Source organism: Chanodichthys erythropterus, chromosome 8 (assembly GCF_024489055.1).
Source record: "Chanodichthys erythropterus isolate Z2021 chromosome 8, ASM2448905v1, whole genome shotgun sequence".
In the NCBI taxonomy this organism is placed as follows: Eukaryota; Metazoa; Chordata; class Actinopteri; order Cypriniformes; family Xenocyprididae; genus Chanodichthys; species Chanodichthys erythropterus.
This window is the reverse complement of record NC_090228.1, coordinates 26,838,469-26,960,880: the sequence shown is the minus strand read 5'-3', so window position 1 is coordinate 26,960,880 and position 122,412 is coordinate 26,838,469. Positions and strand designations below refer to the sequence as shown.

General features: G+C 40.8%; 1 protein-coding gene across 3 annotated transcripts; it reads left to right on the top strand.

Annotated features, from left to right (window-relative positions):
• Positions 1 to 39,687: 39,687 nt before the first annotated feature.
• LOC137023993 (guanylate-binding protein 4-like) lies at positions 39,688 to 108,641 on the top strand. Of its 3 annotated transcripts, XR_010895608.1 has the most exons (15): positions 39,688 to 39,775; positions 48,190 to 48,375; positions 48,484 to 48,611; positions 56,342 to 56,451; positions 63,834 to 64,021; positions 64,305 to 64,547; positions 68,018 to 68,298; positions 73,470 to 73,682; positions 73,786 to 73,888; positions 78,879 to 78,988; positions 99,282 to 99,331; positions 100,402 to 100,498; positions 100,620 to 100,721; positions 101,163 to 101,338; positions 107,104 to 108,641. XR_010895608.1 is itself a non-coding variant. In XM_067391140.1 (11 exons), exons 2-11 carry the CDS (start codon positions 48,201 to 48,203, stop codon positions 99,312 to 99,314), a joined length of 1,584 nt encoding a protein of 527 aa, XP_067247241.1. In that variant the 5' UTR covers positions 39,688 to 39,775; positions 48,190 to 48,200; the 3' UTR covers positions 99,315 to 99,432. The 3 variants fall into 3 exon arrangements, 2 of the variants coding, with proteins under 2 accessions (XP_067247241.1, XP_067247240.1); XM_067391140.1 differs by lacking the exons at positions 100,402 to 100,498; positions 100,620 to 100,721; positions 101,163 to 101,338; positions 107,104 to 108,641 and having other exon boundaries at positions 99,282 to 99,432; XM_067391139.1 differs by lacking the exons at positions 78,879 to 78,988; positions 100,402 to 100,498; positions 100,620 to 100,721; positions 101,163 to 101,338; positions 107,104 to 108,641 and having other exon boundaries at positions 99,282 to 99,941.
• Positions 108,642 to 122,412: the final 13,771 nt, after the last annotated feature.

Sequence of the window (122,412 nt, the reverse complement as noted above, 5' to 3'; positions counted from 1 at the left end):
CCTATGTGGGCAAAATAATTTTATGCCTATGTGGGCATAAAATTACATTTTAAAATGCATTTGGTCGATAGTCACTGTTATACAAAGAACAAATAACATTACAGATAGAATCTGATCTGTATAACAACTTAATTAAAAGCATTATTTTCTATTGTGACATTTAATTTTGTTTGCATTATAAATATCACAATGTTCACCTGCCTACAAATATATCAAAATGTATTTTATTTCCAATTTGCATAGGCAGGAAGGAGGGAAAATAAAAAATGTCAGAAATTAAAGGGTTAGTTCACCCAAAAATGAAATTTAGTTACATTTAGATAAAATGATTAAGCATTTTGCTTAATATATGCTCTAGAACATGCTATTAACTATAAAAACTCCATAGTACCCATCTGTGACAACTACCAACCGCCTAGCGACATCATAGCAACCACCCAGGTTACCATAGCAACCACCTAACAACCACCCAGAACGCCCTAGCAACTGCCTAGCAACACCTTAGCAACCACCCAGGTTACAATAGCAACTGCCTAGCAACCACCCCGAGTACCCTAGCAACCACATAGCAACACCTTAGCAACAATCCATGTACCCTAGCAACCGTATAGCAACACCCTAGCAATCACCCCGAGTACCCTAGCAACCATATAGCAACACCTTAGCAACCACCCCGAGTACCCTAGTAACCACATAGCAACAGCCTAGCAGCCATCCTAAGTACCTTAGCAACTGCATAGTAAAATCCTAGCAACAACCTTGAATACCCTGACTCGATCTATCTATCTATCTACTAAATTAAAATGTAAACTTTCAAACTGAAAACTTTCAAACTGAAAATTTTTAAAACTACTTCAAACTTTCTGGCTAGGCTTTTTCAAGCCAACTTAAAGTTTGTCTCGACGAACTTTTTAATGCTTCCGGATGCTTCAGCGAATCACAAATCACTGGGCCAGCTAACCAATCTGAGCACATTGCGTATTTTGTAGGGAGCAGCTTCATAGAATCAGGAAGTCAAACGAGCCGTTCGAATGACAGTGGAAACAGAGGTGGAGAATAAAGGTAAAGTATATGAAAAATACTGTGTTTTTTTTTTTTTTTTTTTTTTTAAAGAAGCATTAAGACATGTTAAACTGTGCCCCAAAAACACAATCAAGCCTATAAAAAAACACTGAACCACCCCTTTAACATAAATGACTCTAATGAAAATTATACATTTTGAATAATACAAATCTATTTTTTTTATTCGGTTTAATTCTCAACTAAATATTTTTTTGGTGTTGTGGTGTTTTTTAATATGTGGTACCTTTTCTTTTTTATCATTAACCACAAAATTCCTCAATTACACCATTAGCTTGCATATGAAATCTTTACATTTTTTATGAAAAAATCACTTTAATAATGATCTAAATTAAATTTAAGTTGTTTGTGGATATTGATGTAGGTGTTTGGGAGAGAAAACTGCCATCTGCTGGTTAGAGAAAGACCTGTAGGAATTAGTTTTAGAAAGAAAGTGTTTTGACCATAGATCCCCACCAGAGGCCCTATAGAGATCCATTCACTTTATTGTCTTTGAGGGCAATCCTTTATATAGACATACAGCAACACAACAAACAAAATAACTCACATTTTATAATGTCATTTAAAAACATGATCGCAGCATGTATAAAGGCACAAAGAGAGTTTAAATTTCTGGCCTGAGGGAAGCAGCTGAAATTTAGTGCATCATTACATCGTTGGGCGACATCGTAAACTGGCCCTTCCTAGTCATCCTTTGTTCGTAAATTTGTGTGATAGTCCTTAAAAGTGTTAGTTCACCCAAAAATGAAATTTCTGTCATTCAGTACTCACCCTCATGTTGTCCCAAATCCATAAGACTTGACTTCTTTTGTAAATAAGATATTTAAAATAAGATATTTTTGATGAAATCTGAGGGTATCTGATCCACACGTGACTGCATCTTTTGAGGTCCAGAAGGGTATTAAAGACATAAATAAAACCATTAACGTGACTGCAGTGGTTCAACCTTAATGTTATGAAGTGACGAGAATAACAAAAATAATGACTTTAATCAGCTAATTCATCTGAATTCAGTTTTAAGACAATGATCATGTGCGTTTAGCGCCATCACTTGACCATTATAATTCATTAAAGAATCCCTTTTTTCTTGTTTATTTAATTCTGACATAATATTCGACCACAGATGTTTTTCATGACTTTTCTCACTGTAAAATCTGCAATTAGCAACATTGATACTCATCAAGTCATCGCTAAATTGGACTAATTTAGACAGTCACACTAAATGTGTGTCGTTTTTAAAAAAGGATTTTAAGGCTTTGCGTCGGGGAAAAATAAATTAAGTGTGTAAGGACCGCCATCTTGCCTTTTTTATGACCCTTATTTATGAAGCAAATGGAGTCTACAGCAGGAGTCGGAGTCAACTCCAAAAAATCTGGACTTGGAATAATATGTTGCCAGTGGTTTAGATGTAACCACAATTAGATGTAGCTGAAAGCGAAATAGTAATGTTTGTTACTTTAAGACAGATTGTTATTTTGCAATAATGATGAAAATTGGTGAACACTATGTTGTAAATAACACTAAATCATCTAAATATATACCAGAGAGTGGTAGTATAATTAGTCAAGTTGTATTGTTGTTGTTTACAGAAATGTTCTGTTGTAGTTATTGTGACAATGCAGCAAAGATCAAAATTAGAGGTGGTAGGATACCTTCATGATGTGTCCAAAGTAATGGAGGGAGGAAATCGACACAAATATTTCACAGCAATGTTACAGGAGGCAGCGAGAAATAGTCATATGGTGGTATTCGATGTACAGCGTCATCACGTTTGAAAGTGCACAGAAAGACGGGTAATTGTGAAAAGTGCGATAGGCAAAAGCGGAATGTTTTTATGAATACGTATTAGTTGTATGTTTGTCTTTGTGGGAAAATATTAATGGAAGTCGTGCCTCGTTGTTTTTGTAGGAGTCCTGTAAGGCTCTGTGATGTGCGTTTGTCACCATCATGTCAAAAGAAAGGAGAGATGGACATCATTGTGAATGCTTCGTCATCTCTAACATGTGTGCATCATCTGGAGTTTGAATTCAATGAATCTTCACAAGAGGTTGTACAAGACTGGACGTTGCAGCAAACTTTGAATGATCCCAGGGAATATCAAAGGTAGTTGTGAGGTGTTGATGGCATAAACACATGAATGTTACAAATCAAAATTTCATGTGAAAAGCTGTGTGTTTTACTGTAGCTGCTGATAAATGTGTTTGTTTCGGAAGTTACATTAAAATTGCAGATGGCTCAAATATCTAAGGACAAGTGCTGTTTGAATTGGCATGATGTGGTGTACGTGTCCAATGCATGTTGTGAGATGCGTGTCCCACAAGCTGTTTACATGAGGACCTTTTGTTTGATTCAATCCCGAATAATTCCAATTGATGACTAGTGATTAATCAGTAGACTATCTAAGAACAGCATCAATGAAATATGCGTTATATTTTAAGCATTTGAATTGTCTCATAATACATGCAAAATTAGGAAATGCGAATGTGAATGTGAATGTTTCAGTGAAACGTGTGCTGAATTCTCTCGGCATTCTGAGCAGGTGTGCGAGTTTCATTGACAATAAACACAAGCTTTTATCAGCCCCATTCAGTGCATTTATATTAAACATGATTAATAGTGGGTCATTTCACTTACTTCCGTGTCAAAGCATCTTGCAAAGGCACGTCCAAACCTCTTGCGTTTCGTTTAGTCACACCACAAGGTGTCACTGTGGCCTCAAAGCTTCAACACTGCCGCTCTGAGCTCGATTGCTGATGTCTGAGGTAAAACGCACTGTAGAAGTCATAGGGTTACTAATGTTGTTCCTCGATGTCTTTACTATGGGTGCTTCTCAATATCCCTCCTCGTTTCCTCGCTCCTCCGCCCTCCATCCTATGGCCCGGAAACCAATCGAGCTCAGCCATCTTGAAGGATATCTCAATTCTCTAATTGCACCGTGAGGAGGTGAGGAACGAGGAGTGAGGAGGCTTCCTGAGGAGTCATGAGCGAGGATACACAGGTGCATCCTTTTTCGGAAGTCTTTCTTGGCGAGAAACCTGACGCACGCATAAATTCTCCTCCCCCTTCATATCTGTCACAATAATTTAAATGTATGCTTTATTTTTGCTGCGGAGCATCTTGCTTTATTAATATTTATTATATATTTTTTTTAATAAACCAAACTTTAACAACATATGGGTAGATCCCTGGAGTGCAGCTGATGACGCTTTGAAGTGACGCTAAAGGGAGCGAAGATATCATTTCACTTGATTCAATTCCTCTGTCTTTGCGTCTTTTCCTTGTGTCCTTCCCTCGCATCCTGGAGGGGTGGAGCTAAGACGCAAGAAAAGGAAACAAGGATGCACAAATAAGAATTGAGAAGCACTCTTTATGTTACTATACTTCTGTACTTTTGGGATTTTCCTGTAGGCAGCCATTTTAAACAGGAAGTGATGTGGCAAGGGAGTTTTTTTTTTATCTGCACTACACGACAGCTGTGTCCCAATTCAGGGTCCGCGCACTTCGAAGTGCATGAAAGGGGTGGGGTTTTGGAGTGGAGGGTTGCCAGGTCTGCGCAATAAAACCATCCCAAATGTAGTGTAATCACAGCACAAGTGTAAAAGTATCCCAATCCCACACTTGACAACAATGAGCCGAGCGTCGTTACATGGCTATCTGCTGTGTGACAGACAGCTGACAGTTGACGTTTATGTGTGCATTTTAAAGTTTTATGACTTTCATTGGGTTTTGACATGCTTCACTGCCCGCGACGACGGGACACTGGACCAAAATATGTATGGTTAAACTATGTAATGTTAGTTTTATATCATTCGCAACTAGTTAACCTTGTTTGCTTTTTATGTTAAATTATGTTAAATTTATGTTAACTGTGAAAAAATATACATTCATATTTCTACATTTACTCTGTATTTAAGTCTGAATTTAAAGTACAGTACTTTAGGATTTTATTCAACTGCACTCCATCTCAGTCGTTGTTTATGATGTTCAACCTAAGTTCTGTTGTAAACAGTTGTAAAGGTACTTTATGTAATGTATAGAACGATGTAGCCTATTTTAATGTAAAAATATTTAATTTACATGATGAAAAAATTATTGTATATGTAAAATGTTTCATGTAAAATTATAAGTTGCATAAAAGAAATAAACAATGAACAGAACAATTCTTTTATTTACAGACGTGAACATGCGTAAAAAAAAATGATCGAACAGAAATTATAGTAATTAGAAATTACTCTGGCTCATTTACAAATAAATTACTTTACAAACATAATGTATAACTTATGCATTTCATTTTTAACTTACATCACAAAAATAAGCTGTACAGAAATTAGGCTGTTTCATTGACAAAGTGACATTTAAATAATATTTATATCGACACATTTTATGCACTGTATTCTGTTCTTGAGAAAAGTGGGGGGAAAGCAGCCTTTGAAGTGCGATTCACCGCGGCGCGAGGAGGGATGACGTAATTCGAGAGCGACTTCAAGTGCACCCTCTCCGTTTCGCAGTGGAATGAAGCTCCGATTTCAAGACACTTCACGGTCTACACTATCCCACAGTTCATTGCGCGCCAGTGACGACAGGAGTTCTGTGTGAATTCACATAAATGTAAGCAATGCCCCGTGTTCACCAATATCTAAATCAAACTGTAATATCTGGTTTTCATAAATACAGTATTTGTCTCTGAGATGGAGTGCAGTTGAATAAAATCCTAAAGTACTGTACTTTAAATTCAGACTTAAATACAGAATAAATGTAGAAATATGAATGTATATTTTTTCACAGTTAACATAAATTTAACATAATTTAATATAGTTGCTAACGATATAAAACTAACATTACATAGTTTAACCATACATATTTTGATCCAGTGTCCCGTCGTCGCGGGCAGTGAAGCATGTCAAAACCCAATGAAAGTCATAAACTTTAAAATGCACACATAAACGTCAACTGTCAGCTGTCTGTCACACAGCCGATAGCCATGTAACGACGCTCGGCTCATTGTTGCCATGTCTGGGATTGGGATACTTATACACTTGTGCTGTGATTACACTACATTTGGGATGGTTTTATTGCGCAGACCTGGCAACCCTCCACTCCAAAACCCCACCCCTTTCATGCACTTCGAAGTGCGCGGACCCTGAATTGGGACACAGCTTATATTGCTTACTTTGCAGTCACAGTTTTGTTTTTATTTTGTTTTACATTTATTTATGTATTTTTGTTTTCTTATATTTCTTATGTATTTATTTATTGTTTTTGCAGGTTTGGTCCTCTATAATATATGTGTATCAGAGCCATAATAAAAACAATAATTGAAAAAGAACAAAGCAGCAGCAGTGAGAGACGGCATATCAAGCATAGCAGCGCCATCTTGAAAACTGGTTGCATTTGGACACTCTTTGCACATTTCTGTGATGAAATCATACACACACAAGTGAAGTTGCTCCAGTTTGAGATGGGCCATGATGTCAGTGGAGTGTTCAGGGATTTTAGCAGGAATTTTATGATCAGTGCACTCTGGGGAACAATTTCAAAGTTGCCTTTCTTCAGCATGATTTGGGGAAAGAAAAGTGGGGAAGTGTTGCCCAAATAATTCTGTTTGGCTGGAAGAAAGAGAAATATCTCCCAAACTTGGTCTGTCATCTTGGAGCAAGCAATACAAGGATCTGTAAAAAGTGATCTGATTGAGAACTTTCAAAAAATGTCTCAAAAAATGAGTGTGTCGTGTTAGAGAGCTGTAGAACAGACTTATGTAGTGCGGACCAGGAGGAATTGATTGAGATTAGGGGTGTCGCAATATACCGGTATTGACGATAACCGTGATATATTAGATGAATAGGATGCTTATGATATCATGACATGTAAATACTCCAGCGCCAGTATCTGGTTGAGCTCTCAGGTGGCAGTATTGCACCTTAACACTGACACCTGTCAAACAAGAAGAAGATGCAGCGCGCAGCTATTCCGAGCGGGAGAGTGAGAGGCTCTGTTCACACACCCGAAAAAAGTAAATAAGCTCGACAGTATGGGAGTTTTTCGGCTCCTTAGACAGCCCAATCCGCAGGATTTGCCTAGCTACAGTCAGTGCGAAGGGTGGCAACACCATCAACCTGTTACCCACCTCCGTGTCCATCACCCTGCAGATTACTCCATTTTACAGAGAGTAAGTTGCGATTATTTTACTAGTCATGGAATGGGAAATGTTATATTAACCTGTTAACAGCGATTTTTAAATATATTTAAATAAAGGGTGATTCTTTTAATAAGTAGCCTACCACGTTTTCTTTACTCGTCTTACTCAGTGTGATGTAGCTATGCAGTTATATGCCCTCAAAATTCAAGATACACGGGCATTTTTTGTCATTATATCATATTATAAGATGTAGTTACAATATCACACGAGCAAGAGTGCCGTTTTCCCAAAATCAGCACAAATGCAATGTTGTTGTTAAATGAACAATGTGAGTTACATTCTAGACACAGTATTGTTAATATTGTTTTTTTCCCTTTATTTCGCCAACTAAAATTGATCTGACTGAATCCGCGTTTAGAATGAATGAATCCGAGCTTCGTTCCTGAATGAATCAGTCATTTGAACAAATCGGTTGACTCACTCACTCATTAAGACAGTGACTTGCTGCCACCTACTGGCAGTTTAGTTTAGTTTCATATTTAAGGTGCATTTTAATTAAAAAATTAAAATTAGAAAAAAATCCATATTTAAATATTGAATTAAATTTATGTAGACAAATTGTAAATACTCATAAAAGCCTTAAATTTGACTTTAAAAAAAGTGCAGCAACCCTGAAAGAGAAAAACTAAATAAACAAAGTAAAAATTATTTAGACTGATACATTTTTCTCCCCCAAGGATTCTACAGATATCACGATAATCAATATTGTGATATTTTTTGGCCACAATAACCGTGGTGTGAAAAATCTAATATCGTGACAGCCTAATTCAGACACCTTGCTTTACGCACTGATTAAACTAATGTTTACAGAAACATTTCTATCTTATTTTGCGGATTAATTTTACTTAATAAACCTTTTTCCTTTCTGAGCTTAATATAGTCATGTGTGCCCTTTTTGTTGCTTCCCTTTGAGCCAGGGGTTGTAACAACATGCATAATTTGGGTTGATATTCTGGTTACATTTTTTTCCAATCCCATTTTACCAATGCCAAGCCACATCTATTAACTACTATTAATGTTGTATATAATCAATATATAAACAAGTGATATTTAATTGTTAACGAGAGATTGGCTGGACCCTGCTGACACAATCAGTATTTCTCGTCCAATAGCATACTTTATTTTCTAGTTTCTCTAGTATTGCATCCTTCTCATGGGTATTTCATGACTTTTCATTGTGAGTTTAACCTCCTTTTTTTGCCTCATAATATGTATTTAAATATATATATATATATATATATATATATATATATATATATATATATATATATATATATTTTTTTTTTTTTTTTTTTTTTGTCTATGGTATTGAAATTGTGGGTTACACCTTTGTTGCCCAAGGAGTTTACATTCCTGATAATACAAGAGCAAGGAACTTACAACTTACAAAACCAATTCATCTGCTATATTCTTCTGTCCTGTATTGTCAAGGGTAAGATATCTTTATAAATGATCTACTCACCCATGTTTTTATTTTTGTGGAACACAAAAGCAAAGAGTCACTTAGTCTCATTCACTAACTGTGATAGTGAATTGTGACTGAGGCTGTCAGTTTCATCATGTTCTGCCTTGCATCTCTCTTTGTGCAGTGAAGCCAGTTGTGTTTTGACGCAGCCAAGAATGCATCCAAAGTAGATCATTCAAAGCAAAAAAAGTTATTTGTTCTGGTTTCAGTGTTCAACAACATCAAACCCATCAAAAACATAAAATCGCAGTTGTTTTTTTCCAGAGACAGATGGAGCTGTGTACCAAAACATTTATTTATGTATTTAACCTTTTTTAAGTGGTCTGCATTAGCTTTCTGAGAATTTTGGAGTTTTGAATTTTGGAGCTTTTTGGACTAATTTATTTAAGCTAAAATTCTATATTAATAAATCAACTTTACAAGTGATTTTAATTTGTCATGTAGGCCTAGCCAGGGCTTTTCACAATGTGCTTAACCCCAGGTTAACATTGTTCCAAACACCACTTTAAAACCCCTGGTAAAGGAATGTTTCACACTTGTAATGTACAGTAGGTAGTCAACCAGAATAATACTTTCACCAAAATTGGGGATGTGTGTTTGCTGCCTTTTATCACTAAGTAGCGCTATATTCACAGACTTTTTAAAAAAATTGAAAGAAAATGTGTCCGTTAATTCTCTCAAGTATTGATCTGCTGTGGCTCGTTGAAAGCTCTGGTAGCAGGTGAATTCAATTGAAACGTAGTTAAACAAATTCATAATCACAGCACTGAAATGACATGGCATTTGTGTTTTTGCTACAGTACAGTATGTTGTTATGATTAGCATAATTTCCCTTAATTAATAATGAAAATATTTCAATATAAGAATATAAAGTATGCCAGTATAAAAATAATACATGAATTAGGCTTTGCACAGAATAGTAATCATACCTGGATAATATGGCCTTGTGGACCACACTGCAAGACTTCGGAAACTGCATCAGAGTTTGAGTCCTGCCATTGTTGGTTAATTCTTTGTCACAAATAAAACGTTTGAAATGTACATTTTATTGATTCAAAACACTTTTTGGAGCTTTATTATTCATTATGTCATTTTTATTAGTAGTAGGCATTTACTAAGATGATAACATTGTACATTATTTTAACCAATGTTGTCAAGTTGAATAGAGAAGTTGTGATGAAGTGTTGGTTTAGCTGCGACCACAAGCAGTTCTGTCTTTGCAAGGTTGAGTTGAGAAATGCCTGTCAGGCAGGCCATGATCCGAGCAGCTACACTGTCAGATCATCTGAGAGGCAAGACATTTATTTTAATCAGTTACATGCAAACACAAAATTACATTTTTACATGTAATGTCATATAGTGAACAGAAAATTGCAACAATATATAATTGATTCAAATTAGTTAATTAAATAGGCCAAAAAACATAAATTAAAACACAAACAATGTCCCAACAATGTCTATCAGGACTTCCCCTATTATTAGCACAACCACTTAGGGCTTTTTCCTCTTTTTACAAGCATGGTTGATTGGTAAGCATCAGTGACAAATATCATCTTACATTTCAGGTACAGGCTAGCACAAAGAGGAAAGTAAGATGATATAGAATGATTTTAAAACAACAACAACAACAAAAAAACATTATCTAGCAGCTCTAGAAGAAAATGGTGTCATTGTCCAGCTTAAGTAAGTTCAGTATTGATTCACTGATTCATTCTGTTGTATGAATCATTAGTTACTAATTTAGTTCATTTATCTGTACATTAGTTCTGGGGAAAACAGTGATGTCATCATCCAGCTCAGTTCTGTTCACATACAATGGTGTCAATGCAGGCAGATCAAAAATATAAAGTGTCCCCAACTAAGCAAGCCAGAGGTGACAACGACAGTGGCTAGGAACCCAGTCTCCATCAGATGAGAAAAAAATGGAGAAAAAAACCTTGGGAGAAACCAGGCTCAGTCGGAGGGACAGTTCTCCTCTGGCCAACAAACGAACAGTGCATGATTATGATTATGGCAGCATTACAGGTCGGAAGTCAGATTGGGAACAGTCAACGGTCAGATTCATCACACCGATATGGAATCGGTTAGTTAGGAATCTGTGCCACTGGTTGTCGTGTTGGTGAGGCATACACAGTGGATGATCTAGTTGACTCAAACTCAGCTGACACTTCAGGGCTGTGTTGTGGTCGTGTCTAGGCACAGGTCCTCAATCTGATCTGGATACGGCCTGGATCAGGTTGACTACAGTAAACATCGCGATAAACAGTGAGACTAATATTAGCGTAGATGCCATTCTTCTTCTAATTTAATACAGATTTAGTACATCTGGTGTTATAGGAAGTGTTCCTGGTTCCGGCTGACCTAATTTATGCAGCCTAACGATCCTTTAACGGATGTGATAATATATATAAATGAATAATGTGCTGTGTATTAGTGATGCGCGAGTCAGCTTTTTTTCGAACCTGCGGAAAAAAATTATATTTTCTATTATTATTTCCTGCTTGTCTGTCATCATCTGTCTTATGCATTTTGATTTACAAGCAATTCGATTTAGTATCAGTTAATTTGGATTTACTGTATATCAGGTCAGTACATGGGAAATTTTCTCAAGAAAAAAAACTCAACTAATGCTGTGAAATATACATGGATCAGTTGGTACTACATTAATATTACAAGTTAAACTTACCTAATTTGTATACAAACATAAATTACACTTAAGGATTTCTTATACTAAGTTATAATAGGCCTACTAACTTTAAAATTATTTCTACTCCAATTCGTTTTTGAAATATAAACATTTAAATGGTGGCTTGATAGATTTATTCAAACATGCTGTTACGAATACAGCTCCCCGGTGCATCCTCCGGACCACCGGAGGGAGCCGTCACCCGAATATTGACTCTTAGCTATCTGGACTCCATTACCCATAGGCCCGCATTCCTGGGACTGATCACTTCCGCACCTGCATCCGATCTCACTCACACTCACACTATTTAAGACACGCACACACACACACCATCGCGAAGTCTTGATTTGCTGTAAGTGATCATTTCTGAGCGTTTCTTTGTGGATTGATCTTCTGTTATTACCTGGACTGTTTATCTCTGCCGAACCACTGCCGCCTGCCTTGTTTACTGCCTGTTCTTCGATTATGTGATTGTTTGCCGCCTGTCTCGACCCCTAGCCTGTGACTCGACTCTGTCTCTTTGCTGCCAGCCTCGACCATTGCCTGTCCCTGTTTACGGTACTGTCTCGCCCCTGTCTGTTACCATTGCCTTTCTAATAAAGCTGCAAATGGATCCATTGTCTACTGACCCATCATTACAGAAGACTTCGTCCGCTCAGCGATCCAGCAGCTCTGGCCCAGCTCTCCACAGAGTTGTCAGCTCAAGCCAGCCAATTAGCCATGCACCACCACCAGCTCACACGCCTCACGGAGGCTCACGGAGGAGCTGGTGAAGACGCTGCAGGGCCTACGCCAATCCCACTGAGGTCTCCACGCCGTCACCAGCTGCACCCATCACCCCCACGCCTGCCAATCCACCACCTGTGAATCCACGTCTGGCTCTCCCAGAGAAGTTTGATGGAACACCAAGCAAATGTAAGGGCTTCCTGCTGCAATGTTCGCTATATGTGAATCAACAACCCTCTTTGTATGCCACAGACACCAGTCGTATCTCTTTCGTCTGCCCTCTACTGACTGGTAAAGCTCTGGATTGGGCCACAGCTGTCTGGCGGGACAATGGTTCGGCGTTCCTCTCATTTACCGACTTCCTACAGCGATTCAGAGAGGTATTCGAACACTCAGCGGGCAGCCTGAGCCCGGGCGATCAACTGCTCTCCTTGACCCAAGGTAAAACCACGGCGGCTGAATACGCTTTACAATTCCGCACTCTGGCAGCACAAACAAACTGGGTGGAGGACACACTGAAACTTCTATTCCGTCGTGGATTATCAATGGAGTTACAAGCGGAGCTGGCATGTCGCGACGAGGGCAGCTCATTGAATTCCTTCATCGAAATGGCCATCCATGTTGACAACTTACTTCGCACTCGACGTCCCACCCGGGCAGTCACCACCAACAGCTTGAATCCTGAGCCCATGCAACTCGGTTTTACACCTCTCAAACCAGAAGAGAGGGAAAGAAGACAACAACTACACCTCTGCCTCTACTGCGGGCAATCGGGCCACGTCAAAGTTAACTGCCCAACCCGGCCAGAGTCTACGAATCCCAAAGCGGTGAGTTCCATCCAAGCTCATAACTACTCATCAAACAGCTTCAAAATCCCTGTTCAACTCACACTTAATGATCGTATTATCTCCACACACGCGCTGCTGGACTCTGGGGCAGCAGGGAACTTTATGTCAGATACTTTCATCACAGAACACAACATTCCATTAATCGACTGCCATTCTGTATTGACAGTGGAAGCGTTAGATGGGAAGCCAATCGGAAGAGGAAAAGTAGCCCATCTCACCTCTGAGCTTCAACTTCAAGTCGGCATTCTTCATCAAGAACTGATCAGTTTCTATGCCATTCACTCACCACATAACCCCATCATCCTGGGTCTGCCTTGGTTACGCTTACATAATCCACACGTATCATGGAGAGAGGGGGAAATACTCCAGTGGGACAGCCGCTGCCTCAACCATTGTCTGCGACCAGTAAAACCACTACCACTACGAGCATTAAAGTTGCATGCCGAGACCCCTGAGAAAGTGAACATTCCCCCCATGTACGCCGATCTTGCAGTAGCCTTCAGCAAACAGAAAGCCACCGAACTTCCCCCGCACCGCTCCAGTGACTGTGCCATTGAACTACTACCCGGAACAGTCCCTCCCAAGGGTCGGATCTTCCCTCTCTCTCAACCCGAAACCATGGCCATGAACACTTACATTGAGGAAGAGCTAGCCAAGGGGTTCATCCGTCCATCCACCTCACCGGCATCTGCAGGATATTTCTTCGTCAAGAAGAAAGACGGAGGTCTAAGACCCTGTATTGATTATCGTGGTCTAAACGACATAACCGTGAAATTCCGTTATCCCCTGCCTCTAGTGCCAGCAGCCCTTGAACAGTTAAGACAGGCCAAGTACTTCACAAAATTAGATCTCCGGTGCGCCTACAATCTTATTCGTATTCGAGAAGGGGATGAATGGAAGACAGCCTTTTCCACAACTTCCGGTCACTATGAAACCCTTGTCATGCCGTTCGGGCTATCCAACAGTCCAGTGTTCCAATCCTACATGAATTACGTATTTAGAGACATGTTAAATCGCAGGGTCATAATTACAGTGACGACATTCTAATCTACTCAAACTCCCTTGACGAACACATTCAACATGTGAGAGCCGTTCTACAGAGACTCATCGAGCACCAAAGCTGAAAAATGTGAATTCCACCAAACCTCCACCGCCTTCCTCGGATATATCATCACTAGAGACGGGGTCGCCATGGACGGCGGCAAGGTAAAGGCGGTACTGGAATGGCCCAAGCCACACATGCTGAAGGAATTACAGCGATTACTGGGATTTGCCAACTTCTATAGACGGTTTATTCGAAACTTCAGTTGTGTAGCTGCTCCCCTGACCTCCATGACCAAACGCTCATCGCCTCGCCTCCAGTGGTCCAGGGAAGCGGACGTAGCATTTCAAGAACACAAGAACCGTTTCACAACAGCCCCCATTCTCCGCCATCCGGATCCTGAACGGCCGTTCATCGTAGAGGTAGATGCCTCCAACACTGGTTTAGGCGCCGTTCTTTCCCAACGCCAAGGCAACCCTGAAAAGATGTACCCTTGCGCCTTCTACTCCCGTAAGTTGACAGCAGCTGAAAGGAATTACGATGTAGGGGACCGGGAGTTACTGGCCATGAAGGCCGCCCTCGAGGAATGGCGCCATTGGTTGGAGGGGGCACAACACTCATTCACTGTTCTCACCGATCATAAGAATCTCGAATATCTCCGCACAGCCAAGAGACTGAATCCACGACAGGCCCGCTGGGCTATGTTCTTCACTCGGTTCCACTTTCTTGTAACATACAGGCCCGGTTCGAAGAACACCAAAGCCGACGCATTATCACGTCAATCTGAGCACACTGAGCAGCCCAAAACCACAGAACACATTATTCCTGAGTCACTCCTTCTCGCACCCGTTCAATGGGATATCATGACCGAATTGACACAGGCCAACGATCAGACCCCTCCACCTACCACCTGTCCACCCAACCGCACGTACGTTCCTGCACACATGAGAGAAAGGGTTCTCCATCATGTACATGACTCGCCCAGTTCTGGTCACCCTGGTATCTCCGCCACCCTCGATTTGCTACAGAATCGCTTCTGGTGGGAATCCTTACCACAAGACGTCACACAGTTCATCCACTGCTGTACAGCCTGTCAGACCTCCAAGCCATCTCACCAGTCACCAGCTGGTTTACTGCAGCCACTTCCCATTCCACAGCGCCCTTGGTCCCACATCTCTATAGACTTTGTCACAGATCTGCCACCCTCTCAGGGCAACACCACTATCCTCACTGTAGTAGATCGTTTCTCCAAAGCCTGTCGGCTAATCTCACTTCCCAAACTGCCCACCGCCCTCGAGACTGCAGAACTTCTATGCAACTACGTGTTCAGGTTTTATGGTTTACCCGATGACATTGTGTCAGACAGGGGTCCTCAGTTCACTTCCAGGGTCTGGGCCGCCTTCTTCAAGAACTTGAATGTGAACATCAGCCTTACGTCGGGCTATCATCCTGAGTCGAATGGACAAACGGAACGCCTAAACCAAGAACTCACTCGCTTTCTCCGAACCTATTGCCAGCATCAACAAGCAGAATGGAGCCGCTATCTCATGTGGGCGGAGTATGCTCAAAATTCGTTAAGGAAACCTTCAACCGGCATTACCCCGTTCCAGTGCGTCTTGGGTTATCAACCACCGCTGTTCCCCATGGTCCGGTGAACCCTCGGAATTACCGGCGGTCAATGCGTGGATGCAGAAGAGTGAGGAAACCTGGGACTTGGCTCATCATCATCTCCAGCGTGCAGTCAGGAGACAGGAAGCGCAGGCCAATCGGCGTCATCGACCCCATCCTCAGTACATCGTGGGCCAGTGGGTGTGGCTGTCCACACGAGACCTCCGCCTGAGACTACCCTGCAGAAAGCTTGGGCCTTTCCAAATTCTAAAACAAATCACTCCAGTATCTTTCCATTTAGATCTGCCTACTAATTATCGCATTTCTCCCACTTTTCATGTTTCGCTACTGAAACCCGCCGGGGGTCCGAGAGGGGAGCCGGAGGGAGCTGAGGGTCCAGGTCCCCCACCGCTGATAATCGAGGGCGAGGCCTTTCTAATAAAGCTGCAAATGGATCCATTGTCTACTGACCCATCATTACACATGCATTATATATTGAAGAATATTAAAAAATATAATGAATATGTATTATGGTATATTATTATTACTTAATACATATATTACGCTAAATGCTCCTTTTTAGAGTGAATTTTTCTAGCTGTCTAAAGAGTTTATGGTCATGATGAATATGTTCTGAGGTAAATGTTTGTTTACCAGCGTTTTTATTAAAGGTCCCGTTTTTCGTGGTTTTTTGAAGCTTTGATTGTGTTTATAGTGTGCAATATAACATGTGTTCATGTTTCGCGTGTAAAAAAACACAGTATTTTTCACATAATTTACTTATCTGTATACCGCTGTTTCCACTGTCATAAAAACGGGCTGATGACTTCCTTGTTCTATGAAGTCCCTCCTTCAGAAATACGTAACGAGTTCTGATTGTGCCAGCGGTTCCTGTGTTGTGATTCGACAGCTCTGAGCGCACCGTGCCCGGAAAAGTCACGCCTCTTACCATAACGTGGAGATGCACGTGCTCAGTGTTATTGTAAACATGTCTTTAATTTTACTCTATCAATTTGAGCCGGAATCAGACCCGGTGATTGGACTGCGGGATGAAAATAACAGCGTTTCGACGACATGGTGACAAACACACTCTACAAACGCAACTCTTGTGTATTCCTGTGGGCGGAGGTTAGTCAAAAACTGTTTTAGTGACGTCATTAAAGAAGGAAGTAGAGGGATGTAGTCCAAACTGGCCGTTCGATGTAGGCGAATTCTGTTAAATAAAATATCTCGCTTGGCATTGAACTTTGAACTTTAAAATTTTACAGATTTTGTTTATACTCTAACAACAACATTACACACTAACTAAAGTTTGAAACATGGGATCACGAAGAACGGGACCTTTAATGTCTTTCCACGTATGAAACACTGATTGAGCACGATTACATGAGACATGATATGGAGTTTGTATATTTTAACATACCTTCAGATGTTCATGCATGTTTATTTCGCACTGTAACTGGTATTAAAGCGGACGAGAGGATCAGTTCACGTGCGTTTCTCTTTAACTGAGGCCGGGTTCACATCACACGTGTCAGCAGAGTATAGCAGTGCATATTTTTTTCGCACCCATGGGATGAGTGCATTCACACCGCACGCAGAGGCTGCGTGGCAGCGAGTTGCAGGAGCAGAGCAGAAGCAGCAGTGATGCGAATGTTTCGGTGCCGAGTCTATTTTTGCTGTGCTGCTAATGCTCAATTAAAGTGAAAGTACACCTTTAATTGATAAAATATGATTTCACACAAAAAGTGCTCAAAATGCACAGAATAAGCATATCTAGTGTGTTTTAACAAGAATTGAAGTATGTCAGGGAAGGAAATTAATATTAAAATATTTATAGAAGATTTACTCATTTAAACTAGTTTTTAATTATTCAGTTTGGGTTAAAGTATGGTGTATTATAAAAAAACTAAAGTAAACTAGCCAGAAAATATGATAAAAACATTATTTTAGTTATTACACAGAGATATAGGCTCTAACATACCCAAATCAAACCTGAGTTTACTGTGTTGTAAACATGTTCACGCGTTAGATGATGTGCAGCAATGGATAACATGAGGCTTTTATTTATTTATTTATTTACATTTATACGCGAGTGTTGTACACCTTGCATGCTAACAAACTTTCAAGACTATCAAGTTTAAATGACCAACTTATAAAAACAAATTTATAGCTGTCTTTGTAAAGAAATGCTCACTTTATATGCAGCTTCGAGCCACTGCTGTGACGCTGTACAAATGCTTCCAGTGTGAATACTTGCGCGTCTCTGCAGCTGCAGTGCACCGCTGATGCTTGCGGTGTGAAGTATGGAATTATATTTCTGCCACAATTCTGCACGCGCAAGAACATATTTTGAGCGCGCAAAAGGGCTTTTCGCATGCGTGTGAACTGAGTTTTGCGGAGAAATGTTCGTCTCGCAAATAAAAAAGTGTTTAGAGGAAACGAAAATCAAGTTTGCATTTAAAAGAAGTTTATTTGGATGTGCGCGGACGTTCTTTCGCATGTGCAACGTTTCAGTTGCTTGCTCTCCTGATACCCATGCTGAGTGCTCTCTAAAGTGCTCGCGTGCGCAACACAACCCAGTGTTACAATATGCCATAATTCCAGCCAATCAGAAATGAGGCTGCGAAATTCTGATTGGCTGGCTTGACAACCAATCACAAGACTCCCTGCATTACTGACAGAGGAAGAGGAAAAATACATGCTGGAAGAGACGTTTGCTTTTTGACACTATTATTTTTAAGTTTAAATGTCTACCACTCGACGACCACATGTAAGTAGCTTATTTTTTAGTTCTAACTTCTTACTGGACAGGTTATATAATTAGTGGAATTTAAACGTGACTGAGCTGGGGTCTCTAATGTTACATGTTTTTCAGAAATGGAGATGGACAGAATTTTCCCCTTTTAATTAAGTGTGTAAGCAAGGTACTTGCCTCTGAATATTTAAAAATAAAACCTATCAAACGTAGAAATGCAGTGTAATAACAGTAAAGTAATAATCAAAATACTTAATATCTTTGAAATTATTTAAACAAAAACATTCACAACAGATATGTTCTGTAAAAATACTAATAATAAAAAAAATAAAGCTGTTAAAAAATAAAGACTGGATAGTGGATAACTAATCTTACACACTATTTAGGATAGTATGTACATTGGGATGCAGGCTTGTTCTCCCTCGCTGCAAAAAAAAAAAAAAAAAAAAAAAAATCTAATTATGTGGGTAATAAATATAACAGTAAGTGAAGATCTTGGGCCAAAGACCAAAGATGACTGTGGGTCACACACCCAAGATTTTCACCTACTGTTATATTTGCCTATTTGTCATTGTTACCCACATATATTTTTATTTTTTTGCAGTGACTGAAAACAAGCCTGCATCTCAGTGTGCATACTATCCATCCTAAATAGAGTGTAAGATTAGTAGTCTAGTCTATATTTTCCAGTAGAAGTCTTGTGGCAATGCATAATATATGCAAAACCGTCCACTTTATATTGAATGATTGTTTGTCATTCTGATTCATATGTATACATATGATATGAAGAGCATACACATGCATGCTTTTTAAGGCAAATGTTAATTTTACCTCTATTCCATAGGATATTCTGAGAGAGCAGTTTTTGGAGAGACTTTTGAACAAACTGCAATCTGCATTAATTCAGCAACCACTTAACCTGGATTATCTGGAATTTATGAGCCACCATGAGCTTGTTAGGGGCCAAGCCCCGAAGGGGCTGTAGCCCCTATTGTAATTGTACGTTTTCCCTTTTATTATTATTATTCTTCCTCCCGAATGGGAGTCTATGGCAGCCCTATCAACGGAACATGAGAAAATGATGAAATTTGGCACAGTTGTAGAGATGCTCATGAATAGTGATTGGACCAAATTTGGAGTCTCTAGAACCAACTCTATAGCGCCACCACCAGTTCAAAATTTCAACATTCTAACGGTTTTAACATTTGAACTGTTTGTCATAGAAAAATTAAATTTAGTTCATCTGATTCGTCTCTTCATGCTGATGCTATTCAACTTCTTACATTAAGTCTCCACCCATTACAGTAGCGGCCATTTTGAAAAGTACAGTATTTGTTTTTTTCGCTTCTCCTCCTTCAAAATTTGTCCAATTTTGTCCAATCTTTGGACTGAGCCGCACAGAAATGACTGAACAGATTTTTTTTATTCATCTTTGTTCAAAGGTTATGATGTCACGAAGTTAACGAGGTCGACCCGAAATTAGTATAGCGGCTGTATCTCGGCCAAACTTTGAGCAATCGAAACAAAAATTGGTACGCTTCATCAGAACCATGGTCTGAGGGTCTATGCCAAACTTGGGAACAGCGCCACCTACAGGTCATGAGATATGAAAAATGGCTATTTTGGCCAATAACTTTTGAACAGTTTGTCAGAAAATCAAGATCTTGGTGTCTATGGATTCCTTGGATCATGCCGAATCCGACGATACCGATTCTGTCAATATTGGATGTATCACGTGTCCGCCATTTTGAATTTTGTCATAAATTGCGATATCTTTTAAACAATTTGACATATCTTCACAAAAATTGGTATGTATGACCTTTAGAAGGTCGTGAAGGTACCTGAGAAGTTTCAGCACAGCGCCACCTACTGTTCCACAGATGTAATGATTATTTCAAAAACGCTTATAACTTTTGAAAACACTTTCCAAAATGTGTATACTTCATGTCATTTTATTCCCTGGCTTATGCCGATTCCGACAATGTATCATTTGCCATTTTCCTTAAATGTACCTGTCTGCCATATTGAAGTAAATGAAAAACAGTTTTTTCGCTACTCCTCCTACAAATTTTGGTCAATTTTGTCCAAAATCAGCTCAGATGATCTTTGGACCGAGCCGCACAGAAATGACTGAACAGATTTTTGATATTCACTACCATTTCCGAGATATTCATCTATGAATGTGACCTTGCTTGTGTTTGTTGTCTTATGCTAGTTAGCTTAGCACAGTAATTGCTTAGCATGCTAAACTATTGCTATTCTTTCTAATGTGGTCTTCAGTCAACAGGTTAACCAAAACTTAGTTGGCATTAAATAACTTTGCATACTAATATGGTTAACATGCTATGAAGCTTTTTTTTTGTGAACTCTTTCTCACACTGAAACCTCTGCTTAGCATACTGATGAACTTGCATGGCTGATTAGCTCAATGTGTTACGCCACGGATCCCGAATGCTCTGCATCGTGGGTTCGAAACTCAGTGTGACACATGCCCAGACCGCATGAGGTACTGTGGCAGGAAAAGATGCAGAACTTGTGTCTGTTCTAGGCATTCTGCCTAAAACTGGTCTAATCTGAAGCTATCACATGCAATTCCTTTATGTCCAAATTCGTAGTTATTCTTCTTCCCCCTGTATGGTAATCAATGAACCATAAGAAGGAAAATTATCAAGTTTGGCATGCTTGTAGTGATAGTAATTAAAAGTAATTTGACCAACTTTGGAGTATCTAGGACTAAGTCTATAGCGCCACCACCAGTTCAAATATTCACTTTTGTAAAGGTTATAACTTTTGAACCCTTTGTTCCAGAAAAATGAATGTCAATACAACTGATTCCTCTCTTCATACTGATCACATTCAATATCTTACATTAAGACTCCACCCAGTACAGTAGTGGCCATTTTGAAAAGTACAGTATTCCGTTTTTTCGCTACTCCTCCTTCAAAATTTGTCCAATTTTGTCCAAACTTTGATCAAGTGATCTTTGGTCTGAGCCACACAGAAATGACTGAACAGATTTTTTTTATTCATCTTTGTTCAAAAGTTATGATGTCACGAAGTTAACAAGGTTTACCCAAAATTGCTATAGAGGCTGTATCTCGGCCAAACTTTGAGCAATCAAAACTAAAATTGGTACACTTGATCAAGACCATGATCTGAGGTTCCATGCCAAATTTGGGAACAGCGCCACCTACAGGTCATGAGATCTGAAAAATGGCTATTTTGGCCAATAACTTTTGAACACTTTATTAGAAAATCAAGATCTTGGTGTCTATGGATTCCCTGTGCCATGCCGAATCCGAGGATATCGAATTCGTCAACATCGGATGAACCACGTGTCTGCCATTTTGAATTTTGTCATAAATTGCAATAACTTTTAAACAATTTGACATATCATCACAAAATTTGGTACATATGACCATCAGAGTGTCCTGAAGGTACATGAGAAGTTTCAGCACAGCGCCACCTAGTGTTCCACAGATATAATTATTTTTGCAAAATTGCTTATAACTTTTGAAAACATTATCCAAAATTTGTCTGCTTTATGTCATTTTATTCCCTGGCTTATGCCGATTCCGACAATGTGTCATTTGTCATTTTCCTTAAATGTACCTGTCTGCCATATTGAATTAAATCAAAAACAGTTTTTTCGCTACTCCTCCCACAAATTTTGGTCAATTTTGTCCAAAATCAGCTCAGATGATCTGTGGACCGAGCCGCACAGAAATGACTGAACGGATTTTTGATATTCGCTACCATTCCCAAGATATTCATCTCTGAATGTGACCTTGCTTGTGTTTGTTGTCTTATGCTAGTTAGCTTAGCACAGTAATTGCTTAGCATGCTAAACTATTGCTATTCTTTCTAATGTGGTCTTAAGTCAACAGGTTAACCAAAACTTAGTTGGCATTAAATAACTTTGCATACTAATATGGTTAACATGCTATGAAGCTTTTTTTTGTGAACTCTTTCTCACACTGAAACCTCTGCTTAGCATACTGATGAACTTGCATGGCTGATTAGCTCAATGTGTTACGCCACGGATCCCGAATGCTCTGCATCGTGGGTTCGAAACTCAGTGTGACACATGCCCAGACCGCCTGAGGTACTGTGGCAGGAAAAGATGCAGAACTTGTGTCTGTTCTAGGCATTCTGCCTAAAACTGGTCTAATCTGAAGCTATCACATGCAATTCCTTTATGTCCAAATTCGTAGTTCTTCTTCTTCCCCCTGTATGGTAATCAATGAACCATAAGAAGGAAAATTATCAAATTTGGCATGCTTGTAGTGATAGTAATTAAAAGTAATTTGACCAACTTTGGAGTATCTAGGACTAAGTCTATAGCGCCACCACCAGTTCAAATATTCACTTTTGTAAAGGTTATAACTTTTGAACCCTTTGTTCCAGAAAAATGAATGTCAATACAACTGATTCCTCTCTTCATACTGATCACATTCAATATCTTACATTAAGTCTCCACCCAGTACAGTAGTGGCCATTTTGAAAAGTACAGTATTCCGTTTTTTCGCTACTCCTCCTTCAAAATTTGTCCAATTTTGTCCAAACTTTGATCAAGTGATCTTTGGTCTGAGCCGCACAGAAATGACTGAACAGATTTTTTTTATTCATCTCTGTTCAAAAGTTATGATGTCACGAAGTTAACAAGGTTGACCCAAAATTGCTATAGAGGCTGTATCTCGGCCAAACTTTGAGCAATCAAAACTAAAATTGGTACACTTGATCAAGACCATGATCTGAGGTTCCATGCCAAATTTGGGAACAGCGCCACCTACAGGTCATGAGATCTGAAAAATGGCTATTTTGGCCAATAACTTTTGAACACTTTATTAGAAAATCAAGATCTTGGTGTCTATGGATTCCCTGTGCCATGCCGAATCCGAGGATATCGAATTCGTCAACATCGGATGAACCACGTGTCCGCCATTTTGAATTTTGTCATAAATTGCAATAACTTTTAAACTATTTGACATATCTTCACACAAATTGGTATGTATGACCTTTAGAAGGTCCTGAAGGTACCTGAGAAGTTTCAACACAGCGCCACCTACTGTTCCACAGATGTAATGATTATTGCAAAACCACTTATAACTTTTGAAAACACTTTCCAAAATGTGTATGCTTTATGTCATTTTATTCCCTGGCTTATGCCGATTCCGACGATGTGTCATTTGTCATTTTCCTTAAATGTACCTGTCCGCCATATTGAAATAAATGGAAAACAGTTTTTTCGCTGCTCCTCCTACAATTTTTGTCCAATTTTGTCCAAAATCAGCTCAGGTGATCTTTGGACCGAGCCGCACAGAAATGACTGAATGGATTTTTGATATTCGCTACCATTCCCAAGATATTCATCTCTGAATGTGACCTTGCTTGTGTTTGTTGTCTTATGCTAGTTAGCTTAGCATGCTAATTGCTTAGCATGCTAACCAGTTGTCATTCTCTTTAATGTGGCTCTTCAGTTATCAAGTTAACCATGAGCTTCATTAGCATTAAGTTAGCTTAGCATGCTAATATGGTTAGCATGCTAAGTAATGCTTTTTTTGTGAATTCTTTGTTACACTAAAAGGTTTCTTCCACAGTCTGTTGAATGTGCATCCTCAAGTAGCTCAATGTGTAAAGCCAGTTATCTGAAGAGCCCTGTATCCGAAGTTAGTGAGTTCGAATCCCAGGTGGAGCGGTTTTATAAAATAGTGTGTTTTGATTCCTTTACTGCCTCTTGGATTAGAAATAAATGCTTTTTGTTTCATGCTGTGTTCATTTTCATCTAAGCTTATGTACATTCTGAGTTCATTCTTGCCCGTAATTCTGAACCAGCTGTTTCATGTTTGTTCATTTTCTGCTGTTTTTCCTCTTCCTGCTCTGTATTGCACTACAGCATGATGAGCTGCAGAATGATCTAAAGTGCAGCTTTATAAGAATTCTTCATTTTGAGTTCATTTTCACATGAACTAATAAACTTCGGCAGGTGTGGAAACATTCACCTGCACAGTGGTGCAATGAGATGAGAAATGGACCTTGGACCCGGAGGTCGTGGATTCGAATCTTGTGTGGGGTTCCTTTATACAATTGTGTGTAATGAGTCATTTTGATACCTTTTTTATCCAAATAAGGATTGTGCTAATCTTTATTCCTCTTCAATGAGATACAAGTATTTTAGTTCATTCCGTGTTCGTTCTCTGAACTTCTATTGATTTTCATTTCATTTCCACCTGTCCTTCTGAACCAGATGTTTTGCATGTACATTCAATTTCTGCTGTTTTTGGTCTTCCTGCTCCGTATTGCGCTACTGCCCCTACTGGGGCTTGGCCCCGAATTGCTGCTTGCAGCTATATTTATACTTGAATCCTTTTCTGGACAGATAGATGTTCCTCCAGAGATTTTACATGGACTGCGAAACCTTTATATCCTGGTAATCCTGGACAGAGTCGTTGGTCCAGGGGCTTTCTGTCAGAGGAACATACAGCACCATCACAGACCCTGAGCTGGATAATGTAATTTCAGATATCAAGTCTCAGATGCCAAATGCTGGTTACCGCATGGTTCAGGGACATCTGGTTTCAATGGGAATCCGTGTTCAATGGTGGAGAATGATGGCATCCATGCATAGAGTCGATGCAGTGGGTATCTTTTCACGGCTCACACAACTAGGATGTGTAGTACGGAGAAGCAATTCTGTACGAGGACCCCTTTCCTTGGTCCATATTGATACTGATAAACTGATAAGGTAGAGTTTAATGTTTACATTGGAATTTATGTATAAATTAGATAGGCAAAGTAAATCTGATGCTGGCCTAATAAAAATCTTTGATGTATAATATGTATTGTACTAGTGGTGGGAAATTAGGTACTAGTCAAGAAAAGTCTAGTTAAAAAGCCAAAGACTTTTTTTTTTAATTGTCATTATTTTATTCGTTCTTTTCATCCCATGTAGGTACAATATTGTTGTATTTGGTGGAGTGGATGGCTACTCAAGGAAGGTAAATGATTTGATTTGATTGTTAAATTTTACAGTTCATTGCTGTTTTTAGAGATTATTTCATTTTAAGGGCCTTCAAAATCCAGGAAGGAAAAGGAAAGGAAGTTACATAAATTTCAAACAAAAGGCTGGATAACTTTGGCACTTGTGGTTTGTTGTTTAATTTCAGATTATGTACCTGGATGCTGCTGCCAATAATAAAGCTTCAACGGCACTTTCATTTTTCCTGAAATCTGTACACCTCCATGGCTTGCCATCAAGGTATTTTGCTCAATTTAAAAACAAAATTGAGGGATTCTGAAGTCACAGATTTACAGTCGTGCTCAAAATTATCCATACCCTTAGTAAACATGACCTAAGAAGGCTGTGAAAATAAATCTGCATTAATCCTTTTGATCTTTTATTTTAAAAATTTTCAAAAAAATGGAAAATCTCATTATGAAGAAATAGTTCTCTAATACACATTGCTCACAATTAATCATACCCTTTTATTCAATACTTTTTGCAACCTCCTTTTTCCAAGATAACAGCACTGAGTCTTCACCTATAATGGCTGATGAGTTTGGAGAACACCTGACAAGAGATCAGAGATCATTCCTTCATACAGAATCTCTCCAGATCCTTCAGTTTCCAGCTCCATGTTGGTGCTTCTTCTCTTCAGTTCACTCCACTCATTTTCTTTAGGGTTCAGGCCGTCATCCAACCACGGCCCATTATAGGAGTTCTAACAGGGACAGTCAGGTTTTCTGCACTACCCAGAACTGGATCATCTTCCTCATCAGATTACAATTTAAAGAATGTAGTTAGCAAATAATATACTTTAGGTAATTACAATCACTGTTAGCAGTTTAACTGAACGTAGAAGCAATGAGCTCCTGGAAAATTAATTACATTAACAATAAATTAAGATATAGAGATTGTGCAATGTGAATGTTGATCTAGATGATTGCGTCTCCTGAAGTCCTCGCAGGAGCTGGTGCCGTCTCTTCACAGGTGATGGTCATCTGAGGTCTTCTTAAGAGGCTGGATCCAAACTGAAGCTGATGTACTCTCTAGTCACCTCAGGGCGGGTGTCCCGAGGTAAAACAGAAAAGCAAAAGGAGAACAATTAGCGTAGCTGCTGTTCATAACTTTAAGCAAAGATAGTCATGTGCAGTTGATCTGGTATGAGATGCATTATGTGAATGCTTGGCTAAAGAGATGCGCCTTTAATCTAGATTTAAACTGGGTGAGTGAGTCTGAGCCCCGAACATTATCAGGAAGGCTATTCCAGATTTTAGGAGCCAAATGTGAAAACACTCTCCCTCCTTTAGTGGACTTAGCTATCCTAGGTACAACCAGAAGTCCAGAGTTTTGTGACCTTAAAGAGCATGAAGGATTGTAGGGCGATAGAAGATCGGTTAAGTACACAGGAGCTAAACCATTTAGAGCCTTATAGGTCATTAGCAATACTTTATAATCGATACGGAACTTAATAGGTAACCAGTGTAGAGATGATAAGATTGGTGTTATATGATCATGTTTTCTTGACCTGGTAAGAACTCTAGCAGCTGCATTTTGTACTAATTGTAGCTTGTTTATTGAGGAAGCAGGACAACCAGCTAATAATGCATTACAGTAATCTAGTCGAGACATCATGAAAGCATGAACTAACTTTTCTGCATCAGAAATAGATAACATATTCCGTATTTTAACAATGTTTCTGAGGTGAAAGAAGGCTGTTTTTGTAACATATGAAATATGATTTTCAAAGGACAAGTTGCTGTCTAATATAACACCTAGGTCTTTAACTGTCGAGGATGGAGTAACAGTACATCCTTCTAAATGCAGATTGTAGTCTGAGAGATTCTGTGTACAGGTTTTTGGCCCAATAAGTAATACTTCAGTCTTATCTGAATTTAATAGAAGAAAATTATATATCGTTATCTTAGATTTTTCCCCGTTTATATAAACAAAATTGTGACCGTCTGATAGGTACGACCTAAACCACCGTAATGCCTGTCCCTGAATACCAGTGTAATTTTGTAGTCGATCTAGGAGTATTTTATGATCTATAGTGTCGAACGCAGCACTGAGATCAAGTAACACTAGTATTGAGACACAGCCCTGGTCAGAAGCTAGCAGTAAGTCGTTTGTAATTTTAACGAGTGCAGTTTCTGTGCTATGATGAGACCTGAATCCTGACTGGAATTTTTCATAGATAGTTTTTTTGCAAGAAGGAGCACAATTGGACCGACACCACTTTTTCTAGTATTTTAGACATAAATGGAAGATTTGAAATGGGTCTGTAATTTGCTAATACGTTTGGATCTAATTGTGGTTTCTTAATGAGAGGCTTAATAACTGCTAGCTTGAACGGTCGTGGGACGTGACCTAGAGATAAAGACGAGCTGATAATATTGAGAAGAGGCTCTTCTGCTACAGGTAACAGTTCTTTCAGTAGTTTAGTGGGTATTGGATCTAATAAACATGTTGTTGGTTTAGACGCAGTAATAAGTTTATTTAGCTCTTCCTGTCCTATAGTTGTAAAGCACTGCAACTGTTCTTGAGGGGCGATAATTGAGGCTGAATCATAAAACTCTGTCAAAGGTTGTACATTTACAATTTTATTTGATACTTTCGATTTTTTCATTAAAGAAATTCATAAAGTCATCACTACTAAACTGTAATGAAACATTTTGTTCTGGTGATATCTGTTTATTTGTTAATCTAGCTACTGTACTAAATCAGAACCGTGGATTGTTTTGGTTATTCTCTATAAGTTTGCGAAGATGCTCGGCCCTGGCTGCTTTTAGAGTCTTTCTATAGCGGGACGAACTGTCTTTCCATGCGATTCTGAAGACCTCTAAACGAGTTTGTCTCCATTTGCATTCTAGATTACGAGTTTCTCTTTTCATAGCGCAAGTAATACTGTTGTACCATGGAACAGTATTTTTCTCTCTAACCTTTTTTAATCTCATCGGTGCAACAGTATCTAATGTACTAGTAAAAATGGTGCACATACTGCTAGTCATTTCCTCAAGATCATTTGCGTGTTCGGGTACGATGAGCAGCTGAGACAGATCAGGCAGATTATTTGTGAATTTATCTATAGTTGTCGGGAGAATTGTTCTGCCTAGTCGATATCGCGGCGCAATTTGACAAATATCATCAGTATGCAGTACGCATGTTACAAGGTAGTGATCAGAGACGTCATCACTTTGCGGTAGAATTTCTATATCAGTAGGATTTATTCCATGTGATATAATTAAATCTAGAGTATGATTAAGACGGTGAGTGGGTCCAGTGACGTTTTGTTCGACCCCAAATGAGTTTAGTAAATCAGTAAACGCAGCCCCTAACGCATCATTTATATTGTCTACATGAATGTTAAAATCTCCAACAATCAGTGCTTTATCGACGTTGACCAATAGGTCTGAGAGAAAGTCTGCAAACTCTTTTAGGAAATCAGTATAAGGCCCTGGAGGTCTATAAATGGTAGCCAAAGCAAGAGATAGTAGCGACTTTTTACTTATATCTGAGAGTGTAACATTTAGCATAAGAATTTCAAATGAATTAAACCTGTAGTTTGTTCTCTGAGTAACATTAAGTATCTCTCTATAGATTGTTGCTACACCACCGCCACGGCCAATCAGGCGGCATTTATTTTTATAATGGTAGCCAGGTGGACAAGACTCATTAAGACCAAAATAATCATTTGCTTTAAGCCATGTTTCAGTAAGGCAAATTACATCAAGACTATTATCCGTGATAATTTCATTTATGATAACTGCCTTAGGTGTCAGCGATCTAATGTTTAGTAGCCCTAGCTTTAGAGATTGTTTTTGTTCAGTAATTTTACAAAAATCTGGTTTGATCACGATTAGGTTTTTTCTAGATCCTTTATTTTTATTGTTAAACCTCACTATTCGGGGAATAGACACAGTTTCTATAGACAGTTTCTATTAATCTGACTAGTGTACCCACAACTAACAATTTCATCAGCCAACCTCATTAGAGATTCTGTATCTGCAGCATCTTCAACCTGCAAAATTCAACAGTGGAAGAGATGGTTCATAATCACCTTAAATATGATATAAACCTGACACATTGAGTTCAAATGATTGCTTACCCTACAGATGAGAAGAGAAGATTCCAGATCCATTACATCCTCCTTGCTCAGACAACCGAAGTTAAGTTCTCCTGCACAGAGAAAGTTGTAGCACCACTCCCTCAGGAATGCAGGAGGAGGACCCCCCCTTGTGCAAGACTGACTGCAAATATTTCTCCAACTATTCTGTTTGTAAAAGGACAACCAAAAAGGACCAACTGTAAAACTCCATAAGCTTGTCCATCTTTTTCAATGCATTAACATAAATTAACTTTAATAGAGGACTGCATTACCCACCTGAAATTCTCTTCATCAAGGTCAGTTAGAGAGTATTTAGGATTTTTTCCCTGGCACCCAGTTCCCTCAAAGAACCGTTTTTCAATCCCTGAAATCATGTCTTAAGCACAGAGCATTTCTTTTGTTAATGGCTTGTTATATCAGAATAAAAATCTAGAAAATAAGTAAAAATAACTCACCAGTCAAATTACTTTCTGAGAGCCCCAGTATCAATGCCCGACTCTCCTATAAAGACCACCTTGAGCAGACTGACAGGAGATGCTGATTTTTTTCTCTTCCATTGAATAATGCCTCTCTCTGGAAGGTCTTCTCTGTCGACACACAACTTAAACTCTGTTGTTGTGTCAACTTGCTCTTTAAGGAATGTCAAAACATCTTCAAGGCTGTGAAGGACATAACCCCGACAGCATCAATGATCGAAATAACATTGATTCAGTGTCGTTACCGTTGACACATTAACATTGATTCAATGTCATTTTTGCACCCTCAATTAATGTTAAATCAATGTTAAATTTCAACAATAAATCAATGGTAATGGCATTGAATCAGGGTTACAATGTGATGTTGGTTCAACATCATGCTTCCACTCTCAGAAGATGAAACACAACTGACTCAAAGCCACACAGCCTGAAATCAACTGAAGATAAAAGAAGGCATTAAATCTCTCAAGATCTCAGCAGAAGTTCTTTTTGAGAATTAACAGGTTTAGATGTTGATGTTTTATTGAAAATGTTTAGTCACCATTGTAGTGGTCAGTGGTTCCTTTAGTTGGGCAGTTTGACTCTGGGCTTTTTGTGTGAGTTTGTGGTCTTTGTAACAGTGTTTACTAAAACACACCATTTGTTGCAAAGAAACCAGAAACAAAATGAAAGCATGATATAGTTTTCATCATCATCATCATAAAGCAAAATCATTTACTAATTGTTTTCCAGAGCAAAAGCACATTTGTTTTTAATATGTCATATTCACCAACAATGTTTTCTTGCTACAGATCAGACATGAATCTCAACAATGGTGACATGCTTCATGCCGCAATGCATGCTGGGCATCATGAGTTGTATACTATGGTGGCTCCCATCATGCATTGCGGCATGAAGCATGTCACCATTGTTGAGATTCATACGCTGATACTTGATGTCTGTGTGTGTCAAATGTTTTAAAAATTTTAACCTTAAAAGTCAAGATTCAGAATGTCTGATCTGTAAGAAAAAGAAAGAATTGTTGGTGAATATGACATATTAAAAACAAATATGCTCTTTTGCTCTGGATAGCAATTAGTAAATGATTTTGCTTTATGATGATGAAAACTATATCACACTTTCATTTTGTTTCCGGTTTCTTTGCAACAAATGGTGTGTTTTAGTAAACACTGTTACAAAGAGCACAAACTCACACAAAAAGCCCAGAGTCAAACTGCCAAAATGACATTGAATCAATGTTAATGTGTCAACGGTAACAACATTGAATCAATGTTATTTCGATCATTGATGCTATCTGGGAATATTACATCAATTAAAAATTTATAGATGTTAATCAGATGTGTATCTGGATTTGTTAAATATAGTTGTTTATTTAATATTAGGGTATGATGCATTTTGATTAGCAGACAAATTTTTTTTCTTCAATGAAAAGAAGAGGGGGAAATTTACAAAACATCTTACCTTTTTGGCGTACATGCAGGTGTGTGCACTGGAAAACCTTCATCAGAGCAAGTTGCTGCAGAAGCCACTGTACAAAAACTACAATAAACCAAATGAAAGAATGCATTGGTAAATACAGTTAGACACAAAGACAGACAGGTTATATAAAACACTGCAATGCACATCACCTCTCTCCACAGAGACTTGCATGGATTGTATCATCTTTCAGGAATTCTCTGTAGCAAATTGGACAAGCCACCTGAGTGGTTTCCCAAAAAAAGGTAATGTATTACATGACTTGACAGACTTTGAAAAACTTAATTTCAATACTTTTGGGCCTAGTTTCACAGATTTCGGTTAAACCAGGATTAGGCCTCAGGTCAAACAAGACATTTAAGTAGCTTTTATAAACGTGCCCTAGAAAACATTACTGTGTAAATTTTTAGACAAAATAATGGCACAGACATATTAAGATATTTCAGTGCAAGCTGCTTTCAGTTAAAACAGCTCAAACACACATTTTAGTCTGGGACAAGGCTTAAGCCTTTTCTGTGAAACCAGGGGTAAATGTTCTAGGTTTACCTTACTCTCGTCCTCAACTACCCATACATCTTCAGAGGTCTGCAGGTTTAAAGGCAATACTTACACTACTAATCTAATGCCACTAGAACAACATAAAAAATGAGGTTACTTCAGTTGTTCTTACCTGATCTTCATGATCATCATCTGAGGACAACTTTCCAAGGCATGTTTTAACGTGCCAGCATTTGCAGAGGCATCACCTCTTTACCTTGGTAACATGTTGTCTTGGGCATCTTCGAGAAGTGAGGTGAGTCAGGAGCCAGAGGGGAGGTGTCTAATGACTCTTGGAGTGGCACAATATAGAATATGGCTTTCCCACCTGATGACACTGTAGGGACCCGTTCGACAGACGTTACCAAATGGCTTTATCAGCCAGAGGCATGATTGAACAAAGCTTCATTTGGTCCAAAAGATCCATTTCCTGACAGGAAAAACGTAGCTTTTACAGAAGTGATGACGTGACTTCTCTTAACAAAGGACTCTGTCTAAAGGACTTTGCTTATCAGCAATAAACTAATCAGAACCCATCACGTGGGTCTGATCACATTAAATCTATTGATTCTCTCACAAAACCCTCTTGTATTATCGGACGGAACAGGAAAACACCCATCAACGGATTTAAAGACAAATCTGTCCTATCAATACCTCCCTTGTGTTGACCGTCCATCGTGACCCGGTCACCCATGACTCCGGTCAGAGTTTAAACTATGCTGAAGAACTCAATCTTGAATCTCAAAAGGGACAATTGTCGATTACTTAAAGTATTAACTATATCCAGAATAACATTTGCTATGATGTGATTACTAACATGTTGGATTCAATGCATTATATGTTTGCATTCCTGTATGCATCTTCTTTCTCTTATAATCATTGTTTTTAATTAGGTCAGTCTAGTAATATGTGTGTAAGAAGTGTGTCGTGTTTGAGCTCTAAATGCAGAAGTTATAATTCTATGTAATTCTGTGTGAATGAAACATTGAAATTCAGTATCAGGAAAATATTAAGAAACTTTATAAAGTTGTTAATAAAACAGGAGAATGTTCTGCAGATGTCACGCGATGTGATCAATAGACAATAGACAATAGACGAGGCGTGTCTAATCTCCGTAGCAACGTCTCATTGGAGGATCGCATCTGAAGGATGGAGCCAGAATTGCTCCTTTAAAACTATGCTGTCCGAACAAGCTAAAGGCGGTGGAGAAATATGAAATAAGGTCAGAGTCAGAAGCTGGAAGTCAGAAGTCGGTCAGAAATACTTTGACCACGGCTGAAAAGTTGCTTGGGTCATGCTGAACAGAAGAAGTTGAGAAGATCCTTTATCGGGGCTGATTTTCCATCTAAACAGCCGCCGATTTCAACTACGAGCCACGCCGCTGATCAACAGCCGTCACATTCAGACTCCACAACCCTCGGTGAAATATCTGACCAAAGTCTCCCAAGAAGAGAGCCGCTCAAGCCAGACGCTCAGATCAGAACAGCTTCACCAGCCAGCAAGCATCCTTCAAAGCTTCCGCGCAACCCACAGGGCTTTCCCGAGAAGACGTCACCTGAAAGACAGCCAATCCAGAACGGGATTCCGCTGTACACGAGTCACGGAACAACCCGATTACCTCAGCTGTCAGAGCAAACGCAGGTACAAGCAAACTTCTCTCTCTCTTGCTGGAAACTGGCGAAACTCCTTTAAACCTAAAGAATCAAGCCAAAGCTCTGCTTTTGTGATTTTCTTCCGGTTATAAGTTAAGTTAGCACTGAACTTGGGACTTTTCATAACTCATCAACCCCGCAAATGTGTGTGCATGTATGTATGTGTGTGTGTGTGTGTTTGTGTGTGTGTTTAGCCTTAGTTTCCTGTAATCATTAGAAGTAGTCAATAAATCTTGTTTTGATTTTCACATATAGTGTTTCTTGTATTGTGTGTCAAATTACTGCCTTAAACTTAAGATCAAGTTACCTCTTGCTTATAATAATATAATAATTATAATAACAATAATCATAATAAAATATTGTTACTGTTGACCACAGAATAATATTTTATCCAGAATTGGTAAAATACTCCAACCTCAATTTTCGCTGGACGAATAATTGATGAAGTGTTAAATATTAATTCTGAATCATTTACAGTGAATCATTTACAGTTGATTCAATTCTTATTCCCTTTAACAATTAAATTGAGCTAATAAATGACGTAAGGCTAAGTTACCTTACAACACAGATCTTAACATTTTTGCAGAATATCCCTCTGCTTCTGGAGGAATTATGACAAGCTTGCGTCTACCACTACCACCTTTCGGGGAAATTAAGAAACAGAATTACATGTTGGCCTGGAGGATTACCATGTTAGAACAGCTAAAGTCCTGCACACCTGTTGCTTTATATAGAAGCCACCCCCCAGAAAGGCCCTCCATCTTCGGGAAGGTTTCGGTCAGGATTCTGGAGATCTTGAATAACGACACAAAGCAAAGCAAACAATCAGCATAAAAGAGGCAAAGGATATAGAACAGCATTAATAGTAGCTATAATTTATGGGGCATTATAGTAATTTCCCACAACACAATATTCCAAACCATTTCAGTAAATGATGTTTTATTAACAAAATTCGGGAGGAGCAAGTTCAGATAATTAACCTAATTAGCACAGGTGGAGAGCATTCAGTTAATCAACTCAACCAATGTCAAAAGGTATAAATTCAGCAGACTGACTTCTGTTCATCTTGAGAGTTTATCAGCATTCCTCCTCCACCCCATCTCCTCACTTATAGTTCTATCTACTTTTACCACACCAGGGGGAGTACTCTAGGTTTGGGCCAAAAATCCGAGCTCAGAGCCCTCTCCCCGGACAGCATGCCAAATACGCATAACTTTACTCTATTTAATTGTATGGATATGTGAACTCATGAAACTGTACCTCTGTGTCGTCACTGTCTTCAGGAACTGAAACAGTCTGCCATCCCATCCCTGCCTGGAGCAATTCAAGCTCCTCATTTGGCATGGGAGTTGTGGCCGTACTTTTAGGAAGTAAGTAAAAATTAAGTGAGACTGTTTTGTGTAATTTATTTTGTTTAGGGACATTTATTTGTCTCTTTTTGCCACGCCTAAAATATCCTGGAAAAGACCTGTGGATAAAGTGCAAATATGAATTGATTTGTCAGTGCTGCTAGAAGACAAGAACATAGTGTGCCTTTTCTTACTGTATAGTCGGATCAATTTAATATCTGGGGCATGGTTTCACAGAAATGGTTTAGATTAAGCCTGGATTATGCCTTATTTCAATTAAGGCATTATGTAGCTTTTATAAACAAGCCTTAGAAAAGGAAATTACTGGTGTATATCTTGAGACAGAAAACAATGGAACTGACATATTTTAAGATATTTCAGTGCAACTTATTCTCAGTTAAAACAGTTCAAACATGCATTTAGTCCAAGACTAGCTTAAGACTTTTCTGAGAAACCAGGGGAAATGTACTAATGTTTACCAAATGATGTTATGAAATATTTATTACAAGTAAAGCTTAAGCTTCAGTGAGACTTCTGAATTCTATTCTGAAACTAAACAGAATGTTGACTGAGTTCATAATGTTTCCTTCAGAACAAAGTATGAGCATGAACCTAGCCATCTCCTCCTGCACTGTCACACTTGGGCCTGGTGTTTCAGGTTCAGTGCTGCTCACTGAATTGAGCAGCAAAGACACCAGGTTCCTTGCTGCTGACTCGATTTCTCCATGACCCTAAATCATTTAAAATAAATTGAAGAAATTGCATTTCTTTAAACAATGTTTTTTTATTCAGATCAGAGCAACTAAAAACAGTTATTAATATTAGATAGACAGTTATATGAAAAGTGATGCAACAACATGTTTCATAACTGACTAGAAAATATTAAGAGATATAGGCCCGGTTTCACAGACAAGGGTTATATTAAACCATAATTAGGCCTTATTTCAATTATGATATTTAGCTTAGTAGCTTTTATAAACTGCCTTAATTAGAAAAAAAAAAAAACATACTGGTGTGAATCTTGAGACAAAACAAAGGCAGTAACATTTAAGATATGTCAGAGCTAGTTTATTTTAAGTTTAAACAGCTCAAACATTCATTTTAACTCAACATAAAAGTTTAACATAAGTTTAAACAAGTTTAAATCTGGTCTGTGAAACCGGCCAATTCATGAGAATCAATAAATTATAGTACTCGTCTGCTAATTAGACAGCTAGCCACCTACCTAAGTAATAAGCCGACATAAACAATAAACACTCTTCCAACAACAAAAACATAACTCACTTGGCGCTGCGCTGTATTCTCCTGATTAGCCATTTTATCACTGTCTCCATCCCTTTTCAGCATGTTCTCCTGCTGTCGTCGGTAATGCAGGGAGTCTTGTGATTGTTTGTCAAGCCAGCCAATCAGAATTTCGCAGCCTCATTTCTGATTGGCTGGAATTATGGCATATTGTAACACTGGGTTGTGTTGCGCACGCGAGCAGTCGGAGATTAGAGAGCACTCAGCATGGGTATCAGGAGAGCAAGCAACTGAAACGTTGCACATGCGAAAGAACGTCCGCGCACATCCAAATAAACTTCTTTTAAATGCAAACTTGATTTTCGTTTCCTCAAAACACTTTTTTATTTGCGAGACGAACATTTCTCCGCAAAACTCAGTTCACGCGCGTGCAAAAAGCCCTTTTGCGAATTGTGGCAGAAATATAATTCCATAGTGAAGCCTCGAGCCTCGTTACACTGCACGCGTGTGCGGCTCGTTATGGCCCCGGCAAGGTTTTGTTCCGTCCTCTGAGCGGTGTCAACTCACACCAGAAGCATTTCAGAAGCGAAGCGGCTGGATTCGCGAGACCAAGAGATTTGCCTGTCTGACGTTTTTTCCTTGATTTTTTTCGTGTTTTTAATGGCTAAATGGTTATATTTTGTCCGGTTTAATTGTGTTTATTGCTATGCCATACTTTATTTTGCTGTACCCTGCAGATTAAGTTAATACACTTAAAAGTGCAGTTATGGACAACAAAAACAAAGAAATTTCCAGTTTTTCAACTTCGAATCTCTTGTCGTCAGTTTCTGGCATCCTACTGATGTGAAGTATGAGCGGGAGTTTACTCAGGGTGATTATTTTGACTTTATTTTGTATTTGAGCTGCGCGTCTTGGCGGTGCCTATCTTTAGCGAAGCGGCGTGGCTTGCCGCTTCTGGGACTCTTCTCAAAAGCACCGCGGCGCGGCTGGTGTAAACACGTGCATTGACTAGAGTGGCCGCGTATCAGCTCCAGTAGCTGCATTGCAGCCGTAAAGGCTGATTTATACTTCTGCGTCGAGTGTACGCCGTAGCTACGGCGTAGGCTGTGCGTAACAACGCGTCAATTCTACGCAGACCGCAAGCGCTCTGATTGGTCTACTAGAACCCCTCCCTCGGGTCAAAAAACTGGCGCGGAGCACTTGGAGAAGAGCGAGCACTTTCAATTTCACTAGGAATGAAAAAACACTCCGTTTCAGAAGACACATACAGTCAAACTGCAACAAAAGTCGTTACCTATTTACCGCTTCTCTGCCGTTTCTGTTTGTAAGCTTCAAGCGGCAACCTCCCCCTTTCTCTCGTGAAGCCAATACGGAAGTAACTTAAACTGCGATTCATCGACTGGCCGCTAGGGACAGGCTCCAAAAGGGAGCAGAATCTCATAGAGTCCCATGTTAAATTGGCCAAGTTTATAGCAGAAAAAAACATGTTTACAAGTTGATTCAAATTGTGGTTTTGGTCTATACTGCTATTTTTGCCCTTCATGACAACTCTGAGGGGGGTGAATTTTTTTATAATTTATCCGTTTAAATTATATTAAGCCTTAAAGTTCTGCATAATTAAGGGCGTGGTCACTTGAGTGACATTGCGCTGCTGTCTGTGAGCCGTCATGTTACCTCAGCTGCCGCTGAATTTGGCATCTCAGCCGTTTTTGTGCTTTTTTTCTCGATTATTTTATACAATTATAAAATATGGCTTGCTGCATAATATTCAAGACTGATGTGTGTCTGTGTAGATGTGCATGCATGCGGAAGAGACAGAACACACGTTGTTGGATCGTGGCATTGGCTGAAAGTTTTGGTTGTGAGATTTACTACAATGGCAATACCAGGAGGATATACAACTCTGACAGCACTGCTTGGATATTATAACTAAAACTGCTGCACTATTTTGAAAAAAAATATACTTTGGTCACAGGCTCATTTGTTTGTTAGATACGATCGTATACAGTTTTACAACATAAACGCTGCTCAGATTGCATCCTTTCTTGAAGAACGATGACAGAGAGCAGATCATTCAGAAGAAATGTGACGTTTTTTTGTTTTGCAATGGACACTCATATTTTACCCAAGTGCCACAGATTGGATTCATTTCGCGATCTCTATTTCATTATAAAGGTATGAAGTCCAATTTGACTTTCCATGTTGTTATTTGCACACCCAACACGAATTACTGGTGTTGGAGCATTTATATCTTAAAGAAACACCGTAGATTGACAGTAAACCTTTAGAACGTTCTGATGATAAAACTTATCTTCATTAATATTTTAGATCGTATCTTAGATAGATAGATAGATAGATAGCTCCTGTGCTGCTAACATGGTCACGTCAAGCTAGACGGGCGTGGTTTCAGCAACCAATCACATCAGCTCAAACCACCTCCCCGCCTCTTTGCCCATTTTCAGTTATCCGGGAGTGACGTGCGGTGACGCGCAGCTAAGATGGCCGCGGCCTCATTTACGCGTCAAAACTGCTGTTCAGAACTCTATGGGTGACGTCACGGATGCTACGTCCATATTTTTTTACAGTCTATGGTAAGCTTCTCTGACAACATACATGACAAGCTGCTTCTTCTTCTGCGTTTGTTTTGATACTCAACATGACCGTGTACACTGCCTCCTAGTGGTCTGCATGCACGTCAACGCGGACAACGATGCAGATGTATAAATGAAAACAGACGCATAGCCTATGGCGCAGGGGCTCCGGCATAGGTCCGACGCTGAACTATAAATCAGCCTTAACGCGCCGCACACGTGTGCAGTGTAAACGAGGCTTTAAGCGCATGGTGGGTAAACATGCTACTGAACACAGCCACAGATGCCGTGTGTTGTTCACACTTCATGAATGAACTCCATGATATTATTCTGAAGTTTTCTCTTCTCCAAATCCCTCTGTCAACACAACTCACTGCACAGTCTCTTCTCTGTCATCCAGACGGCACGAAGAACACGATGGCAGCGTAAAACCTGACATTCATCACGGCGCCGAATAATATCCAGTACATGAATAAAAATGTATTTTGAATTTGATGTGAGCAGATTAAAACAATGCCGGGTACCATGCATACTGTATGCCTCTGAGTGTGGTATAACCATATTATAGAATAATCAGAATAATGAAAACTAAGAGTGAAGAGTTCTGCTCGTGTCATAAACATCTTAGCATCCACATGCAAACATAGTGACTGACAATGTGGTTGCGCGCTTTCGTAAAACTGCGTTTCTATTATATGCTGAGATGTTGCAGCTACTCATTTAAAAGTGAAACTAAGAGTTAAACTGCACATTGCTCTTTTGCAGTAAGCGGATGTTTGTCTGCCACAGGAAATAACCACAGAGATACTGAGAGACTCTATGCATATTTAGCCTTGGGGGCTGAACCTAAAGGTGTGTCTGAGATATACAGATATGATGATAGAAGCTACAACATGTACTCAGATCAAGCTACTGTAGTTAAGCAAAGCAAAAGGGTAAGTGACTTTACTTCATCCATTAAGTTTGGGTTAGTGGATAGAAAACAGAAAAAGCTGCTCATCTGGGAAATTATTTGTTTTACTTCTAGTACACTGCAGTACTAAAATGATTTTAAATGTGTGTATCTGTTCGACAGCTGTATTCTCCAGTTGACCACTGCTAGATCATGGAAAATCAGAATCGGGTGTAATGATAATAAAAGAGCAGAGTTTATTGAATAATCTTAGCTGTGAATGTTTCAAAGTTCTTCATCAAGACTTTGTCTGACCAGTACAATTCCAACAAGTGTTATTATACCAAGGGAAAAACAAAGGAAAATTACTGCTTCACAACATCGTCCTGTGACAATAAAAACCTTGAAATGGAGACATTTTTTCATCTCCTACCCATTGAAACAAACACCCCTTCAAACCCACAATCATAAGATTAATCAACAATAGAAAAGAAATAAGAAATATAAAAAATAAAATCAAAATGACTTAAATTAATAATAATAAAAAATATTAAATAATAAAATTAATAAATTATGTAAATCAAATAGGCAAGGCAAGGCAATTTTATTTGTATAGCACATTTCATACACAATGGTAATTCAAAGTGCTTTACATAAAAAAGAATAATAAAAATAGAACATAAGGAATAGAAATAACAGTAAAAACAGAGAATTTTGCTATCTGGATGGAAGAGCTAGGAAGTTTCAGGGAGTTTGTTGTTGTTGTCCGTCAGAGTGGATCTAAACGGATCTATCCATCAGAGCGGATCAGAATGGATCTTCCTCACACGACAGGACTGCTACCTGTTAAGGCACTTAAAACTGATAAACACAGTTTCAATCTCCCCTTTTGCCAAGACACCTCAAACTGCACCACACAGCCCTAACCCCCCTTCCGGAGATATCTTATCTATGCAACGCAGTTCAAATTTCCCCCTTTGGAAAGTGTCCTGACTGTAATCCACAGATATCTTAACCATGCACTACAGCTTAAATTTCCCCATGGTTTGTCCCCTTATCCAAATTTACCAAATTTTAACCTAATCACTTTCTTCCTAATTCTCCCAGCTCTTTCAACCAAACAGCAATATTTAAAATGCATTAAAAGTCAGAATAACAATGATACATAAAAGATATAAAATACATTAAAAATGAAATAAAAACAGGAAAAGGAATTAAAAGAATAAAAAGATAATACGTATAAAATAAAGTGCAAACAGTTCGGACATAGCACAGTGCTCAATCAGCAAATGCATAGATAAAAAGATGTGTTTTGAGTCTGGATTTGAATGTGGCCACTGTAGGAGCACACCTGATCTCTTCTGGAAGCTGGTTCCAGCTGCGGCTGGCATAACAGCTAAAAGCAGACTCTCCTTGCTTTGAGTGAACCCTTGGTATTTCTAAATGACTTGATCCTGATGATCTGAGTGATCTGTTAGGTTTATATTCTATGAGTATATCTGCAATGTATTGAGGTCCTAGACCGTTGAGTGATTTATAAACAAGTAACAGTACTTTAAAGTCAATTCTAAATGCAACTGGAAGCCAGTGCAAGGACCTGAGGACTGGTGTGATGTGTTCATGTTTTCTGGTTCTGCTCAGAATCCTGGCAGCAGCGTTCTGTACGAGCTGCAGCTGTCTTATGGTCTTTTTGGGAAGACCAGTGAGGAGCCCATTACAATAATCCACCCGGCTGGTGATGAAAGCATGAACAAGTTTCTCTAAGTCTTGACTGGAGACAAAGCATCTAATTCTTGCAATATTTTTGAGATGATAATATGCTGATTTAGTTATTGTCTTTACATGGCTAATGAAACTCAGGTCTGACTCCAAAAGGTAGGAAGGTACATGTTCACTTTGAGAACTTCATCTTTGTTTCCAAATGCAATGATTTCAGTTTTGTCTTTGTTTAACTGAAGGAAGTTTAGACACATCCAATTTTTAATTTCATCAGTGCATTGGCACAGGGAGTCAATGGGGCTGTAGTCATTAGGTGATAGGGCTAGGTAAATCTGGGTGTCATCTGCATAGCTGTGATATGCAATTTGGTTCTTTCTCATTATTTGGCTCAGTGGCAGCATATATAGGTTGAACAGGAGGGGTGCAAGAATTGAACCTTGAGGGACTCCGCATGTCATGGATGTCCACTCAGACTTATGGTCGCCGATACTCACATAATAACCTCTCCCTTCTAAGTATGACCTGAACCATTTAAGGACCATCCCAGAAAGCCCAACCCAGTTTTCCAGCCTGTCAAGGAGAATGTTGTGATCGACAGTGTCAAACGCAGCACTGAGGTCGAGTAGAACCAGCACTGATAATTTACCTGAATCTGTGTTTAGGCGAATATCATTTATTATCTTTATAAGTGCTGTCTCTGTGCTGTGATGCGGTCAGAAACCAGATTGAAAGTTGTCAAAGTATCCATTCAAGCTTAAGAACTTGTTCAGCTGATTGAAAACAACTTTTTCAATGATCTTGCCTATGAAAGGAAGATTTGAGATTGGCCTGTAGTTGCTCAATATGGTGTTATCCAGATTGCTCTTTTTCAGGAGGGGCTTGACAACTGCAGTTTTCAATGATTTTGGAAAAGTCCCAGAGAGAAGTGAGGCATTTACCACTTCTAGGAGATCTGCTTCTAAACAGTTAAACACACTTTTGAAAAAAGATGTGGGAAGTGTGTCAAGGGCGCAGGTTGATGTTTTAAGGTGCTGTACTGTTTCTTCCAAAATTTTACCATCAATTGCTTCGAAAACAGACATAATAGCTGCTTTCTGATGTTGTGATCTGATCTGTTTTACCCCAGTGCAGCTCAAGGATGTGCTGATCGCCTTTCTGATATTATTAATTTTCTCAGAGAAGAAGGAAGCAAACTCACAGCATTTGCTGTCTGAGAGCATTTCACTGGGAATCTGACGTGGGGGGTTTGTTAGTCTCTCTACAGTAGCAAAAATATGGAAGTAAATCAGTAGCAAAACACGAGAGGTTGCTGATTTGAATGTGAGAACTTGTCGTATTAATATTTGTATTTGTAAACTGAAATTTACACTCACAGTCCTGATGTGAAAAGCTGAATGTTTCGATTTGCACACGCAGACAACAATCAAAACACCCGTGTTACGAAGTTGTAGTTGCAGATTAATAGTTACAAATGTGTAAAATGGCATTCACATAAACAAAATGACAGACACAAATGCGTGAGACATATTTACTTTTACACTTTACTTCAGTTTCGCTGTACAGCTTCAAGTCGGCGCTTACAACCTCTCAGATCTGGCAGTACAAGTTCAATTCCCGGCGCTTTGACTTTTGCTACTCTTTTTGCGATATTCCTGTAGCAAAACTGACTTGAGCGCTTGAAAGCAGAAGTGAGAGAGCAGAACGGGGATGGGGGGGTGAAGGCGTTTTATTGGTCGATGCCTGACCAATGAACAACGCCATCCAGTGCGACTTGGCATGCGGAAAGAAATAATTGCATATGTATGAGACAATATTTACATTAAAATATCGTTAGTTTTAACAGGTTTTTAATATTACAGTGAAAGAGTAATAAAGTTTTGGACCACCAAAACAGCGCAATCTGCTCTATGTAGTGACGTCATTGCGTACAAAAACGTCCTATTTCATTGGCTGACTCCAACCAATAAACAACTTTACTACTCAAGATAATATGAGAGGGCGCTATTTTAATTTAATTAATTTTTTTTATTTTTTGCGTAAACTCATTACATATTAAGAGAGCAAGAGAGAGGTTTCAAAGCATCAAAAGGTTTCAAAGCATTAAAAGTGTCGAAAACAGTGCCATCTTGTGGCAGGTAAAATTTACAGCAGCCATAAACCTGAGATCGCAGCTCCGTTGTTTTATCCATTAAACACAAATGAAAGCCTGACGACACTAAATGTGTTTATTTCAATAATGTAATTCACATCTTAAAGCTTGGCAATAAATGAAATGGATCAACAAAAAGAATAATTATAATAATTACTAATAATACATAGCCTACTGAGTAGTTTGATGCAAGTAAATTGTGCTGTTGTGTGTTTATTGTAGCCTATATGACAGAACATATTATGATGTAATATAGGCTACAGGCTTTATTTAAAATGTTTAGTAAATGGACTTGAACTTTCATATAGTAGTGGTCTGGGTTCAAACATTCTAACAGGCAAAGTGAAGCATTTACACGACTGGAAACAATGTGAGGCTTTGTTTTTCATTAATCACATGTTTCTTGGGGGGGGGGGGGGGGATAAAATCCCTGTTTTCATTAAAATTAAAATATCATTAGTTTTAACTGAGTTTTATATTACAGTAAAAGAGTAGAAAAGTTGTTTATTGGTTGGAGTCAGCCAATGAAATAGGACGTTTTTGTACGCAATGACGTCACTACATAGAGCAGATTGCGCTGTTTTGGTGGTCCAAAACTTTATTACTCTTTCACTGTAATATTAAAAACCTGTTAAAACTAACGATATTTTAATGAAAATATTGTCTCATACATATGCAATTATTTCTTTCCGCATGCCAAGTCGCACTGGATGGCGTTGTTCATTGGTCAGGCATCGACCAATAAAACGCCTTCACCCCCCCATCCCCGTTCTGCTCTCTCACTTCTGCTTTCAAGTGCTCAAGTCAGTTTTGCTACAGGAATATCGCAAAAAGAGTAGCAAAAGTCAAAGCGCCAGGAATTGAACTTGTACTGCCAGATCTGAGAGGTTGTAAGCGCCGACTTGAAGCTGTACAGCGAAACTGAAGTAAAGTGTAAAAGTAAATATGTCTCACGCATTTGTGTCTGTCATTTTGTTTATGTGAATGCCATTTTACACATTTGTAACTATTAATCTGCAACTACAACTTCGTAACACGGGTGTTTTGATTGTTGTCTGCGTGTGCAAATCGAAACATTCAGCTTTTCACATCAGGACTGTGAGTGTAAATTTCAGTTTACAAATACAAATATTAATACGACAAGTTCTCACATTCAAATCAGCAACCTCTCGTGTTTTGCTACTGATTTACTTCCATACAAACAACGGGTGTTGTTTAAGTTTTTGTTTATAATATTTGAGAAGAAGGTCTGTCTAGCTTTGCCTAATTCCACATTGAAAGCATGAAGAATATCTTTATAGATGTTATAATGGATTTCAAGGTTTGTCTTTCGCCACATGCGCTCAGCTTTTCTGCATTGTCTTTTCATATTTTGCACTGCTGTTGAGTTTCTCCACGGTGCTTTTTGTCTGCCACTCTTCTTCCTGACTTTCACAGGAGCAATGTTATCAATAACATTCTGTACTTTTGAGTTAAAAGAATCAAGGAGAAAATCAACAGAGTCTGCAGATATGCTTGGTGTTAAAGATATAGCCTTCATAAACAGTGCACTAGTATTCTCATTTAAGCATCGCTTTTTGACCGAGATAGATCTAGCTTCAACAGTCGGAGAGATCAATAAATCAAAGAAAATACAGAAATGATCAGATAGTGTTACATCCTTAATGACAATGGATGAAATGTTTAGACCCTTACTAATAATTAAATCTAGAGTGTGTCCACGATTGTGTGTGGGTCCATGTACATGTTGAGTCAGATCAAAAGTATTCAAAACAGTTATGATTTCTTTTGCCATATTGGATTCTGCATTTTCTATGTGGATGTTAAAGTCCCCAGTAATAGCAAAACAGTCAAACTCTGAGGAAGTTGCTGATAACAGTTCTGTAAAGTCCTCCACAAAGGCTGGAGAGTATTTTGGAGGCCTGTAGATAACTATAAGTAGAATGCGAGGAGCACCTTTTAACACAATACCCAAGTATTCGAAAGACATGTAATCACCAAATGACACTTGCTTGCATTGATAGACATCTTTAAATAGAGCAGCAACACCTCCACCTCTCCTAACAGCTCTGCAGACACTCATAAAAGTAAAGTTAGGAGGGGCTGTTTCATTCAGGATTGTTGCATTGCAGCTGTCTTCAAGCCATGTTTCATTTAGAAGCATAAAATCTAGGTTGTTTGTGGTTATTAAGTCATTGACTAGAAGTGATTTATTTTTAAGTGAGCAGATGTTTAAAAGTGCTAACTTAACAGTCTTACTTTCTGTCTCTACAGTAATCTTAGTTTGACGTGCAATAGGTAGCAGATTAAATGGGTTTGCCAAACGGTTTGGGAAGGCCTTAGGCTTTCTATAACGTAATAAAACAGAAATAAAGAAAGCTACAGGTACACTGGGTTCCCACTTGTTCTGTAAACATTTGATAAAGTCACTGTTATCATAGCGGGGACCCAACACACATCACTGAGAGCTGTTATCAGTTGTTTTTGGTTCACCTAGAACAGATGGAGGACGTTGAGGGCCCTGGCGTTGTGGCAGGGGCCGAAGAGCTCTCGCAGGAGGAGGGGGAGAGCGAGCTGGGCCCACAGGCTTTGGTGGTTTCGGGGCTTGACGCTTTTTTGTTGATATCTGGGGGCTCGCAGCAAAAGAATGGGAGAGTTTGGTTCCAGCATACACCAGTTCCTCCATTTTCTCTGAGAAGCACAGAAGAGGGGATGCTGGAGAGAGGGATAACGTGTCCGGTGAGAGGGGCTGTTGCTCTGGTGTTACCGGAGGCTGTAATATGTTGTCCTGGCTTCCCTGGCTGTTTTCCCGAAAGTCGTCCTTGGGTGCTGAATCTTGGAGCAGTTCTAACACGTCACTGTCTCTCAGTGAGCTGTGTGAGCAGGGCTCAGTCAGGATTGTGTGCCTGAGCAGTGGTTGTTGTGGCTGCGTGGTGTTATCATTGACCTTGTGGGAAGTGTCAACCGCATGTCCATTCAGGTGCTGAAATGAAGTCCTGTGGTCAGTTGAACTCTGTCCAGGTGTGTTTGTGCCATTCAGGTTGAGTGGATTTGCACAAACTGCTGAAGGATGATGGAGGCAGAAGTAGATATTGTCTTTTAGCACTCTTGAGCCCAGTTTGTTTGGGTGCAGGCCATCATGAGTGAACAGTTGTCTCTGGCTCCAGAACAGATTGAAGTTGTCGATGAAATTCAGTCCTTTTAAGTTGCAGGTTTTTTGCAGCCATGTGTTAAGACCAAGCAACCGTGTAAATCTATTTGTTCCTCTTGCTGGAAGTGGTCCACTGATGAACGACTGAACTTTTAGTCTTTTAAGCATTTCAAAAAGTTCATTGAAATCCCTCTTAAGGAGTTCTGACTGCTCCTTCCGAATATCATTCTTCCCCACATGGATGATTAGTCGATTTGCAGTCTTATATTTCATCAGAATGCTCTTAAGTTCCCTGTTTACATCCGAAACTGTTGCTTGTGGAAGGCAGCATGTAGTTGTATCCCTGCTGCTAATGTTTCTGATAATAGAGTCACCCACTATCAGAGTCCTGGGCTCGGCTGCTCTCTGAGCTGAGTGCCGCTGACTTTTCAACCTTTCAGCACTCAGTACGGTCTGTTTAGGGGCATTAGATTCATGGGACTCACCGACTGTGTGCTGAGGGCGTCCATGATGATGCTCTGTTGTGTGTTCCTTCTGGTTTGGTAGTCCCGCAAGTAACTTAGCATCGGTGTTAGCTGCTGACTGATTTGATCTGTGTCCTATCATGTTTGGGGATTCCTCACCCACATTTATCATGTCTGGAGATTCCTCACCAACATTCATTAACACTTCAAATCTGTTCTCCAGATGTATTGGTGGTGGTAGGGAGCTAGTGTTTGGGGTAGAGGATGCTACTGCATTAATATGTGATACTCGTGACAATCTGATGTCTCGAGTGCCTTTGGGTCTCGCTCCCTGTGTGTGCCATCGATTAATATGTTGATCAATTTCGGGACTCACCGACTGTGTGCTGAGGGCGTCCATGATGAAGCTCTGTTGTGTGTTACTTCTGGTTTGGTAGTCCCGCAAGTAACTTTGTTTCAAGGACTGCAATCCTTTGTAGAAGTCTGTGGCAGTTTGTGCAGCAGGTAGATTCTTCAACCAGAGGAGGCATATTATTTCTAATCCTTTTGGATGTAGGCAGCTGTGTTTTCCCTTCTCCGGAATGTAAGCTGATGGCTGCCGTCAGTGGGAGGCTGGTTGGATAAAAATTCCCCTTTTCTGTAGCAATTCTTCCAGTTAAAAAGTTAAAAAGATTGTTGGTGCCAAGATTTGTTGTTTGAGCACTGTGCCTATTTGCTGTAGTTAAAATTAGGAGATAAAATATAAAAGCAATAGAGCAAAGCACTGAGCTGTAAGCAAGAGCGTCCGAACAGTAGCGAAGCAGGAAGTAAATAATAATATAAATATGAATAAATGGTAAATCAACTACATAAATGTCTTATGAATATAAATGATTATGAAATAAATGTAAAACCAGTAAAATAATAAAGAAAATAAAACACCAATGGATGGTTGCTTTCCTAAAGTAAAACAGGTTGTTATTGAAAACCCTTAGATCCTTTCACCATGGACAAACCAGTATGCTTGATTGACACGGGGTCAGATGGGAAGCTGTGTGTGCAGCAGTCAGCTCTACAGATCCTGCAGCAGATCCAGCAGCCAGTGGTGGTGGTGGCCGTGGTGGGTCTCTACCGCACCGGGAAGTCCTATCTGATGAATCGCCTCGCAGGACAACAAACAGGTTAGACCCTCATAGACAGCACTGATAGCATCCAAAAGTTTAAGAGAAACATCATGCAGTTACGTGAATATAAGTCATTGTGTTGTTTTTTGGGTGTGGCTTTATCAGGGTTTGCATTGGGCAGCACCATTGAGTCCAAGACGAAGGGCATCTGGATGTGGTGTGTGGATCACCCCACTAAAGCAGGAACCACTCTGGTGCTGCTGGACACTGAGGGACTCGGAGACGTGGACAAGGTGACTGTCCTGTCTATCTATTCACACAGAACTTTGATTCATAAATTGCTGGAGATTCTTTTGTAAGAATGCCAGTTGGACCTGGAATGCTACAAAATTCAATCTCAGGACCACAACCTATTAACATTACAGTCAATCCCAGAATGCATCTGTTTGAACATAAGCCATAGCCAATCCTGGGTATTGTGTTTTAGGTTAAATATTTAACAGGGGAAAGAAGAAAGCTGCTCCCAGGAGCTACTCACTATCTATGCAGATGGAGAAATTAACTGTTTTTATGACAGTTATGGGCAACTTCGATAGTGACGAGGGCCAACATTTTCTCACCTTAATAACAGGAGGCCAGATTACTAATCCACACTCACCCCTTTTACACCGTTTTACTCAATTTACTTTCTATTAAGGGATATTCATGTATAATTAGAGGATTAGTTCACTTTCTAATTAAAATTTCCTGATAATTTACTCACCCCCATATCATCCAAGATGTTCAAGTCTTTCTTTCTTTCTTTAGTCAAAAAGAAATTAAGGTTTTAATTTAATTTTTAATAAATTTTTTTTTTTTTCTCCATATAGTAGACTTGAATGGATCCCAAAGGTCAAAATGACAGTTTACAGTGATCCCAGGCGAGGAATAAGGGTCTTATCTAGAGAAACCATCGCTCATTTTCTAATCATTTTTAAACAATGTATACATTTTAATAGGGCTGGGTGGTTTTTCCGATTTTTTCGATTAATTCGAATTTATGTTTTGCCTCGATTTTATTATTTTCTGAATTGAGAAATCACGATTTTGAATAAAAATGTTAGCAAGCATTCAATTAGACATTAGGAGAAGAAAATGATCCGACCTCATGATGGCGCCGGCGCGCCTGATTAACTGCTCTCATGTGACGCTCTATGAACGTAGAACACATCACTGTATATTATAAAAATGAGACGCAGGCAGTGGAATGAGAAAAAAAGGCAAAGTTATTAAACCCGAGTTGAGCTTCTTTTTTTTTTAACTTGACCGCCGCGTTTTTACGATGCCGTTTTATGGGCGAGATGCTGCAAAAGACACGAGACAAGTCCGCCAAACATAAAAACAATAGGACAAATAGCGCAATAGGATGCAAAAACCTGTAAACTTGTTTGATATTTCATGTTTGCATGATGATGACAGGCTGAAAGCTGCTGTTGTTTTCTGTTTTTACAACGCATTTGCTGTTAATAATAGCCTATTACTGCTGTTATTGCTATTACTTTTATATAAATATTTAGCATTTTCTTATTTTATATTATTTTTGAGTATATAGGATTTGTTTAAGATAAGTTTGTACAACATTTGTCTTCATATTTCAGGCATATTTCTGCAAAGATATTTAACAAATTGTTTTACATTTACACCATGATCACTTCATGTGTGGTGCACTTGGAATGGATCTTTTTTTAACCAGATTGTTAATAAAGAGAATGTTACTTAAATCATATTGTAGTTAAGTTTTTAAGGTGACTATTTAAAGTAAAAAAAAAAAAAAAAAAAAAAAAATCGAAATCGTGAATCGGTCAAACGTTCTGAAAAATCAAGATTTTATTTTTTTTTGCCATATCGCCCAGCCCTACATTTTAACCATAAATGCTCATCTTGAACTAGCTCTCTTCTTCTTCTTCTCCATTTGAATTCCGGCAGTATAGACGCTGCTAAGTGTATTACTGCCCTCCACAGGTCAAAGTTTGAACTAATTGTTATATGCAATATGCTAGTGCAAGTATATAACAATTTAGTTCAAACTTTGACCTGTGGAGGGCAGTAATACACTTAGCAGCGTCTACACTACTGGAATTCTAATGGAGAAGAAAAAGACGAGCTAGTTCAAGATGAGCATTTATGGTTAAAACTTATATTAATTATTTATTTATTTATTAGAAAATGAGTGATGATTTCTCTAGATAAGACCCTTATTCCTCATCTTGTATCGCTTAAAGCTCTTTGAAGCTGCGCTGAAACTGTAATTTTGACTTTCAACCATTTGGAGGCCATTGAAGTGAGTAAATTATCAGGAAATTTTCATTTGCAAGTGAACTAATCCTTTAATGTAATTAGATTTTTAAAATTTTATGAACTGTAAAGCTTGTTCAATTTTGTTAATACAAATAAGAAACTTTGTTTTCAGTTGACAAGCAATATTACCCCAACAATCAAATGTAAATATCTCAGTTGCATTGTCTGTAAATTTGCAACAAATGTACAGATTTTTGATTACAAGCCTAGTGAATATTTTCACCTCAGCCTTGTTAAAAAGTGCTTATTTAAAAAATAGTTGTTCCATATTTATTACCATAATCCACATCCACATATTACCATGAAAAATACGAGTTTTGAAAAAATGTATAAGCACATAATTAAGTGCATATATGTGTGACCCGTCACGGAAACCAGGGACACAAGTCGGCAGCACAACTATTGAGCAAACTGAGAAAGAAGCGTTTTTTTTTTTTTCAAAATTGGTGATTTTCGGTTTTTTGCAGAATCTGTTAGTTAAGATCATGAAGAAGCATCTCCGTGTTTTACATAGCAGTATTGGTATATTTTAAAGCGTACATTTTGAGGTTGAAATCGGCTTGTTTTTCTGGGATTCTATCTGTGTGTATTCATACTGGATAGGCCGGCTTTTGTTTCTTTTGTTATTGCCACCGCCCTCCAAGGGAAGCGTGGCTACTTATTTATGCAGCGCTCTGGCCGGCTCTAGCCGATATCAAAATTTAATGAAGATGGACGCCACAAAGAATATCACAGACGAGCTGAACCATGGCCGTTACACCAAAAATGTTTTGAAGTACAACATACGGCTGGATTCTTTAGCTGCGGAAAAAAGAGTGGCAGGACATGCGAATTATTGGACATCTAGAGGCAAACAGACGCACAGTGCAAACTTCGGAGATGGTTACATCCACAAAGAAGACCCCGACAAGGAGAAAGTGTGCCCGAACAACTTATTTCATTGGAGGCAACAAGATCTTTTCTGTTTCTTATGGGGTGAGTTTCCATAAACATCAAAGTTTGTTGTTTTGTGTTCATTCTAAGAACACGTAGGCTACACGTTATCTCATGTGTCTATTGTTATTAGCTAGCTCAGGACTGTCGTTTTAATTGTAATCGTTAGCATCATATCATTTGCCAAAAAACCGCCATTACTATAATGGGCTTTTAGATGGTAATGTTAGCATCTGCTATTAATTTGAAATTCTACAGCAGAGCGATGATATATCAGATCATTATTTAGTCTCGTGTATAATACAATTAGCCAAGGCTACAAAACCACCACCCAGCCATAAATATTGTAGAACAATCACGTCTGCCACTAAAGATTGCTTTATAAATAATCTCCCCGAGCAGTTTCATCGCCTTAGTATACCTGACAACTTAGAAGAACTCGATGCTGCAACAGAAACTATTGGCTCTCTCTTTTCCAGCACATTAGATGCGGTCGCTCCTTTACGTCTAAAGAAGATTAAGGAAACTAATCCAACGCCGTGGTATGATGAGCACACTCGGGCTCTAAAACGAGCTGTTAGAAAAGCTGAACGTAGTTGGAAGAAAACAAAACTAGAAGTTTTTCGCCTTTCGTGGAAAGAAAAAATGATTGAGTACAGAACAGCCATAAGAAATGCTAGATCTACTTATTTTTCAAATCTCTTAATAGAAAACAAACATAATCCTAGGTATTTATTTGACACAGTGGCTAAATTAACTAGAAACAGAGATTCAACTGCTGACGTTTCCATAGAGCACAGCAGTAATGACTTTATGAACTTCTTTACTTGCAAGATTGATAATATTAGAGAGAAAATTATAAACATGCAACCGTCTACAGTTTCTCTTCAGACAGTGCACTGTAGTGTCCCTGAGGTAAAACTAGAATCATTCGCCGCTATAGGAGAGTAAGAATTAATCTAAACTTATCAAATCAAAATCAATCACATGTATGTTAGACCCAATGCCGACTAAACTACTGAAAGAAATGCTTCCAGAGGTCGTAGGTCCACTTCTTGATATAATTAATTCATCTTTAACACTAGGACACGTGCCAAAAACCTTTAAGCAGGCTATTATCAAACCTCTTATTAAAAAACCTCAACTAGATCCGAGAGATTTAGTAAATTACAGGCCAATCTCGAATCTACCTTTTCTGTCAAAGATACTAGAAAAGGCAGTTTCAACACAACTGTGTTCCTTTTTAGAAAGAAATGGAATCTGTGAGGATTTCCAGTCAGGATTTAGACCATACCATAGTACTGAGACTGCTCTCGTTAGAGTTACAAACGATCTACTCCTATCATCCGATCGTGGCTGTATTTCTCTATTAGTGTTATTAGATCTCAGTGCTGCTTTTGACACTATCGATCATAACATTCTTTTAAAAAGACTTGAAAACTATATTGGCATTAGTGGAATTGCTTTGGCATGGTTCAAATCATACTTATCTGACCGTTATCAGTCTGTGGTAGTTAATGAAGAGATGTCGTATCGATCACAGGTTAAATATGGGGTACCACAAGGCTCAGTATTAGGACCGTTGCTTTTCACTCTGTACATGCTGCCCTTAGGAGAGATAATTAGGAAGCATGGTGTTAGTTTTCACTGCTACGCTGACGATACTCAGCTCTATATTTCCTCGCGCCCTGACGAAACCTACAAATTCACAAAACTAACAGAATGCATAGCTGACATTAAAAACTGGATGACAAGAAATTTCTTATTATTAAATTCAGAAAAAACTGATATCCTAATCTTTGGACCAAAAACTTCCTCACGAAAAAACCTTGAATACTCTCTAACACTTGACGGGTGCTCCATTAAACCTTCGTCCTCAGTTAGGAACCTGGGTGTGCTCTTTGATACCAATCTTTCATTTGAAAGTCATGTTTCTAGTATCGCCTTCTTCCATCTAAAAAATATATCTAATTTACGACATATGCTCTCAATGACAAATGCGGAACAGTTGGTTCATGCATTCATGACCTCAAGACTAGATTATTGTAACGCTCTACTGGGTGGTTGTTCTGCTCGGCTTTTAAACAAACTACAGTTGGTCCAAAATGCGGCAGCTAGAGTTCTTACTAGAACCAGAAAGTATGACCATATTAGCCCAGTTCTGTCAACATTACATTGGCTCCCTATTAAACATCGTATAGATTTTAAAATCTTGCTACTTACTTATAAAGCTCTAAATGGTTTAGCTCCCCAGTACCTAAGTGAGCTCTTAATGCATTATAGTCCTTCACGTTTATTGCGATCTCAGAATTTAGGCCAGTTGATAATACCCAGAATATCAAAATCAACTGAAGGCGGCAGATCCTTTTCCTATTTAGCACCTAAACTCTGGAACAATCTTCCTAGCATTGTTCGGGAAGCAGACACACTCTGTCAGTTTAAATCTAGACTAAAAACACATCTCTTTGCTCTTGCATACACATAACACATTATCAATACATTAACATTTTTCAAATCCGTTAAAGGATTGTTACGCTGCAATAATTAGGTCGGCCGGAACCGAGAACATTTCCTATAACACTAGATATACCTGTACATCAGAATAAGAATGGCATCTACGCTAATATCTGTCTCTCTGCTTATCCTGAGGTTTGCCGGGTGCTGGATCCAGGCCGTATCCAGGTCAGATGGAGAACCTGCGTCTGGACCTGACTACAATGTAGCCCAGGATCCCCGTATCCGCTTACATATATTTATATATAATCGATTTTTAATCTCTATAATAAAAATGTACAATTCAGATTTTGATCTCCATATACATTTACATATATTATATATATCTTCCAAGGGGTTTTTTCCCTCCTAGGACTTTTTTCCCAGTGCTAGCACGCTGGGTTTTTCTCCTAGGGGGTTTTTTCCACCCCTGGAAGTCAGCCGACATTGGCTTAATGTAGCACCATCTTGTATATGTTACATATTACCACGCTTGTTTGTACAGTTTTAACCACTTCCCTTTTTTTCTGTGCTTCTAATATGTAAAGCTGCTTTGAAACAATTACCAATTGTAAAAGCGCTATATAAATAAATTTGACTTGACTTGACTTGAATAACGCTTCAACTGCTTGAATTGACTGGTGTGAATGACTTAGCTCATGTAAACCTCACTATTCTTGAATTGAATGTGACGCTAATAATTTTAGCCAGTTACTACTTCTTAACAAGAATTTACTAATGTAATAGTAAATGTATCAGATTAAATTCCTATGTAAGTAAAAGTATAAAGTATCCGTAGCCGTAAAATGTGCGTTATAAGTCAAAAGTAAAAGTATTTATTGAAGAGTTTAATGTACAGGATTTTTTTAATCCTTTGACTCAAACCAGGTCTAACCACTAACTGAGGTCTAAACCAGGACTATACTGTTATCACAGAATCCTGTTCAAAAAGTCCTAATGTCAAAAAAGATAAATTACTGACATTTACAATGCACATTATCCTTTATTATTAATAGTATGCGGTCCGATTTTTTTTTTCCCGTCTGCGTCTGTCGTTGCTATGCAACCATGCAGCTTTACAGGGGGTATGGCTTATCTAAATGAGATGTAAATGAGCCCTTTTGTCACTCCCAGCAGGTGAGAACAGGCGAGAACTGCAAAATCGTTAGAGGTCATTTTCTGGGCTTAAAGCTTTTTTGAGTGCCTACCTTCAAATGGCCACAACTTCTCCAAATATTATCAGATTTCCATGTGTTAATCTGCGAATAACTCAAAATGCCCCAGAACGTGCTGACTTGTGTCCCTACTTTCCGTGACTGGTCACATTTATGTCATTAATTTGGCAAAAATGTTATGATGACAATGCATTTTACCTTTGAAATCTAAGAAAACTGCAACGCTGGCCCACATTGGGGCTGATAACGGAGCTCTTCAGTGAAAGAGTTTACACATGATATACAATGTAATAGTGACAGCGTTATGTAGGATGATCAGTTATTTCTTTAAACTGTATGATTAATTTGTGTTCACATTGCTCAAAAATAATGTTTAGCGAGCTACGGAGAAACTGGCAGCCAGGCAACAGACAAGTGACTGATCCTAAGGGGCGACATCACTACTTGAATTCTAGCATACGTTTCGGCATGGATGGTAGGATAATTGTGCTGTGCCGTACCAGGCTCAAACTGAAACCGTTCATTACCATTCCTTGCGGTTCCATTCCTAGCGGATCATTACAGATTTCGTTTCCAAACAAATCAAACGTATGGATGACCCCTTGAACTTGGTAAAAAGATAATCCATTAACCTGACTGGATGGTGAAAACAGGATTTTTATTGTCAAATTTTCATTTATTTTTTCTAATTTTAGAAAACTTTAACATTAACGTTACGCTGTTATTAATAGGGGGATCAGCTGGAAATAGCGTCCTTTCCTGGGTTGATTTAGTATTAACATAATCTGAATGCAATCTTTACATTACTTGCTGTTCAAATGTTTTAAAATTGATCATCCGAGTGATCCAGCGGACTGTATTAAAATACTTTGCAGGCCGTATGCGGCCCACGGGCCGCCAGTTGTCCATTAGTGATCAAACCAACATGAAAATCAGTATCTTCAGGATCTTAAATATTATATTGTACACCAATCTCACAATCACAGGTCATTCATGAGAGCACATTCAATAAAATGTCAGGCATCATGTATCTTCTATTATGGGTTGTGGTCTCATGTCAAATCAACATATCCTATCTGTCTCAGGGGGACTCAAAGCATGACACCAAGATCTTCTCTTTGGCTGTCCTTCTGAGTAGCACTCTAGTGCTGAACAGCCGAGGAACTATTGACAACAGGGCCATAGAGGAACTGCAGTATCCTTCTGATCATAATTTGAATTTCATTGTCAATTTGGCCATCTATAGCAGGAACTTAGAAATGTTGTTGTGTATGACTGTCACTATAGAAATATTCATCACTTATAAAATATTGTGTTGGATTTACTTAACTTGATAATTATAGACATTAAACATTAGAGTACAACTAAAAGATATCAATTTCAACATTTATTAGAGTTTAAAAAATACATTTTAATTTAAATGAACTTAAAAAAATCTTCACATAAACCCATTATAATAAATGTCATATTTACCTGTGGCCTTTCTACCTCTCTAACAGGTAGGAAATATTTAAATTGAATAAAAGTTATAAAACACTTTACATTATTCACTGCATAAATTATTACACACATTAAAGCTGAAATTTTCTCCGTTATGTTTGTTCTTTGATGAACATTAATGACAGACGTCACATCACTTGGTTTATTAGGCTGCTGTCACTTTAAGAACTACCGCTGCCGAACATGGCGCGGATCTGACACGCAACTCTTTAAGTTTGTTTAGGATGTTATTAAACTCATAAAAAACTGCTCTCATATTATAAAACTGCTCTTATGAGGATACTCGACAAAATAGAAATTTTGGCATAATTATGTATGTTATTGTTTGTTCAAGCATGAAAGAGGACTTAATACACAGAAAGCACAGACTGCGCGCGTCTTTCTGTGCACACGACTTATGTGTGTGTCACATGACACAACATTCACAGTGTGTTCTGTTTTGTCTTGTGGTGCTAGAATGGGTTAAAAGCATTTGTGTGAAAATGCAAGGCAAGTTTTAAGTGCAAATAACAATAGATACTTTTTACACTAAGTGAAAATAGCATATTTTCTTAAAAAAATATGTAATATAATAGATGCTATTTATACTAAGTGCAAATAGCTGTGAGCAATAAAAGTGAAAATAGCAATATATTTGCAAGGTGAAAATAGTGAAAGATTCTAAAAGTAGTTAGTAGGCTATCAGTTCTTTTTAATAAGAGTAAATAGTAATTAGATGCTATCTTTAGCCTATTTTATATTGGCAGATACCATTTGCACATAATAATTTTTGTACATTAACAGGATGCAATAAAATCATAAAGTGTAAATGATTATATTTATTAAAATTATTAAATGGATGCTGCCTTATTGGGAGAATAAAAACCCTCCCCACACCTTCCCCTAACCCTACAAAATAAACACTTTTAATATCATTAAACACTCATTCACGCATTATTTTCATTTTTATTAAAAGTAAATGCCAGCTTGGCAAAAGGAGAAATTAATGTATAAGAATTAAAAATAACAATAAAAGTAGAGAATACCCCTATCTGGATGGAATAGGTCAGAATATTTTTCAGGTAGCTGTGTGTTTAAACAATAACCTTGCATTGGAATAGCCAGAAACAAATAGCCCTGGATCATTGGCATCACCACCTAAATAATGTGTTGGACATTTCCAACAGATTATCACAGTCACCAGCACTAGCACTCCATTTCCCAGCATCCTTCCTGTTCCTCAAATGCACATATTCATTTGTTACCATGGACACTAATTATCTTCACAGCTGCACATCATTAGTTAATCTTCCTTTGTGTATATAATGCTGCGTTCACGCCACCTCGTATTTACCAGAATTTTGAGATTACAACAAGTGACGTTGTATTCGGAGCTGTTCACATCCTTGGACTGGGAATTATGCATTTCCATGGCACCACTATCAACGCCTATGAATCTACAGCGGTCAGGTGGTATAGCAGCCACGTGGTACATCTGGGAGCTTTCAGAAAACTCCCAGCTTGCCCGATCAGTCATTTTATGTTGTGTTGTTACCTACCTGCCTGTCTGCTGGATTAAACTTGGATTTTAGCATTGAACTCTTCTTTTTCGTCTTCCTTTGAGTACACAACGTGACACAGATCTGATTTTTCCCCATCATAGAGCTGTCTCAACCACTTTGGTTTATCCGTTTTCCCCAAATATTTAGTATAAATTTTCCATGTAATTTTAAATTTGTGTCTTACCAGAGAATTTTTAAGCCACCGTGGCAAACAGCACTAATGTTTACTTCCCAATTCTCCCCCCTCTTCCAAACAGTCAGCAAGATTTAAAATGCATAAAAAGTTTTTACATATAAAATTAAAGGTGCCCTAGAATTAAAAATTGAATTTATATTGGCATAGTTAAATAACAAGAGTTCAGTACATGGAAAAGACATACACTGAGTTTCAAACTCCATTGTTTCCTCCTCCTTATATAAATCTCATTTGTTTAAAAGACCTCCGGAAAACGTCCACGCACCGTCCGCAACACGAACATTCATCATCAGGAGGGTTCGCGGACGTCCGCACTCCCTGTCCACGTGCAGCCCAATTTTTCTTGATGGCACAGACAGTGTGGTACTGTACAACAGCCCATGTGAGAGTGAACTGAGTGCTTGAAAACAAAAGTCCACTAGATTGAATGCATCTTTCTGCAGCCAAATACTTTCAAAGGCTCGCACGTGCATCTGTGCGCAAGACAGAACCCGTGTACATGTGTTCAGAAAAATTAAGTATAGTATTAATGTTGTCAATAACTTGCTATAGTCTATCTATTTTAAATTAGTAGAATTGTTCACCAGGGCAAAACAAGACTTCGTGATAAGGGGAAGTGATAGAGAGTCTTATATAGTCCGGGTGATGGGTATCAGCTGGTGCAGTAATCAGTCCAACTTATGGGTTGCTGGGAAATGTAGTGTGTCAGTTTTAAGGCGATGGCTCCCTCCGATGGCTAGAGGAGGGAACCACGGAGTTCGTCTCTGTGACAGAGCCCCCCTCCCTGCGAGCGCCTCCTGGCGCAAGGATGCTGGCGACGCCGTGGTCTTCCTCGTGGACGAGGGGCTGGCTTCTCCGGATGGTTAGCGTGGAATTCTGCCACCAGGTTGGGGTCCAGGATATCATCCGAATCGACCCAGGAGCATTCTTCCGGGCTAAACCCCTCCCTGTCGACCAGATACTGGAGTGTGCGACCGCAGAGTCTGGAATCCAGTAGTTCACGGACCGGGACGGCGTCGGCGATCTGCCTGCTCTCTTTGACGGCGAACAGCGTGTTGTAGGTGTGTGTGCGCTCTGTCCCAGGTGGCCTCGCTTCGACTCAACCAGTCATTGATGGCAGGTACATTCGTGGGTTCACCGGACCAAGGAAAAAGAGGTGGTTGAAAACCCAGGACACATTGGAATGGGGTTAGGCCGGTTGCAGGTTTGCGCAGGGAATTCTGAGTGTATTCAGCCCACGGGAGGTAACGGGACCAGTCGTCTTGATTGCTGTTACAGTATGATCAGAGGAAGCGAGTAAGCTCCTGGTTCAGACGTTCGGTCTGCCCATTGGATTGTGGATGGTAACCGGATGAGAGGCTGACATTAATATTTAAAGCTTGACAGACGGCAGTCCATAAACGTGAGGTAAACTGTGAACTGCGGTCAGACACAATGTCTTCTGGTAATCCGTAGATGCGAAACACCCACTGGCACAGGTGTTCAGTGGTCTGCATGGCGGTGGGTAGTTTGGGTAAGGGGATCAAGCGACACGCCTTGGAGAAGCGGTCCACCACGGTGAGTATGGTGGTGTTGCCGTCGTATACAGGGAGGTTGGTGATGAAGTCGACCGCGATGTGAGACCACAGACGCTGGGGCACTGGTAGAGGATGCAGCAGACCAGCAGGGAGTTGGTGAGAGGGTTTATTTACGTTACAGACTGGGCAGGCTTTGACAAACTGTGTTGTATCTTTAGAGAGAGAAGGCCACCAGAAGCGGTTCTGTACGACCTGGATGGTAGTTGTGATGCCTGGATGACCGGACGCGGGTGAATTGTGGACCATCTCCAGTACACGGATGTGCAGCGCCAGCGGTACGAAGGTCTTCTCCAGAGGACAGTCAGGTGGAACCTCGATTTCAGTGTTGGCCTGCTCCAGTTCTGTCATAATGTCCCACTGTACAGGTGCAACGACAAGAGAAGAAGGTAAGATGGTTTCTGGACCTTTGCTCTCCTGCTCACCTTCAAACTGGCGTGATAGGGCATCAGCCTTGGCGTTCTTTGAACCAGGTCGGTATGTTACAGTGAAATTAAAGTGTGAGAAGAACAGGGACCATCGAGCCTGGTGAGGATTCAGTCTCTTAGTGGTTTGGAGGTATTCGAGGTTCTTATGATCTGTGAGGACGATAAATGGGTGAGTGGCTCCCTCCAGCCAATGACGCCATTCCTCAAAAGCCGCTTTCATGGCCAGCAACTCCCGAACACATCATTAACAAACGACTGAAAAACGGACGGACTATTGACCAGCCCGAAGGGCATAACAAGGTACTCACAGTGCCCAGTAGCAATTGAGAAGGCAGTCTTCCACTCGTCCCCCTCCCTGATGCGGATCAGATTATAGGCACTACACAAAGCAAGCTTAGTGAAGAACTTGGCAGTACAGAGCTGTTCCAAAGCTGCGGGGACCAGCGGCAAAGGGTAGCGAAACTTGACAGTTATATCATTTAGACCACGATAATCAATACAGGGGCGAAGACCTCCGTCTTTCTTACTCAAGAAGAAGAAGCCCGCCGAAGCTGGTGACGTAGATGGACGTATGAAACCCTTAGCCAGTTTCTCCTCAATGTACTTTTTCATGGACTCAGACTCAGGTTGAGAAAGTGGGAAGATATGGCCTCTGGGTGGTGTCGTTCCTGGGATGAGATCGATAGCATAATCATATGAACGATGAGGTGGTAACTGGGAGGCACGTACCTTACTGAATGCTAGAGACAGATCCTGATATTCTTCAGGGAGTTGGAGGTCAGAGACGGGTGAGGAGTCACTGGTCTGGATGGATCTGAGAGGAAGCGAAGTGACGGTTGACAGACACTTGACAAAACAGTTCTTATTCCATTGTGTAATCTGTCCCTCTCTCCAACAGATGACTGGGTTGTGAGTGCGCAGCCATGGTAATCCTAGTATAATTGAGGAGGTTGAGGTGGGTAATACATGAAACTGTATGAGCTTTGTGTGAAATATGCCAGTTTGCATGGTTAGTTGCTGTGTGATGGTATTGACTCGTCCTGAACCCAGATGTCACCCATCTATGGCTTCCACTGCGAGGGAAGAAGAGCATTTGATTAAAGGGATGTTGTACTGTTGTGCAAAAGAGAGGGAGATAAAATTCCCTGCGGCCCCCGAATCCAATAGTGCTGTATTTTTTAACCGGGTGTCATGAATCAGCAGAGTTATTGGGTGACTCAGGTTGAGACAGATCAACCTGACATATCTGAGTTATAATACGGGTTAGACTCACTCACCGAGCGTTGATTTTCTGGACGAGTGTGCACTGGGCAGTTGTTGTGAACATGACCGGGACTGCCACAGTACAAACACAGGCGATGAGCCAGACAGCGGTTTCCCTCCTCTTCAGGGAGATGGTAGGCATTGATCTGCATGGGTTCTGGGTTTTCTGAGTCAATCGGTTGTATGGAGCGAACACTTCGTCTCTGGCCAGCCTTGCGTGCTCGAATGAGATTGTCCACATGAATGGCAAGTTCAGTGTACTGATCCAAACTTCTCCCTTCATCACGACAGGCCAGTTCCGACTGTAGTTCATGAGACAATCCCCGTCTAATACAGACTTTTAATGTGTCACTCACCCAATTAGTCTGTGCTGCAAGCGTGCGAAAAGCCAGAGCGTATTCAGCCGCTGTTCTCCTGCCCTGTGTTAACTCCATGAGACAGTCACCTGCACCCTTCCCTTCACTTGGGTGATCAAAAACATCTTTAAATTGTTGCATGAAGTAATCGAAAGTTGGGAATGCTGCCCCATCTTCTCCCCATACAGCCGTTATCCATTCCAGGGCTTTCCCGGTGAACAGAGAACAGACAAGAGCAATCTTACTGGCTTCCGTGGGATACATGGCAGGTTGCTGATTGATGAAGAGGGAGCACTGGAGGATGAAGCCCTTGCATTTTGCGATGGGATCGCCGTCAAACTTTTCTTCGAGAGAGAGGCGGAGATTAATCGGCGACTGCGTTCCTGCCGTCAAACTTTTCTGGGAGAGAGAGGCGGAGATTAATCGGCGACTGCGTTCCTGCCGCGTGGTTAATGGCCGTCAAACTTTTCTGGGAGAGAGAGGCGGAGATTAATCGGCGACTGCGTTCCTGCCGTCAAACTTTTCTGGGAGAGAGAGGCGGAGATTAATCGGCGACTGCGTTCCTGCCGCGTGGTTAATGGCGGCCGCGACAGGTGGTGGGGATGCCGCTGGAGCAGACACCTGCAGACCCTGCAATGCCTTTATCAGTTCCTCCGTGAGAGTAGTGAGGCGATTGAGCTGGTGCTGATGGGCGGCGAGCTGGCTGGCTTGGGCAGACATCGTTGCACACAGGTGGGAAAAAGCAGCTGGATCTTGTTGGCGCAAAGTCTTCTGTAATGAATCATCACTTTGACAGGGATCCATTTGCATGCTTTATTAACAAAGAGTGGTCGTACAGGCAAGGTCAAACTGGAACAAACAGGTATGACAGAGGCTGAATCGTGGTCAAAATAACAGGCAGACAGGTCAGGACAGGCAGATATCACTCACAGAACGTGATCACAGGCAAAGGTCAAAAGGTAGGCAGCAATGGGTCAGTAACGGGAATCAACAAGGTCGGCAACAGATAATCAAACAGGGAAATAACGCTCAGAATGGTTCACCAGGGCAAAACAAGACTTCGCGATAAGGGGAAGTGATAGAGAGTCTTATATAGTCTGGGTGATGGGTATCAGCTGGTGCAGTAATCAGTCCAAGGTATGGGTTGCTGGGAAATGTAGTGTGTGAATGTGTCAGTATTCAGGCGACGGCTCCACGGAGTTTATCTCTGTGACAATATAGTGTTGTCATTCCTAGAATTTTTATTTTTTTTTTACAAGTTTTGTCTGCATGTTAGTGATAAAATCTTATTCATATTAAAGTCCTGGGACTCATTTGCATAAGATGCACATCCCCTCCAACCCCCGCGAAACCGAGGGGGGCCTCTGAAAATTTTTTGCATACGGGCCCGGGGCTGACTTGCTACACCACTGCCCAAAGGTCATGGGTTCGGGTTTCAGGTCTGACAGGGATTGTCGGTGAGGGGAGTGAATGTCCAGCGATCTCCCCACCCTCAAAACCATGACTGAGTTAGCAAGGCACCATACCCACAACTGCTCCCCGTGCGCCGCAGCATTGGCTGCCCTCTGCTCCGGGTGTGTGTTTATGGTGTGTGTTCACTGCTGTGTGTGTGCACTTGGATGGGTTAAATGCAGAGCACAAATTCTGAGTATGGGTCACCATACTTGGCCACATGTCACTTCACTTATCTATAACTGTTCTTTAACTCACACTAAACAGATATGTCACTGAGTTAACAGAGTACATCAAGATCAAATCACCTGATGAAGTTGTAGATGATTCAGAGTTTGTGAAGTTCTTCCCCAATTTCATCTGGGCTGTGAGAGACTTCACTCTGCAGCTAAACATCAATGGCCAAGATGCAACAGAGGATGAATATCTAGAATTTGCTCTGAGGCTAAAACTAGGTAAAATTTAAAGCCTTAAAGTTTATTTAATTAACTGCTTTATCAGACTATGCAACTAGATTATGGATATCTGCTTAGTCTTTCCCTAACCAGGTCCAATAACTAATTTTTAGCTTCCTGTGTTTATCTACAGTGATATCCAAGGCCATTTATCATTAACATGTTTATTTTTATTTTATATTTTTATATTAGAGGCTTACAGTTTCTTTGATTTTAAAGTATTAATCTTTTACACTTTGTGCATCATTTGACTGAAGGAAATATTTGTGTTGTTCTATTTAAGGTAACTCAAGTCAAGTGAATAAATACAACCTTCCAAGAGAGTGCATTCGTAAATATTTCCCATCACGGAAATGTTTCACCTTCCCATTCCCAACCCATCCAGACAATGTCTCTTATCTGGAGACACTGGACCCAGCTGAGATTTCAAAAAAATTCTTGGAGGTCTCTGATCGTTTCTGCCAGTTTATCTTTGACCAGAGCCAAGTGAAAAATCTGAAAGATGGACACACAGTCACCGGCAGAGGTAAATCAGTAAGTCTCTTAATGTGTAGACTGTTAGTTTTGTTTTATGGTGGGCAGTGTTTCCTGTTTTTGTACATTTTATTCACCAGCATTTTCATGACTGTCACGTTCACTCATGTTTTGTCATTTACCTTTGTGCATTTAAGCTCCTGCCTGAGTTCAGTTCTTTGTACGATATCGTCTTTATGTACGTGTTGCTACCTGTTGTCTGGTTATATATAAAACTACGTGTTTTGAGAATCTTTGTCTTCCTTGCCTGCTTTCCTGCAGCAGTACCTGACAGAATAACGGGCCAAAAATGAATTACGCAATGAAGTTTGCGCTCGTGGCTCAGGGGAGCCACAATGTTTTGTTCTTGACCCAGGAGTTTATTTGTCTCGCACTCACCTGCCCCTATGACGATGAGACCCTGAAGTCGTTTTTCTGGATCAGGGCTAACTTCCGCCATCCTGTTGATCTGGAGAGCATCACGTCCCGGTCCAGATCACAGCCAGACCCAGAGCCCAAATCTCCTCCATGGACCATGGAGTACCCGTGCAAGCCTCCCGCAGACGGAGAGTTTCCACCGGCCACGACGCGTCAGCCAGAGCCGAAACTACGAGGACAGAGGTGACCATCACCCAGGAAGTGGAACCCCATCTGACGTCTGACCAGGGGTGTGAGCCCACAACATCTGCGGACAAGGGAGAGATGATCACAGAGAGTGAGACTGGCTGACCGATTTCAGTGAGGAAGTAACTCCCACCCTTTCCCACCCAGTACCTTCATCATCACTGGTTCTAAACATGATAAATGACTCTACGGATGGTGCCATGAACTCTGTCACCCCTACTGTCACTCTTCCATCATGGATTTCACCGCAAAGCTCAGCCAGTCCTCCAACCCCACTGCTGTCGGATCTCCACAGCCCTGCGTTGTCTCCAGGGAGTTCCTATGACGTCAAGCCACAGGTCGTGCATCCATTCGCAGCGCCCATGCAAGAGGATCCTGTGGTTTCGCCTCCAGCCTTCGACCTCTTTGCTCCATCTCGGCCTGTCAACCTGCCGGCTCTGCCCAGGCTCCTCCCATCTACGGCTCCATCGGAGACCCACGGACTGACGGCTACTCCGGTTTTCCTCGTCCTGTCAGTTCCTCCTTGGTTAGTCATCTCACCACTTTTGCAACAGACTTGCGGGCCGTCCGTTACACTCCGTCCATCCACCCCTATGGCTACAGCGGGTTCCTGCTTCCCCTCTGCATCAACTCTGTCCTCCATCACATCGGCTTCACTGCTGCCCTTGGGTAATCTGGCTCCACATATGATGGTTGTTGCTGAGGTCTCCCAAGCCAGCAGGAGTTCATCAGCTCTCCACCTGCGCCCCTGAATCCATCTGCAGCGTCTCCACTGGTCGTCCCCCACATGCCATCAGTCCACCCAACACCATCTAGGCTCCTCCTCTCCTCGACTCTTCCGTGGGCTGTCGGTTCTGGGGAGCTCTGGGTCTGCACCATCGGCCATCCACCATCAAAGCTGCCAGGGGATCGTTCGTCATCCTTCCTTCACCACTCCTCCATCACCATCACTCCGCCCACCTCCAGAACCCTATCCGGCCCCCCCGTATTTGTTCCATTACGGCAGAGGGGGATGTATTGTCACGGACACTGTCATGTGCTATGCGTTTATTGTCATGTGTTCCCTTTGTTCCCGCCACTCATCAGTCACCATGGACACTAATCATCTTCACAGTTGTTCATCATTTACCTTTGTGTATTTAACACTCTGAGGTCTGAGGGTATCGCCGGCGATACCACCGCGTTTTTTTTCTTACCAGTGTGAAAGAGACTCAAAATACTCCGTCAATGTTGCACATACAATTAAGAGTTATACACCATTTTAATCTGTTGAATATCTTCTTTCATTTGTGTACACTCAGAGTAAAAACAAAATGCTGTGCTTTTTGTAAAATAAAGAAAACTAACATGATGCGTGATCTCTCGTCTCCCTCTGAACAAAGTCCAATCTGATAGTTCTCAGAAAATGAACTGTAACTTAGTGAATACGAATGACAAAAAAATGACACTTACGTCTAAAGAACTTAAATCGTGTAAGTCAAATAAAAAACAAACATTCTGTGTTTATGTAATCTGTATGAAAAGAGAGCCATGTCAGAAGTCCGTGATTCAGCTCATTACCCGCTAATGCGGCCACGCCCACGGAGCGAGCGCTATTCAGACGCAAATTCAGAGGCAATACATGCATACATCGTCTCAATCGTGTATTTATTGTCTTGAAAAGTGTTTATTTGGATGGTAAAGCCATGGTTAGTGAACTCTAGAAGACATGCAGTTAGTTCCTGGTTCTTCTTCTTCTTTATATGGATTTGTGGCCTAAAAGTGTACAGAGTGCCCTCCGGCTGCAAGTATGAATTGTATCCAGCACTCATAGTGATGATATATAGAATAAATATTACTCCTCTGTATAGAAATTTGACATAAACATATAAGAATCCATCAATATTTCTCCAAATGTGCATGCTTTAAGCTAAAAGCCTATATGAAATGCCATAGAGGTAACATAATTGTTCAGACACTTTGCATCACAGAAATGCATTCTATTTTAAAGAATATAATAGAATACCATTATTTTAAATTGAGCTTAGACATGATTACAGAGGGGTTTTTTCACAGCCTACCTGACTGAATGGCCTCATTAATATGCAAGTCATTTCAGGTAATTATTATGTGATTCTTTTGTCTTCTCAGGTCTAAATGGCCCATTATTCATGATCATTCACACCTCCATGCATACTGTGTTTCTTGACAAAAAGTGACTTACAAAAAACTAAATCAATATATTGTTTTATATGAAGGAGTAGGCAGCATAATTTTTACATAATTCTGAAGCAAAAACTCTAGTCTACAACCTCCAATACCCAAAAGTCTTATGAACACAGATTTAATATACTTTTTTTGGCCTTATTTCAGTGACTTAAGTTTTTTGTTTTTTCAATAACCACGCATAAACATTATTCCTTCAAAAACAAAAACATGTACATACATGTTCCTCACATATTATTGTAGCCTAGTTTGTGCTGAATGCAGTGTAATGACACTTGTGTCATTAATGTGTTTATGAACAAATGAAAAAAGCACAAATGTCAGGGCATGTCAAAACTTCTCCAGGCCCCAAATCAGCCTCAGACTCCAGAGGGTTAAGTTCCTGCCTGAATTCAGTTCTTTGTCCAGTATTGTCTTCATGTACGTGTTGCTACCTGTTGTCTGTCTGGTTATATATTAAACTACGTGTTTTGAGAATCTTCATCTTCCTCGCCTGCTTACCTGCAGCAGTACCTGACAATGACATGATGCTTGAAAAATAACCCACTCTGTTAACCAGATCACCTGCCATTTGTTACTCTGTAAGCAGCCAGCATGCTTTTATTTTTTCCATTTTTTTAATTTCTTGTTTTTGATCCCTGTGCCTCCCTAAAGTTTTGAGTCATCTTGCAAAAACATACGCGGAGACTATCTCCAGTGGGGCTGTACCGTGTCTGGAGAATGCTGTGATCGCCATGTCAATGATTGAGAATGAAGCTGCATTGCAGGAGGGGCTACAGGTTTACCAGAGTGGAATGGAGAAGCTCAAGGACTTTTTTCCCCTTGAACTGAATAAAATTTCCTCTGAACACCAGAGTTTCAGCCTCATGGCAACACAAACCTTTATGAAATGCTCCTTCAGGGACCATGATGGGAAGTACCTGACATCTTTAGAGGTAGGTGGGGTTGCCTTATCAAATTATTTCATGGTCTGAATACTTGATTCCGATTGGCTGGAAGGTGTGCAATAAAACCGTTTAATGCAAAGGTGGTGTCAAGTCAGTTTAATCACCGGTTTTATATCCATGCACTGTTTTCATTGAAGCGCACATGCACACCTCACTCAGAGATTGTGCTGCGCACACACAGAAACACTGAAGAGCATAGAAGAGTATTTTTGGTACATTTTTGGAAAATTGGATGAAACTCAATACTACAACTTTAATAACAACATAGTTGACAGCATAGTAGAATAATAGATAGAACACTGCCCATTCAAAGACTGATCATTTAAGAACAATGAAACTTTATCAACAAATGCACAAAATGGCTTTAAATGTCAGGTGACAAAAGAGACTGTTAATAATGATGAATCCCTGATAGCCCTTATACAATTGTATATATAATTGTATATTATACTCTCCCGATCACCTCGTTTTTTAAGTCGAGTTCGTGGTACAACAAGTAAGCTCTGGTCACATGATCTTAAGGTTCTTGACGGGGAGTGGCGAGAAAGTAAACTGGTCAAGTACTCAGGGGCCAGATTATTAAGAGCTTTATAAACATAAAGTAAGATTTTAAAATCGACTCTAAATTTGATAGGGAGCCAGTGTAAGGCTGATAAGATGGGAGTAACAGACTCATGCTTGCGTGTCTTAGTGAGAAGTCTAGCTGCTGAGTTTTGAACCAACTGTAATCGAGAAAGAGATGATTGGGAGACCCCATAATAAAGAGAATTACAGTAGTCTAAACGTGATATAACAACAGCATGGATCAATGTTTGAAAATCACCTTTAGATAAAAATGATTTAACTTTTGAAAGCTGTCGGAGATGGAAAAAACTGGATTTTACCACAGCACTAATCTGTTTATCGAATTTTAGGTTGTGGTCGAAAAGAACACCCAAATTCCTGGCACAAAGGGTTTCATAAGGAGTGAGAGAGCCACAATCAACATTAACAACGCTGTTTTCTGTAGGTCCGAACAAGATTATTTCTGTTTTATTTTCATTTAAGCTTTGGCTTTCCAATAATTTTTTAAACTTAAGTTCCTTCAGGCAAGCCAGAAGTGGTTTTAGGCTGCTACGATCATTATAGAGCTGAGTGTCATCAGCATATAAATGAAAAGACACTCCATACTTATTGAAAATAGAGGCAAGTGGAAGCATATATAAAGTAAACAAAACTGGTCCAAGGATTGATCCTTGAGGAACTCCAGAGTTAAGTGGTATGGCAGAGGAGGAGTACTGACCAATGCGAACATTGAACCATCTATTTGTGAGATAAGAGCGGAACCATTGTAAAACAGTGCCACGAATGCCCACAGCTTTCTCAAGTCGCATAAAAAGTATCTCGTTATCCACTAAATCAAAAGCAGAACTAATATCTAATAAGACTAAAGCCACAGGTCTTCCAAAATCAGTTTCCATAAAAATGTCACTTGAAACTCTCAACAAAGCAGATTCAGTACTATGTATTGCTTTAAAACCAGACTGAAATGTTTCCTGTACAGAGTTCATAGTTAAATACATTTGAAGAGTTCATTTGCAAAAACCGATAAACGCCATTTTAAAAAAAAATGAACTAAGTGCTGTGCATTATTCTCCATATATAGCACGTTCTGTACCCTAAATCCATTTTGTCAGAAGAGCTGGTTTTGCCCACTTTCAGGCATCGCAAGTTCACGTTTTACAGCAGAAACCGACAAGCGCCCTTGTTTGTGTACAGACAGAAACCGATAAGTCCGTTTTAGCAAATCAGCGCGCAGTATTCAGGTCAGGTGACAGGGCTTCTAGTCACTTCAAAAAGACGCGCTAGCTGAGGAAAGTTTTATCAAAGCTCACTAAAAGTGATCGAGGATTTATGATTTCGACTCCTGTAAGTCCTTGTACACCATACACGACTTACATGCTGAAAAATTGGTTGTCCTTTTGCTTGTGTGTGTGTGTGTGTGTGCGCGCGCGCACGTGCGTGTGTGGATGAGTGCGTGTGTGTGTACTTGTGTGCCGATCTGTGTGTGTGTGTGTGTGTGTGTTTGAGAGAGAGAGAGAGCGTGTGTGTGTGTGTGTGTGTGTGTGTGTGTGCCGATCTGTTTGTTTGTGTGTGTGTGTGTGTGCGCGCGTGGGTGGGTGGGTGTGTGCGCGCGTGGGTGGGTGGGTGTGCGCGCGTGGGTGGGTGGGTGTGTGTGTGCGCTTGTGTGCACATGTGTGTTTGAGAGTGTTTTAAATGCAATTACTTGGGTTTTGTTTAACTATGAAACATGAAATGTGGAGTTATCTGCTTTTGCCCAAAAAACGACTGTTGGAGTTATCTGCTTTTGCTAAAAAACAAACTTTTAATATATATATAAAACATACTTTCAATGAATTTTATTTTTTTAATTTACCTGTATTTTTTAGAGTTATCATTTCTTAATCAAAACAGCCCAACTGCAGATTGATTGTTATTACTTGAAATGCACAATAAAAAAAACATGATTTGTGAAAATTCATAAAAATGGAGTTATCTGTTTTTGCAAATAAACTCTTCATTTGCAGTTGAGTTAATAATTTTTTTTCAATTATCTTAGAAATAAAAGGCAAATTTGAAATAGGACGAAAATTTGAAAAAACAGCAGAATCAAGATTGGGTTTCTTTAGATATGGTGTCACCACAGCATTTTTAAGATCTTTTGGGAAAGACCCAGTTGACAAGCATTTATTGATAAACATTAAGAGACCTGGACCAATAGTATCAATAATTTGTGTGAGAAAAAGGGGTGGGATCACATCCTGGGGACAGATAGTAGGTTTTAATTTTCTAACTATATCTATAAGTGAAGCCAAGTCCATAGGCTCAAACTCAGACCAGGTTGAAGAGCAAACTGGAACATCATGAAATGTTATCACTGAATTTGAGATCTGAGATCTCAAAACTGTAATCTTGTCAACAAAATATTTCCCAAAATTTTCACAGAGAGTTAAAGAAAGCTCTAAAATGGCATGTACAGGAGGGTTTATAACAGAATTAACAATAGAAAACAGACATTGCGGTTTATGACGATTCTTTGCTACAAGTTCTAAATAATATGTACATTTTCCAGCCTTTGCCGCTTTCTGAAAAGCGTGATAAGAGTCTCTTAAAATTTCAAATGATATCTGTAATTTGTCTTTTTTCCATTTACGCTCAGCACGTCTGCAAACCTGCCGAAGAGAGCGTGTAGCGTCATTATGCCAGGGCACTGGAGCAGGTTTATGATTTTTTTGTCTTAATGGAGCAATAGAGTTCAAAATTTCAGCACAAGTAGAGTTAAATAAAGTGAGGTGTGTATCAATGTCTAAAATGTCCAGGATGCTGTCAGTCTCCAGAGAGTTCCGTACATTCAAATAGGCTTCAGAAAAATCCTGACTGGATTGTTGAGTAAAACAGCGAGTTAAGCGTACTGATGTTGAGTTTCTGGAAGTATAACTTGTAAGAGGAAGGGTAAAAACTATGGGCTTGTGGTCAGAAAGAGCAGCATTACTAAAATCTATGCTTGTAATAGAAAAGCCATGAGTTAAAACCAAGTCAAGAGTATGGCCAAGATTATGTGTAGCGCCCGGAAACCCATTGAGTAAATTCCAGAGACTCGATCAACGTTAAAAATTCTGCCACGTATGGTTTAGAGGGGCAGCAAACATGAATGTTAAAGTCACCCAGCAAAAGTATTTTCTCATACCTGGAGGTCAAATCCCCCAACAATTCAGCAATTGTGTCTCAATTAGTGTCTCACTATTAACTAACTATTATTTTGTCTCAATAAACTAATTACTGGTTATTAATAGTTGGTAAGTTTAGGTATTGGGTAGGATTAAAGTCCCTGTAAAGTCAATTCTGAGAATTGTTTCTAAACACATTATAAATGTTACAAATATATTGCTGAAACGTGAACTATGTACTAAATTGTGATGTTAGAGCCAATTCTGAGTTCAGGATTTTTTGGGTAGAGCTAAAATTGGGGGCTCGATGTTACACTGGAGTCCCCGAGCATGGCTCCGCCCCTAACACTATATAACTGTCGATAACGTACTGAGCATAGTGCCGTCCCTAATGCTACAGTGGCTTGCTCGCTCAATCTCGAGTGTTATCCTCATTTTATTTACGATTTTATTTAATCATTCAAATTTGGCTTAATAACACATTTTTCTGTGGTGTGACAAACTCAGAACACACTTTATTGTGGCTTTACAGGGACTATAAGAGATGTAGAATATGGTCATGCAGAAAAAGTCATGCATAAATATATGCTATATAAATACTAATAAACAGCCAATATGCTAGTAATATGCATGCTAATAAACAACTAGTTTTTAGTGAGAATTGAATCCTAAGCTAAAGTGTTACCGAAAGTTTGTGTAGGTTAAACAATGGAGCATTGACGAGATCGAGTACGTCATCTTCTGCAATGGTCCTGATAAGCCTTTAATTGTGGTCATAAGTTTACATACACCTAGCAGAATCTTCCAAATGCTTGTAATTAAAAAAGAGGGGGAGTGTTAATACTGTCATTGCCTGATCTATGACTTTTTTTTTTGTGATAGTTGTTCATGAGTTCATTTTTTGTCCCGAGAGGTTAAACTGCCCACTGTTCTTCCAAAACATCCTCCAGGTCCTTTGCAGCATCTTCTGCAACTCTTTTCAATAGTGATTGTATGATCTTTAATCTCTGTCTGAGGGACTCAAAAACAACTATTACAAAAGCTGCAAACATTCGCTGATGCTCAAGAAGGCAACACCCATGGCCAGTTCATTACAGGGCTAAATAGAATTTAATTAATTTGTTATTATTATTATTTTTTTCATCTAAAATTTTTACCTGGAAAACAGTGGCTCGGGGGAGGTAGAGAAATTCACTAAGAATCAAAAGGTTCCTGGTTCAAACCCTTGGCATCCTGGCTATATGTTAAGTGTCCTTGAGCAAGACACTGAACCCTTACTTGTCTCCAGTGGTTAGGATAGGACACCTTGTATGTAGCCTCCACCACCTGTAGGTAGATATGACTTGTACGTTGATTTGGATAAAAGCATCTGTTAAATAATTAGATAATGTGCAAAAGAACTCAAACAATGAACATTCATTATCCGTCCTGTTTTTTTGTGTGCTGTTTTAGGAAGCCATCAATCGGCAGTTTGATGCGTATCTCTGGGACAATGAGAAGGCTTCTGAGGCAAAATGTGAAAGACTGTTGTCAGTTCTCTCTAACCCAATGACAGAAAGAATCAATCAAGGATTTTATGCCAGAGCTGGAGGTTACAATCTCTTCTGCCAGGACCTGAAGGACATTGAGAATCAGTACAATGCACTGGCCTGCAAAGAAGTCAAGGTCATAAATGTTACATTATTGAACAATGCGTTAATTATTACAATACTTATTATATTTTCAATTTTTAACATCATGCTTACTCTTTCCTTGTGTATCCTTATAGATTGCTGAGGTGTTTGAGAAGTTTCTACAGGAAAAGATTGCATTTTCTAGATCCATTCAGCAAGCTGATAATAAAATAACTGAAAATGAAAGAAGAATTTGTGGTAAAAGCTTTTTTCCACATAATAGATACTCGTGATAACATGAATAGGACCATCCTAGTTGTACAGCTGTTTTTAATAAAGTCTGCTCTTTTAAGGAAAAACAGCAAGCTATAAGCTATTCATGTATCTAGTAGAAGGGGATGCTGCCCAGTGGTGTAGCGGATGGGCATGCAGGGCACGCACTGTGCTGGGTTGCGGTGATGATCATGTATCATAATTGATAATATTATTAACAGTCTATAATATTTCCGAACACTGAAGTCATCAATGAAAATTAAGGAGCAGCATTATTTTAAGCACAGACTTTAACAAAACAATCTGTTTATCACAAAATACTTTTCTTCTCTTTTTTTCACTGTCGGCCACAAGAGAAATATTATGGGAATAAATTTAGACACTTATATATCGTTATCAGCATATGTTGAAGTAGATGCATCTCTCGTCATTTCTGAGAGAATAGTTAATGTGCGCAGTTAATGCAGCGTGACGAAAGCTCTGTCAGTTTTTACTTTCACTTTCTGTAGTGAATTGACTGAGGTTAAAGACTTCTGCACCGGCATAACTCTTACTCATAATTTGCACACTGCTTGTGTGCTATCCATAACATTAATGACAGACATCACATCTACTGGTTTATTAGGCTGCTGTCACTTTAATAGCTGCAGCTGCAAAACATGACATGGATCTGACACTCTTTAAGTTAATTTAAGACATTTAACTCGTTTAAGACTGCTCTTATTAAGATAATCGACAAAACAGGCATTTTGGCATAATTATGTGTGTTATTGTTTATTCAAGCACGAAAGAGAACAATAGGTTACTGTTGAAAACCTGATTCTCTGAAACATTGAGTGGAGAGATCCACCTATGAGAAGGCCATCCATACCTGACCTCTGACCTCTAAACAGACAGAAGCGCGTAGCCAATGCCAGGTAAGGCCCCACCCCCTTACCCGAGAGCATATAAGGCCCATACGCGCAGCTATTCTCCAGTAAGCATATTTGCTTTTTGTGCAGCAAGCGGGGCAAAGCTGGTTAATCTCTCCACTCGATGTTTCAGAGAACTGGAGAACCTATTGTTATCTTTCATCATCTCATGTTCGAGATCCACCTATGGGAGAGACATGGATAGCTCCCCGATTGCCCAATACACTCATAATGAAGTTCTGTAAGCCAGAGAAGGACAGTCAACCCAAGGGGGCCGTGCCTGACACTTCCCATAATCATGCACCTTGCAACCCTGTCACACACACGACTGCTGTGCACAGGCAGGACATGCAACATGTATGAAGCACACACATGTAAATAAACCCAGCAATACAAATATTGTTACAACCATGCCTTCCCGGACTCCAGTTCCCACGATCCTCTTTGTCTGCACACATGTACTCACTTCCCTCATCAGCCTTCCCGCTTCTCCTGGATTCCCTGCACCTGTTTATTGTCATTAGCACTCCCTTTAAGTTGGACTCATTTTCCGTTCTTATTGTTTGGTTAATGCGTATGGTTGTGTGTTCTCCTCCTTCATTGTGGAATAAATACCCTATTATTGTGGATTTCCGTATTCCGTACTCGTCTCTACTCACCTACACTGTAACAGAAGAACGGACCTAAACCGCTGGAAATCTACAAAAAAAGATGGATTTATTTAAGCTTTCCGAGTCTCCTGTGGCTCCCCAGCAAGCTTCAGCGGAGGATCGCCTGTGTGGGTTCCGGCAGGACGGTCGCCCGCTGGAGAGGTATGTGGAGGAATTTACCGAGCTTGCTCTTTTGGTGAACTGGCCAGATGCCCCATTAAACACTTGTTTTCTGGTGGGGCTGGACGAGGACACGATTCGTTCTAGTGAACCCACATGTTTTTTTTTTTTTTCCTAGTCGAAGCAATTAATCTGATTCTCCTCCTGAATGGTTTTGATTTTGTTATTGAAGAGGTCCAGTCCCCACAGAAATACAAGCGACCTGGCCAGTTCGCCAACCGCCACTTTCCTCCGCCTATCCCTCCATTGGGTGTTCGCCTGGTGTCAAAACCCCAAGCTGGCAAAGAAAAGGTCCACCGCGAGGCCCAGATGGCCGAAGAAGGCCGCAAAGCAACCCCAGTCTCCAGCGTTTTCTGCCTCTGAGCAGTCTCAGTCTCCAGTGAACTCTGCCTCTGAGACCGAACCGCCTGCACTCCTAGCGCGCTCATTCTCCCATGCCAGTAAGAATCCTTATTGTGTATGAGGGAATGACTTGGACCCCGTCTCCAGACCCTCTCCTACCCTCAATGAGCCCGCTCCAGCCTTCCACGAGCCCTCTCCAGGCTGCCAATGAGTCCGCCCCGGCTGCCAACGAGTCAACTCCAAGTGTTCCCGAGTACGCGAGAAGCGAATGACAACTGGAGAATAGCTGCACGTATAGGTAAGAGGGTGGGGCCTTACCTAGCATTGGCTGTGCACTTCTGTCTGTCTACCCAGACTTGGTGAAACTGGATGCTTCTGCAGAGGTCAGGTATATATCCACCTTCCCATAGGTGGATCTCGAACACAAGATTATGAAAGAGAACTCGCTACTTGCGCGCGTCTTTCTGTGCATTGTGTGTCACACACAGACAACATTCACAGACAGCGCGTTCTTGTTTGTCTTGTCGCACTTGAATGGTTTAAAGCATTTGCGTTGAATAAGAACATGACCATATAATGTAACGCCAAAGGATGACAGAAAAATGTTTGCTGCATTAATTGCGTTAAACTGGACAAAACTAATCGCATTTGTTAACACACTAATTTTGACAGCACTATTTAAAACCCCATCCCAGATTTATTTCCTTAACCCTTTGATGCACAACATGGGTCAAAAATGACCCGGCTGAGTTTTTATTTTCTATATCTTTGCAAGAAATTATTTTAATCATTCAGTATTCCAGGTATTCCTCAATTAACTTATTTTTGATCATCACAAATCCTCATTTTAATTTTTTCTTTCTTACTTTTTTAATAAAAATCATTTTTGTATCACTACCCTTCTAATGCGCAACATGGGTCAAAAATGACCCGTATTCATTTCCTATGTAATTTCAATCATGGTTGAGTGTTTCTTTGCTGAATCTTTAAAAGAAATGTATTTTATCATTCATTTATTCCAGGTATTCCTTAAATATCTTGTTTTTGATTGTAAAAAATCATTATGTTCATTTTTTCTTTCTTACTTTATAAACAAACACAGTTTTTGTCTGTCTACATCAATTTTACACACATGGGTCAAAAATGACCCGTATTCATTTCCTATGTAATTTCAGTCATGACTGAGTGTTTCTTCGCTGAATCTTTGAAAGATATTTATTTTATCATTTATTTATTTCAGGTATTACTTAAATATCTTGTTTTTGATTTTCTACAAATAATTATGTTTATTTTTCTTTCTTACTTTATAAACAAACACAGTTTCTACATCAATTTTACACACATGGGTCAAAAATGACCCATATAGAAATCTTTAAGATTTGCAAATTTTTGCAAGTAGGAACATATTTACTGCAGACAACTGTTCATCCGCCACACATTTCATGTCTCAACATGACTGCTTTTGTATATTTGATGGATGTAAGTCTTATTATATTTAATATATTAGGCTATATATTTCATAATTTTTAAATTTTTGTCATAAATCAATGCAATTGGTCATCCTTTATGTCTGTCAGCGTTCCTGAAATGTAACAGTTTTGGACAAATACAACATGAGTCAAAAGTGACCCGAATTAGTTATTTTCTATATCGCATATATTACAATAAATTAATTTTATCATTCATTATTCCATCTATTACTCAATAACCAAATCCTTATTTAAATTTTTCCTTTCTTTTTGAATGAATTTTTTTGAATGTGTGTGTCATTACCTTTCTAAAGGCCAACGTATACTTCACTTTTTATGTGTACGTGAGGGTCAGCATACAGATTTTTGTAACTTTTTATAATTTCCGCCGGATTTCTGTAACTGTGTATGTGCAACCCTGCACATACACATTTAAATTGCGTTTGACTGTTCGCAAAGTAAACTTTCAGCTTTTTTACAGTGATGTCATCATCCACCTCAGTTCTGTTGAGGACCAGCCACTAACACTCTAGATAAAGAAAATCAAAAGCACTGTTGATCAATTCACTTATTATATATTTTCACTGTTGGACAGAAACCTTGTTCAAAACTGTTACTTTTCAGGAACACTGATAGATGTAAAAGGTGACCAGTAGCATTGGTTTATGACAAAAAATACAAATTATGAAATATAATATACAGCCTATTATATGAAATATAATATGTCTTTCATCCATCAAATATACAAAAGCAGTCATGTTGAGACATGAAATGTGTGGCGGATGAACAGTTGTCTGCAGTAAATATGTTCCTTCTTGCGAAAATTTGCAAAGGTTTCTATATGGGTAATTTTTGACCCATGTGTGTAAAATTGATGTAGAAATACAAAACCTGTGTTTGTTTATGAAAAAAAGAAAGAAAAAATAAACACAATGATTTGTTAAAATCAAAAACAAGATATTTAAGGAATACCTGGAATAAATAAATGACAAAATACATTTCTTTCAAAGATTCAGCGAAGAAACACTTAGTCATGACTGAAATTACATAGGAAATGAATACGGGTCATTTTTGACCCATGTGTGTAAAATTGATGTAGACAGACAAAAACTGTGTTTGTTTATAAAGTAAGAAAGAAAAAATGAACATAATGATTTTTGTCAATCAAAAACAAGATATTTAAGGAATACCTGGAATAAATTAATGATAAAATAAATTTCTTTCAAAGATTCAGCAAAGAAACACTCAACCATGATTGAAATTACATAGGAAATGAATACGGGTCATTTTTGACTCATGTTGCGCATTAGAAGGGGTTTTCATAGCTTGTGCATCAAAGGGTTAATTGGACTCTTGACTCTTCTCCATTTTTATTCACCTGTTTCCTTGAACAACTTTTTTTCTTTTTTTTTTGGCTAACCAGAGGAGAGAGAGAGGGCAGTTCTTCTGGAACAGGAAATTAAAGTTCAGGAAGAGAGGCAATGTCAACTGGAGGAGAAGATAAAGACTGAACAACGGAATTATGAAAAAAGGGTGAGACAGGTCATAGAAATGATGGAAGAGGAGATGTCTCACCAACGACAGGTGACAAAGTATGCAATGGAGAATACACTGAGGGAGCAGGCTGCCCTGATGCAGAATGGTTTTCAGGAGAAAGCTGACAGGATGGCCTGGGAGATAAATGAATTGAAGAGAAAGAATTCAGAGGCAGAGGTTACAATGTCGAGAAAGTATGCACAGATGTTATCAGATCAGCAGCTAAGAAATGAACAGAACATGGAAGTTCTGAGGCAGCTGCACAGACAGCAGATGCAAGCAATTAATAGCAGACCCAGACCCGCACCTTGGTCCTTCTGTGCTATACAGTAAAATGTGTTGAAAGATGTAGTTCACAGCTTTTTGTTCATAATTACTATAATCTCACTGAATTTGATGTGACTTTTTGTTGTTTTGAAATCATAACTACAAACTTAGGTTATACCACAGCTGTTTCAAGTTCTGCATTTGGTAATATTTGGTAGCTGATCACCGATTCATCTAAATTACATAGACTGGTAGGCTTATTTTTGAATTTATAATCTGACAGAAACATATCTGATACCAATAAAATTGTAACCACTGTCTAAATCAGAGATGGCCAAATGCGGCCCAGGGATGAATTTCAAATGGCCTGCAGCTTGTCTATTAAAATATATATGGCCCGCTACTCATAATTTACAAATCGTGTAGTGTCACAATGCCAACACAAGGTGGCATTACTAGATTTTAGGCCAGGGAAACATTAAAGGCTGGAACACACCAAGCGACGAACACAGACTGCAGGGTTGGTTCACGTCGGCAGCGTCTGTGTCCAAAGTTGGCCTGACACACCAAACCAACGCTAGACAGCCGACGGCCAAAAAGCATGTCAGTTCTGCACCTGCGTGAGATGAAATGCCTTTCCGAACCAGCAGGTGGCTGTATCTGAACAGTCAATCAAAATGATCAGATGGCCCAAAAAAAAAGGCGACGTGGACCAACTTCAGCCGATGGTGCGGAACACACTGAGAAAACTTAGTCGGCCAACGAACAGAGACTGCCAGATGGCCAACTGTCGGCTTGGTGTTTTCCTGCCTTAACGCGCCAAATAAATAGGAATAAAACAGGGCTACTTGTGTGCACTGTGCAGACCACGACTCACAAGCTCACAAATATGTTTACTTGCTGAGTGTCTCGATCACACGACCACTAAACAGCCAGTGAGAAGTGTTCGAGTTTGGCATAGAGGTCTCTGGTACAAGCTGCAAATCTCTCTTATATTTGATTTAGTTTAAAGTCAGTTGAAACATCACTGACTTAACAACACTAATGTCTAAATCAGGAGAAACATTGAGCTGATACAGTTAGAATACTTTTCAACCAACAATTCAACAACATTTATCATGGATTTACTGTGGTAACACTAACTGTAACTGCGGTATTTTGTGAGAAATGTAGGTTAATCTCTCATTTAGTTTTTAATTTAAACATGTATTAAATGAGTAATAAAGGCCAAATTATATACTATTTTTTGTCATAAACTTGCAGTTTTGTGCATTCATATTTATATTAAATGAGTTTGGAGGCTTGACGTGTGAGCGGAGATAGAGTGACAAGCTATCACGAGCATGTGCAGCTTTTGCATAGAGATCGTCTGCAAGCTATCAATGGTCAGATAAAATTAAAGTCAAGTCAAGTCAAATTTATTTATATAGCGCTTTTACAATTGGTAATTGTTTCAAAGCAGCTTTACATATTAGAAGCACAGAAAAAAAGGGAAGTGGTTAAAACTGTACAAACAAGCGTGGTAATATGTAACATATACAAGATGGTGCTACATTAAGCCAATGTCGGCTGACTTCCAGGGGTGGAAAAAACCCCCTAGGAGAAAAACCCAGCGTGCTAGCACTGGGAAAAAAGTCCTAGGAGGGAAAAAACCCCTTGGAAGGAAAAAACCCCCTTGGAAGATATATATATGTAAATGTATATGGAGATCAAAATCTGAATTGTACATTTTTATTATAGAGATTAAAAATCGATTATATATAAATATATGTAAGCGGATACGGGGATCCTGGGCTACGTTGTAGTCAGGTCCAGACGCAGGTTCTCCATCTGACCTGGATACGGCCTGGATCCAGCACCCGGCAAACCTCAGGATAAGCAGAGAGACAGATATTAGCGTAGATGCCATTCTTGTTCTGATGTACAGGTATATCTAGTGTTATAGGAAATGTTCTCGGTTCCGGCCGACCTAATTATTGCAGCGTAACAATCCTTTAACGGATTTGAAAAATGTTAATGTATTGATAATGTGTTATGTGTATGCAAGAGCAAAGAGATGTGTTTTTAGTCTAGATTTAAACTGACAGAGTGTGTCTGCTTCCCGAACAATGCTAGGAAGATTGTTCCAGAGTTTAGGTGCTAAATAGGAAAATGATCTGCCGCCTTCAGTTGATTTTGATATTCTGGGTATTATCAACTGGCCTAAATTCTGAGATCGCAATAAACGTGAAGGACTATAATGCATTAAGAGCTCACTTAGGTACTGGGGAGCTAAACCATTTAGAGCTTTATAAGTAAGTAGCAAGATTTTAAAATCTATACGATGTTTAATAGGGAGCCAATGTAATGTTGACAGAACTGGGCTAATATGGTCATACTTTCTGTTTCTAGTAAGAACTCTAGCTGCCGCATTTTGAACCAACTGTAGTTTGTTTAAAAGCCGAGCAGAACAACCACCCAGTAGAGCGTTACAATAATCTAGTCTTGAGGTCATGAATGCATGAACCAACTGTTCCGCATTTGTCATTGAGAGCATATGTCGTAATTTAGATATATTTTTTAGATGGAAGAAGGCGGTTTTACAGATATTAGAAACATGACTTTCAAATGAAAGATTGGTATTAAAGAGCACACCCAGGTTCCTAACTGAGGACGAAGGTTTAATGGAGCACCCGTCAAGTGTTAGAGAGTATTCAAGGTTTTTTCGTGAGGAAGTTTTTGGTCCAAAGATTAGGAAATCAGTTTTTTCTGAATTTAATAATAAGAAATTTCTTGTCATCCAGTTTTTAATGTCAGCTATGCATTCTGTTAGTTTTGTGAATTTGTAGGTTTCGTCAGGGCGCGAGGAAATATAGAGCTGAGTATCGTCAGCGTAGCAGTGAAAACTAACACCATGCTTCCTAATTATCTCTCCTAAGGGCAGCATGTACAGAGTGAAAAGCAACGGTCCTAATACTGAGCCTTGTGGTACCCCATATTTAACCTGTGATCGATACGACATCTCTTCATTAACTACCACAGACTGATAACGGTCAGATAAGTATGATTTGAACCATGCCAAAGCAATTCCACTAATGCCAATATAGTTTTCAAGTCTTTTTAAAAGAATGTTATGATCGATAGTGTCAAAAGCAGCACTGAGATCTAATAACACTAATAGAGAAATACAGCCACGATCGGATGATAGGAGTAGATCGTTTGTAACTCTAACGAGAGCAGTCTCAGTACTATGGTATGGTCTAAATCCTGACTGGAAATCCTCACAGATTCCATTTCTTTCTAAAAAGGAACACAGTTGTGTTGAAACTGCCTTTTCTAGTATCTTTGACAGAAAAGGTAGATTCGAGATTGGCCTGTAATTTACTAAATCTCTCGGATCTAGTTGAGGTTTTTTAATAAGAGGTTTGATAATAGCCTGCTTAAAGGTTTTTGGCACGTGTCCTAGTGTTAAAGATGAATTAATTATATCAAGAAGTGGACCTACGACCTCTGGAAGCATTTCTTTCAGTAGTTTAGTCGGCATTGGGTCTAACATACATGTCGTTGATTTTGATGATTTGATAAGTTTAGATAATTCTTCCTCTCCTATAGCGGCGAATGATTCTAGTTTTACCTCAGGGACACTACAGTGCACTGTCTGAAGAGAAACTGTAGACGGTTGCATGTTTATAATTTTCTCTCTAATATTATCAATCTTGCAAGTAAAGAAGTTCATAAAGTCCTTACTGCTGTGCTCTATGGAAACGTCAGCAGTTGAATCTCTGTTTCTAGTTAATTTAGCCACTGTGTCAAATAAATACCTAGGATTATGTTTGTTTTCTATTAAGAGATTTGAAAAATAAGTAGATCTAGCATTTCTTATGGCTGTTCTGTACTCAATCATTTTTTCTTTCCACGAAAGGCGAAAAACTTCTAGTTTTGTTTTCTTCCAACTACGTTCAGCTTTTCTAACAGCTCGTTTTAGAGCCCGAATGTGCTCATCATACCACGGCGTTGGATTAGTTTCCTTAATCTTCTTTAGACGTAAAGGAGCGACCGCATCTAATGTGCTGGAAAAGAGAGAGCCAATAGTTTCTGTTGCAGCATCGAGTTCTTCTAAGTTGTCAGGTATACTAAGGCGATGAAACTGCTCGGGGAGATTATTTATAAAGCAATCTTTAGTGGCAGACGTGATTGTTCTACAATATTTATGGCTGGGTGGTGGTTTTGTAGCCTTGGCTAATTGTATTATACACGAGACTAAATAATGATCTGATATATCATCGCTCTGCTGTAGAATTTCAACAGCATCAATATCTATTCCATGCGACAGTATTAGATCTAGGGTATGATTACGACAATGAGTGGGTCCTGACACGTGTTGTCTAACTCCAATAGAGTTTAAAATATCTGCAAATGCCAATCCAAATGCGTCTTTATTATTATCTACATGGATATTAAAATCACCAACAACAAGGACTTTATCCGCAGCCAGTACTAACTCTGATAGAAAATCATCAAATTCTTTGATAAAGTCAGTATAGTGCCCTGGTGGCCTGTATACAGTAGCCAGCACAAATGTCAACTTACATAATGTTACATAAAGCACCATCACTTCAAAGGAATTATATTTGAAATTCTTTTGAATGATTCTGAATATATTACTATAAATTACAGCAACACCTCCCCCTTTGCCTTTCTGTCGAGGATTGTGTCGATAATCATAACCTTGAGGACTAGATTCATTTAAAGTAATGTAATCGTCTGGTTTTAGCCAGGTTTCTGTCAAACACAGCAAGTCTAGTTTATTGTCTGTGATAATTTCATTTACAATAAGTGCTTTTGAAGAAATAGATCTAATATTCAGTAACCCAAGCTTTATCATTTGTTTATCTGATTTATCTGTGATTTTCATTTTTTGAACATCAATTAAATTTTTACCCTTAAAAGGTTTTGGAAGTTTTTTGTATTTACTAGTTCGAGGTACAGACACAGTCTCTATGTGATAATATCTAGGTGAAAGTGTTTCTATGTGCTGTGAATTATCTGAGTTCTGTGACGTGAGGTGGCTAGAAGACGGTCGGTTTAGCCAGTTTGTCTGCGTCCTGATCTGGGCCCTGGTTTGTCATGTTTCAGCTCTAAGACTATTTGCCAAATTTCTAGAGAGAAGAGCAGCACCATCCCGGGAGGGATGAATACCATCTCTTTTCAACAGATCAGGTCTGCCCCAAAAGCTTTTCCAATTGTCTATGAAACCTATATTATTCTGCGCACACCACTTAGACAGCCAGCCATTGAGTGATGATAACCTGCTAACTATCTCATCATTCCGACGAACAGGAAGAGGGCCAGAACAAATTACTTTTGCTGACATTGAATTTGCGAGTTCACACACCTCTTTAATGTTAATTTTAGTGATCTCCGACTGGCGAAGTCGAACATCATTTGTGCCGACGTGGATAATGATTTTAGAATATTTACGTTTAGCATTAGCCAGCACTTTTAAATTTGCTTTGATGTCAGGTGCTCTGGCCCCCGGCAAACATGTGACTATGGTGGCTGGTGTCTCTATTTTCACGTTCCGTGTAATAGAATCGCCAATTACTAGGGCACTTTCAACAGGATTCTCAGTGGGTGCGTCACTGAGTGGGGAGAACCTGTTTGATGTTCTAATCGGAACGGAAGAGTGGTGTTTGTTCTTGCCATTATGCCGCCTCACAGTCACCCAGTTAGCCTGCTAAACACACACAATACACCATTGCATTATCCATGGAAAACGTATGTTTTATTACTTAATCAATAATGAATATAGCGTATCGTGAATGATTATTAATGAATTTATGAATTCACTATGTTCGTGTTGTTTACATTATATGCACTTGCGCCTATTGCCAACAAAACAGACATTTGAAGCAGTTTTACTCACCACCTGCGGTTCCGACTCATGATCATTATTTCTGTCACTGCTCCATCTTTCCATTTCAAACTAGTGCTGGGCGGTATACCGGTTCATACCGAATACCGGTATTTATTTTTGTTATGATATGAATTTTGATGATACCGCAATACCGGTATGTGTCGCTTAAGCAACGTTAGGAATGCGGTGCAGCCCGTCACTGTTTGAGGGGGGGCCGTTTCACTGTTGCACTGTAGTGAGAGCACAGCTGAGATTGCATCACAGCCTATGGTAAGTCCGAAATCACCCCCTAAAGCAGGGGTCTCAAACTCAAATTGTCAGGGGGCCGTTTCTGTGATTGACACCTCATAGGAGGGCCATATTAACATTCAAGCGCAAGAAAGTGCAAAATTTCAGAAAATTTACTTTCCTTTGCATTATTTCTCATTTACTTCAAATTTCATTAGGCCTACTAAAATATTTTTATACCTATACTATAAATATTTTATTTACCATACTAAATGTAAACAGCAGTGTCTCTCTCATTGTTACAGAGTGTAATATAATTATATAATACTATTACTAATATAATACTATTAATTGCAGTAGTCTGGTGCAACTTCTCACATCCAACAAGGTGCATGGAATAAAAAAAAATAGTAATTTAGGAACAAAACCAGCAACACTTGTGGCGTAGAGGGGTCAGAAATAAACAAAAAACTGGAGCTATATATATCAACTTTATTTTGCCAAAAAATAAAAATCTCTCATTGTTACATAGGTACATTTTTAGTTTTTAACATTTAGTGGAAGTATTTTCCCTTACTTTGTTAGCTTAAATAACATTAAAATCTTGCACTGAACAACACTGTACTGAACAAATACAATCCCTGAATACATTTGTACACTCTTCTGTTTCTTGCCAGACACCTGCAGCGCTTGTGCTCAAACAGCTGAGGCACATTTGTCCAAGATGCCGTTTGAGCATCGGTAACGTTTAATGGTTGCATCGGACGCGTTTCGGTGGTTTAAATCGACGCTCGTGACTTAAAGTCGAGTGCTTTTACTGTAATTTAGGCGAGCGCGCTCGTAATAGAAGCGACGCGGTTGAGAGCGGCTCATGGTTGCATAGCAACGACAGACGCCACTGAAGCGAAAGCGCATTGGAAAGAAGGAGAATGCGGCGTGGCTGCTTATGTGACGCGATATGTGAATGATCCCATAGAACGGCGACTTTTTCTTTGCATATCAGACAGGTAGTAACTAGAGAATAATAATAATTTAGCGGGCCGGATTATGTTTTATTTTTGAGACCAGTTGCGGGCCGGGTAGAGGGGGTGGGCGGGCCGTAAATGGCCCGCGGGCCAGCAGTTTGAGACCACTGCCCTAAAGCCTCATTCACTATTCTCTACGTTATCCACTTACATTGTTCACTTGAAAGAGTGAATGAAAACGAGTGAGTGAATTCGGACAGTCGTTGTGTGTACATCGGCTGTGCACTCGTTATTGCGGTGCAATGTGAGATTGAATGAGTGCACTCAATAACGTCCACTATGGTGTCGGTCACCACTACAAATGGATGTTGCCTCAAATAATGCCCTATTTGAGGTTATAGGGGGCGATTTCGGATTCAGCCCTTGATTATAGAGGAGAATTCAAACTACACGCGGTGCGCGGGATAGAGCGGTTTCTGCGCGGAGCGCCGTGATGAGGTTAACAACGTTCTCCACATGGATCATATTATATAGACTGGAGCGAGCGTGTTTAAGTTTTTTATGGACCTATTTCATATACTCTAGTGCTCTAAACATGAACCAGCAGCGTGTATGCGCACATATTTCATCACGTCTTCTTCAAATGAAATGTAACGTCTGAACTGTACATCTGATCACGACCGCGATGACACGAAAGGTTATTCTGCTACACAGAAGACAATGTAAGTTAATAAATAGGCTGACAATTCAAAGAAGAATGGGCAAAAATTGTACTGCTTTATCCTTTCTGTGTTAAACTGATGTGTGTCATTTGTTGAGAGACTGTAGAGCTCTTAAATGTACTGAAAATATCCTTAGACAGTTTAAATGTTCTTCCGCGTTTCTCCCTCGTTTTGGCAGTTTGATGTTACAGTATATAGGGTTAGATTTTTTAAATGCTTAAGGTGCCCTCAACTTTTTTTTTTCTATCTCCATGGTCATATTTTAATATTCATGTGTCTGTAATGAGTGTGTTGCAGGTCTGTGTTTTATTGGTTGTTGTCTCCCCACAGCATCATTCTAGTGTGGAATTTTTCTACAATATTCACTCATCATGACAGTAAAACAGGGTATTCTAGTCAATCTACTGCACTATTTCCTGTCTCAATCAGTAGAAAATGTGGTTAACGCCCGGTCATGTATGGGGAAAAAAATACGTCATATACCGTGAAACCGATATAATTTTGAAAAATACCGTGATATAAATTTTTGGTCATATTGCCCAGCGCTATTTCAAACGATCTGTAAATCCAGCGTAGAACTGGGCCTTGTTTATGAAACCATAAGAGCTCCATAAGAGTGTAGATCCTGAGGGCTCAAACAACCATGGAAATACATGTGATATTCTACACTCATTTACCAATAAATAAGTGATTGCAACTATCAGTTTCTATGGTTTAAATTCTAGAATGCCCTAGAATTTAAAATTGAATTTACCTTGGCATAGTTAAATTATTAATTATATTATTAGAGATCTGTACATGGAAATGACATACAGTGAGTTTCAAACACCATTGTTTCCTCCTTATGTAAATTAGATTTTTGCAAAAGCCTTCTGAAGAACAGGCAAATCTCAACACCGACTGTTACGCAACAGTCGGGATCATTAATATGTACGCCCCCAGCTTTTGCATATGCCAGCCCATGTTCAAGGCATTAGACAAGCCAGTATTAATGTCTGGATCTGCACAACCGAATCATCAGACGTCATGCAGGTAAGCAAGCAAGGACAATAGCAAAAAATGGCAGGTGGAGTGATAATAACTGACATGATTCATGATCCATGATATGTTTAGTGATATTTATAAATTGTCTTTCTAAATGTTTTGTTAGCATGTTGCTAATGTACTGTTAAATGTGGTTAAAGTTACCATCGTTTATTACTGTATTCACGGAGACAAGAGCTGTCACTATTTTCATTTTTAAACACTTGCAGTCTGTATAATTCATAAATGCATCTTCATTCTTTATAATTCTCTCCAACAGTGTGTAATGTTAGCTTTAGCCCCATTAGCCACAGCATAGTCTACTTTCAAACTCATTTAGAATCAAATGTAAACATCTGCAAAATAAATACTATACTTACATGATCTGATGACGAACACTTTGTAAAGATCCATTTTGAGGGTTTTATTAGCTGTGTGAACTTTGTTTATGCAATGTATTATAGAGTTGCAAGCTTGGGGGTGGGGAACGTGAGCATTTAAAGGGGACAAGCACGCAAAAGCATTTTTAATTATGCCCCAAAATAGGCAGTTAAAAAATTGAATAATAAAAAATCTATGGGGTATTTTGAGCTGAAACTTCACAGACACATTCAGAGGACACCTTATATTACATCTTGCACCAAATGAGTAATCCTGTGACACGATGTATGATGCAGGATGTAGGAGTAGTGTAAGCTTAGACGCCTCTTACGGTTCAAACAAATATGGCTGGGACACAAACTCAAGCTCCTCCTCTCTTATATCGAAATCCTCCGACATTTCTCTTTTCAAAATTTCTCGTTTTAGACTTGTGTTTTAGACTAGTGTTTTGTTTTGCTCTCTCCTCTTTGCCTCCACATTCGTCATTGCATTCAAAGGTCAAAGGTTGCTCTCCCTCCCAAATTGACATGCGCAATATGCATACTAGGGGTGCAACGGTTCAAATTGCTCACGGTTCGGTTCGTATCATGGTTTTAGGGTCACGGTTTCGGTACGGTTCGGTATGTGCTATGTTTAGGGAAAATAGGACTACTGTCAAATAAAAATAAAGAAAATAAGAACAAACAAACTACAAGCAACATCACAAATAAGTACAATAAAGCAAATATTCAAATAAAATAAACAGTGCTTTTCAGGTTTTTCAGGTATCTAACAGTAGTTTTCAGGTACAGAAAATGGATAAAGTAATCAAATATAAAATAACACTGCATGCATATTATCTTTACTGTATAAAATAAATAAAGATTAATCATTATTGAAGTTACAAAAACTATTCAGTCAAGAGCAGTGAGTGATTTCTTTGTTATTTGTTGTTTGATTTAACATTAAAAACAGGCAGCAGGAATAGTTTTTTTCCCTTTAAGACATGCACAATTCAGTACATACCTATACTGTTCCACATGCGCTGTCTTTCTCGACTAATATACGTTCACTTAAGACATAACCGACTATGTTTGCTAGGATACTCGCCAAGACGGGCATGTTGACATAATTTTTGTATGAATGTGTCCGCTGAAGCGCAAGACGTGAAAGAGAACTCAGTATTTGCGCGCTGACTGGAATAAGCGTGTGCGCGCTTCGGATGAGCGCACACAAATCTTCTCACAGCGCGCGAGAGTCCTCTTTCGCGTCTTGTTCTTGAAGGTTTAAATCAGCAAGGATTAAATGAGTTAGTTTAAACACAGACAGCAACGTGTGCTGTTCAGGTCTCACCTGTATCAACACCCGGGTGATGACGGCGTAAATGACTGGACATTACAGCAGACGGCACTCGCAGTTAACAGTTTACAAAGAGTGACTGTTTTGTCCACGCTTTTTGATTATCGTTGTTGTAACGTTCGACTGAAACATACATTATTTGAACTCTGTCTGTCTGTTTTCCACGTTGCTATTTTAAACAAACCATATTAACCAATAGATGCATCGTCATTCGAGATGGACCGCGGTGCAAGTGCGTACCGAACCATAAGTGGAGAACCGTACGGTTTGATTTTTAACCGAGAACCGTTGCACCCCTAATGCATACGGTCATCTGCTGTAACATATATTTTAATTTATAAAGTTCCCTTTCAAAAGGGAACTCAACTCTGCGTTTGAAAACGCTATGGGGAACGTCATCATGTGAACTGGTGTCTGAAAGCAATGGTCAAATCTCACCAATCCTATTGGCCAGCAACAGCCTATGACGTCATCATGCCAGAAGTATATAAGGAGCACCTCGAGAACCAGTCAGTATCTCCTTGTCTTCGGGAACTGCTTCAAATCTGGTAAGACAATTTACTATGTCTGACTGTTGCAATCACAAAGGATCACTACAAATAAGGAGAAGACGAGTATTCATCTTGCGAATTATAAGCTTTATTTTACATTCGTGCTTAAAATTAACCAGGTATTTGCCATGTATGGAACAAAGAGCTTAAAAACAGCCACCAAATCCAGAGCCCAGTCACACACATAACTTATAATGTTGTCTTTTATGAGAACAAAAGAGCATGTACAGGCAGTTCTTGTAGGATCTGTAAACTTGTAAAAGAGTGACTTGTAAAATGCTCCTCTCTAGAGAGGAGAAGGACGGGCAGCTGCCCCTAATGGTTTGGGTCTTACATTTGCTGAGGCAGAGTAGAGACTAGATCATGGTGTTTTCAGTTGGAGCTTGTTGAAGAGTTGAAGCAGTGAAATTCCTTGTGACCTTCAACAGCTGACGAGAGAGAGAGCTGTGTGATTTTAATGATGTGTTGTCTATGACATCATTAGATTCAGCAGCAGTTGCTCTTCTTGTTCTAAGCCAAACAAGAAAGCAGGAGATGGCTGATGAGGATGAAGATGGTAAGCCTCCTGAATTCTCAAAGCCACCCTGTCCCCGTGTATGTACTGCTGTGTGAGATTGTGGAACGCGCCTCTGGCAGACTGCAGCAGCCAATGGAGCAGGTTAGAAAGAAACCGCTTGCGGATTGTTCGTCGAACAATTCATTTTTTGCAATAATCCTCCAGCCACAATAAACTTTACATTCCTTCTTGATCTTCATACTGAGATCGAGAAGTTATGGAAGGACTTGTACTCAGCTTGCATTCATCAACATCAGTAGGTTAATTCACTGATGTTGATGGAGTGAGTCTGGGTACGTGTCGATGCCTCCTACTGATGAGATGAATGCAACTATCTCGTAATTTAGGTAGGCTCCAACGCTCTATACGCGGCAGCAATGTCTGTTTGTAAGCATATCAGTTAGACCCACTGAAATTAGCTTGGTAGGTCTCTCTTTATATATAATACAGTTTCAAGAAACTGTTTAGGATGCGGACTGAGGGCCCTGAAGTTCCATTAGGTTGGCTGGAACGATATATTATTAGGGTAGTACTTTCCTGTAGAGGCTGTTGTTTCTAAGCCCCAGGCAGATCTATGCTTATGTGTTGGCCTTATAGGCCCACAGCTATAGCTGGCCTAGGCTAGAACTAGGGTTGGTTTAGGTGGTCTGCTAGTAGCATTTACACCCTTTTATGAGTGTAGTCATTCCTAGTTCTGGCCTCCTCTTCAGAGTTGTTAGACCAAGGCCCATTGTCCCTTTAGCTAAGGTAGCAGACTGTTGCCAAGTCTCCCTGGTGCCATTGTTTCAGGCGGTGTAAGCATCTTTTCACTATGTGAATAAAAAACTTTGTTGCTGTGGCCCCGCTCCGCCAGAAGTATCTAGTGGTACTTTGACTTCAGTTTTCCCCTGAACCCCTTGAACTATGTTCAAGCTTGAGTGATATGGTTGTAGCTATTTAGGAAAGCTCCTGTTACCTAGGGTTCAGTACAGATTGTATCTGTTTTTGCTGAGAATTTCTGATGTGAAGTACCCACCCTGTATTTTTCAGGGTTGGATTAATAGTACTCCCTTGTTGTTCAAGATTTTTGTACTTTGATATGTTAGTTCTGAGTTCTGCCCTACACTGCATGAGCTCAAGTAACTTTAATACTGCCACAGGCTAACACCCGTGTGTTCTGGAGTAGTAGGCCTGACTTTGGCCTCCTTTAGAGCAGGGGTGTCCAAACTACGGCCCGCGGGCCAACTCAATTGAATTGAAACAGCGCTAACGGGCAAATCAGGAGAAACATTGAGCCGAAGCCGATTCAGTTAAAATATTTTTCAACCAACAATTCACCAACATTTATCATGTATTTATTGTGGTAACACTAACTGTAACCGTGGTGTTGTCAGAAATATAGGTTAATATCTTATTTTATTTCATTTTAATGTAGACTTGTATTAAATGCCAATAAGGCCACATTACAGACTATTTTTGTCATAAACTTGCAGTTTTGTGCATTTGTATTTATATTAAATGTGTTTATAGACTAAATACCTTAAAGCCATTCTAGATAACAAGAAACAATATTTTTACTTTTTATCATGTAGTGAAGTGCCATTTGTGGTTTTACCTGCGGTGATCTACTTAGAGTACTTTTAATTTAAATAAGAATAGAGTTCTAACTCCGTAATTGTCACGATTGAGTCACTGAACCGCCAGAGGGAGACGTCACCTGAGTTTTAATTTATATTGGACTACATTTCCCATGCACCCACATACCTGGGACTGATTGCCCAGGCACATACAGCCAATCATCTCCACTCACACTCACCATTTAAGCCGCTCTCATGCTCAATGCCATTGCAAAGTCTTGATTAGCCAAGGTTGTCATTTCTGAGCGTTCATACCTGTTTTGCTGTTCTGTTGCTGACTTGGACTGTTACTTTGGATTACGATTCTTGCTGCCTGTCTCGACCTCTGCCTGTTTACTGATTATCCATCTGCCGCCTGCCACGACCCTTTGCCTGTTACTGTTAACGCTGTCTGCCGTTCTCAGGGAACCATGGTTACATACGTAACCAGAGATATTTTATATATGGATATTTTTCATACAAAAACACACCCCTTAGCTTCAAAAGGCCTTTATTGTCCCTCTGGAGCCATATGGATTACTTTTTTTATGGATGGATGCATTTTTTCTGCAGATGGGAGTTTTACTTACTCAAACATGTTCTAAGAGCAGAAAGAAAATGATTGGTTTACAGATTCAACCAATGAAATTGAAGCAGAGGCGGGGCGGGGTCAAGCTGTTTGAAATTTTAGAGGGAACATTTCAAACTAATGTTACTGGGAGAGCGCATCTAATGTAAGGTAAGTAAATTTTGCTATATATTTTGTTAAAATTCAGATAACTGATAAACATTAAAATGCAAAGAAACACTCATCTTATAGTATGAATTTTGATTCGGCTCCATTATATGTCGACTGCACCAATGCTGCTTTTGTGAAAATGGGGTAATAGGCTTCATTTTAATGCTAGCATTAAAAAAAGGATCTATGAGGCCAATATGCTACGACAGAACTGGCTCAGATCTCCGTGACATTATACATCTCCTGCTGCATGCAAGAAGTGGTTGTGCTGTTATTTTTGGTAACGTTAAACTATGCGCGTCGCTGCTCAGGGCTGCAGGACTGTTATGCATCGCTGTTATTTTTAGTGAACTATGGCTGCTGTCAGGGAAAGAACTACTCAAGTTGTGTTGCTGTGTAAATTTCGCTACTCCTTGCTCTTGAGCGAACACACATACACACACACACACACACACACACACACACACACCGAATGATAATAAAATACCCGTCTCGATCTATACAAATTTCAGATGTTTCATCATAATGGTTCCGTGCTTTCCTGCATTAGTTCCGTGTGTTTACTGACCGCAGCCTAAAAATATCAATGTCACTATTTGTAAAACAACAAAACAGAAATACGCTGCTCTCCGAGCTGGAGTCAATAGGTTCCATAATATCTCAATAGATTCATATCGCTGTTATTTTAGTGTACTATATGCTGCTCTCAGGGCTGCAGTTCTCAATATATTGATATCGCTGTTATTTTAGTGTACTATATGCTGCTCTCAGGGCTGCAGTACTCAATAGATTCATTTTACTGTGTTATTTTAGTGTACTATATGCTGCTCTCAGGGCTGCTGTACTGAATAGACTCATTTTACTGTGTTATTTTAGTGTACTATATACTGCTCTCAGGGCTGCAGTACTCAATAGACTCATTTTACTGTGCTATTTTAGTGTACTATATGCTGCTCTCAGGGCTGCTGTACTCAATAGACTCATTTTACTGTGTTATTTTAGTGTACTATATGCTGCTCTCAGGGCTGCAGTACTCAATAGACTCATTTTACTGTGCTATTTTAGTGTACTATATGCTGCTCTCAGGGCTGCAGTACTCAATAGATTCATTTTACTGTGTTATTTTAGTGTACTATATGCTGCTCTCAGGGCTGCAGTACTCAATAGATTCATTTTACTGTGTTATTTTAGTGTACTATATGCTGCTCTCAGGGCTGCAGTACTCAATAGATTCATATCGCTGTTATTTTAGTGTACTATATGCTGCTCTCAGGGCTGCAGTTCTCAATAGATTCATTTTACTGTGTTATTTTAGTGTACTATATGCTGCTCTCAGGGCTGCAGTACTCAATAGATTCATTTTACTGTGTTATTTTAGTGTACTATATGCTGCTCTCAGGGCTGCAGTTCTCAATAGATTCATATAACTGTTATTTCAGTGTACTGTATGCTGCTCTCAGGGCTGCAGTACTCAATAGATTCATTTTACTGTGTTATTTTAGTGTACTATATGCTACTCTCAGGGATGCAGTACTCAATAGATTCATATCGATGTTATTTTAGTGTACTATATGCTGCTCTCAGGGCTGCAGTTCTCAATAGATTCATTTTACTGTGTTATTTTAGTGTACTATATGCTGCTCTCAGGGCTGCAGTACTCAATAGATTCATTTTACTGTGTTATTTTAGTGTACTATATGCTGCTCTCAGGGCTGCAGTACTCAATAGATTCATATCACTGTTATTTCAGTGTACTATATGCTGCTCTCAGGGCTGCAGTACTCAATATATTCATTTTACTGTGTTATTTTAGTGTACTATATGCTGCTCTCAGGGCTGCAGTTCTCAATAGATTCATTTTACTGTGTTATTTTAGTGTACTATATGCTGCTCTCAGGGCTGCTGTACTCAATAGACTCATTTTACTGTGTTATTTTAGTGTACTATTTGCTGCTCTCAGGGCTGCAGTACTCAATAGATTCATTTTACTGTGTTATTTTAGTGTACTATATGCTGCTCTCAGAGCTGCAGTACTCAATAGACTCATTTTACTGTGCTATTTTAGTGTACTATATGCTGCTCTCAGGGCTGCAGTACTCAATAGATTCATTTTACTGTGTTATTTTAGTGTACTATATGCTGCTCTCAGAGCTGCAGTACTCAATAGACTCATTTTACTGTGTTATTTTAGTGTACTATATGCTGCTCTCAGAGCTGCAGTACTCAATAGACTCATTTTACTGTGCTATTTTAGTGTACTATATGCTGCTCTCAGGGCTGCAGTACTCAATAGACTCATTTTACTGTGCTATTTTAGTGTACTATATGCTGCTCTCAGGGCTGCTGTACTCAATAGACTCATTTTACTGTGTTATTTTAGTGTACTATTTGCTGCTCTCAGAGCTGCAGTACTCAATAGACTCATTTTACTGTGCTATTTTAGTGTACTATATGCTTCTCTCAGGGCTGCAGTACTCAATAGATTCATATCGCTGTTATTTTAGTGTACTATATGCTGCTCTCAGGGCTGCAGTTCTCAATAGATTCATTTTACTGTGTTATTTTAGTGTACTATATGCTGCTCTCAGGGCTGCAGTACTCAATAGATTCATTTTACTGTGTTATTTTAGTGTACTATATGCTGCTCTCAGGGCTGCAGTTCTCAATAGATTCATTTTACTGTGTTATTTTAGTGTACTATATGCTGCTCTCAGGGCTGCAGTACTCAATAGATTCATTTTACTGTGTTATTTTAGTGTACTATATGCTGCTCTCAGGGCTGCAGTACTCAATAGATTCATTTTACTGTGTTATTTTAGTGTACTATATGCTGCTCTCAGGGCTGCAGTTCTCAATAGATTCATTTTACTGTGTTATTTTAGTGTACTATATGCTACTCTCAGGGCTGCAGTACTCAATAGATTCATATCGATGTTATTTTAGTGTACTATATGCTGCTCTCAGGGCTGCAGTTCTCAATAGATTCATTTTACTGTGTTATTTTAGTGTACTATATGCTGCTCTCAGGGCTGCAGTACTCAATAGATTCATTTTACTGTGTTATTTTAGTGTACTATATGCTGCTCTCAGGGCTGCAGTACTCAATAGATTCATATCACTGTTATTTCAGTGTACTATATGCTGCTCTCAGGGCTGCAGTACTCAATATATTCATTTTACTGTGTTATTTTAGTGTACTATATGCTGCTCTCAGGGCTGCAGTTCTCAATAGATTCATTTTACTGTGTTATTTTAGTGTACTATATGCTGCTCTCAGGGCTGCTGTACTCAATAGACTCATTTTACTGTGTTATTTTAGTGTACTATTTGCTGCTCTCAGGGCTGCAGTACTCAATAGATTCATTTTACTGTGTTATTTTAGTGTACTATATGCTGCTCTCAGAGCTGCAGTACTCAATAGACTCATTTTACTGTGCTATTTTAGTGTACTATATGCTGCTCTCAGGGCTGCAGTACTCAATAGATTCATTTTACTGTGTTATTTTAGTGTACTATATGCTGCTCTCAGAGCTGCAGTACTCAATAGACTCATTTTACTGTGTTATTTTAGTGTACTATATGCTGCTCTCAGAGCTGCAGTACTCAATAGACTCATTTTACTGTGCTATTTTAGTGTACTATATGCTGCTCTCAGGGCTGCAGTACTCAATAGACTCATTTTACTGTGCTATTTTAGTGTACTATATGCTGCTCTCAGGGCTGCTGTACTCAATAGACTCATTTTACTGTGTTATTTTAGTGTACTATTTGCTGCTCTCAGAGCTGCAGTACTCAATAGACTCATTTTACTGTGCTATTTTAGTGTACTATATGCTGCTCTCAGGGCTGCAGTACTCAATAGACTCATTTTACTGTGCTATTTTAGTGTACTATATGCTTCTCTCAGGGCTGCAGTACTCAATAGATTCATATCGCTGTTATTTTAGTGTACTATATGCTGCTCTCAGGGCTGCAGTTCTCAATAGATTCATTTTACTGTGTTATTTTAGTGTACTATATGCTGCTCTCAGGGCTGCAGTACTCAATAGATTCATTTTACTGTGTTATTTTAGTGTACTATATGCTGCTCTCAGGGCTGCAGTTCTCAATAGATTCATTTTACTGTGTTATTTTAGTGTACTATATGCTGCTCTCAGGGCTGCAGTACTCAATAGATTCATTTTACTGTGTTATTTTAGTGTACTATATGCTGCTCTCAGGGCTGCAGTACTCAATAGATTCATTTTACTGTGTTATTTTAGTGTACTATATGCTGCTCTCAGGGCTGCAGTTCTCAATAGATTCATTTTACTGTGTTATTTTAGTGTACTATATGCTACTCTCAGGGCTGCAGTACTCAATAGATTCATATCGATGTTATTTTAGTGTACTATATGCTGCTCTCAGGGCTGCAGTTCTCAATAGATTCATTTTACTGTGTTATTTTAGTGTACTATATGCTGCTCTCAGGGCTGCAGTACTCGATAGATTCATTTTACTGTGTTATTTTAGTGTACTATATGCTGCTCTCAGGGCTGCAGTACTCAATAGATTCATATCGCTGTTATTTTAGTGTACTATATGCTGCTCTCAGGGCTGCAGTACTCAATATATTCATTTTACTGTGTTATTTTAGTGTACTATATGCTGCACTCAGGGCTGCAGTACTCAATAGATTCATTTTACTGTGTTATTTTAGTGTACTATATGCTGCTCTCAGGGCTGCAGTTCTCAATAGATTCATTTTACTGTGTTATTTTAGTGTACTATATGCTGCTCTCAGGGCTGCAGTACTCAATATATTCATTTTACTGTGTTATTTTAGTGTACTATATGCTGCACTCAGGGCTGCAGTACTCAATAGATTCATTTTACTGTGTTATTTTAGTGTACTATATGCTGCTCTCAGGGCTGCAGTTCTCAATAGATTCATTTTACTGTGTTATTTTAGTGTACTATATGCTGCTCTCAGGGCTGCAGTACTCAATAGATTAATGTTACTGTTATTTTAGTGTACTATATGCTGCTCTCAGGGCTGCAGTACTCAATAGATTCATTTTACTGTGTTATTTTAGTGTACTATATGCTGCTCTCAGGGCTGCAGTACTCAATAGATTCATATCGCTGTTATTTTAGTGTACTATATGCTGCTCTCAGGGCTGCAGTTCTCAATAGATTCATTTTACTGTGTTATTTTAGTGTACTATATGCTGCTCTCAGGGCTGCAGTACTCAATAGATTCATTTTACTGTGTTATTTTAGTGTACTATATGCTGCTCTCAGGGCTGCAGTTCTCAATAGATTCATATCGCTGTTATTTTAGTGTACTATATGCTGCTCTCAGGGCTGCAGTACTCAATAGATTCATTTTACTGTGTTATTTTAGTGTATTATATGCTGCTCTCAGGGCTGCAGTACTCAATAGATTCATTTCACTGTGTTATTTTAGTGTACTATATGCTGCTCTCAGGGCTGCAGTTCTCAATAGATTCATTTCACTGTGTTATTTTAGTGTACTATATGCTGCTCTCAGGGCTGCAGTACTCAATAGATTCATTTTACTGTGTTATTTTAGTGTACTATATGCTGCTCTCAGGGCTGCAGTACTCAATAGATTCATAATACTGTGTTATTTTAGTGTACTATATGCTGCTCTCAGGGCTGCAGTACTCAATAGATTCATTTTACTGTGTTATTTTAGTGTACTATATGCTGCTCTCAGGGCTGCAGTACTCAATAGATTCATTTTACTGTGTTATTTTAGTGTACTATATGCTGCTCTCAGAGCTGCAGTTCTCAATAGATTCATTTTACTGTGTTATTTTAGTGTACTATATGCTGCTCTCAGGGCTGCAGTACTCAATAGATTCATTTTACTGTGTTATTTTAGTGTACTATATGCTGCTCTCAGGGCTGCAGTTCTCAATAGATTCATATCGCTGTTATTTTAGTGTACTATATGCTGCTCTCTGCAAATGTAGTACTGAGTAGTACTACTTTTTTAACCATTTTATTTGTTTTTTTTCTAGGCAAATGGAGAAATATTTGGCTTGAAGGGATAAGGCGAAAGTTAAAGAAAGTAAGGGATGTCAGAGTCATTCAAGAGGTCATACCTTTTTCTGGGGAGGAGACTGATTTCATGCAGGGTTACATTAAGAAACTGGAGGAGGAAACCAAAAGCACCTTCAAGTCCGCTGTGTCTACTCATAAAGACTACTTTTACTTTGCATGTGAAAGATCGACCAAAGCAAGTGGGAAAAGCAAAGGAGAACCTACAAAGACAAGAGCTAATTCCTGCAAAGCTTATGTGTCATTTAAAATAATCAAAGATGGTAGTTTTACAGGTGCTGTGGTCAACAAAATGCTTCAACACAACGGACATGATGTGTGCATGAGAGAAGAGGGCGTAAAAAAACACATTGACCCAGAGTTATTGACCTTCATTGAAATGTAGCTTGATCAAGGACTGTCAATTTCAGAAACACTTTTAAAATGCGTGGACTGTGCAGAACGTCATGGACATATGGACAAATATAATCGGCGGTATTATGTTACACCTGAAGATATACGATTGATCAAGAAGACCAGTAATGCTCTTAGTTTTCCTGATGCGAAAGACTGCATTACTGTGGACAAGCTGATCACATCGGAGCTGCAGGAACACATTTGTTACTACCAGCCTTTGAGTGAAAATCAACCACTTATAATTGTAGTGCAGACACCCTGGCAAAAGGATGTACTTAGAGAACATCCCCATACCATGGTATTCATGGACGCTACTTACAAAGCCATGACATCATATGGTTATGCATTTTATGCTCTTCTTTTGACCAACAGTATTGGAAGAGCAGTCCCATTTGCTTACTTTATTATTAGTGAGGAATCAGCGGACATACTTGCTCTCTGCTTGGAAAAGCTTGTAAATCACAACCCTGGATTTCTTCCCAGTTAAGAAGTTAAAAACATAGTAGAGTCAGTAGTAGTTTGGCAGCAAAGTGTGCTGATGTATTGAGGTATTTCTATGTACAGACATTACTATTGGATTAAATACCGCACATTGTAAACTACCTTTTTACAAAAGCTGTTCATTTTTACAGAATCTACAGATGTTGACGTATCTTCATTAATTCTCAATTCCTTATCATGTAGGTCGATAATGATTGACCGTGACCTTAAGGAACTCAATGCCATAAGAAGAGTTTTTCCAACAGCCAAAGTTCTTCTTTGCTGGTTTCATGTACTCCAGGTAGGTTTATTAAATCTTTTGTACTGGAAAAAGACCTATTCATTTTACAGACCTATTCATTTTAAAAATACAGTTATAATTCAAATGCCATTATAACTATAGCTTTTGAATGTTTTTGTAGGCTGTACATAGGTGGATGGTTAAAAGAGATGGAGGGAACTTGCCAGTGAATCAGCGGAATCTTGTGATTCAAGCAATGGTGGCAATGAAATCCTGTTTAACGGTAATATTTTTATATCATAAATCATTTTATTCTTTAGAAATCATTTCAGTACATGGAAATAAATCTTGAGTTGTTTACTATAGATTTCAATGGGATTGGTCAAGTTTATGTGTATTATGATTTTTAATGAATTGTCTTTTAAAAATGTTCCCACAAAAAAATTATAATCATTCTTTACTAAACCTCATGTAAATCCAAATTCAAAAGATTTTTTTTTTTTTTTTCCACAATAGAATATGGAAGTGTTTTGTACCCCATTAAGTTTCATTGCATGAAAAAAACTAAATCTTCAAAATATACATTGTGTTCCACTGAGGAAATAGTCATATAGGTTTGGAGTGACACAAAATGACAATTTTCAATTTTGGGAGAACTACCCCTTTAAATGTGCGTAAACTTAAGGTGGCATAACTCTACAATGTTGTGTCTTTTTCTTTACAGGAAGAAGAGTTCAACAGCATGTCATTCAGAAAGTGTGAAGAGCTCGATACATGTCTTGGTAGTTCTCATGTATCAACCTACCTCAAGAATCAGTGGATTTGTTTTGGTGATTTATGGTCCAATTTTGGCAGGTCATTTTATCACCATAACAGCGAAACCAACAACAAGGCAGAGAGGTCTGCTACTAAAATTATAACATCATGCCCTAAAATCACATTTTAAATAATATGATCCAGGACACATATTCATTAAGGATATTTTAAGTTCCCTTTCAGTCACGAATTGGGATATCGCTTAGAGAGCCCTATCATCTTCGTGTAAACTAAAACAAGCCAATGGAATTGCCGTGCGATATTTGCATAATGCGCACTGCCCCCGACAGGTGTACATAAATAGGAAGCAGATGCAATCGCACTCTGTCTTTCGCTTCGGAGCCATTCACTGGTGTCCTGTTCAGAAGATTCCTTTCTTCGTTTGTTTTATTCTAAAACATTGCCTCAGAAGAGGATTTACAGCGAGCTTTCAGTGCTGGTGAAAGGGCACGTTCAGCGAGGTCGCAAGTGTCCGAGGAGCTGAGCTATAAGCTCGAAAACTGCTGTTTTCACAGCAACACAAAGAGTGTGTGCGTGTAGCGATTTGGGCCGGTTCCTCGGTGTGTCAGGGAGTGGTGTACCTGACACATCGCGTCGCTCCCTGGGTGCTTCAGCACGAGTGAGTTGACTTCCCCTTCTAAAAGAGCTTTACAGACGAACCCTGACAGTATGTCATTTCGTCTGTGCCTTACTGGGTGCGGTCGTTCCCTGGTCCCTGCTGATGGGCACAATCGCTGCATCACGTGTTTGGGCGTTCAGCACGCTGAAGCAGCTTTTGTGGATGGTTCATGTTCCCACTGCGGGAACATGACCATCGCGATGCTGAGGTCGAGACTCTCCTTCCTGAAGTCTCAGGAAGCGGGGGTCCCCTCTCCTATGCCGCGTACGACCCCGGGAACCGGAATGACGGTACGGCGCTGTATAGGAAGGGTGACCTGAGGATTACGGTCAGGGCTTCCCCGCCGAGCGGAAACGTTCCTCGGGCCCCTGCCGCCTCATCAGCACCGCAACCCATCGTGCCACCGTTGGTTTCCGCTGGGCCCTCTACGGACTGTTCAGCCGTTACCTTTGGTGTGCCAGCGGTGGATCGGATGTCGATCGCTGCATCGGAAGGTGAGCCTGAGTCCTCGGGGGAGGAAGATTCGGACGCGCTGCCGCCCGGGACGGTAGCGTTGCCCGAGTCGGGTCCCGAGCTCACGGCTGTGCTCTGCCGGGCCGCCTTGTGCGTCGGGCTTGAGTGGAACCCTCCACCCTGTCCCGGCCCATCTCGGTTGGACGATTGGTACTTGGGGGGGGTCGCGCTGGTCAAATCCAGCGTCCCGCCCCAATGCCTTTCTTCCCGGAAGTACACGATGAGGTGACCAGGTCTTGGCAAGCTCCGTATGGGGCTCGTACAGGGCCTGGTCCCTCGTCCACCTTCACCTCCCTGGACGGCGGGGTAGCCAGGGGATACGCGAGCAACGAAGGTGACAGCGCGTTCTGTTGGCCAGGCGATGTCTACTCTGGTAGTCCAGCAACGCCACCTCTGGCTGACCTTGGCAGACATGAGGGAGACCGACAAACATCGGTTCCTGGATTCCCCCGTGTCTCCGGTCGGCCTTTTCGGCGACGCGGTGGAGAGCTGTGCCCAACAGTTCTCCGCTGCACAGAAGCAGGCTGAGGCTATCAGACATGTCATGCCACGGCGGTCCGCTGCTGCCTCCACCCAGCCGCCCGTGGCTCAGCCTCAGCCCGCTCGTCGCCGAGGGCCCGCCTGCGTCTTCCTCCGCCCCTGCTAAGTCGGCAAAGCAGCAGCCTACACCAGCCAGACAGCAGGGTGCCGGTCGCGGACGTGGTGCCCAGTCCGTCTCTGCCAAGCCAGGTGGCAAGCGGTCGGGGAAAACTCGGCCCTGAGACGGGCGACCTGGAGCGGAAGGTTCCTGCCCTTTGGGAGAGTATTCCATCTGCTCTCCCACCCCCGGAGGAGGGCCGGGGGGGATTTTGTGGCGGCTGTCCATCTACCGCCGCTGGCTCTCCGGAGTCCAGCGGTACCCACTTTGCCACAAAAAGAGCAGTTTCCTCAAACTCCAGGTCACAACTAGGTGTGTCTGCCAGTGTGCCAGGCTCCGCCTCGCCGCTAACAGCTCCCTCCCCATTCGCCAGCAGGCGGCAGTGTGATGGCGCAGACCGCGTCCCGTGCGCTGTCTCCCATGCACACTGCTGCCTCGCAGAGTCCGACCCCACTCTGGGCCGCCCCCAAGCCGTCCGAGTCGGGTCCCTCTCTGCCTTGCTGCCCCACCCCCGGTGCGTCTGTGGTGCCTTTGGTCCCGCTGGCTCAGTGTCTGGAAGCGTGGATAGCGCTCCCCAGCCTGTCCAGTTGGCTCATTCATACTATCAGACTCGGCTATGCGATTTAGTTCGCCCGGCGTCCCCCGGTCTTCAGGGCCGTCCACTTCACTCAGGTGTCGTTGGACAGTGCACTTGTTCTCCGGGTGGAGATTGCTGTCCTCCTGGCGAAGGATACAATCAAGCCGGTCCCTCCAGCCGATATGAAGTCGGGGTTCTACAGCCCCTACTTCATTGTACCGAAAAAGGGCGGTGGGCTACGGCCAATCCTGGACCGTCCCCAGGATTGGTTTGCAGCAATAGACCTGAAGGACGCGTACTTTCATGTCTCGATTCTGCCTCGACACAGACCCTTCCTAGGTCGGTCTGCGTTCGAGGGTCGGGCATGTCAGTACAAAGTCCTACCCGACATGGTTGTAGCTCCCAGCCGGTTGGGTCTTCAGGTCAACTGGGACAAGAGCAAACTCGCCCCCGGGCAGAGGATCTCTTGTCTCGGTCTTGAGCTAGACTCGGTCGCACGGACTGCGCGTCTCACCGAGGCGCGCGTCCAGTCGGTGTTGAACTGCCTGAGCTCGCTCAAGCGCAGGACAGCGGCTCCACTGAAAGATTTTCAGAGGCTCCTGGGGCATATGGCATCTGCAGCCGCGGTAACGCCGCTCGGATTGCTTCATATGAGACCGCTTCAACACTGGCTCCGCGGCCGGGTCCCGAGATGGGCGTGGCAGTACGGCACGCTCCGTGTCCCCGTGACACCGAGCTGCCGTCGCACCCTTGTCCGGTGGTTGGACCCTTCGTTCCTGTGGGCCGGAGTACTCCTCGAACGAGTGTCCAGGCACGCTGTGGTCTCCACAGATGCCTCTGCCACGGGATGGGGGGCCACGTACAACGGGCATGCAGTGACAGGTCTTTGGACGGGGCCTCAGCTGCATTGGCATACCAATTGCCTCGAGTTGCTAGCGGTTCGTCTTGCGCTGGCCCGCTTCAAGAAGCTGTTGTCAGGCAAGCACGTTCTAGTCCGCTCACACAGCACTGCGGCCATTGCGTACACCAACCGTCAAGGTGGTCTACGTTTCCGTCGCATGTCGCAACTCGCCCGCCATCTCTTGTTGTGGAGTCAGAAGGATCTGAGGTCCCTTCGGGCCACTCGTGTCTCAGGTGTGCTCAACCGTGCAGCCGACGAGCTGTCACGGCAGCATCCACTTGCGGGCGAGTGGCGGCTCCACCCCCAGGCGGTCCAGCTGATTTGGCAGCATTTCGGCGAGGCCCAGGTAGTCCTGTTTGCCTCCCAGGAAACTGCCCTCTGCCAGTGGTTTTATTCCCTGACCGGCAGCATGCTCAGCACGGTTGCCCTGGCACACAGCTGGCCCCCGGGTCTGCGCAAATATGCGTTTCCCCCAGTGAGCCTTCTCGCACAACTCATGTGCAAGGTCAGGGAGGACGGGGAGCAGGTTCTGTTAGTGGCTCCGTACTGGCCCACTCGGACCTGGTTCTCAGACCTCATTCTCCTCGTGACAGCACCTCCCTGGCCGATTCCTCTGAGGAAGGACCCCCTGACTCAGAGACGGGGCACCCTGTGGCACCCGCGTCCCGATCTGTGGAACCTCCACGTGTGGTCCCTGGACGGGATGCGGAGGTTCTGAGTGATCTCCCGCAAGCGGTCGTAGACACCATCACTTCCGCTAGAGCTCCTTCCACTAGGAATCTCTATGCGTTGAAGTGGAACCTGTTCGTCGAATGGTGCGCCTCTCGCCGAGAGGACCCCCGATCATGTTCGGTCGGATCCGTGCTTTCCTTCCTGCAAGATGGGTTGGAGCGAAGGCTGTCTCCCTCCACCCTCAAGGTGTATGTTGCCGCTATTGCCGCACATCACCATGCAGTTGAGGGTAAGTCCCTGGGGAAACACGATCTGATCGTCAGATTCCTGAGGGGGGCCAGGAGACTCAATCCTCCTCGCCCTTCCTCCGTACCCTCTTGGGATTTGACCCTGGTTCTCACAGCTCTCCGGGGTCATCCCTTTGAACCTTTGCAATCAGTCGACCTGAAACTAATGTCTCTTAAGACGGTTCTTCTGGTTGCATTGGCTTCCCTGAAGAGGGTAGGGGATCTGCATGCATTTTCGGTCGACGAAACGTGCCTAGAATTCGGGCCCGGTGATTCTCACGTCATCCTGAGACCCCGGCCTGGATACGTGCCCAAGGTTCCTACCACTCCCTTCAGAGATCAGGTAGTGAACCTGCAAGCACTGCCCTCGGAGGAGGCAGACCCAGCCCTAGCTTTGCTCTGTCCCGTCCGCGCTCTGCGCGTTTACGTGGATAGAACGCGAAGCTTCAGGACCTCAGATCAGCTCTTCATCTGTTACGGAGGCCAGCAGAAGGGAAAGGCTGTCTCCAAGCAGAGGATGGCCCACTGGATAGTGGATGCCATCGCCTTGGCGTACGAATCCCAGGGCGTGCCTTGCCCGCTCGGGTTGAGAGCCCACTCCACCAGAGGGGTGGCCTCTTCCTGGGCTGTCGGCCTGTCGGCTTGCAATGCCATTCCCGCCACTGGCCGGATACGTGCATACTTTCACTCCAGTCGTGTTCCCCGCTTGGCGAACCCTGTCGAGTTCCTCCGCCTCCCCCTTCGGCTCGGAAATTGCGGAGTGTCTGATGCCAGGCCTACATCCGTCGCTGATGCTGTCTGTTGGCTGGGGCCCATATGTCGTGACCCCTCTACGTGAGCGGTCCCATATGTGTAATTATCCACGGTTTAAAACTCCCTACGGGCCGAGTCCGTGTCTTTCCCTTAGCAGAGCCAGCTCTGCTCTCACCTGTCAGATGAGTCTCCCCCTACCAGGTGGAGCCATCCCAGGGACTCCATATGCGTACTGCCCCCCGGGCCAGTCCATGTGTGTATTTCCCACGTAAACTCCTCCCCCATTGGGTAGGTAGTGGTCTCCGCAGCGTCCCTCACGGGTTCGCTTCCCCAGTGTGTCTAGTTTACTTAGTGGGTATTGGTTAGACAGCAGTAGACTCTCTCGGTGTAAGCTCGCCCCCTTCACCGCCAGCCGGTGCTATGGGCGGCTGAGCTTGTGCTGGGCACTGGAAGGGGTTTTGTAACTGTGGCGCTTTAGTTGGGATCCCAATTCGTCGGTCACTACTGACGTACGTCGAACGTGACCGACTGAAAGGGAACGTCTCGGTTACGTATGTAACCTTCGTTCCCTGAAGGAGGGAACGGAGACGTACGTCCCGTCGCCACAGTTTCTGTACCCTCGCTGTAGTGCGGACACCAGTTGTCTCCTCAGCGAAAAACAGAGTGCGATTGCATCTGCTTCCTATTTATGTACACCTGTCGGGGGCGGTGCGCATTATGCAAATATCGCACGCCAATTCCATTGGCTTGTTTTAGTTTACACGAAGATGATAGGGCTCTCTAAGCGATATCCCAATTCGTCGGTCACTACTGACGTACGTCTCCGTTCCCTCCTTCAGGGAACGAGGGTTACATACGTAACCGAGACGTTTCTTAACTTTTGTACACAGAGTTTTTCTTACAATGAAGTACCAGTTCCGTAAGGGAAGAATAAATAGCAGGATTGATCAGCTTCTTCGCTTACTGTGTGGTGATGTCCAAAAATATTACAGGTAAATATATTTAGCTGTATATATAGTTCAATGTATTACTTTTATTATGGTGCTAAATTGTAATTGCCAATTACAGAAATCATGTGTCATACAGAATCATGTGATAATATTGCATAGAGATCATCTCTGGCCACTACCTGTTGCCATTATCAGCTTGTTTGGATACAGGAAGCTCTTGAATAAACATTCACTGTTGTCTATGACATTATCTTTTCCTTAGCACAAATCATTCAGTAAAAAGGTCTGTCAGCTCCCAGCTTCCTTTTTTCCTTAATTATTTTATAGCCTATAAAATCTATACAAATGTTTAAGGGTATTTGCTTTTTTCAGTCATTTCATTTTTACAATAGTTTACCATTTCCTAACTTGTTCTTTTATTTCATTGTTCAGTTACCTGGATGACCTCACAGAAACTGGACGAATCAAAGGAGCAAACACTGAAGAGACCACTAATGCCGCCCATTCTATGATTGCAAAAGGCCTGGGTGCAAAAGTGGAGATAAAAAATGGAGTGTGTTTGGTTCCACCCGACACAAGCACACAATGTCACAGTGTGGACTTGGTCATGCACAAATGCGATTGCAAAAGATTCCAATGTGGATGTGTGTGCAAACACTTAATTTTTTCACAGAACATTGCAGAGAAACAAGGACTTATAATTCAAGATCTTAGGGCAGAAGTAGCAAAAAAAATTGTTGATAGTGAATCCTACCTCAGGGTCGATGAAAACCTTACCGTCTATCATTCTGATGGGAGTGTAGAATTTGTAAGTTGTAAAGGGAGCAAATTTTGCACGTGCATTGCGAATAGCCATGGAGAGGTATGTGTATGTATATTGGTTCACAACATTCTGTACCCAACATCATCTGAGAACATATCTGATGATTCACACTGCTTTAAGTCCAGTGAGAGAAAACCAGTTACACTGCAAGCCATGCTTACAGATCTCCATGAGTGGAGCAAATCAGAAAAATTTTGTGAGGATAATGAAGTGTACAGGTTAGTTGAAAGAGCACACAAGTTAGTTTTTTCAGTTTACTAAACTGTCAAGAAAAAGAAAAGTGACTGCACTTCATAATTATCGTAAAAGGGTCAAAAAAGCAAAAGATGTAGTCACTGTAACCTACATGGTCAAAAAGAAGAAAAAACGTGTTTGATCTTGTAGAGATAAGAAATGTTTCATTGATGAAACAATCACTATTTGCTTTGCCTAGCCAAAATGTTTTTTTTTCCTCTTGCTGCTACTGTCTTTTTTCAATGAGTGTTGTACAGATACTTTGTATAAGAACAAACTGAAGGAACAAATATGAATTGTAAGTAATTAAGATTTTAAAAAAAAAATAAAAAACAATTCTTTGTAATGTTTTATTTTTTATTTTTTTTTGTACAGCTGAATATCAAGAAACAAGAGTTTGTAACAATACAAGTAAACAAAATAAAGTGGGAGAACCTTACTCATCTGTGGAGTCTTTTTTTTTCAGTGCTCTCATCTTTTCCTTAAGACACGCATCTATCAACGAAAAAGTGCCATTTATTACGGCAGGACCAAGACCATGTGTTGCCAGGTCAAATGTGTCCCAATTTTTCTCTAGAGCAGCCTTTACATCTTTCAATGTCTTTCTGCAATAAAAAAATACAAAAAGCTATTTAGTTTTCCAGTTCAACTGATCATTGTATCATTAAGTTAAAGGGTTAGTTCACCCAAAAAAGAAAATCAACATTTATTACTCGCCCTCATGTCATTCTACACCCGTAAGATCTTCATTCATCTTCAGAACACAAATTAAGATATTTTTGATGAAATCCAATGGCTCAGTGAGGCCTGCATTGCCAGCAAGACAATTAACACTTTCAGATGCCCAGAAAGGTACTAAAGACATATATAAAACAGGTCATGTGACTACGGTGGTTCAACCTTAATGTTATGAAGCAGGGACGTGCACAGGAATTTTGAGGGGCAGTTGCTCTGACCTAAAAAAAGGGCACTCCCCTACCATTATTTTTCTAATAATTCAATGGCCCGTCGTCAATTATTCCTTACTTACAGCTTAAATAGTGTTTTGACACTGACAACCCAAGTGCATTTTACCTCAAACTTGCATCTAGTTAACTTTCTAAAGTAGCAATCGCTTCTCGGGTCGACATTAACACACTGACAAAATTATATTCAGAATTAAAAATATTTTTATACCACTTTTTAATGTGTGATTGTGTAAAGGTTTTCACGAGATACCAACCTTTTGCGAACTTACTTCCAACACTCGTTCTCATGGAGGCGCGGTGTGCACGGAGGGGAGGGGCTATGCGCGCGCGCGAGTATGTGAGAAAGACGCGTGAGTGAGAGACGCAGGGAAATGAAATGCAGCTGAACGTTTGCTCTATGAAAGACATTGACAAAGACGAAAACTAAGGACATTTAATCTATAATTTTATTTTATTTTAGTTAGTTTTGCCAAACACACATTACAGTTTTGGTTAGTTGTCGTTTTTTTGTAATGCCTTGTTTTTATTTTTATTTCAGTTAACGATGTTTTTTCCCACCTAGTTTTCGTTTTTTCTTTTGTTTTCGTTAACGATTATAACCTTACTCGACTTTCCGACAACGTTAAGTCGTATCACCCGACAACCGCAACAATCTCCTTCTAGTGCCGCTCATGCAGGCTCAGCTTTTTTTTTTTTTTTATCTAGGCCTACGTGAAATTCTGCATCCATTGTATGATTTTTTTATTTCTTTTTTTCCACCTCAGAAGGGCAACGTGAGTCGAGAAGGGCATATGGGCAGTTGCCCGGGCAACATGAGCAACCCCCCTGTGCACGTCCCTGTTATGAAGTGACGAGAATACTTTTTGTGTGCCAAAAATGACAAAATAATGACTTTATTAAACAATATCTAGTGATGGTGATTTCAAACTACTGCTTCATGAAGCTTCAAATCTTTACAAATCTTCTGTTTCATATAAGAGATTATCAAAAATATCTTAATTTGTGTTCTGAGGATGAACGAATGTCTTATGGGTTTGGAACGACATGAGGGTGAGTAATTAATGACTGAATTTTAATTTTTTGATGAACTATCCCTTTAACATCAAGTGTAGTAATAAATTGTTATTAAATTACCTGCAGTCTTCGGTTTTGACGATGGCAGCATGGACATTCCCCTCTTCTAGTAAGGCTTCACCCACCCTTTTCTGGGGGATGAATTTTGTGGCAAGAAACATTACGTCCCCAGCCAGATCCTTGCATTCATCTAAAATACAAATAAATACAACAGCAAAATTATTTGTAATAATGTCCAACTTAGAAGCAGTACAACAAAAAAACAAAAAATGAAGTATGTGGATACACTCACCATCTACCTTATTAAGACCACCTGTCATACGGCAGCAGCATAATGTAAACATAACAACAACATGCAGATACATTTCAAGAGCTTCGGTTAATGATGTTCACATCAACTGTCAGAATCAACAACACAATAACCGTGGCATGGTTGTTGGTGCCATATTTCAGATCCTGCTGATATACTGGGATGTTTCTCACACAAAAGTCTCTGAGTTTGCACAGAATGGTACAAAAAATATTAAATAAGCAATAATTATGGGGGTGCAAATGCCTAATCTGAGGCACAGAAACTGTACAGTTGAACAAAAAAAATCAACTTTTTCAGTCTTCAATTGTCCAGTGAGTCTGTGCCCATGAAATCTGCAGATTCTTATTCTTGGCTGCTGTTAGAGCCCATCCACTTTAAGGTTCAATGTCTTATACGTGCTAAGATGATTTTCTTCTCACCACTGTCATAAAGAGTGATCATGAGTTGCTACCCCCAAACCCCACCCAACTATTCTGTGTTGTTTGAGAAATTCTCAGGAGATCCATAGTTTCTGAAATACTGAAATTCAAATCAGCCCATCTGGAACCAAAAACCATGTCACAGTTAAAATCACAGATCACATTTTCCCCATTCTGATGATTGATGTGCTTTTGACCTGTATCTGTATGATTTTATGCAGGGTGCAGTTGCCATATGATTGTCTGACTGTATGTCTCTATGAAGGACATGGTGTACAGGAGTTCCTATTAAAGTGGACAGTGAGTGTATATTCCAAAACTGGTAGTAAAACATAGCAAATCAGGCTATTAACATAATATATTGACCTATTTTGGTAAAACTGAACACCTCATAGTGGCAAGACAATTTGTCTACGATTATATTTACTTTTTATTTATACATTTATATAACTGTATAACAATACAGTTATAAGTAATGTGGAATTTCAGTGGAAGTTATATTGTTATAAAATTTTACTATTATAAAGAAACTTATGATTCAAAACCACAAAACAAGGATACTGGTCTCAGAATTCCCTTTAGAGTTATTACTACTACTATATTTTTACCTTCACAAAGTTTGGAGCACTGTGAAGTTAACTTTGTGCGCTTTGAGGGGTTCACCTCCAACTCTGCCAACGTCTCTGTAATTTTCTTTTTTTGTCCCTTGGCCTTCCGTAGATAAGCCACTACAGTGTTTGCATAGTAACTCTCTGGGGGAGAGCACCTCCTCTGTAGTTCATCTGATGTGACCAGGTATCTGAAATATCAATGTGTTATGTACATTATAATAATCCTTGAAAAGGCAGAGGTGCTTTATATTTAAAAAAAAAAATCTTTAGAGTATACAAAAGAAAGAAGGATTTGAACCATGGCAATAAGATAATTAACTTGATTTTTTAAAATAACTGCAGCATAATTTGCTATAATTAATAACCCATTTATATATATAGGTGCTAGTCATATAATTAGAATATCATCAAAAAGTTTATTTCACTAATTCCATTCAAAAAGTGAAACTTGTATATTATATTCATTCATTACACACAGACTGATATATTTCAAATGTTTATTTCTTTTAATTTTGATGATTATAACTGACAACTAAGGAAAATCCCAAATTCAGTATCTCAGAAAATTAGAAAATTACTTAAGACCAATACAAAGAAAGGATTTTTAGAAATCTTGGCCAACTGAAAAGTATGAACATGAAAAGTATGAGCATGTACATCACTCAATACTTAGTTGGGGCTCCTTTTGCCTGAATTACTGTAGCAATGCGGTGTGGCATGGAGTCGATCAGTCTGTGGCACTGCTCAGGTGTTATGAGAGCCCAGGTTGCTCTGATAGTGGCCTTCAGCTCTTCTGCATTGTTGGGTCTGGCATATCGCATCTTCCTCTTCACAATACCCCATAGATTTTCTATGGGGTTAAGGTCAGGCGAGTTTGCTGGCCAATTAAGAACAGGGATACCATGGTCCTTAAACCAGGTACTGGTAGCTTTGGCACTGTGTACAGGCTGAAACACATGTCTTGCATATGTCTGTGCGTAGTGGTTCTTGAAGCACTGACTCCAGCTGCAGTCCACTCTTTGTGAATCTCCCCCACATTTTTGAATGGGTTTTGTTTCATAATCCTCTCCAGGGTGCGGTTATCGCTATTGCTTGTACACTTTTTTCTACCACATCTTTTCCTTCCCTTCACCTCTCTATTAAAGGGATAGTTCACCCAAAAATGAAAATTTGATGTGTATCTGCTTAGCCCCAGGGCATCCAAGATGTAGGTGACTTTGTTTCTTCAGTCGAACACAAATGATGATTTTTAACTGCAACCGCTGCCGTCTGTCAGTCTTATAACATGAGTGGATGGGAACTCGAAGAATAAGAGTCTAAAACACTTCCATAGACAAATCCAAATTAACCACATCGCCAGGCCGCCACTGCCACTGTCTTTAGCTTTATGTGAGCGTGGTGCGCATTTGGGAACCCCCAATGATTACAACACCGGTCGTGTAGCCGCCACTGCTACTGTCTTTAGCTCTACGTGAGCGTGGCACACACTTGAGAGAGAGGGCTCGTGCGGTAAGCTGACGCGGACGGCCAGCTTCTGTCCGACGAGTTCTGTGTGCGTCCTGATGGCCCGCTGATGTGACTAAGCTGTTTTTGTTTATCTTATTTTTGTTTTATTTTGTTGATCTGTGTGTTTGTTTATTTCATGTTGGTTGTATCAGAGAGCTGGTTCTATACTACCTGAACAGTTGTCTGTGATACGCGAGTGCTGCGGCATCAATAAACAGTTAAATTGTTTCTCTCTGTCTCGTGTGTCCTTTTTATGTTGCTTACCCCCTTCCCTAGCGAGCTCTTTGAAAGTGGGGTTCGTAACACTGCCCAGCCTAAAATAGCTTTCATATTGAGAGATATTTGCATTCATCAGGGAGCCGCTTTCAAATGCGGGGTATTGAAATTGCACATATATATACATTTATTTTTTATTTACCTTTTTGCTTGATGAGAGTCTGAAACTTTTAAAACACTTTCCACCAGGAATCCCCCTGGAAGGGTGAATAAAAAGAAAAGTAACAGTATCAGTATGGGAGAGGCATAGCATGCTTTCATTTAAATTAAGTTAAAAGTAATTACTATGTCTATAGATTAATAAATGCATTGTGGTTTTCTTTGTTTATTTCAGTGTCAATATAAACACTGGTTCTTTACTACACAAATCAACACACAAATCACATTTGTCTTGTCCCTCAGGTTCATCCTCTTTTTCTCCTTATCTGTCTTGTGTCTCAGGTTCATCCTCTTTTTCTCCTGATCTGTCTTGTCCCTCAGTTTCGTCCTCTCTTTCTCCTGATCTGTCTTGTCTCTCAGGTTCGTCCTCTCTTTCTCCTGATCTGTCTTGTCCCTCAGGTTCGTCCTCTCTTTCTCCTGAGCTTTTTTCTAACGTAATTGATGTATTTAGAAATAATATTAAATGAATAGAGAACAGACTATCTATTAGTGAATTTTAATAATAGTTTATCAGCCTCTAAAATTGTAAAATGCCATATAGGGTTAGTTTGCCCTGAAAAGAAATATCTGTCATTAAGTAGATCCATACCCGTAAGACCTTTGTTCATCTTTGGAAAACAAATTAAGATATTTTTGATCATATCTGATGGCTCAGTGAGGCCTCTATTGACAGCAAGATAATTAAAACTTTCAGATGCCCAGAAAGCTACTAAAAACACATTTAAAAAAGTTCATGTGGCAACAGTGGTTCAACTTTAATGTTATGAAGCGATGAGAATACTTTTTGTGCACCAAAAAACAAAATTACTTTATTCAACAACATCTAGTGATGGGTGATTTCAAAACACTGCTTCATGAAGCTTTGAAGCTCTATGAATCTTTTGTTCCCTTTCAGTCGGTCACGTTCGACGTACGTCAGTAGTGACCGACGAATTGGGATATCGCTTAGAGAGCCCTATCATCTTCGTGTAAACTAAAACAAGCCAATGGAATTGGCGTGCGATATTTGCATAATGCGCACCGCCCCCGACAGGTGTATATAAATAGGAAGCAGATGCAATCGCACTCTGTCTTTCGCTTCGGAGCCATTCACTGGTGTCCTGTTCAGAAGACTCCTTTCTTCGTTTGTTTTATTCTAAAACATTGCCTCAGAAGAGGATTTACAGCGAGCTTTCAGTGCTGGTGAAGAGGGCACGTTCAGTGAGGTCGCGAGTGTCCGAGGAGCTGAGCTATAAGCTCTAAAACTGCTGTTTTCACAGCAACACAAAGAGTGTGTGTGTGTAGCGATTTGGGCCGGTTCCTCGGTGTGTCAGGGAGTGGTGTACCTGACACATCGCGTCGCTCCCTGGGTGCTTCAGCACGAGTGAGTTGACTTCCCCTTCTAAAAGAGCTTTACAGACGAACCCTGACAGTATGTCATTTCGTCTGTGCGTTACTGGGTGCGGTCGTTCCCTGGTCCCTGCTGATGGGCACAATCGCTGCATCTCGTGTTTGGGCGTTCAGCACGCTGAAGCAGCTTTTGTGGATGGTTCATGTTCCCATTGCGGGAACATGACCATCGCGGTGCTGAGGTCGAGGCTCTCCTTCCTGAAGTCTCAGGAAGCGGGAGTCCCCTCTCCTATGCCGCGTACGACCGTTTTTTCCGGGGAACCGGAATGACGGTACGGCGCTGTATAGGGAGGGCGACCTGAGGATAACGGTCAGGGCTCCCCCGCCGAGCGGAAACGCTCCTCGGGCCCCTGCCCCCTCGTCAGCACCGCAACCCATCTTGCCGCCGTTGGTTTCCGCTGGGCCCTCTTCGGACTGTCCAGCCGTTACCTTTGGTGCGCTGGCGGAGGATCAGATGTCGATTGCTGCGTCGGAAGGCGAGTTTGAGTGTTCGGGGGAGGAAGATCCGGACGCGCTGCCGCCCTCCGGGACGGTAGCGTTGCCCGAGTCGGATCCCGAACTCTCGGCTGTGCTCTCCCGGGCCGCCTTGTGCGTCGGGCTTGAGTGGAACCCTCCACCCTGTCCCGGCCCATCTCGGCTGGATGATTGGTACTTGGCTGGATGAATGCCTTTCTTCCCGGAGGTGCATGATGAGGTGACCAGGTCTTGGCAGACACCGTATAGTGCCCGTACCAGGCCTGGCCCCGCGTCCGCCTTCACCTCCCTGGACGGCGGGGTAGCCAGGGGGTACGCGAGGATCCCGCCAGTCGAGCGGTCCGTTGCGATGCAGTTGTGTCCAACGGCCACTGGCTGGCGCGGTGAGCCGCGTCTCCCGTCCCGGGCCTGTAAATTCTCAGCCGGTCTGACTGAGAAAGCTTACAGTTCCTGTGGGCAGGCTGCCTCCGCCCTGCACGCGATGGCCCTCTTGCAGGTTTACCAAGCAAAGGTGCTGTCGGAGATGCCCCAGGAAGGTCCTGACCAACAGCTGCTGGGGGAGCTGCGCACTGCCACCGACCTTGCCCTCCGGGCAACGAAGGTGACAGCACGTGCTGTTGGTCACGCGATGTCTACCCTCGTAGTCCAGCAACGCCACCTCTGGCTGACCCTGGCGGACATGCGGGATACCGACAAGCAGCGGTTCCTAAATTCCCCGTGTCCCCGGTCGGCCTATTCGGCAACGCGGTGGAGAGCTTCGCCCAACAGTTCTCCGCTGCACAGAAGCAGGCTGAGGCTATCAGTCACGTCATGCCACGGCGGTCCGCCGCCTCCACCCAGCCGCCCGTGGCTCAGCCTCAGCCCGCTCGTCACCGAGGGCGCCCGCCTGCATCGTCCTCCGCCCCTGCTAAAATGGCAAAGCAGCAGCCTACACCAGCCAGGCAGCAGGGTGCCGGTCGTGATGTGGTGCCCAGCCCGTCTCCGCTAAGCCCGGTGGTAAACGCAAGAGCAAAACACGGCACTGAGACGGGCAACCTGGAGGGGAAGGTTCTCGCTCTTCGGGAGAGAATACCATCGTCTCTCCCACCCCCGGAGGAGGGCCGGGGGGAATTTGTGATGTCTGTCTGTAAAAGGGCGGTGGGCTACGGCCAATCCTGGACCGTCCCCAGGATTGGTTTGCAGCAATAGACCTGAAGGACGCGTACTTTCATGTCTCGATTCTGCCTCGACACAGACCCTTCCTAGGTCGGTCTGCGTTCGAGGGTCGGGCATGTCAATACAAAGTCCTACCCGACATGGTTGTAGCTCCCAGCCGGTTGGGTCTTCAGGTCAACTGGGACAAGAGCAAACTCGCCCCCGGGCAGAGGATCTCTTGTCTCGGTCTCGAGCTAGACTCGGTCACACGGACTGCGCGTCTCACCGAGGCACGCGTCCAGTCGGTGTTGAACTGCCTGAGCTCGCTCAAGTGCAGGACAGTGGCTCCACTGAAAGATTTTCAGAGGCTCCTGGGGCATATGGCATCTGCAGCCGCGGTAACGCCGCTCGGATTGCTTCATATGAGACCGCTTCAACACTGGCTCCGGGACCGGGTCCCGAGATGGGCGTGGCAGTGCGGCACGCTCCGTGTCCCCGTGACACCGAGCTGCCGTCGCACCCTTGTCCGGTGGTTGGACCCTTCGTTCCTGTGGGCCGGAGTACCCCTCGAACGAGTGTCCAGGCACGCTGTGGTCTCCACAGATGCCTCTGCCACGGGATGGGGGGCTACGTACAACGGGCATGCAGTGGCAGGTCTTTGGACGGGGCCTCAGCTGCATTGGCATATCAATTGCCTCGAGTTGCTAGCGGTTCGTCTTGCGCTGGCCTGCTTCAAGAAGCGGCTGTCAGGCAAGCACGTTCTTGTCCGCTCACACAGCACTGCAGCCGTTGCGTACATCAACCGTCAAGGTGGTCTACACTTCCGTCGCATGTCGCAACTCGCCCGCCATCTCTTGTTGTGGAGTCAGAAGGATCTGAGGTCCCTTCGGGCCACTCGTGTCTCAGGTGTGCTCAACCGTGCGGCCGATGAGCTGTCACGGCAGCCTCCACTTGCGGGCGAGTGGCGGCTCCACCCCCAGGCGGTCCAGCTGATTTGGCAGCATTTCGGCGAGGCCCAGGTAGTCCTGTTTGCCTCCCCGGAAACTGCCCACTGCCAGTGGTTTTATTCCCTGACCGGCGGCACGCTCAGCACGGATGCCCTGGCACACAGCTGGCTCCCGGGTCTGCGCAAATATGCATTTCCCCCAGTGAGCCTTCTCGCACAACTCATGTGCAAGGTCAGGGAGGACGGGGAGCAGGTTCTGTTAGTGGCTCCATACTGGCCCACTCGGACCTAGTTCTCAGCCCTCATTCTCCTCGCGACAGCCCCTCCCTGGCCGATTCCTCTGAGGAAGGACCTCCTGACTCAGAGACAGGGCACCCTGTGGCACCCGCGTCCCGATCTATGGAACCTCCACGTGTGGTCCCTGGACGGGATGCGGAGGTTCTGAGTGATCTCCCGCAAGCGGTCGTAGACACCATCACTTCCGCTAGAGCTCCTTCCACTAGGAGTCTCTATGCGTTGAAGTGGAACCTGTTGGTCGAATGGTGCGCCTCTCGCCGAGAGGACCCCCGATCATGTTCGGTCAGATCCGTGCTTTCCTTCCTGCAAGAAGGGTTGGAGCGAAGGCTGTCTCCCTCCACCCTCAAGGTGTATGTTGCCGCTATTGCCGCACATCACCATGCAGTTGAGGGTAAGTCCCTGGGGAAACACGATCTGATCGTCAGATTCCTGAGGGGGGCCAGGAGACTGAATCCTCCTCGCCCTTCCTCCGTACCCTCTTGGGATCTGACCCTGGTTCTCACAGCTCTCCGGGGTCATCCCTTTGAACCTTTGCAATCAGTCGACCTGAAACTAATGTCTCTTAAGACGGTTCTTCTGGTTGCATTGGCTTCCCTGAAGAGGGTAGGGGATCTGCATGCATTTTCGGTCGACGAAACGTGCCTAGAATTCGGGCCCGGTGATTCTCACGTCATCCTGAGACCCCGGCCTGGATACATGCCCAAGGTTCCTACCACTCCCTTCAGAGATCAGGTAGTGAACCTGCAAGCGCTGCCCTCGGAGGAGGCAGACCCAGCCCTAGCTTTGCTTTGTCCCGTCCGTGCTCTGCGCGTTTACGTGGACAGAACGCGAAGCTTCAGGACCTCAGATCAGCTCTTCATCTGTTACGGAGGCCAGCAGAAGGGAAAGGCTGTCTCCAAACAGAGGATGGCCCACTGGATAGTGGATGCCATCGCCTTGGCGTACGAATCCCAGGGCGTGCCTTGCCCGCTCGGGTTGAGAGCCCACTCCACCAGAGGGGTGGCCTCTTCCTGGGCGCTGGCTCATGGCGCCTCGCTGACAGATATCTGTAGAGCTGCGGGCTGGGCGACACCTAACACGTTCGCTAGGTTTTATAGCCTACGTGTAGAGCCGGTATCCTCACGTGTACTCGCATCCACTAGTCGGTAGACGTGTTGTACCCACTCTAAGTGTCGGCTTGCAATGCCATTCCCGCCACTGGCCGGATACGTGCATACTTTCACTCCAGTCGTGTTCCCCGCTTGGCGAACCCTGTCGAGTTCCTCCGCCTCCCCCTTCGGCTCGGACATTGCGGAGTGTCTGATGCCAGGCCTACATCCGTGGCTGACGCTGTCTGTTGGCTGGGGCCCATATGTCGTGACCCCTCTACGTGAGCGGTCCCATATGTGTAATTATCCACGGTTTAAAACTCCCTACGGGCCGAGTCCGTGTCTTTCCCTTAGCAGAGCCAGCTCTGCTGTCACCTGTCAGATGAGTCTCCCCCTACCAGGTGGAGCCATCCCAGGGACTCCATATGCGTACTGCCCCCCGGGCCAGTCCATGTGTGTATTTCCCACGTAAACTCCTCCCCCATTGGGTAGGTAGTGGTCTCCGCAGCGTCCCTTACGGGTTCGCTTCCCCAGTGTGTCTAGTTTACTTAGTGGGTAGTGGTTAGACAGCAGTAGACTCTCTCGGTGTAAGCTCGCCCCCTTCACCGGCAGCCGGTGCTATGGGCGGCTGAGCTTGCGCTGGGCACTGGAAGGGGTTTCGTAACTGTGGCGCTTTAGTTGGGATCCCAATTTGTCGGTCACTACTGAAGGAGGGAACGGAGACGTACGTCCCGTCGCCACAGTTTCTGTACCCTCGCTGTAGCGCGGACACCAGTTGTCTCCTCAGCGAAAAACAGAGTGCGATTGCATCTGCTTCCTATTTATATACACCTGTCGTAACCGAGACGTTTTGAATCAGTGGTTCAGAGCATGTATCAAACTGCCAAATTCACGTGAACCATTGACATTTCAAAACACTTATGCTGTAACGAAGCCTCGATTACTGAAATCATGTGACTTCAGTGATCCGAACCACTGATTTGAAACAAAAGATTTGTAAAGCTTCAAAGCTTCATGAAGCAGTGTTTTGAAATTCAGCCCAATACTGAGGATGACAAAGGTCTTACTGGTGTGGAAAGACATGAGAGTGAGGAATTAATGACTGAATTTTAATTTTTGGGTGAACTAACCCTAAACGTTGCAGTTGTTAGAAGGATTATTTTATAATGTAGTCACAAGGGTCATTTAATCCAAAATGTACTACCTTTGCAAAAAAGACACTTTGCATCCTCCTGTCTCCCAGGTAGACAGATTTTATGAATATTTACAAAACATGTTGAACATTTTTCCTAGAAAGATCATTTGCATGAAAAAAAGGTTAGATCAAGGTTATCCAATTCCTAAGGAACATTTATTTATTGTATTTATCTTTTATTCCCCAACTAATAAGACAATTTGATCTGGTGTACTAGATAAAAAAACCACTGGACAAACATCAGTTGAAGCTTAGAATCTAACTTTATTTTCTAATATTTAAATTGTCATTTGCATCACTTGCCTTGTTCTTCCTGGGTACCTTGTAAAAACAGACACCACAAATACCTGACCTATCTGAAACACATAGGAAACATATTTGCTGCATTGTTAATCTTTCGACAGGAAACAACCAATAGGAACTCTAAATTCATACATGAGCATGGTACTTACCAAGTGAACTAAAGAGAAGTGCCCCCAGACGCTCCCTCTCTTCCTGGATAGGAGAGCACATAAGGTATCCCCCCGAGCCTCCAAGTATGACCTCAGCAAACTAAAGGTGTTCCAAAAAGAATGATTAGTTCAATGCCATAATCAACTGGAATTTTGTGGAATTTTTAAAACCAATAAACCAATTAGTCATGTGGAATATATACAATATCATTACAAATGACAACAGTTTCATGATCCAAAAAACTGACAATGATTTGTAGTAGTAGTAGTAAAAATAATAATAATAATAATAATAAATGAAAAGCATTTTACCACAGCTGTGAAAACACCACATGAAATGCTATCATGCTGTAAGCTATGTTTCCTGAGAACTCTTTTCCATGGCCCCTGGTAGCCTTTTGAAGCAGCAAATGTGCTGAAATGTAGATAAAGATTAAAATATTTAATGTAGATGTGTAAAATAAAGTTTACATAGAAAAACAAAAATGTAATTTTGTTTTTTGGGGTTAAAAAATGCCTGTACCTCCAGTTTTCTGCTATTTTGTTGTATTGTTCATCTGTTTCCCCAAGTGAATTAAGGTACGTAATTGTATGGTCAACAATGCTGCAGTGCTAGAAAAAAAAACAAATATGTTTCACTGGGAGCCAATATGTTTGACATGTTTATAATATGTACATAGTTACTTGGTAAGTAACTTACAAAAAAAGTCCAATGATTCCCGTCCTCCAAAAAGGGACCAACAACCTCAGTTTTATTTTCAAATATGTTCTTCTTTAAAGGAAAGAAAAATTATGAATGTAAAATGAAATGTATGTAATACCTTTATTTCAGTAAGAGCAAATTAAAAACTACTGTGTGAGAATAGCAATGAATATTTGTCTATATTAGTTATACCTGTAACACTGGTAAGAACTGGCTTTTCAAGTTTTGTCAGGGTACTTCTTACCTTCGTAAAATAACTGCTCCTAGCCCGGGTGTCACCCTCCAGAATGTGACCCAGGGTCTGATTATTGATGGCCAAAACATCTGGCCGCTTCTAAACAAAAAAAAATGAAAGGTATTGACAATAATTTTTAAAATAAGTGCAACTTCACAAGGTCAACGAAGTGCATGAAAAAATTATCCGAACAATACCAGCGACCATTTTATGACCATTTTGATGTCTTCATTCACAAGTGTTGCTGGTACTGTTCCAATAATTCTTGTATTGAAAATACTCCTAGCCATATCGAAAATATATATCACAATACGTCAAGACATTTTCACAATACATGATAAAATACTCAGGTGTGTTAGATTAGACTGTTGTCTTACCATTATATAGAAAATGTTCAAATTAGTTTAGTTAACATCTTACCCTGCTGAACAGATGGAACAAAGCATCCATTATCTAAGGAGGCATCAACCAAAGAACAAAGAGAAAAAAAAAGAAAAAGCACAAAATTGCAAATGCTAAAAGTGATAGCAAACTTGTTTTGAGAATTTGGAGTTCAAGCTTTCAAAAGTAGTGTTTTGAGGAGAAATTGTGAACTGTGAAAAGAATAAAACTTCTGAATGCCTTACATTTATATTTCTAATGATTTTAACCAAACTAACTTACATGCATAAAAGGGATAGTTCACCCAAAAATGAAAATTATGCTATGGAAGTCAATTCAGTTTTATTTTCCAAGATCAATGTATAGTACTCTAGTACACTAAAAAATAACACAGTAAAATGAATCTATTGAGTACTGCAGCCCTGAGAGCAGCATATAGTACACTAAAATAACACAGTAAAATGAGTCTATTGAGTACAGCAGCCCTGAGAGCAGCATATAGTACACTAAAATAACACAGTAAAATGAATCTATTGAGAACTGCAGCCCTGAGAGCAGCATATAGTACACTA

Excerpts from the sequence above, each read along its gene's own strand:
- LOC137023993 (XM_067391139.1), top strand. The coding sequence starts at position 48,201 with ATGGACAAACCAGTATGCTTGATTGACACGGGGTCAGATGGGAAGCTG. Across the intron at positions 64,022-64,304 it reads TGCTCTGAGGCTAAAACTAG|GTAACTCAAGTCAAGTGAAT; the intron begins GTAAAATTTAAA and ends GTTCTATTTAAG. Across the intron at positions 68,299-73,469 it reads AGTACCTGACATCTTTAGAG|GAAGCCATCAATCGGCAGTT; the intron begins GTAGGTGGGGTT and ends GTGCTGTTTTAG.